We start from the raw sequence: 131836 nt of genomic DNA on the forward strand, positions 1-131836 counted from the left end.
TAGAAGGTCTTCAAAACCCATTGCCACTCCTACTCAAATTCAAGAGTCCTTCTAGGTGACTAGAATTTGTGAAGCATCCCTTCGCAAATCCAAGCAGAAAAGTTAGAAGTAAAGAATAGGTGATGAATGTTTTTATAGGCGTTCCAACATAAGCATCATGAAGCGGGAAAGGAGAGATGTTTATTTTGGAGGAAATTAAGACCGTATAAAGAGAGACTGGGTGAATGCTATCCATACTATGAAACTGCAAAGTTGTATATAATTATTCAACTGCACAACAGCATAACATGGGACCATGTAAGACCACTTGAGCTCTAATAAGGTTCCAAGCTGAGGAAGAGGAAAACATGCCCAAACCCGATTCAGCCCAAGTAACTTGATCACCACTCCCTCGAGGTCTTCCAACAATATCTGGTTGAGTATCCCATGCTTCAATCAGGCTAGGGAAATAGGCTTGGCCACCAATCGCTTTTTAGAGATGATTGAGGATATTGTAGCCATTCTATCCATTCCCTAGTCATATATAATTTTGTCTTCATAATTGTTGATGACACCCCATGTGGATGCCAATTGTCCAACCGAAGAAGTGTAGAAGCCCTATCAATATTTACCCTCTTCCTAATCACATGAGCCACCTAGAGAAGTCCGGATCAGGTCTTAGTACGAGAACCATTCTCGTAAGGTGCCTGATACACACATGAAATCTACTTGTTCTCTCTCTTCTTACAATAAATTTTTACAGTGAGTGAATTCCATATGTGGATCAAGATTCAGGCACCATAATGAGAATGATTCTCGTAGGAGGACCTGATCCAAACTCCACCTAAGTCTACATTTTGAAAAGATCCCATACTCCATGTCCTGAACAAGTTCCCAAGCTAAGGTTGAGGACTATGACAGAACCTTGATTGTACCTGATGCTAGAAAAAGCAAGAACATGGTATTGCCGGTATTCAATACAGTATCAGTCTGGGCCAATACCAATCTAATAACAATCTAGACCGGGCCATATTGGATGGATTTGCCCATGATTTCATTTATTTTTACCATTTTACCTTTAATCCATAGCGATTCACCAACATAGAATCAGTCAAAGATCGATATCAGCATTGGTTGGAAACAATACAATCTGGCCTATTCATCCAATCCGATACTAATTCCCATCCAATCGGATACTAATTCCTTGATCCATGCTTGGTATTGATACTAGCACAACGAGCTCTCTTGCATTTGGTACAAGAAGATTCCTTTTTGTTGTTATTATGTCACAAAGACACATGAGAAAGACGCAGTGTGGATCAAGGTTTGAAAAACTTAGAATCGGAGGTAAAATTTGGCCAATGCCTTTTGTGATTCGAATTGACTAGAATGAATTGGAACTGGAGCAGATCGGAAAGAATCGGATTGAATCACCCAACTCAAGAATCAATTTCGATCGACTGTTTCATGGTGTGGACCTCTAAGCTAGAAATGAACAATGTAGTTAGTTACCAAAATCTTCACAATAATAATCGAAAGACGTATATATATATATATATATATATTAGAGAAAACACTAACAAATACGAAGAAAACAAAGACACATCCTTGGTCAAAGAAGAAGATGTTTCACAACTGTGGTAGGAAGAGAGGTTACAATGGAGATCTCTCAAATAAACCCAAATTGTAGCAAGAGCACTCACCCAGAAACCTTAGTTCGAAAAACCCCCAAATTACAATGCTTGCTCAATAAAACGATAGTACATTATATATATTCAAGTTTACCAAGATCATGGTGGTGGACTCTCTCTCTCTCTCCATCTAAAAGCTTAAGCTTCTAGATTTGAGATTCGACTTGATATCGAGCTGTGGTAATACATTTATATGTACAGTCCAATTTTTTATTAAAAAAATTATGTACAATCCAGTTATGAGGGACCATATGTACCAGATATGGCCGTGCGAGTGAAATGCACTAGAGAATAACCTCACATCAATTAGAATTTAGGATTTAAATAAAAAAGATGTACCTGTTTACCCATATAGGACTGAACGTTATAATAGCAGTGGGTACATTTTTTAACAATGGCCAACTTGGAGAGGACATGGTAGTCCGCCTAAGGAAATGAGGTCTTGTGATCAAACTTTTGCTGTTGCACCTAACTTCTTGGGGTCACCGTATGAGAGTTTCCATCTCGGACTAACCTGATCATGTGTAAGCGGTATCACAATGACCCCAGGGATTAGTCGGGTCAAAGATCCGAATACTCTAGGTATCAAAAAAAAAATATATATATATATATATATATACCATAATAGATAGGATCGATCTACACCAAAATCCAGGGAAATAGGGGTTCTCCTGGTTCTGTATGGTAGAAGAACGAAATTGGTGTAATACCATACTCCGATCCGATAAGGAGACGAGAACTAGGATAGGTGCAATACCGTACCTAGAACTAATTTGTGCAAAATTAAATAAACAAATAAGCAAAACAAGACCAAGAACTCAAAATAAGAACATAAAAACAAATAAAAAAAAAAAAAAAAACTGCTTAACCGGATCTATGATTCACAGTCAAGAGGCACTACTGTAGGCTTCTCTGTGAAGATAGAAAAAGAAACAAGTTATATGCAAGATGAGATGCAGAAAATAATGATGCAAGTATAAAACTGAAAATAGACTATGATATTATTTGGAGATTTACAAGGTTGTTTGGGTAGGTTTGGGTTGGAGGATTTGAGAAGAAGAAGGGTGTTTGGCCTTTGAGGATCTTTGAGGGCTGTTGAGGCTAAACTTTGAAGGGCGATCAAACTTGAAGGGGGTGATTGGAACCTTGGTTGGAGAACCGATGGAGGTTGGAGACGTCCGGTGAAGCTTGATCTTTGAGTTTGAAGAACTTGAGAGGGGCTATTCTTCTTGAGAGCTTCTCTCTAATTCTAAGTTTGGGTGAAAATTGCTAAGTTGCCAAGTACCAAGTGGTTTGTGAGGAGGGGAAGTGCCTCTTTTATAGATTAAGAGAGCACATTTACATTTCATTTGAGTTTGGGCAGAATTTGAATTACATTTGACACTATACCAAATGAAGTACTGTACAAAATTACATTTGGACACTGTTTGATACTGTGCACTTGAATTTGCATTTGAGGGACACTGTAGGCACCAAAAGTAGGAGTACTGTTAGCGTCGAAAGTTAGATTGGATCTGGGGCGTTGGTTTGGAATCTTCTATGATCGCACCACGGCATTCCATGTGTTCAAGACACTGTTTTCCGAGAAGGTTTGCTCAAGATGTGTATACCATATTGGACTGAGCCTGATATTGGTCGGACTATCCATTAACCTGAGATAGTATCAGTACCATCTTTCCTCAGAGAGGTCGTCCATGGTTAGTTGACTCGATGAGTTAACGACCTCATCTGTCAGCCAGTTTAAATCCGTTGTGGCAGACGTTAAGGACCAAGTCACTGCTTGGTTGAAGATTTTGCTTTTGAAGTAGGCCGTCGGGATTTTCGAGAGGTTACAGTCTTGAATTGAATTTGCTGGAGGATAACGCTTTGGAGCTGGGAGGCTCATCTTCATCAGATGGGAGTTGGGAGCATTTGTCATAGAAGCAATGGGTTGCCATTGAACTCTTGATAGAACTAAGACTATAAGCACCATCGATGGAATTTTCTTCTAAGAAGGAGTCGAGTTCGGCGAGGCAAGCCAAAAGAGCTTCCTTCTCACTTTTGATGCTTGATTTTGAGGAGGCCGAAAGAACCAAGACAGGTTTGAGGCCAATGAGGATTTGGATAAGGGCCGATTTTTCACATTTGGAGACATCACAGTTGTCCCACCATTTGACATTGTAGACCCTGGTGAGAACAGGGGCAATTCAGTCGGGAGTTTGGATGTCATTAATCTTGTATTCCCAAAATAGGATCCTTGCCAGGCGGTAATGGAGGAAAAATCGAAGGAGATCAAGTTGGTGTGGTTGTTGTGGAGAGTTTTGATAAAATATTTTAAAGGAATCTTGGATTTGAGGTGGTAACATATCAAACATAGGACCACATTGATCCCACCACCGGGGAAACCAAAGAGGAGTTTGATTGTTGAATTTGTAATCAAAATAGAAAAACCAAGAATGACGATTAATCCTATTTTGGAAATGGAAAGCTTTGAACCAAGCCTCTTGGTAATCGTAGTAAGTATAGCCAGAGGGGTTGTAGGTATTTGAGAAATTTTTGGTTACAAGGGGATGGTTATTCCAATCTCGTAGACTGAGAATTTTGCAAATGGTTATAGTTGTATGTGTAACCAAGGATTTGTCCTGTTTGTCAAAGTTTAATTTGAGTCTGACAGAATCAGTATCTACGAGGATGTATTCGTAGAATTCTTGTGTTTTTGTAGGAGAGGAGGAATAAAAATACTATCCTTGAAAGAAGACTCTTTGAACGATATTGATTGGGGAATCAATATAGTTTTGGAGGGAGTCTTCAATGATGAAGAGTTCCTCTTTGAGATATTTTTCACAGTACTGAATTTTGTTTTTGGAGCCATTGGGTAGTTTGAAGGGGCTTGGCTTGGGTTGTTTGAAGGCTAGAGCTAGCTTTGTTTATGGTTTGGAGTGGACCAGGGGCCGAAGAAAAGGCGATGGCATGGGAATAAGGTCAATTTGAGGAGGCCAATTGGGATTGGCTTCTGGTGACAATTTGATTTGGGGGGTTGGCAGTGGTGCCATAACTTGTTTTTGAGCGAACAAGAGAATTAGAGGTGGTTGACTCATTAGGAGGAGCCATTTGGAGAAGGTTAATTTGTGGAATCTAGCCCTGTAAGAATTCACGGGTTAGGAAGTCAGGGACAGAATTGGATTCTCCTTTAATATATTCGATTTGAAACTCAAAAATTGAAAGTAGAGCTTGCCACCGAGCAAAAATTTGTTTAGATGCAAGATTTGAAACATCATTTTGTAAAATAAATTTAGCAGCGCTGCAATCAACACGGGCTAAAAATGGTTTATTTAATAATGTATTTTGAAATTTATGGATGTAGAGAACAACAGATAAAATCTCCTTTTTTATGGTACTATAATTCTTTTGGGTAGAGTTCCAGGTACCGGAGGTAAACTGGACAAGTTGTTCTTTGTTTTCATTTGGGAGTTTCTGTTTGAGAATTCCACCATATCCAATGTCTGAGGCGTTAGTCTCAACTATTTTAAAGCCTCAGGATTGAGGATAAATAGGCAAGGGATTTCTTTGACCAGTCTTTTTATTGTTTGGATGGTAGTTGTTTGGGCCGAGAACCAAGGGGTCGGGTTCTTTTTTAGCCGAATATACAAAGGCTCGGCAATCTTGCTAATTTGGGGAAGAAAATCAGGAACGTAGTTTAAACTTTTAAGAAATCTTTGTAATTGAGTTTTGTCAGGGATTTGGTTGGGGAAATTTGTCATTAAAAGAAATGGCACGATCGATAGGGGTAAGAGTACCCTTTTCGATCAGATGTCCGAGGAAATGGACTTTCATGAGAAAAAATTTCATTTTTCATTTGGAAAGGACAAGGCCATTATATTTGATAATTTGATAAAAAGTTCTTAAGTGTTTGAAATGCTGATCCACTGAATCAGAAAAAACTAGAATGTCATCAATGTAAACAATTGTAAATTGTCCATAAGAATTAAAGATATCGTTCATAATTTTTTGAAATTCACTGGGAGCATTTTTGAGGCCGAATGGCATGACATTCCATTCATAGAGGCCAAAGGGGGTTGCGAAGGCAGTTTTATAACGGTCCTTCTCATGAAGTTGGATTTGCCAGAACCCAGATTTCATGTCGAATTTTGAAAAGATTTTAGCTTGATATATTCTTTGGAAAAGATCCTTTTGATTGGGAATTGGGTAACGAATCCATTGAAGAGCATTATTTAGGGGTTTGTAATTAACAAGCAGTCTAGGGGTGCCTCGTTCAATTTCAGAAGCCTTGTTAACATAAAAGGCAGTACAACTCCAAGGAGAGGTACTGGGCCTAATAAGTTTTTTAACAAGAAGGTCATTAATTTCTTCTTTGTAGGTTTCTAGAAGAGTTTGGTTCATTTGAGCAGGACGTACTTTAGTAGGAATTTGGATGTCGGAAAATCCAATAGCATATGGGAGTGAAACCATATGCTTCTTCCTATGCCAAAAGGCATCAAGGAGATCAGAGCAAAGGTTGTGCTCAAATTTGGAACGAAGTTGGTTTATTTGTTTGATAGTTTTGGGATGTTGGAGTTGTTCGGTAATTCGTTGATGAATAAGTTCTGTTTTGAGAAAATTTAATTGTTTAGTTTTATTGGTACTGTGGTTGATAGGAGTTTGAGCTTGGAGAGAAGGAAAAATGATTTTTTGACCTTGAAATTTTGTAGTAATACAATCTTGAGTTATTTTGAAAGGTTGATTTTTTCTAAAAAAGGTTGGCCAAGGATTATGGTTTGGTCGAGATCTTTGGCTAAGAGGAAAGTTTGGGGAAGACAAAAACCATTGGCACAAACGTGGGTATTAGAAAGTTTGTATTGGACATTCAACCCAGACCCTTTGGCAGTAGAAGGACGTTGGGTCGTACGTTCATAGTACTGGGTTGGAATGAATCATTCATTGATGCAGTTGAGCTGGGCTCTGAATCAACAAGGGCAATGGCCGAGAATTTGATAGAGGCATTGATCACAAGGGAGATGTGAATATACCAATTTCGACAAGAAATGGTATTAGCAAAACTGGAAGATGGTTCTTGAGTTGAAAAGGGGTTAGTAAAGGGTTCATTTGGAATTGGTTTGGTATTTAAAGTAGAGACTTGATTATTTGGACAAGTGAGAAGGGATAATTGTTGTTTAATGTTTTTGATTTCGTATTGCAGGGTTGCAGTAGTGGTTTCGAGGGTTTTAATTCTTGAAGAATGATCAGGAGTTGAAGTGGTTGGAAGTTTGTCAAATTTTTTCATTATTTTTTTAAGATTGCAAGGTTGGGGAGAGTTTTGGGAAGCAACGTTCTGTTTGAGTTGCTCAAGACAGGCCTTTTTATGTTCTGGGTCTGTCAAATTGTCAATATTCAAAAATATTTGTTTGGGGAGATGCTCTTAACATCCGAATAGATTTGGGAGCACAATCTTCATAACTTAAACCAATAATGCAAGAATCATAAGCACAGGCTTAGAAATTGTCATTATTAGTTGAGTTGGAATCAGAATGCTCAGAGGCTTGAACTTGGTTTAGTTTGTAGTTTTGTTCATCAGAGGATAAAGAAGAGGTTTCTTGAAGAAGAGCAAGAATTTGGGATTTGTCTTGTTCAGAAATTTGTAAAGAATTAATTCTTTTTGAAACACGACAATATTTCGCAATGTGGCCAGATTTGCCACATCGAAAACAACCTTGGGAAGTTTGGTCTAGTTTAGGATTTTTAGGTGCCTTGAAAGGCTTTTTGTATTTGTTATATTTTGGTTTAGGAGAGGATTTCTGATAAAATTCAGGAGTTATAAAAGGTCTGCGTGAGGAATATTTTTTTGGATTTGTAAAAGTCTTTGTAGAATTTGTGAGAAGACTTGTGTTTATGTTTTGTTGGAGGTTTAAGGGGAGCAAAGCCGAATTGTTCACATAATCCTCCCAACTCACGTTTGTAAAATTTGTTTTCTTAACCTGATATCAGTACGCAGGGCTAAGCCCTCTTCATGAATCAAGTTAATAATTTGGCCGTAAGTCATTTGGTCATAAGGAATAATCCCATCATTTTCTTTTTGAAGGCGTTGTTTGATTTTTTCAGAAAATAAAGTTGGAAGTTCTATAAGGAATTTTTCTTTCCAACAAAGAAGGTTTGCATCAGGTCGGGTTAGGACTTTTGTCAGAAAAGTGTCTTTGTACCATTTGAAGTCATGGAATTTTTTGCACCTAAGGTTTGAAAATTATTCGGCAGTTCGGTCTTTGAGACGAGAAGGGTTACCTAAGAAATAATTTGCTATGTTGAAAATAAGAGTATTAACAACATCTTCTATAGGAAGGCCTTCGGCATCAAGGAGGGGATTACCATCAGGGGTGGTTTGGATTGCCATTAGAATTTCAATTTTTTGGTCATCAGTCAGGACATAATCCCACCAACCTTTGAGTTGGCCAGTAAAGCCAGAAATAAGCAAGGTGGCAATAGCACTGTCAGCCGTATTTTTGATACGGTGTGCGTTACTAACCATGGTCATTTCTTAAAGTTTGTTCATGAGATTATGTTCAAACAAACCATCTATGTTCCATTCATAGATGATTCCACTTTGGTAGGAAGCTTGAGGAGCAGTTCCTCTAGCTTCAATCTGAAGGTTAGGGAAGACCATATGTTGGGTTGAACTTTAACCAATTTGATTAATTTGAGGAAGGATAGGAGACTCATCATCGGAACTAGAAGAGTCAGAAAAGTATCCTTCAAGAATAAGAACCTGGTGATTAGCAGATTCAGCAGTTTGTTGATTTTGCGTAGGTGTTTGTGGGGGAGTCTCACAAGTAGTTAGGGTTGCGAGATGATGGTTAATTTGGTCTAATAAAAATGATTTGTTAAGTTCCTTTTAGTGTATTCATGGAATATTATAAGGTTTGAAAAGGGGAATTGAAGGAGGTACTGTGGCCAGAACTAATGATGAAGAGGTCACTGGTTTTGGTTGGACAAGGCATTCAACTCGAGAGAGTTGAGCACCAATGGTTTAGAGACTTAAGTTTGTAAAATTTAATTGTTCAATTTGTTTTCTGTTTGGATCATCTTGTTGGGTTACTTTGAATGGGGAAGCCATAATCTCATTGTTTTAAAAGAATATTTCATACTTCCACTGGGGGTAGATAGCAGAGGTAGTCGGACCCGTGCTAAGGGTCCAAGATTTATGTGTAGCAGTTTGAGTAGAAATTTGATTATGCCAAGGGTAGTCAATATTGTTGCCCTGGGCATAAATATTAAAATAAGTAAAAAAGAAAACATTTGTTTTAAGATTTGTCATAAATTCATACCAATTTGTTCTAATTTGGGCTTATTGTTCTAAATTAAATTTGGAAAAGAACCAATCACGTTTAAGTTTATTTTTTGGTGATTCAAAATCGGTTATGAGTAATGGTTTATCAATTTGATATTCTACATTTGATTGGAGCATATAAACTCCAACGTTGGGGTGGAGCAACATCAGACAGAGTCGGAGAATGGGGTTGATTTTGGTCAGTTTGATGTTGTTCAAAATGAGTGGATTCGGGCACAGAGGACGAAGTGTCATAAGCACTGTGAACAACATTTTGGCCGGAGTGTACTCCAGAAAGGTTTGAAATTGGAGGAGTCCTAAGAAGAGGAATCCATTGAAAAGAATCAGAAGAGGTCAAAGCATCGGAGCACGACCTACGAGAAGTTTGATAGATAGGCGGGGGAATTTGTCAGTTGATCCGAAGGGTAACTAATCCATCTAAGCTTGAGAAATAGATGGATATTGGTGTTTGAAATTTGAGGTTGAGAAGCAGTCGTTTGCAACTGCCACTCAGCAAGGAAAGAGATGTTTTCCATTGAATAAGTTTGGGCTAAACCATTTGACCATGGACGCAGTCGGTTTAAGGGCTCTTGGTTTGACGGTTTTCATGGCTTTATACTTGATACGGTGAATGATGGCAATCGGAACAGGTCCATGCATCATCTTGTATCTATGGGTTTTGAGGTTGATTTTAAGGAAATGGAGAATATTTAGGTCTTGGAGTGCTATATGACATGTCCGGGTAGACATTGAAATTGACAGGGCCATAACAAAGGCTTGTTTCAATGGCTCCTAAAAGGAAATCACTGAACTTAAGGAATCTTTGGTCACGTAAGGCCAGAAGCATCAAGGTGTTCAGGCCTTCACGATGTAAGGGTTTGATAGCCACTTGTACGAGGCCGATATGGACATATTTAAAGTTGTGTTTGAGGTGATCCTGTAAGGATCTGGGATCAAAAAGTGTAATTCTTGAGTTTCATTTGTGAAATTTACAGTTTGTTTAACAGTTTTGATGGTTTCGAAAGAAAGCCAGTCTCTTTCATAAACTTCTCTTTATGATATTTTTGGCATGTCCCATTTTTTAAGTCTTCTGTCAAGGTCTGTAATTTGTTCATCGTAATTGAGCATATTAGAACTTGTGCTCACCTCACCTGTCGATCTCATTGACATGGAGCGGAAAGATGACTCATGGTTTGAGAAATCTTAAACTTGGGGTAACCTCCTAGATCTAGTTATGCGAAGGGATATTTCTAACATAAGTTGGGCACAAACGTGGTCTTATACTCTTCTCCCACTCCTCCCAACAATCCAAAGGCATATACCACCGATGAAAACAAGAAAGAAGTGATTATAGAAAAGAAAAGAAATCTACAAAACAAAAAACCGAATTCACCACCACCGTGGCTTCGATATGAAATCTGGGTTCTGGCAAATCCAACTTCATAAGAAGGACTGTTATAAAACTGCCTTCACAACCCCCTTTGGCCTCTATGAATGGAATATCATGCCACTCGGCATAAAAAATGCTCTCAGTGAATTTAAAAAAATTATGAACGACATTTTTAATTCTTATGGACAATTTACAATTGTCTACATTGATGAAATTCTAGTTGTTTCTGATTCAGTAGATCAGCATTTCAAACACTTAAGAACTTCTTATAAAATTATCAAATCTAATGGCCTCATCCTTTCCAAATGAAAATAGATTTTTTTCTCACGAAAGTCTGTTTCCTTGGACATCTGATCGAAAAGTGTACTCTTACCCCTATCGATCGTGCCATTTCTTTTGGTGAAAAATTTCCCAACCAAATCCCTGACAAAACTCAATTACAAAGATTTCTTAGAAGTTTAAACTACGTTCGTGATTTTCTTCCCCAAATTAGAAAGATTACCAAGCCTTTGTATCTTCGGCTAAAAAAGAACCCAACCCCTTGGTCCTTGGCTTAAACAACTGCCGTCCAAACAATAAAAAGACTGGTCAAAGAAATCCCTTGCCTGTTTATCCCCAATCCTGAGGCTTTTAAAATAGTTGAGACTGACGCCTCAGACATTGGATATGGTGGAATTCTTAAACAGAAACTCCCAAATGAAAACAAAGAACAACTTGTCCAGTTTACCTCCGGTACCTGGAACTCTACCCAAAAGAATTATAGTACCATCAAAAAGGAGATTTTATCCATTGTTCTCTGCATCCAAAAATTTCAAAATGCATTATTAAATAAACCATTTTTAGTTTGTGTTGATTGCAGCACTGCTAAATTTGTTTTACAAATGATGTTTCAAATCTTGCATCCAAACAAATTTTTGCCCGGTGGTAAGCTCTACTTTCAATTTTTGAGTTTCAAATCGAATATATTAAAGAAGAATCCAATTCTGTCCCTGACTTCCTTACCCGTGAATTCTTACAGGGCCAGATTCCACAAATTAACCTTCTCCAAATGGCTCCTCCTAATGAGTCAACCACCTCTAATTCTCTTGTTCGCTCAAAAACAAGTTATGGCACCACTGCCAACCCCCCAAATCAAATTGTCACCAGAAGCCAATCCCAATTGGCCTCCTCAAATTGACCTTATTCCCATGCCGTCGCCTTTTCTTCGGCCCCTGGTCCACTCCAAACCATAAACAAAGCTAGCTCTAGCCTTCAAACAACCAAGGCCAAGCCCCTTCAAACTACCCATGGCTCCAAAAACAAAAGTCTTCATCATTGAAGACTCCCTCCAAAACTATATTGATTCCCCAATCAATATCGTTCAAAAAGTCTTCTTTCAAGGATGGAATTTTGATTCCTCCTCTCCTGCAAAAACACAAGAATTCTACGAATACATCCTCGTAAATACTGATTCTGTCAGACTGAAATTAAACTTTGACAAACAGGACAAATCCTTGGTTACACATACAACTGTAACCATTTACAAAATTCTCAGTCTACGAGATTGGAATAACCATCCCCTCGTAACCAAAAATTTCTCAAATACCTACTACCCCTCTGGCTATACTTACTACGATTACCAAGAGGCTTGATTCAAAGCTTTCCATTTCCAAAACAGGATTAATTGCCATTCTTGGTTTTTTTGTTTTGATTACAAATTCAACAATCAAACTCCTCTTTGGTTTCCCCGGTGGTGGGATCAATGTGGTCCTATGTTTGATATGTTACCACCTCAAATCCAAGATTCCTTACAAATATTTTGTCAAAACTCTCCACAACAACCACACCAACCTGATCTCCTTCGGTTTTTCCTCCATTGCCGCCTGGCATGGATCCTATTTTTGGAATACGAGATCAATGACATGCAAACACCCGACTGGATTGCCCCTGTTCTCACCAGGGTCTACAATGTCAAATGGTGGGACAACTGTGATGTCTCCAAATGTGAAATATTAGCCCTTATCCAAAGCCTCACCGGCCTCAAACCTGTCCCGATTCTTCCGGCCTCGTCAAATTCAAGCATCAAAAGTGAGAAGGAAGCTCTTTTGGCTTGCCTCGTTGAACTCTGCTCCGACTCAGAAGAAGATTCCATCGATGGTGCTTATAGCCTGAGTTCTATCAAGAGTTCAATGGCAGCCCATTGCTTCCATGACAAATGCTCCCAACTCCCATCTGATGAAGATGAGCCTCCCAGCTCCAAAGTGTCATCCTCCAGCAAATTCAAGAATGTAACCTCTCTAAAATCCCGACGGACTACTTCAAAAGCAAAATATTCGACCAAGCAATGACTTGGTCCTTAACGTCTGCCACAACGGATTTAAACTGACCGACAAATGAGGTCATTAACTCATCTAGTCAACTAACCATGAACGACCTCTCTGGGGAAAGATGGTATTGATACTATCCCAGGTTAATGGATAGTCCGGCCAATACCAGGCTCAGTCAAATATGGTATACCCATCTTGATAAAACCTTCTTGGAAAACAGTGTCTTGGACACATGGAATGCCGTGGTGCGATCATCGAAGATTCTAAACCAACGCCCCAGATCCAATCCAACTTTCAGCGCCAACAGTACTCCTACTTTCGGTGCATACAGTGTCCCTCAAATGCAAATTCAAGTGCACAGTATCAAACAGTGTCCAAATGTAATTCTATACAGTACTTCATTTGGTACAGTGTCAAATGTAATTCAAATTCTGCCCAAACTCAAATGAAATGTAAATGTGCTCTCTTAATCTATAAAAGAGGTACTTCCCCTCCTCACAAACCACTTGGCTACTTGGCAACTTGGCAATTTTCACCCAAACTTAGAATTAGAGAGAAGCTCTCAAGAAGAATAGCCCCTCTTAAGTTCTTCAAGCTCAAAGATCAAGCTTCGCCGGACGTCTCCAACCTCCGTCGGTTCTCCAACCAAGGTTCCGATCATCCCCTCCAAGTTCGACCGCTCTTCAAAGGTTAGCCTCAACAGCCCTCAAAGCTCTTCATAGGCCAAACACCATTCTTCTTCTCAAATCCTCCAACCCAAACTTACCCAAACAACCTTGTAAATCTTCAAATAATGTCAAAGTCTATTTTCAGTTTTATACTTGCATCATTATTTTCTGCACCTCATCTTGCATATAGCTTGCTTCTTGTTCTATCTTCACAGAGAAGCCTACAGTAGTGCCTCTCGACTGTGAATCATAGATTCGGTTAAGCAGTTTTTATTTATTTATTTATTTATTTATGATATTATTTTGAGTTCTTGTCTTGTTTTGCTTAGTTGTTTATTTAATTTTGCACAAATTAGTTCTAGGTACGGTATTGCACCTATCCTAGTTCTCGTCTCCTTGCTGGATCGGAGTACGGTATTGCACCGATCTCGTTCTTCTCACCATACAGAACCAGGAGAACCCTATTTCCCTGGATTTTGGTGTAGATCGATCCAAATAGAGCAAAGAAGAAACTGAATAAGTAGCTACAAGTACAACTGAACATTTGTAGATAGATTCGGTAAACACTTCAAGATTGAAATAACAAATTAATTTAAAAAAATGGCTAACCAAATCAAGCAAATGATGTTACTGACCAAATCAACACAACCATGTAAGTCCTGTAGAAAGAAAATAGATCTAGTAAACCATAAATAAATAGATTTGGGTATATGCAGTAGATCAGTCAAGAGCACTATACTATAATTCTCCTAGCTATCATCCAAGAAACAAGACCAGTAAATATTTTAATGTCAACAGTTGACAAACATATCAGAGACAGAGAATGAATTGGTGGACCACGCAAATGACCCTCGAAGTTGCAGACAGTTTTAAGTAACTCCCAATTATAAAGGGCTTCATCAGAAAAGCCATAGATCATGGGTTCTAAACTATTTAGAGAGAGACAAGATAGCCTCCGTAAACCATATATTTTCCTCTGTCCCTCCATCATCTATTAATATGTCAATTGGTAACCAAAAGAGATGAAAGACCTAGCCAATGATTAGAAAGTTCGATACTAAAACTTTTATCCTTCCTAACAAGGAAAGAGATCTCCATAAAAACCAAAAAATCATATTGATGAAAGCAGTTTTCCATATAATCTCACGGATAGCTATAGATTGCATTAGGTGGCTTTGTATTAGCATCATCTTTAGATATCTTTTTCGAGATTTCTCTCATGAATGTGGAAGGACTTAATGCATTTCTCCACCTCTGTTGATACAATTACAGAAACAGGGTGGAAGTTTCAGAATAAAGTGCTACTTGGATGCATAAAATAAACTATTAGGAAAAGCTAATAAGTGGACTTATAATTTTTTTTGGACAGTAGTTTGCAGTCAGGCTGCGTGTTCCCTGCGCCATTGTGTGTGGGGGTGGGGGGCAATGGGAGCACACACAGGCATCCAAGGGGAGGGTTCATTTCACTGCTTTCAATGCCTCATGTGAGTGGGTGCAGGGGGCTGCTGCCAGGCAGGATTCTTTTTCCAATTATTTTTTAACTTTTAAATGAACATCCAGAACAGCAAGAGGAGGAATTGAACATTTCATTTAATTGAACATTCAGAATAACGATTGCAATAGTATAATGAGAACTGAAAGAGGATGCCACAACTGTATGCATTGACAATATTTGCTTGCAAAAAGATACAACAAAAAACAGAGTTTCTTCAAAAGATGAAAAAAAAGCACATCCCATAAATGTTGTCGGCGTTCATCAGTCTGAGGCCTAGAAGTTTCTAAGAAGAGGTCTTGGTGTTTACATGTCTCAGCAGCTAAGAAGAAGATGTTCTGCCTTGCTTTTCAACATCAATACAGGTCAAAAACCAGTAACAGAGGTGGAGGTAAATCCTGCTGAAGCACTGACATTGGCTGTGGTCAGAAGCTTCAGATTGGAATTCGAAATCATCGATCACAGTCTCCCAATTCTAGAATGAGATTGGCATCAATGGCTTCTCTATCTCTGCAAAACCATAGATGTGTAAATCTTGAACTGCACAGAACAAAATATATTTCAGCAGGATAGAAAACCAAACATTAAAAACCAAGGCAGAGGGATTCATTCAAGGGAAAGTCATAGTGAAAGAGGGTTTCATGAACAAACCAAACAGAAGTTGCATTGTTCTAAATTCCATTTAAAAGAGATGAGAAAGACAGAGAGTGCTTAATGAAGGAAGGGGTTTCATTGGTAGAAGGGGGAGGCAAGGGAGGAGGGATGAGAGGAGCAGATGGGGAGGGTATGGGGACACAGGTGAGGAGAGTGGGGGTAATTAACATATTTTTATTCCAAAATGAGTATAATAGGAAAGGGGGAAAAATGAACAAAATAAGGAGGTGGGTCGTGCATACAATCCAGTCCTCTATGGTATAATATATAAGCTAAGGAAAGAAATAAGAAACTGCTACGAGATTGAATAGTACTAATAAACAATAACATTGAGAAAAAAGATTCAGTAGAAGGAACAAAGAGAGAGAGAGAGTAGCAGTTCATTATTCCATCAAATTTCATAAAGAACTAGAGGGTTTACATCTCTTATTATTCCATAGAATCTCATAAAGAACTAAAGGGTTTAAATCCTCTACAAAGTTTAATGTGAAAGAACAGAGGAACTTTAAAAATAAGAACTTTTAACTGCTTTGGAACTCCTAACTTGACACCACAGTTTTAAAAATTGGAAACAAATGGCTGATACCAATTCCAATTCTGCCTAATTCGAATTGGCCGATTCAATGCGAATTTCTAGGGTTCAGGCCAATTACAGTGGATTGCAGATTACCGATTGAATCAGAATTGGCACTAATTTGAACCTTGCTTGACACCCTTTCCGAAAGAAAAAGAAACTATTAAGAATAGAAACCCCTTCGAATACTTTTAAATCAATTTAAGACTCATCTGAAAAACAAAATCAATACTTTCTACAAATATATGAAGGTCCCAATACTTAGAAAGTTAAGTAAACTTGTGCTATGCTGGGTACTGTCTGTATCCAGCATATGCACCATACATTTATAAAGATGAATCTTAAGCAGCACCATAGGTATATAAAAATGGTGCTGCTCAAGATTCATCTTTACATAACTATGGTGCATATGCTGGATACGGAAAATACACAATAGGTAAGAACCATTACTTTGGTATCTGTTGAATGTCCATCATCCACTTCATTCGATGTAGACTTGATTTTATATCTAGATCTCGTCAAGGTTGAGCCAAAAGGACTATAAATTTTTTCAAGCAATTAGACAAATGACCACACACACACACACACACACACACTATTAGTTTTTTTACATAGAGTATCGTATGGTCAATTTCTGTCTTCAACTCACCCCAGATTTGTGGCAGCGTAAACATTGCTTATTCTTTCAGGAATTTATGACTTCGAAAATAACTTCCCCATATGTTTAATACCCAGACACCCCATAGCAAGAATCTCTACAAACATCAGCAGCAAAAGAAATGGACTCACCTAATCAGTTGTTGAGTTTCTACTCCATGAAGGACGAACTATTTGTTGACCAATAATAGTTCCATGCAACCTTTGAATTATTTCTTCTGCAGAAGCACAGCATGGGCTGGAAATGTCAAATAACAACATAAGACAACCTTTTGTATAAAAGTTCAGCAAATAAAGAGGGGACAAAGTTGTTAGAAAGGATATAAAAATTAAGTATTAATGAAGTCAATAAAAAGACTAGCTTCTAGATTATCATTATTCAGCCGTACTATCAAGTGGTGTTAGTCTAATTAAATAGCCATCAGTCTGCACGAACCATTAAAAAAGAGAACAAGTAGCACCCATTTTTATCAGGACTTTTGAATCTTCTTAGATAATTATGGCAAACTAGTAAAACAAATGTTTAATTTCCTTTACCCAAAGGAATCTTAACATAGACAAGTTCCCCAAACTAAGAAAATATTTTCCTCGATCTCCTCCTCCGTAATATTAGGATAAAACCACTAACAAATATCTGCAGTAGAGAGATAAAGTATTAGAAAAAGGAAAAAAAAAGGGGGGGGGGGCAGCAAAGGGCAGCCTTTTTATCATCAATTTTACACTAATATCATGTAAGTGACTGAATTGGTCCTCAGATAAATTATTTATGTGTAAATAAACTGCGGAGAGAAGACAAGATAGGGATCCTGTAGAAGACATACTTGTGCAAACTTGGAGAGCTTAATGGCGGAGAGCTGGATTTTGGTCTGTCAGATGCTGCCTGTAAATGGCAAGGAAAGGGAAGAATTAACTGCCAACTCTTCAATCGGGCATAGGCCTAAAATCAAACTGAATTTAAATTTCATGGTGCCAAATTTAGATGGTAACTTAACTACAAACCTTATCCTTTGGACTGTCCAACTTTTAGCTATATATATAGGCAGTTTATTACTCTGGTGCATTATCATACTTCTTGAGCGACTTCTGATCCAAGACCACCTGATTCAGAACTTGAATGGATGAGTCACTGATCAAGTGTCATGATGATAGTACGAGCTCAGAAGGCCTATCATCTATGTACCCCAAGTTTGGCATGATTATTCAAATATATGATACCCAACATTGAGGGAAGTGATGCGGCCATAACACTTGAAATTACAAGGCGGTTAACATTGAGGGAAGTGAAAAGAACATCCATCCATTGAATATCTCAATGTAGATGTAAGCGACAACAGAGCAAGAAGCTGGAGCTTGAGTACTTGAAGATGTGATCAACATACCGCTGAATGCTCAGGCTGGGTATCCTTAAACCATGAAATATTGTAACTGAATCTTTCTTTTGCGTAGTCTCCAGTAACTTTTCATTCTTCCAAACAGATCTCTCCAGAAGCAAATATAGGATTGACAACACACGAGGTGGTTTTTGGGAACTTTAACTGACTCGATAAGACTGAAAGAATAATAAACTTCTGAGTGTCTAGCATCAAAATCAGGTGCAATGGTTCCCATATTCAAGTTGAACTGCCATAATACAAAGGTAGGAGAGACAATTGTTGGATTTATGGGCTATATTAATTATTCGGGTTGATTAAATGGGTGAGAGTCAAATTGCATGAACCGGTTCGGTCCACTCTCAAGCTTAGGGATATGCTGGCTCAACCCATTGTGGTTTAGGGTTTTGAGTGCAGGACAGTATTATAAATACTAGGTTTTGGGTCCCTACAACCATTATTCATTCTTCCCCACTTTACCACTAAAGTGAGAGAACCAAGGAGGTTTAAGGGGTTGTAGAAGATCCATAGCCAAGCCAATAGAGCGAAAGTGGGAGTGACCAACATCAATCATCTTCAGCATACTAGGTGAAAGGTACAAATCGATCCTCCATAATTTTATTAGATTCGTGTTCTTGTTTTTCCTGTGTGGTTTCCTCCATAGGGTTTCAATCTCAAACCCATAGGGAGTTCTAACAATTGGTATCAGAGCAGACCACATGGGACAAGAATCGATTGAATTTTTCTTGTACATGAAGATTTTGATTATTACTTAAAACCTGATTTGATTAAAAATCATGAAAATCATAAAAATCGTAATTTTACCATCACTTAAAAATCCTGTATGGAAAAACTTTCTTCACGAAAGTTGTAGATCACGAGAATACGGTCGCGGCGGTATGCCGCAAGTCACCGGAAACATCCGTACGCGCCGGCACGCGCCACCGGAAACCGGCTGCCGGAGGAGAGAGAAAAAAAATTCAAAAAAAAAAAACGGCGGCGAGGCATCGCCGGTTCAACTCGAAAACCCTACCGATTCGAACCGGTGACACAGTGGGTCAACTCATATGTACTATTTGACTCGGTCAAAGGTTGACCGGGTCGTTGACCAATTGACCCGAATTTGACCCGGAATTCATATGGCCGAACCGGTTGGTCTTGATTGATTTAAAAAAAAAAAGACTTGTTTGGTTTTTGTTCATTTTGGGTTTTTATTTAAACTACTTTAAATTTCATTTAAAGGTTCGTTTTAAGGCCAAATTGAAATCTGTTTTTTGCGTTGGATTCCTTGTTTCGGGCCACATTTAATGATCTAATTTTTTAATATGACATGTTTATTTGAAATTTTATGTTGTATTTAGTTTCAATCATTGAAACAAAAGGGCGTTTTTATTTAAACTACTTTAAATTTCATTTAAAAGTTCGTTTTAAGGCCAAATTGAAATCTGTTTTTTGCGTTGGATTCCTTGTTTCGGGCCACATTTAATGATCTAATTTTTTAATATGACATGTTTATTTGAAATTTTATGTTGTATTTAGTTTCAATCATTGAAACAAAATGGCATAAATCAATGCTTTGAAAAATATATATGTTATTGGTTACCATGAAATTGAGAAGTTTTTTTTTTTTAAATTGAGATATGTTAATATGGAAAAGGGTGTAAGCTTCCGCTCATTCTTAGTTGCAAAGTAATTTTGCTTTAGGAAACCATGAAATGATGAGGTGGAATCCACCAAAGTGGTACATCTTATTATTTCATGATTTTCCACAGGGAAACAATGTAGGTGACATTTGCCCAAAGGTGATGTCACCAAAGTTAAGAAAATGACAGTAACCTAGAGGTTCCTAAGCCCAAAGGTGAGGGGATTTCAAAAGTTATTGTTCTTTTCACAGTAAATATAAATTTACAAGAGGACCAGTGCATTCTTAGCCCAAAGGATAGGAATGTAGTTGCGGTTGTGACTCTTGTATGGTTATTGTTGTCCTAGTGACATTTATATGTATGTTTTGAACATAAAGATATACATCTCCAATGGGAAAGATATGATAGAACTGAGTGAAACCCACCAAAGTGGTACATTCAGTTCGATTGTATCTTCTCCAACAGTAAAGGTGATACTTTCCCAAAGGTTATGTCATCAAGGTTTGAGGATAATCATCCACATTTCAGAAAGGGACATTGAATTTGGAGTTCTTTTGCCCAAAGATGATTGAATTCCAAAGTTAGTGTTGTTTTCACAGTTAAAAGAATAATATAAGAGCATCAGCTAATTCCTGTCCCAAAGGATAGGGATACATTTTTAGTTGTAACTCTTATTTAAAATATATTGATGGTATTACATGCTTTTATATTATGGTTTATATTTTGATATTTGGCATGTATTGTGTTGTTGTTACTACTGTAGTAAGATGGCAGTTCCCTCAAGTTATGTATCTTCCATCCCAATACTCACTGGTAACAACTATCAAAAGTGGGTGGAGGAATTAGAATTGCATTTAGGTCTTCTTGACTTAGACTTGGCACTTAGGGAGCCTAAACCTGAGCCTCTCACAGACTCGAGCAGAAGTGCTGAAAGGACCAAGTTTAAGAAATGGACTGAAGCAAACAGAAAGTGCATACTGGTTTTAAAAAAGGCAGTTCCTGAAATTATACGTGGAAACATAGAGATCAAAGACACTGCAAAAGAATTCCTGGATGCTATTAAAGGTAGATTTCAACACAACAAGAAAGCTGAGAAAACCACATTGATGACCAGGCTAATGAATACAAGGTATGATGGATGTGGGAGTGTTAGAGAATACATTTTGGGTGTAGCTACTGATGCTGGTAAACTTAAGGATCTTGGAATACAGATCGATGAAGAATATATTGTACACATTGCACTGAATACCCTCCCTAGTCAGTATAAGGTTATCCAATCTACCTACATTGCACTGAAGGACGATTGGAGCCTAAATGAGCTCATTTCCATTTGCACTCAAGAGGAAGAAAAATTGAAACAAACTAGGTTTGAGAGTGCACATGCAACTTTTCACAAGGGATCTTCTGGTGGACCAAGCAGAAGGAACAAAAATTTTTCCAACAGGGGAAGCGTCAAGCCATATGACAGGACTAATAGCTCTCAAGAACTTGACACATCTCAAAAGGCTCAGGATGAAGAGAATACCAACAACGTAGAGTGTTTTTGGTGCCATAAGAAAGGACATGTGAAGAAGGACTGTTTTATTTTCAAGAAATGGTTAGAGAAAAGGAAGAATTCTGGGGTTGATAAGCAGAATGATACTAATAAAGGGTGAGGTAGACTGATCATCAGCAATTGAGAGCAAGTAAAATTTGGTCACATCAAGTAGTTAGGATTTCTTTACATACAGTTATTTGAAATGCTTGATTAGTGGGAGTTCTGGTTTTGTTTAGTATTTGTTTATGTTTTGAACTTTAGCCCATATGCTTTGGGGCACAGTTTGATGAATTATGGTTAAGTTTTAGCATTTACATTATGCACAGTTATTTCTTGAAATATTTGGTTTATGATTTCATTTGAAAATGTTTTTATAGGCAGTAATTGTCTCAGTTTATAGGCAATATTTTGCCACAATTCAAAAGGTAATGTTTGCCACATTTTAAGACAGTATTTGTCACAGTTCATAGGCAATATTTGTCACAGTTTATAGGCAGAAGGCCACAGTTAGATATTAACCACAGGTCAAAGGCGATTTGCCATAGTGAAGGTTAATATCTCAGTTAAGGACCTACATAGAATGACAACAGTGTAATTTGAGGATATGTCAATGTTTCTATGATGGTATCCCACATAGATTCGTGTTAAGAAACTTACTTATGTTTGTAATAACAGAAAGTTGTATGCCGTATATTGAGGTGTATCTTCTGCTGTTATTCGATGTGAGTGGTTTTTTAACTGAATCACAGTAAGAGTGGTTAATGTAATAAGATTCTATGGCCACACCAATTTAAAAGACATCCTTATAATTAATGTAGCCCAAGTGGGAGATTGTTGGATTTATGGGCTAAATTAATTATTCGGGTTGATTAAATGGGTGAGAGTCAAATTGTATGAACCGGTTCGGTCCACTCTCAAGCTTAGGGATATGCTGGCTCAACTCATTGTGGTTTAGGGTTTTGAGTGCAGGACAGTATTATAAATACTAGGTTTTGGGTCCCTACAACCATTATTCACTCTTCCCCACTTTACCACTAAAGTGAGAGAACCAAGGAGGTTTAAGGGGTTGTAGAAGATCCATAGCCAAGCCAATAGAGCGAACGTGGGAGTGACCAACATCAATCATCTTCAGCATACTAGGTGAAAGGTACAAATCGATCCTCCATAATTTTATTAGATTCGTGTTCTTGTTTTTCCTGTGTGGTTTCCTCCATAGGGTTTCAATCTCAAACCCATAGGAAGTTCTAACAGATTGTTCTTGATGCAAAATTGCGATGGGCGTCTGACCAGGACCAACTGATTAACCCGACACTTTTAAAGCTTCTTTAGGGATGAATGTGTCATTAGTCAGTTTAGCTCGATTATTTTATTTGGGTGATTTTAATTAAATATTCAAAAAGTTTTGGATTTGGTGATTTTGTAGATTAGATAGATTATTTTCTTTAATTATTGAAAAAAATTGGGATTTTGTGATTTTGCTAATTAGCCCGATTATATAGTCTATTAATCAATAAAGTTTTAGATTATGTGGTTTTGTGATTTTTCAAAATTTTAATATCAAGTTGTTGGTCTTGCTGTGGGTATTCGGTATTTGGTACAATTTGGGCAGCCGCAGGGTCTCTAGGTGTGGGTAAGAAGACGCTGTTCCTACCTGCAAATCCTCGTTAACTTCAGATGAGACTTTTATCTTATATATAAATACAAAATATTTATATAAGTTTCATAGAAACTTTTGACTCGTGCAATAGATATAATTGTTAATATATTTATTTATAGTCCATTTATGTCTGTGCTTCTCTGTATAAATTATATTAATAATCTTAGTTCTCATGACTAGATAGTGTATTATTGTGCCTATTTTCTTAGGGCTAAGGGCTGAAGTTTCCAATGATATGGGGAAAACACAACTACTACCATACAATAGCATCATTTCAAGACAGAAACTCAATGTCCTTGTTTGGTTTTAATTCTAGTCATAATAAGTGTATTGTTACAAGCCCTTGTGTTTAGCTACAATGTTTCTTGTTGAACTCTCTTTATATTTATATTTTATGGTTCAAACGAATAATCTTGCCCCACATGCTTGTTCTGTTGTCCACATTCAAGACTAAGATTACACTTGAAAATCCTATTAATAAGTTTTAATAAAAAGTAAAAAAGATAAATAAGGCACAATCATGCAGACTAAGACTACAAAGTATGCTAGTAATACATTCAATATTTAAAAAATGTCAATTGAAAAATATTTTTCAAAAAATGATTCAATGAAGTTACTGCATTGATTTTCTTTAAGTTACCATACATTCAATGATTCAATGAAAAATATTTTTCAAAAAATATAGTTACTACATTGATTTTCTTTAAGCTACCATGTAGACCCAACGTTGGGCATTATTGATGATTCAATGAAGTCAGAAAAATTAGAAATGTATAACCTGTGTGTGGGTGAACGGGGAGAGTATAGTCCCAAAGTGGTGGAAACTTGTAATCCTAAGACTTATAATCATTATTCTAAGAGAGAATAGAGCAACACTAAAGACAACAATCATATCAACTACATGGTCGGCCATCCAATTAACATTTGAATAAGACTAGCCCTTGTTTCCAATAGAACATAAATGCAGAAACGTTGGTGTCACAAATGACTCTAATTCCAAACAGTGAATAGAGGATCTAAAACTTTTGTTGTTAAAGCTAAAATTTGTTAAATAGATCACTCCAAGAAGTTATAGAGAGCCCTTAAGGAGAGTAGAATGTAAAATCTAAATAATTCAGCCCATTAGCTAGATTATCAAATGGTCTAAGCTACCATGTGGACACAACGTTGGGCAGTATTGATGATTGAATGAAGTTTGGATAAATATGCTAAACAGAATAATTGAAAATGTAGAACCTGTGTGTGGGTCAGCGGGGAGAAAAGAGTATAGTCCCAAAGTGGTGGAAAGTTGTAATCCTAAGACTTTTAGTTACTGTTGTAAGAGAGAATAGAGCAACACTAAATATAGAAACATTGGTGTCACAAACGGCTCCAGACTTTGCCTATTTTGAAATATTATTAAATTCCTTACAGTTAATAGAGGATCTCAATTTTTTGTTGTCAAAACTAAATTTTGTTCGATAGATCACTCTAAGAAGTTGCAGAGAACCCTTAAGAAGAGAGGAATAATAAGTATAAATAATTCCGTCTATAAGCTGGGTTATCAAATGGGTTAAGCTACCATGTAGACCCAACGTTGGGCAGTATTGATTATGGACTGAAGTTTGGATAAATATGCCAAACAGAAAAATTGGAAATGTAGAGCCTATGTATGGGTGGGCGGGGAGAAAAGAGTATAGTCCCAAAGTGGTGAAAACTTGTAATCCTAAGACTTGTAGTCATTATTATAAGAGAAAATAGAGCAACACTAAAGACAACAATCATATCAACTACTTGGTCTGCCATCCAATTAACATTTGAATAGGACTGACCTTTATTTTTAATACAACACAAATGTAAAAATGTTGGTGTCACAAACAACTCTGATTCCTAACAATGACTAGAGGATCTTAATTTTTTGTTGTCAAAACTAAATTTTGTTAGATAGATCACTCCAAGAAGTTATAGAGAACCCTTAAGAAAAAAGGAATGAAAAATATAAATAATTCAGCCCATTAGCTAGGTTATCAAATGGACTAAGCTACTATGTAGACCCAACGTTGGGTAGTATTGATGATTGAATGAAGTTTGGGTAAATATGTCAAATAGAAAAATTGGAAATGTAGAATCTATGTGTGGGTGGGTGGGGATAAAAGAGTATAGTTTCAAAGTATGGAAAGTTGTAATCCTAAGACTTGTGGTCATTGTTCTAAGAGATGATAGAGTAACACTAAATGTAGAAACGTTGGTGTCACAAACAACTCTAGATTTTTCCTGTTTAAAAGATAATTTAATTCCTTACAATGAATAGAGGATCTAAATTTTTTGTTGTCAATGTTAATTGTGTTCGATAGATCACTCGAATAAGTTGCAGAGAGCCCTTAAGAAGAGGAAAATGAAGAATATAAATAATTCAGCCCATTAGCTGGGTTATCAAATGGACTAAGCTATCATGTAGACCCAATGTTGGGCGGTTTTTATGATTAAATGAAGTTTAGATAAATATGCCAAACAGAAAAATTGGAAATGTAGAACTTGTCTATGGGTGGCCAGGGGAGAAAAGAGTACAGTCCCAAAGTCGTGGAAAGTTGTAACCCTAAGACTTATAGTCGCTGTTTTAAGAGAGATAGAGCAATATTAAAGATTACAATCAGATCAGCTACATGGTCGGCCATCCAATTAACATTTGAATAGGACTTGGCCCTTGTTTCCAATAGAACAAAAATGTAGAAACGTTGGTGTCACAAATGACTCCAGACTTTGCCTATTTTGAAAGATAATTTAATTCTTTACAGTAAATAGACGATCCAAGTTTTTTGTTGTATGTTAATTTTTTTTGATAGATCACTCCAAGTTGGAGAGAGCCCTTAAGAAGAGGGGAATGATAAATATGAATAATTCAACCCATTAGCTAGGTCATCAAATGGACTAAGCTACCATGTAGACCCAACGTTGGGCGGTATTGATGATTGAATGAAGTTTGGATAAATATGCTAAACAGAAAAATTGGAAATATAGAAATTGTGTGTGGGTGGGTGGGTGGGTGGGCGGGAGAAAATAGTATAATCCCAAAGTGTTGGAAAGTTGTAATCCTAAGACTTGTAGCAATTGTTTCAAGAGAGAATAGAGCAACACTAAAGACAACAATCAGATCAGCTACATGGTCGGCCATCCTATTAACATTTGTATAGGACTTGGCCCTTGTTTCCAATAGAACACAAACAACTCCAAACTTGCCTATTTTGAAAGATTATTTAATTCCTTACAGTTAATAGAGGATCTAAATTTTTTGTTGTCAAAGCTAAATTTTGTTCGATAAATCACTCAAAGAAGTTAGAGAGCTCTTAAGAAGAGAGGAATGAAAAATATAAATAATTCGGCCCATTAGCTGGGTTATCAAATGGACTAAGCTTGGGTATATAAAGGGAAATTTTAATTTTTTTTCTGGCCTATGCCTTGTGACACGGGTAAATCCTACTGGTTATTGGATCAATCATGTGTTATTATGTTCATCTAAACTTCTGACTTGATCGCAAAATATGTACTAATCAGGTTGAAAACTTGTAAACTTAACCTGGTTTTGTATCATACATGAGGTCTTGTAATTAAATTACTTAATGTAAGCTTACCAATAATGATTAGAAAATCAAGACGTTCACAACGTTAATGATAGAAACCTTGCATTATTTGAGTTTTTGATTAATTTAATCACATTATTTTGGATTAATGTGTTAGTTATACATTTTAATTATCAGTAGTGCTTGTGCATGCATGCAAGATAAAAGCAACATAGAGACATGAACTCCTCCTCCTCCTCTACCTCCTGTTTTGTCTCTCTTCCCTTGTGGTTATCGCAGATACCCACATTCCGAGTGAGGCTAGGCTGGACAAGACGGTTTGCCTGCATGGGTGAAAGCCGGAGCCTGACATTTTCTACAAGATAAACTACAATCAGATGTTGTGGTGTCGACTGATGGGACAGGGGATTATCAAAAGATAATAGATGCAGTGGAAGCTACCCTCAACAACAGCGGATGTGGGTATGTCACCCATGTGAAGAAGAGCCTGTACTTGGACATTGTCAAAGTCAATTCGAGCAAATTGAACTTGATGTTGATCAGAGATGGAAGTAACAACACCATCATCTCCGGTAATCGTAAAAATGACGATGTCCACTAGGACACCTTTACGTGAATCTCAAAGTCATTTTTTCCAATTGAACTATAATTTATTATTTATTTGCTAGAACTATAGTTTATTGTTTGTAAATTCAAATGATACAAACTCAACATATGAAACCCCATAAACTAATGCAGAAAAATAAAGAGGAATCTTTTATCCACCCATGGAAAAGAAAAAACTAAGTTGGAATCAAACAAGAAAATAAGGTCTAGAACTCCAAACAAGACTAATTTTTTTTTCTTTTTTCCTTTTTGGGTACCCCGTTGTAGAAGGTCCACAACACAAAGGCATGTATAGAGAAATAATCAGAGAACAATATCACATGAACAACTACATCATTCTAGGTACATAACAAGGCTCTTGATAACCTAAGAGTCCAACAATAAGAAATATTAACAAGTCAAACTTTTGTCATAGTGCTAATGATACCAACCCCTTCCCAAAATGTTGTAGATTAAATGATGAGGGAATATTCCCTGAAATTGAAATGAACAAAAGAGCGCTACCTCACCTATACACATAGTTATCAATTCGGCCGAATAATTCGCGAATTATTCGGCCGAACCAAATTTTTCCGAATTTTATCAAAAATTCAGACCGAATCCGAATTAAAAATAAAATTCTTTAAAATTCGCGACTTTTTCCAAAATGAATATAAATCGCGAATAATTCGGACCGAATCCGAATTGAACCGAATTATTCGGTCCATTTAAACATTATTTTTTAAAAAAAAACCAAAAATAAAAATAAAAAAATAAAAAAAACAATTAAAAAAAAAAAAAACCCAATAAGCTTTTTTGACCGAATCCTTAAATTAATCAATCGAATTATTCCGAATAATTCTCCGCCCGAATAATTCCCGAATCCGAATTTGCTAACTATGGTCAAGAGTCAATGTAGAATCAACATAGCATAAAAATAAATAGACTCAACATGGTAAAAAAATAACAAGACTCGATCACGAATCGTTTGAGTCAAATAAGAGGTATTTTTACTTGAATCATTATAAACTCAGCGAATCTAATCATTTTTTTTTTAAAATACAATCAAACTGGTTCAGTTACTTGTTGATGGTTGTGTAATTGAACTAGTTGATGGTTGAGTAAATAAATCAATAAATGTAAAAATAAAAGTGCAAATTGTAAAATCATAAAAACTTTTAACTTGCAAAGGGCAAGCCGTTTTGTGAATGCATGATGTGTTTCCTTTGAACAGGTATAAATGTGACATTGGTATGCTTAGGGGCACGTTATATCATCAATTTTGGGAGGAGCTGACTAGGTCTAAGAAAGGATTGGTTTTGTGTACTCTATTTTGTCCTATCAACCCCTCTTTTACCAATTATGACATTATTTGGAACTCAACTTCGAGCTAGATACCAATTTCAGCATTGATATCATCAATGATTATATTGTGATGACTTTTTTCTAAGGGTTCTGTTGATGGCAATTCCAAAGGTGGATCCTTAGTTAAGAGTTTCTTCTCTATTTTATGTTCTACTGATGCCAATGTTGAAGGTAAAATACAAGATTTTAGCTATTTTTATGTGCCGTCTAAGTATGCTTGAGTATGCTTGGGTGTTAATCATGTAGATTAATTATTTTTCTTTTTTATTATTAATATATTAATTTTCTGATTATTAGCAAAAAAAGAAAAAAACAATGGAAAAAAAAAAAAACCCCAATAAGATTTTTTGACCGCTTTTTTGACCGAATCCTTAAATTAATCGTCCGAATTATTCCGAATAATTCTCCGTCCAAATAATTCCCGAATCCGAATTTGCTAACTATGCCTATACATAGAAAAGGGGAAGAACGGGGGAGGGGGAAGGGGGGAGGGGGGGAGATGATGCCCCTTGTGAAATATAAATATCCCACCCTTGTTTTGATGCCCCAATGTCTTCCCCCATTGGCTCCTGGCCCACAATAGTGTGGGGTGCAACCATAATTTCTGATTGTGACTCTCTCTCTCTCTCTTATTGTGATTGTATCTGTTAGTGCAAGATTCCATTTCTGAGCCAAGGTCTACAACTTCCTCTCTAGAACAGTGATCTGCACCACATAGGTTAGAAACTAGTATGGAGTCCCCTCCGGGAAAAAGGCTCCAATGCCAAAGTTAGATTCAGAAAATAGGAAAAGCTATACTGGTTCCTTCTATTACTGATTGTTCACCTTTCACCTCTAATGTGTGTTCATTTTATAGTAATTCTAGCCCTCTTCTCATTGGCTGACCTATCCACTTGTGGCTGAGCTGGCTATCTTTGTAAGGGTATTGATCATAGATTGGTTAAATAACTGTCAAGGTTGCGCTGGTTAATGAGCATGTTCTAGACCAGAGGACAATAATGTTGATGTGGATCTTTATCTTGCGATCATAGCCATGGTCGAGTAATTGATCCTCGTGGTCAAATCCGCTCTTCCCGAGCATGGAACTTGGTTCGGTGTTTGACCGACCAATGGCCATTTTTACTCCTAGGTCGTGGCATATATATTATGGTATATTAGTATCCATAATTTCTTTTCACATAACAAATAAATGATACTATACTCTAGTCTTTGGTGTTATCGATTCATTGCCAAAGATCTGATTTTTAATAACACAACAAGTTCCTAAATGAACCAATCATTGGCACTCCTATCGCAATCTAATCAATTAGCATTCTTCAGATGTGGTATTAGGGGATACCAGGACACCTTCTGCACTCACTCCCAGCACCAGCTCTACCATGAGTGTTGCATCATTGGCACCATCGAATTCATCTTTGGCGATGGGACTGCAGTATTCTAGAATTACGAGATCTTGGCCAAGATGGGCCGCTCGGAACAAAAGAACATGAACACCGCCCACAATTGCAAGAGCTTCAACGAAACCATTGGCTTCTCCTTCCAATTTTGCAACATTTCTGCTGACTTGGACCTGATTGCTTTTGATTACTCCAACCTGACTTACTTGGGCTGACCATGGCACTGCTACTCACAGACCGTCTTCATGCAGTCTCATATCAGTAGCGCCATCAGTTCTGAAGAGTTGCTGGAGTGGGAGGAGTAGGGAGATTTTGACAACACACTCTTCTATGCAGAGTACACAAATTGGGGGTCAGGGCCTGACCTGAAAAAGAGGGTCAAGTGGCCTGGATTCCATACCATCAGCTCCACTCAAGCCGACATATTTATTGTTGCTAAATTCATTGATGGCAAATCATGGTTACCTTCCACCATTGTTAATTATACATCCTATTTGACCGCATAATAATAATAATAATAACAACAATAGGTGTGGCCATTATTTATAACCATATATTTTGAGTAATAATAAGGGAAAAACTGTTTGTAACAAGTGATGGTTGTAACCATTCCAAAACAGAAAAAAATTAAGGCAGTTACAAATGATGGTTGTAAGGCTACGTTTGGTAGTCATCCAGACAAATGTTAGAGACATTTTTCCGTCTAACTTGGGCTGCATTTGGTAGTCATCCAGAAAAATGTTTCTGACGTTTTTCCGTTCTATGGGAACAAAAAAATAGAATAAAGCATTTGATGCCAACTTTGTGTTTTTTTTTTTTTGTTTTTGAAGGAAAAGGGGGGGGGGAAACGAAAAGGGAACGCTAGAAACACAAAATAATGGAATGAAGAAACCTTGTTCCGTCATTTTGGTCTTGTTCCAAATACAATAAAAGTGAACAAATAGGATAATCGTTCCTGAAACAGGTTCACCAAACACCATTTTTTTGTTTTAAAACGGAATTTTGACACAAAAATTGAAATTTTTGTTTTTTTACACAAAACGTCATTTCTAAAACTGAATGACTACCAAATGCAGCCTAAACATATTTTTATTTCACTTGTTACCCTTCGAATTTATTTATCACTTTGTCTAAAGTTTGGGAAGAAGCTCCATCTTTTGTGTTTCTGATGTAAGCTGGGATTTGCAAAAATGTCCCAGATACAGATTTATGTAAATAGTCTTTTTGGTTGAGCTTTTGTTCTGCTGATGGCCATGTCGAAGGTAGATGAAACTCAATAGTATTTTTTTCTTGTATTCTCTCTTTTATTTGATTTAATGAAATTCATTTACTGATCCTTAGCAAAAAAGTATATTGTAATTTTAACCCCTTCTTTCTCCTTCTCCCCATTTTTCTACATCTCTGCTACTCCTCCCTTCACTCTCTCCTCCTTCTACGGCTCCCTGCCTCCCATCTCACCTCACCCCACCTACTCCCTCTCTCTCTCTCTCTCTCTGCTAAAGATGTTAACCCAAATCAAACCTGGGCATGACCTCTAACTTGATCCGAATGGGTTACACTCGAAGCTGTCCCCTTGAAGTCCGTGGCACCCTTCCGTAGGAACCGAGATGGATTGAAAGATGGCTCTTGAAATTGGCTGATTTTTCATACCCTAATTTATTATAAGATTAATGGCATATATTATAACCCAGAACTGGATTAAATTATGAGATGATCAGTGCAAGTATCCCATGGGGGTACCATGTTCCCCAACTAAGTTGATTCGCAAGTTGATTAATCTCAGGCTAAACGCAGGGGCTGCTCAAGCTGCCGTTGGCATCTGAGTTGGATACGGTTCTCCTATGGAGTGCTGGTCACCATCCTCATCTCCCTATCATCTCACCTCCTCGGCATCTGGCAGCACAATGGTGGATTAATGACTTGTGCCTTATGAAACAGGTCCCCTGCACATTCAGAGCAAGACCCAGTTGCTGTCAACCTCTCCACCCTGCGACGACTATGGTCATGAAGCATTAACCCTCCTTGCGAACATGCAAAGTCACCAAGCGATCCTTGAAGTTTAGAAATGTAGAGGCTGGTCCATATATAGGGGGAGTAAGATCTCTCCGGGGACCTATTTTATTAGGATTTTCTGTCGGTGATTGAAGGTGTAGTTGATTCGCTGAGAAGGAGGATGGATCAGTAATTGAAGGTCCCTTGCAGCTGGGGGCTTATATGTCGGATTTCTACAAAAAAAATTCATATGGCCATTTCTTTCAGAAGGGGAAGATCATCTCTGCAAACATAGGCATGGATTCAGAGTTGACAAATCTAATGCAGTCTATGATGCATGGTGGGGTATGGGATTAAAATTGGACGCGCAGAAAGCATACGATACCTTGTCTTTGATGTTCTTTTTTTTTTGGTTCTCAGGAAGAATGAATTTTCAGATAAGTGTGTGTGGTGGATGGATGAAATTCTGATTTCATCTCAGATCTCTGTGTTGCTAAATGGCGATCAAGTTGGCTATTTTGGAGTGGGGAGGTGGCTTTATCAAGGAGACCCATTTTGCCCAATTTTTTTTTATCTTAGCAGAAGAAGTTTTATGTAAAGGGATTAAGCATCAATTAAATGAGGGACAAATCAAGTCTCTTCTAGGTCCAAGAGGGGTTCCTGTGCCTAGTAATTTGCTTTTCACGGAAGATATCTTCATTTTTATGGACGTCTCGGGAAGTTATGTGCGATTTTTTTCTTTTATATCAGGAGTTTTCAGCGTAGAAAATAATAATAGAAAAGAGTAAACTCTTGTTTGGAAGAGTTGGCCCATAGAAAAGGAACTATTTCAGAGACTTGTAATCCTGTTTTCTCTCTTCCAACTCGATACCTAGGGGTTGAGATATTCAAGGGGCATTTCTATAAGGATAGAATTGTCTCTACGATGGATAAGATTACTGGTCGTCTTCAATGATGGAAGGGGAAATTGCTTTTGATGGCTAGGTGGATGGCTGAGTCAATAGATTTGGGCAGAGCCCGTTTGTGACGAACACCAGTGAGTAAGAATGGTATCAGAGCCTTTCCCCTCCCCCTTCTTCGACTAAGGTCCGTCTCCGGCGGCCGACCCTTCTCGGTTCGAACCTCTTGTAGTCCAACGAATGTTCTAGGCCACGCCCTATTGCAGGTTACTCCGTAGGTATAGTTCTCTGGTGACAGAGAAAGAACCTTTGAGCGATGGGTTCTCAGGCCAAAGAGTGGCTGTTTTATACCCTGTAACGGCTCAGGTTGATCTGTCTCTGAGACCTTAACCTCCGGGGGTCCTGATCGGCCTCGACTAGGCATCCGTTGATCTACTTGAGTTTCACCGACGGGAAGTGCTGCTCGGATTTGGATTATTGCCCTCTTTACGGTATGCCTCTTTCCCGACGTTCTACGTCGTCTCGAAGTTCTTCTTCGTCTTCCTCTTCGACCCCTTCTTCTTCCCGGTCTTCCTCTTTTTCATCCATAGAGTCCCTCTATGAATTTGATTATCTTCCTGATGATCAAATCATCCCTTCAACCCCTTCCCCTCTCCTAAACCCATATACTGTCTTCCCAAAGAAGACTTCTTCCTCAGCTACCTGGAAAACCCTGCTAGCCCCTAGAAAGAAAACCCCTCCGGTAAAGGAACTTGTTTAGGCTTCCCGATGTGAACTCCATCACATCCCTGCCACCACAAAGGAACAACTGTTCACCTTGGAGATCCCGACTAACTTCATCCCTGATTGGCAAAACCAGGGTTATACCCATCTCCACTTTGGTGCAATCAAGTTTGCTCTTACTTTCCATGGCAGGAAAGGCCTTCCCGTGTTCTCCCGCATAGCCCTTCTCGACAGTCGCTTTCTCCGGTATGAACATGCCGTGGTTGCTACTGTTCAGACTACCCTGAACGCAGGAACAATCTTCCTTACTTTGTACCCAAACTTTAACATAGCCTTAGCAGATCCACTTCTTCCTTCAGCCCTAAAGTTTCAGATCCAAATCTCTGGATCTCCACTTGCCCCTACGGCTTTAGCAGGTACTATCCACTACCAGTTGGCTTATCGGTTACAAAACCATGCCTTTGACCTCTCGAAAGGCCAATCTGAGGATGCTCTATTCCTCTCGGTAGACTCTGACCATGTTCCGAGCCTTACCTATGTACCAAGACAAATTCCAAGAGACGAACTCCTTCGTCTCCTACCTTCTTCTTGGGTTACGGCTTATGAACAGCAGATGGCTACCCAGCAACCTGCTCCCGTAGAACCCCTCCAGTCTACAGACCCACAGTTTATCACTCACCCTTCTGGTGAGGTTGAAATTAGGTTTCCTCCGCCACAACCATTGCCAACACCTTTTCCGACCAAGTTTCAGGGTATGATTCAACAAGATAAGATTCCAATCAAATCTTTTGATGCTCATGGCAACCCTGTTTACTATTTCTCCGATCCGGTCTCCGGTCATAAATACTTTGACCTCTGCGACTGTGATGATTGTCTCCAGGACTCTGATGATGACGAACTCTATCGCCCCAAAAGAAAGTCCTCCCAGACTATTCTCAGGGACCGATATGAGTCAGGAGATACCACAGTTGGCCCCTTAAGCACAGAAGCCCGGTATCCTTTTCTGGTCAAATATGGAAACCCTCTTTCAGAACCCTCTTATGTTCCACCTCCGGTCTGTAAACCTCCTTCCCCACCCAAACCACCGTCACCTTTGGTTCCCCCTTGTTGTATGTATGCTCCAGGATCGTCTTCTTCTTCTCCTGTGAAGAATTTCCCTGGTCCTACAGATTATGGTCCTGATTCTCATGGTATCCGTCATGTTTGGAAAGTTAAACCACCAATTCTTCCTTCTGGACAACCAAAAGAGATCTCCCCAGCGGAAGCAGCTCTTAATTGGCAAAATGAAAATGCCATAGTCCAAAACCAGTACTTGGAACGTATTCTTGCTACTACCCAGCACACTCATAGTACTGTTGGCCGGCATACTCAGTTGATTCAATCTTTGAAAACTGAGATGGATCAAGTCCATATGGAACTCGCTGGTATTGCCTCCTCGACTGCTGATACAGCTCAGGCCTTTGCCCTTATAGGCCAAAAAGAGAAACACCTGCGGTTTCTTGAAGCACAGCTTCACAGCCTTCAACAGGCTCCACCTCAGGCAGCAACCTCTAGTCGACAGCAGCCTCTTCCATTAACAGTTCCCAGTATGACTCCTCAGGATCCTTTTGCCATGTATACTATCCCGACTCCCCCGGTGGCTTCACAGAGATCTTTTCCCCTTGAAGAATTGAAAGCCCTACAACGTCAGCAACGAAATCTGAACCCCAGGCAACAGCAACAGAAACAGAAGAACCCAGCCTTGGAAAAATCCCTTCCCCCGCAATTCCAACCATATCCTATGGCTGTTTCTTATCCTGCACCCACACCACCTATCCCAAGCTATCCATCACCCTTACCTTCCCCTTCACCTTCACCTTCTCCACCGCGAACCAAACCTAAATATCCTCCTATAGGAGCCATAACCCCTTCTGGTGATGATGTCCTCACAGATCTCCTCACCACTTTAGCCCTCCAAGATCCAACACCTGTCCCTTCTTTTATGAATACAGGCCAGGATCCTCCAGCTCCATATCCTGCACCTCCTACTGTTGATGAGATGGATGGTGATCAGGATGACCCTATGGTCCATAATCCTGAACCTGCACCACAGCCCCCTCCCACATATGCTCCATTCTCAAACCAAGACCCCAAACAGTTCTTCACCTTGGATGATGTCCCTGTCTCTAAGTGGGCATCTAGGTTTGCTGATTTTCATGCCTGGATTAATGCTGAACTCTTACAAGAAGGTGCTACAGCAGTCAGTGTTCTGACTAAGTTTGTTGCCCGACTTCAAGGAAAACTCAGGGAATGGTATTTAGCTCTTGGTGGTTATCGGCAATTACAACTTGTCCAACTCCCTGAAGGCCAGTTCATTACAGTCTTATATCAAGAATTCCTTGGCCCTGTCTCGAATGATATCACAAAGGCTCGAGAAGAGTTTTTACAGCTCAAATGTTGTTCTCTGGCTCGTCCAGATCTGGACAAACACTATATTCGTATGACAGACCGATTCCATAAGATTGGTGGCCTTGATGATGAGAACCTCAAGCAGATCTTCCTCAACTCACTTCCAGATCCCCTTGGTGCTGATACTCTGCAGTTCCTGAGAAACCAGAACATTGCTCTCGCCTCTTGCAGCATCGGCTCCTTATACAGCTTTGCTCTCACAGCTCTTGACAAACTCTGTAATGTCAAGAAAATCTGGAAAGAGTTACAGTCCAAGTCTGACAAAGTGTCATCAGCCTGTGACACTTCCTGGATGAAAATTAAATGTAAAGGTTCTGATCACAACTGTGCTTGTCCGACAAAGAAGCCTTTCCACCATAAGCAGTTCTTTCCCTCCTCCAGAAAGCACAAGAAACGGTTTCCGTTTAAGCCATCCCGGTATAAACGGTTTAAACCACAGTGGAAATTCCTTCGGAAAAAACAGTTTCGAGGGAAACCCAAAAATACTTCTTGCTTCATCTGTGGAAAAGATGGACATTTCGCAAAAAATTGTCCCAATAGAAGTAAGAAAGACAAGGTGCTCCATATGCTTGCCTCTCTCCATCATGATGATCTACAAGATGCTGATCTTGAATCTCTGTATTCCTTAGATACAGAGCCTACGGATCTCTCCCTCTTTGCTATTGACTATCCGGATGAGGTTGATCCCCAACACCTCACAGACTCAGACCCAGAGTCTTCCTTCTCCGAGTCCGAGGATTCAGATCCCCTCTACCAGGTTATCCCTTTCCTTTCCCAGAAAAAGGAACCAACACCTCTTCCCTGTCAGTCTATTACCTTACCCCATGCCGCAGTAACCTTAATCCCAGAACCATATGCTAAACCTGTACATCTAATAGCCTTTTTAGATACAGGTGCTGCAACAACCATTTTGTCCCCAAAGGTCCTCCCCAACCATTTCTGGAAACCTCAAATACCTGCTTTGCCATTTTTAGCAGCTAATGGTGAAACCTTCTATATCACCTTAGTTACTAAAAAACCTATTAAAGTTCAACTCCTTCCAACCCTTTCTTTCTCCCATGTTATGTTAGGATCCCAGTGTCCAGGTAAAGACCTTATCATCGGTTTTGATGTCCTAAGTCATCTTCCCCTGAAATGGACTCCCCAAGGTCTTGTGTATAAACAACAACTTCTCCCCTGGTCCCCTTTTTCTAACATATTTCTTGCAGGAACAGGTCCCACTTTGTTTGATGAGTTTAAAGGAAAGCTTCTGCAAACCTCTTGTGCAGATTCTCATACGGAATTCCTGACAAAGTGTACACATCCCCTCTGGCAGAATTCAAGGTTCTTCATCTCCTTACCTTTTAAGAAGAATGAAGATGTCAATCCAACAAAAGCCAGTCACCCTGGAATGCCTCCTGAACATCTGACACTTGCCGTCCAGGAGCTTAGTCAATTACAAACCCAAGGTTTACTTGAACCAACGGTGTCTCCCTGGGCATGTCAGGCTTTTTATGTGAACAAAAGAACAGAACAGATCCGTGGAAAAATGAGAATGGTTATTAATTATCGGCCCCTGAACTTTTTTCTGGCTGATGATAAATTTCCATTACCAACCCGTCCTGCTCTGTTACTTCAGTTAGCCTCAGCAACTGTCTTCTCCAAGTTTGACTTAAAGGCAGGATTTTGGCAACTTGGTATTATTCCTGCTGATCGACCAAAGACAGCTTTTTGCGTCCCTGGTCACCATTTACAGTGGACAGTTATGCCATTTGGTTTGAAGACGGCTCCATCAATATTCCAGCGTGCCATGATGCAAATCTTTGCTCCTATACAAGATCAGGCCCTGATTTATATTGATGATATTCTTCTGTTTTCATCGACACAGGATGAACATTTACGCCTCCTTCAACACTTCCATCAGATTGTTCAAGACTATGGAATCATGCTCTCCCCAAAGAAAATGCAGATTGGTGTCTCCACCATTGATTTTCTTGGAGTCACTATTACCAAAGGAACATATGAGCTTCAACCACATATTGCTACCTCTCTACAGCAATTTCCTGATGGACCATTGACAAAACATCAGGTCCAGCAGTTCCTTGGTATAGTAAACTATATGACTGAGTTTCTTCCTCAACAAATAAGACACACGTCTGTACTTCATCAACTATTGAGAAAGAATGCTCCTCCCTGGTCTTCTGAACACTCTGCAGCAATTCATGCTTTGAAGCAGTTAACTACAAGACTTCCCTGTTTACAGATTCCTTCTGATGGACGTAGGATTCTCCAAACAGATGCTAGTGATACTCACTGGGGTGCAGTTCTCCTTGAAGAACACACCGATTCTACAAGAACAGTTTGTGGTTACAAGAGTGGCTCATTCAAAACCTCTGAAGCCCATTATCACTCCACTTTCAAGGAAATTCTTGCAGTTCGACGCGGCATTGAAAAGTTCCAGTTTCATCTCATTGGCCACAGGTTCCTTATTGAACTGGACATGTCAAGCTTCCCCCGAATGCTTGAGTTCCGTCAGAAACAGCTTCCGAATGATCAATTACTCCGGTGGGCTCAATGGTTTTCAAAGTGGTCCTTTGACATCAAACACATCAAAGGAACAGAAAATGTCTTGGCAGACTTCTTGTCCCGACCAACCTCTACCTTTTCAGTCATCCCACTCCTATACCCTCTAACTCCAGGAGCTTCATCTTCCTCCTCCTCACCCACACCACAACCTTCCCCTGGCCACAACCTCTGTTGTAATTTCCCTCCTTATCTTCCTCCTGAAATTCTTCAAACCTTAACCTATAAAGCCATCCTTACCTACAGTAAGCTCACAGCCATCCAGCTTCTCAGAATAGCCCTTCGACAAGAAGGTCTTTTTCTTGCTGGTTCTTCCTGCCACCCAGACTTCCCCTTTCTTACAGTTTTTACCTTTAATTCCTACCATGACCTACAGGAATTACCCCTGATATATAAATGCATCCTCTGGCATTTATATACAGCCTACTCAATCGCCATCAGTTTTCCTCTTCAAGCTATTCATGGCATGTGTTCTCGATGGCGTGATCCTATACACCCTCACCAGCCAAACCGCCCTATCCTTCAGTTTCTACAGCTCTTTGCTCCCATGGAAACTTGGTTGGATCTCTTCACCTCTCTTCTCCCACTAGAAGATTCCCCTGATATACCCATGCACCACACTATTATCCTCTTTCATAGACCACCAGCAGTGCTCCAGATCACTGACCCTCCACATACCCTAAACCCCTGCCATTTCATTACTTACACAACAGACTACCATGTGTATGGAACAAAGCCCTATACTCTCTTCATCAATCGCCGACAACATAGATCAGAATGGCGACAATTTCTTCATACCATGTGCCAAGTCAATGATACTCAGCCCCATCAAGTTCCAGCTCCTCTTCTCCAGACTGTTGACTCTGCTTGGGAACTTCATCAGAACGGTCGTCTTCCTTGTCCTCGACTGATCCCTCTCATGGATGCATATGACGACTGGCTCATTGATACGGCTGCCTTCTACCCATACAGCAGTTCGTCAGATCCTGATACGGATTAGAATAGTCCTAGTATGAGTATGTAGTATGAGTATGTATTTCAGTTGAGTTTGTAGTAAGTCTTGAGTATGTAGTACGTATGAAGTTGAGTATGTATTGAGTTGAGTATGTATTGAGTATGATGTAAGTATGCCGACACTCCCGACATACGGTCCCACAAGCATGTGAAGTCCATGTGAAGGTCACATGGCTTGGGTCCCACATGTCATCCCTTATCTTTGGGTCCCACATGTCATCCCTTATCTTTGTAATCTCTTTGTAATCTTTGGCTATTTAAAGCCTCTGAGTCAATAGATTTGGGCAGAGCCCGTTTGTGACGAACACCAGTGAGTAAGAATGGTATCAGGCAATATCTGCAAGTGTAAGAAAGGAGGGAGGGATCGCGCTCGGGCTCGGGCTCGTGATTCTTCATTTAAGGGAGGTTAATAGTGCTTGCCTCTGCAAGCTGGTATGGCAAGTGAAGGATGGCGATACAACTCTGAGCTGTTTTCTAAAAGCTAAATTTTCTAATTGTGATGGTACTAAAAAATGAGCATACAAATCATCCTCTATGTGGCCAGGGATCAGGAAAGTGTGGGACTTTGATTCTGCTTATGTAAGATGGGCGGTTGGTAATGGTACGGATATTTTGTTCTAACAAGACAAGTGGTCAGGCTCCAACTCTCTTGCTGAGCTTGCCCATGCAGGCTTCATATTCGTGATGCTAAAGTTGCTGACTTTCTTATAGATGGAGTTTGGTCTTTTCCAACAGTCTTGTGTGATTTCATGAAAGGGGTAGTGGATAAGGCGCATGGTATTCCCATTCCTATGGAGGGGGTTGACATTTGTAGCTGGTCACTATCTCCCTTGGGAGAATTTTCGGTCACTATCTCCCTTGGGAGAATTTTCATTGAAATCAGCTTGGGAGGATCTGAGAACGCTAAATCTAGAGGTGATTTGGGCTTCTCTGATTTGGGGAAAGCATATTCTCCCTCATCAGTCTATTTTTGCATGGAAACTTTTTCATGGTAAATTGGGGTGCGACAGTTTAGCTAATCAAAAGGGGGGATTTTTAACTTCTAGATGTGAGATGTGCCATAGGGAGGAAGAGTATTCAAGACCTCATTCTTGACTGTGATTGTGCCAGGTTCCTCTGGTCCTCTTTCACTGAATGCTTCGGCATCAATTGGCCTAATAATTTGGGTAACTACATGGATGTCAGTAGGTAGTGGCACCATAAAGCAAAGGTGATTGGGTTGAAGGATGCTTGAATTTCAAGATTAGTCCTAATCTATTACTTTGTATGGTTAGAAATGAATCATAGGGGGTTTAAAGGAATCTCTAGGGCTCAGGGCCAGATTTTCTCGATGGTGTTGAAGGAGATAAGCATCCTGACTCTAAATTTTAAAGGGAGAATTTGTATGGTGGGGGATTTGTTGTGCGTGAATAGACAGAAAGTTCATATCCCTAGAAGTCGTCCGTAGTGTGTTAGGGAAGATTTTTGGTGTTCGTCGCGAACTGGGTGGGTGAAATTGAATATTGACGGATGTTCCTTTGGTAATCTGGGGAGGGCAAGTGCGGGAGGAATTTTTTGGGATTATAGGGCTCTAGTGATAGGTCATTGGGGTGACTACAAATTATGTGGCTGAGTTCCATGCTTTTATGATGGGGTTTATGATGGCTAAGGATTGTGCTTTCTCAAGGCTTTAGATTGAGTGGGAATCGTCGGCGGTGGTTGTAATGGTTTTGAAGGGGGGTAGTTCTTTGGTTCGTCTAGAAAAAATGGGTACCTCTTCAGATCATATACCTGCATGGAATAGAATGGAAGTCTCCCATTGCTTCAGGGAAGCAAACCTGATTCTAGATCATTTGGCAAAGTTTGTGGGAAAATATGAGGTGTCGACTCCACTCTCGGAGTGGCCTCCATCTATTCATAATTTCCTAAGTGAGTACGGTCTCTATAGACCTCAGTTCAAGATGGACTAATATCTTTATGGTTTGCTATTTTAATAGGAGCTTCTCTCTGGCTCCTTTCCTACTGATGGCAATGCCGACGGTGGAATTGGAGCTAGTAGTAGGGTGGGTTTGTAAGTGAGATGCTCTTACCTTCAGAGGTGCATGTGGATCAAGTGAGACTTTCCACTGTTTTCAAGAATTGTCTTGGAGTCTGAATGTTTCCTCCCAAAAATCAAGGTGGGAAGAAGGTCAATTTAGTTTCCGTCAAGATCTCGTCCTTGACGGCTAGAGTTATTTGGAGTAGGCCCAAATGACTTTGCTTTGGGCTGTTTTTCTTCTATGTAAGGTGCAGTAGTTGTGGTATGGGTTGGTAGGATGTGGTCCTTGACAAATCCTATCAATCAGCTCGGTCATCAGTTGGCCATTGTTCTTTTGGTGGAGTTCCTTGTATTTTTTTTCCCTTTTCTTTCCTCATTTTGGGCTTCTTTTAAATTTGAATTGATTTGGTCATGTTAATGAAAACATATGTTCTTTTCAGCTTCAGGTATGGTTATAGGTACGTAGGTAAAATCTGTCACACCGAGGGAGCGGACGTAAACCGAGCATCGCTGAGTTCATAAGGGGCTATTGTATCCTCTCATGTTGCAAGAGGGTGAACAGGTAACTAGATCAGGTTCTAGGACTTTCAAATTATATCCCTTCTTCATAAGAGGGGTCTGTATTTAACTTCAATCTCAATAGCAGGTATGCCCAGATCATTAGATAAGGGTCAAGTTACGCTTGAGAGAGATGTTAGGCACACCTAGAGCGCCTACTTGAAATCGATATTTCTATATCAAACTCTTGTTGTTTACTATTTTTTTATACATACTATGCACCTAATTATGTTAGTGATTCTTAATCCTAGAATCATTTGAATTACCTATAGTGTATAGAATACAAGAATGAATAATGGAAAGAAATCAATCACATACCCGTTGAGCGTGAATAAAGTCCCTAAATCAAAGTTGACGCTTGTACCACGAATTATGATGAAGAACCACGTAATATGGGTCCTTCTACTGAGATCTTCTGCAGCCTCTTACTATGTGATCTTCTCTCTGTCTCTACACTAGCTCTGTGAGAAAGCAGTGCTTCCAAAATATTATTATGAAAGTAATAGCTGCAGGGACCGTCAGTATTCTATATATAATAGAATTCCTAAACCCTAATCCATTCCCACAATAGAATAGGGCTAGAAGTTTCCTAATTAGAGTGGTCCTTATTCTCTTGGGCCCAATGGGTCAATCAATATCAGTTAAGCCCACATAAGAGTCCTAACAATCTCCCACTTGGGCTACACTGATACTGATGTCTTCCCATTGACATCTGGCCAAATAATCCCAAGATTGAATACCACTCAAAACAAACTTTGATCCAATCAATAATCTCCATTGTTGAACAATAGTAGAAAATACACCTCAATATACGGCATATAACTATCTAATGTTACAGACAACAGAAAATTATCAATTCAAATCGCCTGGAAACATAGATATAAGGAATTATATCATAACTGTGATCACATAAGATATATCCTTCCTTATAGGTCCGTTCCTGATCTAAAGACCAGCCTACCTTGAAAACCTCACAGGTAGAGAACTTTGATATTAATCAATACTTAGGCAAACCGCCATTTTCTTGTATTAATATCTCACTTTGGCATACAGCCTATGGTTAACAACCATCTCCATGGATTTAGGCTAAATACTGCCATAAATCACGAAACTTGGCTAAACACCGCCATTAACTGTGACATGTCAAAGTAAACCACAATAATCATACAACAATACGATGAGAGAAAATATAAATGAACACTATACTGGAAAGTAAACATCCTCAATATAGATTGTGCTCATAATGTATGATCTAAAATAATGCTTATTACAATACCACTATGGATAAGTAAACTCCCACTAAACAAGCATATCAAAAGATTCCATCACACCCATGTTAGAAACATGAGTCTTAAAAATTCCCACTGGAAGAGCTTTGGTCAGAGGATCAGCAACCATCTCTTCAGTAATAATATGCTCAACAGCGATCTCCCCAGTGTTGATCTTCTCGCGAACCACAAGATATTTAATCTCAATGTGTTTGGAGCTGCTAGATCTCTTGTTATTCTTTGCAAAGAAAACAGCAGAAATATTGTCACACCACAAATGCAAAGGCTTAGAGATGGAATCTACAACTTTCAGTTCAGATATAAAATTCCTCAGCCACACTGCCTACTTGGTAGCTTCATAAAGTGCCACAAACTCAGCTTGCATAGTGGATGAAGCTAAAATAGTTTGTTTGGCACTCTTCCAAGAAATAGCTCCTCCTCCCAATATAAAAATGTATCCAGAGGTAGACTTTCTATCATCAGTACACCCACTGAAATCCGAGTCAGAATACCCCACAACTTCAAATTTTTCTGATTTACTGAACACTAGCTTGAAGTCCTTTGTCCGCTGTAAATAGCGCATGACCTTTTTTGCTGCAGTCCAATGAGCCAAACCAGCATCAGATTGAAACCTGCCAAGTACACTAATTGCAAAGGCAATGTCAGGGCGAGTACAAACTTGTGCATACATCAAACTTCCAACGGCAGAGACATAAGGCTTGTCATTCATTGAGCTCCTCTCAATATCATTCTTTGGACATTGTTGCTTGTTCAACTTGTCTCCTTTACTGATGGGTGCTTCACCACCAGAACATTTAGACATGTTAAACCTCTTTAAAACTTTATCAAGATATGCCTGTTGTGATAGCCCAAGTAACCCCCGCGGCCTATCACGACTAATCTCGATTCCAAGCACATAACTTGCTTCACCCATGTCCTTCATTTCAAAGTTTTCTGAAAGAAAACCCTTGGTCTCCATCAATAAGATTTTGTTGCTGCTAGCCAATAGAATGTCATCCACATAGAGCACAAGAAAGATGAAACTACTTCCACTGAGTTTCAGATATATGCACTGATCGATTGGATTCTCTACAAAACCAAAAGAAGTCACAACTCGATCAAATTTTAAGTACCATTGTCGAGATGCTTGCTTTAACCCATAAAGAGACTTTTTCAGCATACAAACAAAGTCCTCTTTACCATTTTCCTCAAAACCTTCAGGTTGTCTCATGTACACCTTCTCTGACAGCTCTCCATTCAGAAATGCTGTTTTCACATCCATCTGATGTAACTCTAGGTCAAAATGGGCAACAATGGCCATGATAATTCTGAATGAGTCCTTTGATGAGACAGGTGAGAAGGTTTCCTTGTAATCTATCCCCTCTCGCTGAGTAAAACCCTTTGCCACGAGTCTAGCTTTGTAGCGTTCTACTCTACCTTGAGAATCTGTCTTGGTTTTGAAAACCCACTTAGATGCAATAGCCTTACAATCCTTTGGAATTTGTACTAATTCCCATACTCCATTGTTGCTAATGGATAACACCTCTTCCTTCATTGCTTCTACCCATTTGTCTGAATGCTTATGATTAACTGCTTGAAGAAAAGTAACAGGGTCTTCTTCTTGTCCTATGTCAAACTCACACTCATTCAAATAAGAAACATAATCAGAGTGCAGAGAAGACTTGCGCACTCTAGTAGACCTCCTTATAGGTTCAGGTGGAAGCCTACCAATATTAGCGGTATCAGGAGGTGAAAGTGGGTCTGCAATAGCAATATCTGTCCCAACTTGCAAATCATATTCAATTGGAGTTTGAGTGACTGTATCATCAGACAGGATGGGATTGAGATCAATAAGTGAATTTCTCAACTCAACAGGTGCTATCTCAGGAGTGTCATACTCCCCTTCTTCAAAAGAGAAATTACGAGGAGTTCTAGACTCTTCATTGCATTCAACAAATCTAGCATGAGTGGTCTCTACAATTTTGTGTCCTGGACCAGGACAATAGAATCTATACCCTTTAGACCTCTCTGGGTATCCCACAAAATAGCAACTTGTAGTCCTTGAGTCAAAAACTTTTTCTTGAGGGTTAAAGACTTTGGCTTCTGCTTGACATCCCCACACTCGCAAGTGTCTAAGGCTAGGTATTCTGCTACTCCAGAGTTCATAGGGAGTCTTATTCACAGATTTGCTTGGCACTCTATTGAGAAGGTAAACAGCAGTTTTAAGTGCCTCTCCCCATAAGGATTCTGGTAAGGTGGTATTGCTCACCATAGAACGGACCATGTCTTTCAGAGTACGATTTCTTCTTTCAGCTACTCCATTCTGCTGAGGTGTTCCAGGCATGGAATATTGAGGAGCTATCCCATGTTCTTGCAAGAATTTTGCAAAAGGACCAAGCAACTGCTCAAAATCACCACTTCTCCCATAATATTCTCCACCCCTGTCGGATCTGACCACTTTGATCTTCTTGGAGTGGAAAAGTTCAACTTCAGCTTTAAAAATCTTGAAAACATCTAGAGCACTAGATTTCTCACTGATAAGGAAGACATACCCATATCTTGACCAATCATCAATAAAAGTTATGAAATAACGGTGCCCAGTGAGTGTAGGGACAGTAAAAGGCCCACAGATGTCAGTGTGAATGAGGTCTAATACTTCAATGCTGCGAGTAGCATCCTTTTTCCTGGAGATTGTCATCTTTCCCTTAATGCAATCTATACATGTTTCCATGTCTTGAAAATCAATATCTTTTAATATTCCTTCCTTTACCAATCTTTTCATCCTCTTGATTGAAATATGACCCAACCTTCTATGCCACAACATGGAGGATTTCTCATCAATCAGAGACCGTTTCACTCCCACATTCAGAACCCATGAAGAATTACAATTCAATCTATAAAGCCCATCAACAAGAGTACCACTACCAATAGAGATAGAATCATATAATAAACAAAATCCAACTTGATTAAAATTAACAGAATAACCATCTGAACAAAGTCTAGAAACTGAAATCAAATTCCTCCTCATAGAGGGAACATAAACAACATCCTTCAAATCAATAAATGAGTCTGAATGAAAAAATAATCTAATAGTTCCTATGGCTTCCACTTCAACTCTAGCTCCATTGCCCACGAACACCGTCACTTCATCCTTGCTTGGCACCCTCCTGTTTAGGAACCCCTGCAAGGAATGAGTGACGTGAATAGATGACGCAGAATCTAACCACCATAAATCAATTGGTACATTAATCAAGCAAGATTCAAAACATACTAAGGATAGATTCATACCATCATCCTTCTTTTTTTCAAGGTAGGTCTTCCTCTTAAAACAATCCTTCTTCATGTGTCCTTTGGCCTTGCACCAAAAACACTCTATGCCACTCATGTCTTTTTGTACCCCTGATTCTTTGAAATTTTGTTTTCCCTTCTTGTTTTTCCCTCCTTTAAATTGAGTGAATTTTCCTTTCTTAAAGAACTTCTTGATCCCTTTGTTAGGTCCCATAGATGATGAAGTCTTACCTTGAGTAAGATTGGCACTTTCAACTTTGGTCCTATTAATTGTTCCCTCTTCCTGGGTTACCACAGTGATCAATTCATCAAGACCCCATTTATCCTTCAATGTATTATAAGTAGTCTTAAGAGTCTTGTAGCTCTCAGGTAGAGAATTCAAGGCAATGGTGACCACGAAGTCATCATCAAAGTTAATACCTGTACCTCTGATCTTGTTTCCTAGGGAAATCAATTCCAGTATATGCTCTCTAGCACTTCCTACTCCATCAAATCTAGCCCCAGTCAATTGGCTCATGAGATCGTGAGCCTGTGATTTCTTAGAGCTATCAAACTTAGCTTTTATAGCAGCCAAATACTCAGAAGCAGTATCCTTTTTAGCAACACTATCCTTGATAGACTCAGGCAAAGCACTTTTAATAACAGCCAAGGATTTCCTATTTGCAGTGACCCACTTGTCATAATCCCCTTTCTCAGTTTGGGTACTGGTTGCAGTAGGTTCAGCTGGTTTGGTGGTCCTAGTACACAGGTCTAGGTCCTTGAGAATCATGTAGACCTCTAAGTCTTCCATCCATTTGTTGAAATTATCCCCAGTAAGCTTAGGAATATCAAGTACACCAAAACTAGAAGACATCCTGTTGAATATTTTAATAAAGAATATTCTATTCAACATACAGACATATATGTAAAAGAATAAGCATGTAACAATTAGCTAAATTAAACATTACATGCTCAAGTATCAATTACTTCATGAGTGTCAACCGGAACTACATTTCTGACCTTTGGGTCTGAAACATACTGGTCCACTCAAGTTTCTGCTATTACTGCGAGACTTCTTCTAACTTTCGAAAAGTACCGCCATCTTTGGATGGACAGCATCTTCTAGGTTGAGAAATCCCTTTTTTTTTTTTTTCTTGCTTTAACTTTTCTTTGATAATGTCACCTTTGGGTGAACATTAGCAACCTTGCTACCAACCATTATTCTCTGTTTTTTCAGACAAAGAAGACCTTTGATTTGTATTCTATTACAATAAGGTTGAACTTTACCACTTTGGTGGATTCCACCCAATCTTACTGTAATAGTCTACAAATTCATTCCGGCAGCTAAAAGTGGGATTGTTTAACCATGAATAAAAAAATATTCATAAACAAAAGCATGAACTACATTACCAAGAATAAACAAGTTCATATTCTGATATGCAAGTAATGTATAAGTTGATTTTCTTTCATTTCTTCCAATTAATAGGAAAATTATAAAGAATCATTAAACACCCATACTTGTAACTTATACAAAATAGATCATAAAAGTTGATCAAAACTAGGCTCATAATATATCAAAACGAAGAGCACGAAAAACTGGACTCAACGCAAAAAACCAGGGTGAAAAATTCTTCACCGTTTGCCCGTACGAGCCGTTTGAAGTTACTGTTTTTTTTTTTTTGAATCAAAATCAATCCGGGTCAACCGGTTCGGGCAAATTAGTTCCGGGTCAACGACCCGGTCAACCTTTGACCGAGTGGGTCATGAGTTGACCCACTGCATCCCGGGTCAACTAGGTAGGGTTTCCGAGTTGACCCGGCGATGACTCGCCGCCTTTTTTTTTTTGAAATTTTTTTTTTTGAAACTTTTTTTTTCTCTCTCCTCCGGCAGCCGATTTCCGGTGGCGCGTGCCAGCGCGTTCGGAGGTTTTCGATGACGTGTAGCATACCGCCGCGACCGTCTTCTTGTGCTCTACAACTTTCGTGAAGAAAGTTTTCTCATACGGGATCTTTAAATGAGATTAAAATAATGATTTTCATAAATTGAAACCCAAATCTTTTTTTTTTTTTACATAATTTCTTGATTCTAACACCATAGTGTAGGCTCTGATACCAATTGTTAGTGATTCTTAATCCTATAATCATTTGAATTACCTATAGTGTATAGAATACAAGAATGAATATTGGAAAGAAATCAATCACATACCCGTTGAGCATGAATAAAGTCCCTAAATCAAGGTTAACGCTTGTACCACGAATTATGATGAAGAACCACGTAATATGAGTCCTTCTACTGAGATCTTCTGCAGCCTCTTACTATGGGATCTTCTCTCTGTCTCTACACTAGCTTTATGAGAAAGCAGTACTCCCAAAATATTATTATGAAAGTAATAGCTGCAGGGACCGTCAGTATTCTATATATAATAGAATTCCTAAACCCTAATCCATTCCCACAATAGAATAGGGCTAGAAGTTTCCTAATTAGAGTGGTCCTTATTCTCTTGGGCCCAATGGGTCAATCAATATCAGTTAAGCCCACATAAGAGTCCTAACAAATTAATCTAGTTAATATATTTTAACCTAGATCAAAATTCCCTACTCTATGGTAAAAAAACATAAGGTTGACTTGCAAGTTAACACCTAGGCCTTGTGGCATAAAGAAAAGTATATTAACCCCTCCATGCATGAGAAAACAGAGCAACTTCTAATACCATCATTTTGAGAATACAATAATAAAGGGAAATCAGATGGAAGGTACTGCTATGGTTTCTCAAGAAGGTGGGGATGTCGATGATGAAGATTATCAAGAAGACATCGATAGGGGTCCTAGTTTACACAAGCAAGAGGACTCGGCTGTTGAAGCTTCCATGGTTCCAGCAACATCACTTGTCAATTAATGAAATACAGTTCCATCACCCTGAACTCCTCCTCCACGAAGGTTCTAAAACTTGGGATTGATCTTGGATCAGGCTGGATCGTAATGGACAGTACAAATTTACCTTCATTTATTTTAATAACAATCAGTTTTTATTATGTTTTTACACTTGGATCATATACCTATGTATCGTGATCGGATTGGTCTAAGATCAAGGATCAGTGAAGGCCATTACTGACTGATCCGATCCGAGTTTTAGAACCATGACGAGGAGCAAGGAAGAGATTTCCTGCTACCAACTTGGAATTTGCAGCAATCAAACTTGGGAGCAAGGTTTAAAAACTTTATACTCATAGCCCTGGATTGGATCATATCAGAGATATTTACCCCTTTTTTATTTTTTTTCTTATTATCATTTTACCCTTATGCCTTACCAATGGATCGGCCAAGGCTAAAACCATTGATCAATCCTGATCCAGAGGATACCAACCGATCCATTTTAGTTTTAAATTTTTTGTTTAGTGAATCATGTTCTCAAAATGTTCTTTCTTCAAAATAGAATTTTGTTCTTATTTCATTGTCAAAGAACAGAAGAACAGAAAATCATTCCCACAAAGTGCAACCAAATTGACCTTAAATTCACAAAGTGGAGACTTAAAGCTTAATGTTGTGTAGTTCATGCTTTAATTGCCTCACAATGCATTGACTTAAAGCTTTTGCCAGGGACGAAGCTAGTTGTAATGCTGAAAAGGAGCATCAGTTTGTTAGGTGCATATTTTTAGTTATCACATGTATAATCAATATCATATGTAAAATAAAAAGCTGTCATTATGTCCTTACCGTATATAGGGGCATTATTTTTATCCAAAAAAAAAAAAAGGTATATAGGGGTATTATGTTATGTAAGTAAAAACTATTGTAGGGAGAAATTAATTATTATGCATTTGAAGGAGTTATTATGTATCTATATAATGGAAAATGGGAATGGAATTCGGCAGAGATTTGAAACCCATTAGTCTCTTAAGAGATAGAGATTAATTGGCATCCTTCTAATTAGTCAAAATCATTTATTTTTCTTATTTTCTCTCTCTTATTCTCATCCTTAATTTCTCTCCTTCCTCTACCATGTCCCTATCATAGTCATATTTATAAAATTGAACATGGTAGGTTTTTTTTTTTTTTTTTCCTTCAACTGTTTCAGTTTATTGTATTCCAGCTTGAAGGTTCAACCCGCTAAGCAGAAAGTTTTATGAACCCTATGAATGACCATAAAATGTCATCCCCTTATTTACGAATGGTTTATTATACTCTCACTGTTCCTTATACCCTATGAACACCATCCGAGCCCATCAGTCAAGGGGATTCCATGAAGTTTTTTTTAAACTGGGTATGCATGCAGCTGCAACATTGACATATAGTAATTTGTATTGTAACTTTGTTGTGATTCTTCTGCACAAAGTCCTGCAATGATGCGCCTACCATTCTCGGCAAGCTAGAAGTGTTTATTTACTTATTTTGATACAAAAGAAAACAAAACAGATTAACTTAAAATGTCCAACAAAGCATCCATAGTAATAGACCCCTAATCTGAGAGTTCATAGCTGTCGAATAGCTCTACGTATCGCTATTACAAAGTTCCCTCAATCCCTTGTAAGAGGTCTCTTGCTTGTGCCTCTTGTAAACTTCTTGACAAACCATAGCCCATAATCCTCATATATCCCCAAATAAGAGTGTGTTGAGAAATAAGTAAAGCAACCTATCCAACCTGTCTACGGTCGTCAAAACGTAGCCCGAATCAATAAAACCGATCGAAAAAACCCAGATTGAATCAAATCAATCCTTATTGGGTTGGTTTTGGGCTGAGGTATGTTGGGATCCGTTGAAAATTGGACCAAATTGAACCGATCAGTAACCAAATCAAATGAAATCAATAAAGAAAAAGTGATTGTGAGATTATAAATAGGGGAATTAATTATCCATCTTTAATAATATTAGTGAGAATATTTTTTGTGTTGCAAAGGGAATTGTTACAAATCAATGAATATGAGGTTATAAATAGGGAAATTGTTTTGTAAATTATAATATGTTTCCATTGATCTCCTTATTCACTATACAAAATTAGTTGGATAGTAAAGCTCATTTTGTGATTTCAATATTAGTTATCTTCTTAATAATTAGTTATCCATTGGTTTCAATATTAGTTATCTTTCTCATACAATGATAAGCCATGATTCGTCAAAAATTTGAAGTGGTTTCGCCAAATCTTTTGTCACTATAGGTTATGAACGTAAGATTTCATTATGGTTCAAGCATGATAATAAATCAATTTAAACCGATACTAACCCGATATTAAAAAATGAAATAAACGAAACCAAATCAGATTGAAACCAAAATCGATCGAAAAGTGAAGTTCCTTAATGTATTGATTTTGGTCTCCCTCATTCCAAGACCGAAATCGATTCAACCCGATCGAAATTAAGTCGAACCAACCGTTTGACACCCCTAAACCTATCCATAATAAGTACAACAACCTACCCAACCTATCCATTCGAAGGCTTAACACGTCCAAAAAATAGTAATACTGGTCAATCCTGGGAAGGTAGGTACGAGGTATTGGTAGAGGGGGAAGAAAAGGGTGGAGAACAAAGATATTTTATGGGTGAAGCAACATCAGAGTTTGAGATGAATTTAAAAGTATGCACATGAGCTGACCAGCGATTAATTTGATTTATAAGCTGTATGGGGGATTGGGTCATTGGTTATGGAAATAGTTTTGATTCCTAAATTGCCAAAGGAAATAAAAGGTCACGATAGAAATAGAAAAAGCATATGCTTAACAGAAGTGATTAATTATCCATCAGAAATATTTTAAAAAACAAGAAGAAATGATGTGATGACAAACCTCATGACCAAGTTTTTCGACTCGACTCACCTTACTCAAAATCTATTGACCAGGGCGAGTTAAATCTGGTTAGGACGAGTCATGTTTATTATTATTATTATTATTATTATTATTATTGATAAAAGTATATATATATATATATATATATTCCTCTCAAAGTAGGATTATCTTTCATTATATGGTTGTATAGTAATTTCAATACCTTTGGAGAAGTTGAAATTCATTACATTTTTTTGGACTGCAGTGTACTCGTTTTTCCTTTTTTCGTATTCCTTGTCCCCTTCCTAATAAAGACACTAGAAGAGTTGGAATGAGGAGCAAGGATTTAGGGGATGGTATCAGTATAGGTATCGGTCTCTGTTGATACCAATCTAATATCGATTCGGATCAGATTGGATCGGTGGGTATAGATCTATTTTACCCCTTTCTCTCTCTTTTTTACCATTTTACCCCTAAAATGATCCGGATTGATATCGGATTGGGGATTGGTCTCAACCGATACTGATTCGATATGGTCGATCCCAAACCAATACTTGAAACCATGATGGGGAGAGAAGATGAAACCATAAACCATTCATAAGTCATAAATATCATAACTTAAAAAGTGTAATGTAGTTGAAGCTTGCAGCCTGATTGCCTATTAGGGTTTGGGAAATGAGATTTCAGTACCGAAGTTGAAATTGGGGTAAAGGAGAATGGAGAATGGAGAATGGAGAATGGAGAATGGAGATTGGACTAAGATTCATTAAAAATTTGACTGCTTTAGTATTTGGGTTAAACCATATTTAAAATATGACATGACTCGCGGAGTTATATGTGATTAGGAGAAAATAATCGATTCTTTATGGAAAATAAATTGACTAAGTCAGTTAATTTTTTAACCTGGCTAAGCCTACCTAACTCTTGTCTCTTGATCTGGTTTTGTAAATTTATGACTTGACCCGGGTTACTTGCCTGAGTCAAAACCTTGTTTTCTAATAATGATATATACAAGTGTCGTTAAACAAATCAGACAAAAATAATATTTAAAAAAAAAAAATAAGTGCTAATAAATGTATGAAAAAGCAGGGTAAGATATCATTGCCTAGTCATGCAACACTTGCATCAATATAGGGATCTCTGAAAACATGCAAAAAAGCATATCCATGGATGAGATTTTTATTTTATAGGTAGTAGGGTGGTAACTTCACACACTCATGCATGTGTGTCTAGGCGCAAGGCTATGCGAGCAAGCAGCCTTGTTTTCAAAATAATAATAATAATAATAATAATATTATTATTATTATTATTATTTGATATGTATTTCTCACATATGTAGAAGATAGTTGGAAAACTATGTTTTGACTAGGGCGAGTCACTAATTGAGTCAAAATTTTGGAAAACATGGTCAATAGTTATATAAACTCGGCCAAGGTAAAAAATAACAAGATTCAGTAATGAATCGCCCCAATTAAATAAGACTAGGTATTTTTACCCAAGTCACTATAAATTCAAGGAGTCTAGTCATATTTTAAATACGATCAAACCAGTTAAATACTTCAGTTGTTCACTTATATTATTGAACATATTTACAATAATATAAGCTTAAAATTCAATGATATTTGATTCCTTCAATTATATTTTATAATTTTATACATGTTTATTGTATTTAAAATATAAAGGAGCATGACTCGACCTGTCTAGGTTTAAATAAGCGGAGTCACCAGGTTATTCTGAAAGACTAGTCGAGAGAGAAAATCTAGTTTTCCATAAAACACATTTATCAAAAGAAAACCTTCAAATTGAAATAAACCCAATATAACAACTAAATACTTAAGTAATTCATTCCAACAAAGTAAATATTTAAGGCCTATTTGTTTGCCGAGAAAAGTGGAAAAGGTAAAAATGGGTGGGAAACTTATATTTTTTTCCCACAAATTACCACAAATATGAATATTTGCATAACTGGGTAGGAAACTTATTAGACATGGTATTTAATGCAATAAAATGCGGTACATAACTTTTTTCACCCCACTCATTTCCCAACTCCGGCAATTTTGATAAAACTTCATGGAAAAATTGTTTTCTGTCTATCTCTCTCATTCTCTTATTTCTTTTATTTCCTATAGAATTTCACCCCACCTCTATTTCCTCTCTAACCCATAGAATCCCACCCTCACTCAAAAATACATATTATATTATTATTTTTTCTTTTTCTTGTAAACCTTACTCACAACATGTGTGACCTATCTTGACAAGTTTACTACTCATTTTTGTCCATCAAACAAACGGGGCCTAAGTGTAAAACACTAAATTTGATGCCATAAATTGGATATAAATATAATGTAACACCAACTATTTAATTCACCTTGTCAATGTTGTATTGGTCATTGTCAATACCAATATCAGTTTGGATTGGCTGTATCAATCCAAATTATATGATTTTATCCCCAAGATTCCAATATCCCTTTTTTTACTATTTTTTCCTCCCTCGGTTTTGTACCACTGATTTGGTTTTGGTTGATATCAATATTGATCACAACTATTTTGATACTGATTCTTACAATCATGCCCTAGTAAAGAACCTTGATATCAAAGCTAGCGGTTTAAAATCATATCAAATCGAACCAAAAGAGATTCGATACGATTTTTGTATGAAAAAAAGGTATTTTTCCAATTTGATATGTTATTGATTTCTAAGACAAAACCATTTGGTGTATACCAAATCAACTTTTTAACCAAAAACTATAGCCTACATGTATGATATATCACAAAAAGGAAAATTGAAAAATTCCCAAAATCCTATCCCCTTGTCCCGCAAAACCCTAAGTCCCTAATCATCCCAATCTTAATTTCTCTAAAGCCGAAGAAACAGAAAGCTCTTCCTCCTTGGCTGTGCCAATGAGGCATTTTATCAAATAAGAACTGTTCTTTGTACCGAATAAGAAACCATATCTGTATCAAATAGAAACTGTATTTATATCAAATAAAAATCGTATCAAAATTGTACTAAATTGATTCAAAATTTAAAAATTAGAATTTTGTCAGTGTCCAACGATTTTTTTTTTTTGAAAAATTACATGATTACCCACTTTTGGGTTTCTCTTTACAAAATTATCCATCAAAAGTTTTGGTTAACAAAAATATCCAAAATTATGTTTCTCTTTACAAAATTGCCCACTTAAAGTTTAAGTTAACAAAAATACTCAAAATTGAGTTTGGATTTGTAAAACTACCCATTCAAAGTTTTAGTAATAAAAAAATACATGATTATATGTGGCAGATGAAGAATCACTATTTTGGGTAATTTGGTAAACCCAAACGGGATTTTGGGTATTTTTGTTAACTGAAACTTTAGATGAGTAGTTTTATAAACTCAAACCTAATTTTAGGTATTTTTGTTAACTAAAATTTTTTGTAGGTAATTTTGTAAAGAAAAACCCAAAAATAAGTAATCATGTAATTTTCTCTTTTTTTTTTTTTTTTTTTTTTTTTTGGAATATCTACATTTCCTATATTTGTACCATACCAAATCTATATCGATTGACACCTTGTAAAACGCTACCGACCCTAGTGGCGAGGAGCCCGACAGCAAGGTGCAAACCATCTTGTGGATATGAACTCTTGGGGCAGGTAAGCTTATCGTCTCTAAGAGGAGCGTCATATTCTACCATTTATTGATCTAGAGGACAGGGCAGGACCAAACATCATAAATACGATAAATATCCTACCTTGTCTGGTTATCACTTTTTTTTTTGTTAATTTAACTGTTACTTGGGTAGCAAGCCGATACTGGTACCCAAGTTTGCAATCAAAGAAAGAAATAGAATAGCTCATTTTCTTTTAAGCTCATAAATATATTCTTAGATTTTTTGTATTTTTTAAACTATTTTTATGATTCAATTTTTTAAGTTGTGAATCCAAGAACAAGAACTTAGGGCAAAAAAATTTCTAAAGTATTGGGATCTATTCCTCCAAAACCCAAAAATGCTAATGAAATCCTTTTCTCTCTATGGTAAAAGATTTTAGTTGTGATGCCTAGATCTTCTACGGTGAATGGTAAGTGATAATGAACATCCAATGGTTGGGAGGCAAAAATCCAAACTCTTAATTGTGAGGTGTTTATGTCCGCCAATTGAGATATCCCATGGGATCACGGTTTTAATAATCGATATGATAGCGTGATACGGGCGATTGGTACCAGAATTTGCATGCAGGAGCGATACTAATTCTAAGCCATGCATTCTGTATTCGTGTTTTAGTACTAAGGGGAAAAAAATACTATAGAAAACCAGTGATCGATCCATACGATCCAGAACAATTCGAATTGATATCAAATCCGTGTCGGCCAAGACCAGTCCCAATTTCAATAGCGATTGCTAAAACCGTGCCTGGGATATTTATCCAGTCCCTATCAACTGTTTTGGGGTATCTACGCTAGGCGGCTAGGGTGTCGTTCTGCTGAAGAGCAGAGAGACGCAGACGCAGACGCAGACGCAGACGCAGACTGAGACTGTGGTAGCCTGTGAAGGAGACTGGGTGGTCCTCAACTTTTTTTTTTGATAAGACAGGGAGGTCCTTAACCACCACCCGTCCTACCTTCCCACACACGCTGCCCCGTCCCCACTCTTTATTTTTGGATGAATATGCCACCCGTGCAAAGAGAAGGGTTGGCAAGGGTGTCAATTAGGAGATAGGACCATAACTTAGAACCGGATTGAAACCGACTCTTTTGTGAATAGGAAGAACCAGTTCATCGTTCTTGTCGGTTTGTTTATGAATCTAATTTTTGGGATCGATTAGTTTATTGATCTGGGTTGATTCTAGTCCAGCTCTCCCCGATTGTTTCAGAACCGACAAACCGGTTAAGAACCACTAGAAAGTTGCTAAACCCGATACACATTGTGCAGAAACGTTGGATTTGAAGTCTGTTTCTGTTTACAGCTTCAAATATATTAGAGTTTTGAAGTGTGATTGATACATTGAGACCATTATTTAAAAGGTATCACACAACAGTGGGGGGTTAGTTTCGATCATTAATGGTAAATAGCGGGTAGATATTTATGACCCATAATGGTTGTACAGTTCCAGTTCATTCACGGTACGGTTTATGAAAACTTTTCCCTATTTTCTTATATATACTTTTATCTCAATAAATATCTAGAAATCTCACTTCTTTCTCCCATAGATTTGGGACATTGGGTTATCTTTAAACTTATAACAAACATCGGAAAAAAAGGACTCTATCTAGGGTGTGACACTTGCGTTCAGACTCAGGATGGACGAAATGACCATTCCAGGCATAAAATCTCTCCCCTATTTATGCTTCCCCATACGTTTTCATTGGCCCATGTCGATGTAGGGCCATGCTTCTGAACAAAAAATTCTCCTATGAATATTTAATTACTTGAATATTTTAAAAAATATATTATATTAAAAGTATTGGCAAGTGGTAGCAGGACATCCGTATTGCAATTTTATTTTCACATTCTTTTAATATTAACCGTTTATTTAATATTAGATTAATCTAAATCATCTATTAGTTTTTTATATTGTAATTGATTCCTAGTTTTTAGGGTGGAGAGATGACTGACGTGGTTATTTAACTTATCTAATATTTTTTTATATAAATAAATAAATAAAAAATAAAAATCCAATATAAGCGGACTCCTCCGATTCTAATGAGAAATCTCAATTCTCTCTCTCTCTCAAAATATGATGAGGTAAGAAAAAAATCAACATAACTATTTTTAGGCACTAAGCATATGAGAGACTTGGCCACACATATCCAAATACCATATTTACATATTAATCATCATGGAAGGGAATTGGACAATAAAGTTTGCATGCATGGCAGAGGACAAATTTGAATTTATAAAGTAAACAAAACTGTTGAATATCTAGGATTTTATTATTACTTCTTGGGTAGATATTATTAACCTATGAGAATTTACCATGGATGCAAATCTTCAGTGAGATTGATAAACAAAATTTCAACTAGACTGGAGAGCACTGAAAAAGGAAGAAGAAAGAAAGAACGGCCTTGAAGAAGAAGAAGCTAGGAGAGAGAGAGAGAGAGAGAGGATCGAAATTTCTAAGCAGAATCAAAGGAAGAGCCAGCTTATATTGAGATTTTTATTATTTATTTATTTAAATATTATTAAACAGAGTTGTAATTGTTTACAACTCTGTTAGCATGATTAACATATTTAACACGTGTCAATCCTATCACTTACGTGAATATTCACGGGGCTCCGGACGTTCTGTATTCCTATTTTTCTGCACGTACCGCGACCATTTTGCCTATTTGTATATTAAGAAAAAAAAAATCAATTTTGAACATATAATAGAACCAATTGGGAATCGAAATAGGAACCGGTCCATTAATAACTGGTTCCATATCTCAGATTTGGAATCAATTAGCTTATTAATAAGGTACCTGGCTCGACCAATTGAGGAACCCAACAGACCAATCTAGAGTCTAGACCCCTAAGATTTTTTATTTATTTATTTGTTCAAATCAGTGTAGTGCAATCCTTATATAGGAGTAGAACCCTACCTCGCCAACCCAGACGTTAAACCCTTCTCCTTTCTTTTAGTCTTCAGAAACACCTCCCCCTTGTCTTCGTTACTACCGGTGAGTTTCCTTATCTGAAGCTGAGCAACTCTTCTTGGGTTCTCACTGAAGCTCAATAATAGGACGAGATTCTGTACCACTATAGCATTTTGCCACGTTGATCTTTCTTCTTGTTATGGTTACAGGTAGCAAAATGATGATAGAAATGAAGGAGTCAACTATGGTTCGGCCGGCGAAGGATACACCGCAGAGGAGGCTATGGAATGCCAGCCTGGATCTACTGGTATCGAGAATGCATACTCCGACCTTCTATTTCTACAGGCCAAACGGTTCTTCAAACTTCTTCGACACCAATGTCTTGAAAGAGGCCTTGTGCAAGGTTCTTGTGCCGTTCTACCCCATGGCTGGGAGGTCGAGTAGAGACGAGAATGGTCGTGACGAGATCAACTGTAACGGCGAGGGTGTGTTGTTTGTCGAGGCTGAAACTAGTTCTGTTATCGATGATTTTGTGGATTTGCCACCGACGATAGGGCTCATGCGGCTTATTCCGGCGGTTGATGTCTCAGGCGACATCGCTTCCTATCCTCTCCTACTGTTGCAGGTACCAGCTCTTTTCGCACTTGCTGTGTGTGGGGGTGGGGGGCGTTAGTAAACGGATCTTTAGTAAACGTAAGGTTATTTCTTTTAAGGGTAATTTACAGCGTCGAAGAATACCAGTATTATAAGAATCCTATCTCTTTCACTAAATTAGACTTAGACCCTCACCATCAGTCTCTATTAAGGAATATATCTTATATGGTAATATCAGTTTATTGTATTTTATTTTAAATATCAAAATACCGTTCGAAGTTCCAAAAATGCCCATTCTCAATTGATTTTTTTGACCTTTCTCCCAAATCTATCACTGGCGATCACGGCAGTGGCATAGGTGACCAATAGGAATACCTCAACGAAAGGAGGGCATCACTGGAGCATGTTCATGTTGTTCCTAAAAAGCACTCCTAAAATACAGGAGCGACGAGGCCATGGCCATTTTAGGGAAGGAAACGAGGAATTCAGCTAAAATTTCTCTGGCAAAGCCGAAAAGCAGAAGCAAACACCGTCGTTGCCACTCCCAGAGAAGAAGAAGAACATAGGACTTATTCACAGCCATTGCCAGAGAAGAATAAAAGGAGGAGAATGAAAGTTGTGCAACTCCAAACCTACAAACAACTTCAAAAGTGGTTGTCTCAGTTAGCCCCAAATTATCTTCTTCGTCTGATCAATCGACCCTTGATGGCCTTCAAACAAGAGAGTGGGAAAAAGTTTCTCAGTCACAGATCAAAACTATAGAAGCTTAGAATATCATGTGCTCATGCGTGAGGCAGGGAGGGTTCCAATTGGAATCCACTAAAAAGCATTTAAAATGAATTTAAAAGCTTGCAGGAAAAGACGATCTGGGCTGTTGGCCGAAAAATTTTCCATGATTGAAAATCCTTGACTATGCATTTGGGTTTTCTTTTTTAGAACATCCAAGTCGGCCTCGAGGTTTAGAGAGAGAGAGAGAGAGAGAGAGTGAATGAGTGACAGGTTCAACCGGAGATGAAGATGGAACCATCGGTGGTAACTGCCATTGCGAACAATCATGACTCACGACTCACGATTAACGACTCTGGGAGAAGTAACTTAGGTAAAATATGATTTGTTATATGTTTTAGTTAAAAGGATAAAAATATCATTTTAAATCCTTACTTAACAGAGACTGACGATAGGGGGTCTAAGTCTAATTTGATTAAAGAAAATGGGTGTTCTTATAATATTGGCATTCTCCAGGGAGTGAAGTTGTAAATTATCTTTCTTTCAATGAAAACAAACATGTCAGTCTGATTTAGGAAACAGGTAGGTATAATCCTTAAAATAGGTTCACCACGAGAACAATCTGATACATTCTTGATTCGTGGATTTGACATCTATTAAAGGAAGAGAGAGAAAATGAATTCTAAATTCACGGACCAGGATGTATGAGCTTGTTCCCCTATGTAAACTTGACCTATATTCTTGCGAAAAAACATTTCTCCTCGTTTCAAAGACTTCTTTTTTTTTTTGGTAGAACCTGTTTTCAAAGACTTGGCGTTCCCTAAACCAATAGGGTTGGAAAGAGACCTCATTTTGCCTAAAAAAGTGTGTGGTTCTGAGATCGACTCCTACTATTTTCTTGGAACCACTCACATGGGATGTTAGTGTTCTTCATTACACCAAGGATTAACTGCTCGTACAATCATCTGGTCATATATCTCGACATTTAACACCTATCCCTTTTGCTTCCTAATTGTATGCCCTTTTTGCACCCTTGTAATGGTAAAGACTGTGACAAGTGTTGCATGTTGAATTGTATGATTAGGCAATTGTATGAATAGCGGATTCAAATTCTTTTAGGTGAAAGTTGAATGGTTATCATTCATCTCCAGTAAACTTAGTCTATGTGATTGTAAGGCTAGTATAGGCCAGTCAACAAGACTAAGTCAATTCGGAGACTTGAATACCTATCGTTAATAAAAAAAAAAGAGGGGAGGGGAGGGAGGGGAGGGAGGAAGGGGGGGGGAATATGAGACTTTAAACCTCAAAAACACCTTTTGAATTGAAAAATTCCTAACTAACATCATTCCTTTCTCTGTAATTTGAAATCTTTTTTTTTTTTTTTTTTTTAGGGACTTCTATGAGAAATCATTGTGTTTTTAACATGCTTTTATATCTGCCTTAGTGGATGTTGTTTCTCTTACAATTTAAGAGTGTTGTTATCTTGTGTGTAAGAAACGAGAAGAGCCAAATGGTCACTGCGCTAGAGGTAGGGTGTTAACCATTTAGAAAATAGTTGGTTCGTAATGAATCAGTGAAAACAGGTGACACGTTTCAAGTGTGGTGGAGTCTCCCTCGGTGTGGGTTTGCAGCATCACCTTGCGGACGGAATGTCGGCTATCCATTTCATCAACACGTGGGCTGAAGTGGCACGTGGATTGGACATCACCATCCCACCATTTATCGACCGAACACTCCTACGCGGCAGGGACCCTCCAACTCCCGCATTTCATCACATCGAGTACCAGCACCCACCATCCATGAAAACCCTTCTACAAACTAAATATTCCCAATTGGGTACCGACACCACCACTGTTAGTTTGTTCAAGATCAGCCTGGAAGATCTCAACATCCTGAAAGCCAAGTCCAAAGAGGGCAACACCGTCAATTACAGCTCCTACGAGGTGTTGGCTGGACACGTATGGCGCTGTGCATGCAAAGCACGTGGCATCCCCGATGATCAGGAGACCAAGTTGACCATCGCCACCGATGGACGGTCCAGATTGCGGCCCCAGCTTCCACTTGGCTATTTCGGCAATGTCGTTTTCAGTGCCACACCAATCGCATTGTCCGGTGACCTCACCAGCAATCCGCCGACGTATACCGTGGGTAAGATCCATGATGCCTTGATGCGGATGGATGATAAATACTTAAGATCAGCCCTCGATTACCTGGTGTTGCAGCCTGATCTAACGGCGTTAATACGGGGGGCCCACACGTTCCAATGCCCTAATATCGGGATCACGAGCTGGGCTAAACTGCCGATATATGATGCGGATTTTGGGTGGGGCCGGCCGATATTTATGTGCCCCGGTAAAGTCCCTTACGAGGGTTTGGCGTACGTGCTACCAAGCGCAACCAAAGATGGAAGCCTGTCGCTGGCCATTTGTTTGCGATCGGAGCACATGAAGGTCTTCCAGAAGCTTCTCTATGAGCTCTGAGTTTTAAAGAGATGGTCGGTCTGACCCGGTCCGATCAAGATACGTTTTAATCAAATGGGGGATATTTCGGTTTGTCTAGTGTACTTATATTTCATGCAATTTGTTTCACACTTATGACTCCCTTCTTCCTTTGATAAATTTAAATTGAGCCCCGACTTGGGCCATTTTGCACTCCCCACTTGCAACTACTAATTGTTAGGGTTTGTTAGTTGAATCGTTTTTGAACCAATCACGCAATTCAATATTGGTTCCTGGCCAATGATATGATCTGGTCTGAACCATTTATATGTGGTCAATTTATGTTTGGAAGTAACTTGTGAATTTCATCGTTGTTACAATTTTGATTGGCTTCTAAAAGGGGAAGTTTTAGGTTTGAGGAATTCTCGCACTACAAATTAAGTAGGGTAAGATGAATTCAAAGAGTTTATAAGTGAAGCCGCAATACTGGCAGCACCCCTCCTGCTTACAAGTGAGCCCTTTTCTCTTTTAGTGCTTCCCTTTACCCTTTTGTTAGTGGTTGTATTTCTCTTTTAATTTATATAGCTCATCCTGCATAAGTGACATTTTTTAGAACATAAATCAACTATTTTGACCGTGGGAAAACGTTTTACCTAGGGTGTTAGTCCCTGCCTCCAAACGTAGAGCGGCAAAATGATTGATCCACATATCATGAAATAAAAAATGATGTTTCTATGAATGCTTTTTCGTGCACTCCCATTGGTCCTTGCACATGTATAGAAATTGCACTCTTCAATAACAAGCACTTTCCCTTTGACAATTTAATTAACTAGTGTTGATGATTGAAACCATTCTATCCAATCAAATGTGCATAAACAGCATTTTCATGAAACTAGTGAACTTTTAAGGGAAAATTATATGATTACACACTTTTGGATTTCCTTTTGCAAAATTACCTGCTCAATTTTTCAGTTAACAAAAATACTCCGAATCAGGTTTATGTTTACAATACTACCCACTCAATGTTTCGGTGAACAAAAACACCTAAAATCAGGTTTTGGTTTACAAAACTACCCACTCAAAGTTTGATTAATAAAATACGTGATTGTATGTGGAAGATGAAGGAGAATCACGATTTTGGGTAGTCTTGTAAATTCAAACCTGATTTTGAGTATTTTTGTTAACTGAAACTTTAGGTGGATAGTTTTGTAAACCAAAACCTGATTCGAGGTATTTTTATTAATTGAAAAATTGAGCGAGTAATTTTGTAAAGGAAAACCCATAAGTGGGTTATCATCTAATTTTCCCACCTTTTAACCCATTCTGGCATGATAGAATCAATTGGCACAAACTTTGTGTTTTTTTTTTTGTTTTTTTCAAACTCATAAACCACATGCTTCATGAGGTAAATGTATCATTGGTTTTACAATTCAAAACCCAAGAAACATGCTTGACAAGAAATACTATCAAATGAAGAAGATAAAAGAGAGAAAGTCATCAACAAGCGATCGAACAACCCAATCTGACATAGCAGCGGATCCATTCAAACAAGCAACCACAGTACTAGAAAGAAATGGCTTTCATTTTATGGCAACTAGAAAGCTATATTACAGGGAAGTAGTAGAAATGCAACCCTGAAACGATGCAGAAGATAATGGAAAAACAAAACAAACAATGCACACGGATTTTTACGAGGTTCGGCAAGGTTGCCTATGTCCCCGGTGAGATGAGATCCTGTTTTACTATCAATGGAGAATAGGGTTACAGTGTTCGTTCTCACACCTCTCAGTATTGTTTGCATTACAGAGAAAGAAACCCTTGCTACAAATATATAGCGAAAAAAAACCCTAATCTGAAAAGTACACAATTGCCCTCAAATAAAAAATTCGAGCCGAGGGCTACGCCCCCTACACCCCCTGTTATGCAGGGGGCCTCCTGCCCCCTTGCAACCCCCACGGCTTGCTAACTGACTAGCGGGACCGTCGTCCTGCCTGTCTAGGTGCTGCACCAATACTCCCTGGATTAAACTACGACGGAATACAATACATCATACACCAACAAGTAGATGGTTTTGTTAACATCATTATTGATTGTTCCAAATTTAGGAATATCATAAGCATTACAAAATTCAACCTCACTAATTTTTCGATGATTATTGATCCTAAATTCTTCTGCTTTAATTAATTTTGGTGATCTAACTGAGTTAATTTTGAAATGAAATTGGAAGAGAAAACAAGCTAAACCTTACAATCAACATTTCTCTTGAATATAAATCCCTAATTAACCTATATAACTTGAGATCCTTCTTAATGTAAGTTAGTAAGGGTATCATAGTGATTCCCAATCTGATCCAAGGTAAGATACGAATGCTATGACCTAACAGTCAAGCGATCGAAACAGCCTCTCAACATTCTTGGGGTAAGGCTGCATAGTTCTTCACACCACCCACCCCCCAACCCTGGATCTCTCACATACGGGAGCCTCCAGTGTAAGCCCTTTTTAGTGATCCCCAATCTAGGGGAGTGGGAGGCTCCATCAAATACAAATAAGTAAAAACAGCAGTTAACCTGCATGTCCCATAACTATCTCCTGGATTTCCAAATGGACCAGCACTACCGATGTCAGGCAATACCTTTGTTCTAAACTTTCAGAATCTTGGTTCCCCATGAACTTTAGACCCACCTTGTCCCAATCAGCAAAAGCTAATTTCCTGATTTTAAAGTCTCTCCTGGCCAACTGTTTAGGAGTCCGAAGCCCCCAAAGGAAGTAACCCTTTCCAGATTAGGATATGGGTTTTCTGGATTTGTGTTCAAACACTTCGACTTGAGAGGTGCAAATGCTGGAAAGCAACTACTAATAACCGTTCAAGGACTGGAACTGGTCAAGAAAATCGCTGATGGAGATGTCTATGTGTTCAGTGCATGCACATGTGTAATACAAGAGGTTACGAGAATCTCACCCAGAAAAAAAAAAAAGGACTCTTTGTTTTTTTCAATATATTGCCCCTATGACAGTTACAAAAATTTCCAGGCTCAGCACTTTTTGTAGCCCCCACCTTTTTTTTTTATCTCCTTTTCACCCTACAATTTTCAGACTATACAGACAAGCCTTTGTGAAAGAGTAAATCAAAGGCAAGATGGAGAAAATATTACAAGATCACGGATCCAATGTGGCATCAAATTCTCTCCCCCCCCCCCCCCCACACACACACACACACAAAAAGGGTACACATTCCACTTGTAGTAATTAGCTCCTCACTCATTTCCTTCAGCAGGGTAATCCAAACATAAAGACTAAGAAATTTGCAACGGGGCATTTCACACAAAAACAGTAACAAGTTATTGACCTTCTTCACCATGAAGGAGATACAACGTTTCCCTGTTAATCTTAAGCACTGGATTGAGGAACTCTCAGATAATTCCTCAAGGAAAACCTCACTGAACGCAAAATCACCATCATCCCATGTTGCTGAATTGAGTCGGCCCACCATTAGAGAACAGTTATTTAACCTTCTCACATCCCTTGATGAATGTTAATGCAGAAGAATACAAGTTTTCCTTAGAAACAACCTGATATTGGGCCGGTCTCTCTCCCAGCCTATATACTGTATTTCACTTCCCTCTTCCCTCTGTCAATCAATCATGTTCAGCCTTGCTTCTTGATTGTCCACAATCTGGTTATTCCTGTGAAAATACCAGAGAATTTCACACCCCACTGGGATCAGCACTTCTTCATCCCCTACACGTGTCCTGTGCTGTGCGATGAGGACCTTCACCGATCGATAGAGGATCAGTTGAAAAAATATGGAGACTTCAGAACTTCTCTCAAATCAAAATTGCCTCTCTCTGGAAGGGGAGGAAATGCCAGTGTTGGATATGATGCCTGAAAACTTTCTAGCAACTGTGAACAATTAGAATCAGATATAGGATCAGTTTAAAAGAAAAATGTATTGGGACTCTGGTGGCTTCAACACAAGCATCCTTCAACTCAGACACAGATATATGTTACGGATAAGTTAAGTTGGAATATGTTTACTTTCTCAAGTACAGGCATGCTGTGAAGCTCCACAAATTTTTCCCTGAGGATCTGATTCATTTTGTCCACATCACATGCATGTGTCCAGAAGGAGTCATGAACCCCTGCAAAAGGAATTGTATTCTGTTAAATGTAGTATTGATTCAGATTCTTTTTCCAGCAGAAGATTACAAGGCAGGATTAGACATGTGCATATGCAAGCAGTTATCATTTCGATTCTTCTATGATATGTTGGAATCTATGAACTTCCAAATCTTCTCCAACTTTGTTATTTTTAAGTGTTTACCACCTCTTGGGGGCATTCTTGGTATCCTAATATTTCCTATGGGTGTTTGTGTCCTGTTCATATTAGTCGCTGTCCTTGTAATTTTACTGTTTGTCTTTATTAATATTGTAGGGTCTACGTCTAGGTTAGTTAGACAAGCCGCAACCCTCTCTTTTCTCCTCTCACTTTCTCTTCTTTCTTTCTCCTCCTCTCTTCCTTGCTTCCATATGTCCTGATCTCTCATCTTTGGTACTGCTACATGGTATCAGAGCTCTTGGTAGATCAGTACTTAATGATCATCTTCTAACTTTGAGAGTCTTCCTCAGATTTTGCTTCTTTTGGTTTGCAGCAACCAATGCTGCCTTGTTCCTCTTAAATCCAAGTTAATGGACATGAACAACTAGGGTTTCTTATGCTGTTACTGCTGCTGATGCATATATACTGCCAGTGAAGGTTTTCTTTCATCGACCATGTTTTCTGCTGCCTGCACATGTGAGATGCTCTACTGGCCTTCTGCGCATGAATCATGTGTTCAAATTGGTTGGTGATCTACTATGCTTCTTCTGCTCTATACAAGTGGAGATGCTATCTGTGACTCAAGATATCATATCCAAGTAAGATCTATTAATTTATTGGGCCATCAGGTTGGTATTCTGGATTTTCTTTATAAACCCTAATCTGAAAAGGGGTTTTCAAGATCCCACTGTTCTGCTATAGGATTGGGCTGAAACTTTGTGATATTTTAACCCTATAGCAAGGGAGGTTCGATTGAAATTTTAGGGCAGCTTTTTTACTTCCTGTGACCTGGAGGTTACTGTTTTCTGCGCAGCCCTATTGATTTCTGGTTTCTTTAGTGGCCCATTGTTTGAATAGTGACTGATTGCTGATCCTAAATCTACTGTGGACAATGTCAGTGTCCAGATTACCACTATCAAATTCAATGGAGTGTCTTATTAGATTAATGCTGGAGGCAGGATGAAGTTTCTTAAATCAGACCCGTCATCTTCTGATTCCACAAAATATAAGTGGATGCATGAGAACAACACTCTTCTATATGCTTGTGGAACAGGTAGGAACCAGCCATTGCAGTGAATGTTATGTTCCACACCACTGCCAAGGGGAGTTTGGGATCACTTGAAGAATTGCTTCTCCCAGGAAAAGAACTAGTATTTATGGTGTTTATGACAATGTTTTACTTTAAGCATGGAAACAAATCTTTGAATGAATGCTACAGAGTCTTTAAGGGAATGTGGGAGGAGCTCAATGTTTATCACTCTTACTATTACTTTGGAACAGTTGAAGATTCAGCAGGCTGAGTTACAGGTTGCAAAGTTTACGACCAGATTAAACTCTGATTTTCAGTCTCTGAGGAGTCAGTTGTTTGTTGGGGAGAAGATGCCTTCCTTGTATGAGACCTCCCCTTGTCTTTAGAGCCTTATTTCTCCCTCTAGAGCTGACACATCATCCTCTTCGAAGAAAAGTTTTACTTTTGTTGTTGGATGTGGCCGTGTTCTAGTTTTCCTAGGAGAGGGTGTGGCTCCCGGGGGAGGCCATGGCCATGGTACAGGTGGTTGTGGTGGACAAACAGACCAGGTTTTCAGACAATGTACTTTCGGTGGCAAGCCTAATTATATAGTTAATACATGTCGGGCTAAACATTGTAAACCAGAATGGGCTCAGGAATTTGCTAATAGAACAGCCTCAGATGGTAATAGTGAAAAGATGTCTTTTGGCAACACCAATCTTACCCCTTCATCTAGAGCTTATCCATCAGGGTTTGTGTCTCAGGACAACTATAATTAGATCCTATAGCGTCTCCAGAATCTTGAGTCATCCACTGCAATTCCTCAACCATGGCTACTCGTGCACACACAGGTACCTCAACACTTTTTACTAACACATCTCCTATCCCTTGGTAATTGATTCTGGTGCTGCTGCTTCCACTCATATGACTGATAAATCAAGACTTTTTTCCTTCTTTGTTTAAAATTCAGATTCCTTCCCCTGTAATTCTTCGACCCAAGTGATTGCTCATGGTATAGTAAGAAGAAAACCTACTTCATCCATGAATCTTCCTTCAGTCCTTACTGTGCCATACTTACCTTCGAGGTCTTTTATCCATTAGTCAACTTACAAAATCTCTAACCAGTTCTGTTACTTTCTACCCTCATATTGTGTTTTTCAAGATATTTTGACAAAGCAGACGATTGGCGAAGGGCTTGAGCAAAAAAAAGGGGGTACCCAGTGGACGAGGCTCCCGTATGGGCTATATTATCTAGACATTAACATTTGTCCAGAGTAGCTTTTCAATAATCGATCCCCCCCTGCGTGTTGTCTTTCTAATTTTTCTTGGTTTTCTTTGCCGCCTCGGGTTTTTCTTTGTATGTACATGTTTTGTTCATAATTTTAAAGGGTGGGCCTTAGTGCAACAGTAAGGTTGCTTGACCTAGTGGTCGCGGATTCTAGTTGGAAAACAGCTCCACGAAGAAGGGGTTAAGGTTGCATACATTATGACCCTTCCTAGACCCCACAGTGGTGGGAGCCTCATGCACTGGTACACCCTTTTGTGCTTTGTGTTAAGAGTTATATAATATCATGTAATAAGGGTACATTGGGTACTTGGTTATTAAGTTGTAATGTGTTTTAACTTTCTTACCTTTTACCACCTTCGGCTATCATATATTAGCTTGGGGGGTAAGGATGTAATTTTCCTTTATGTTAAGCAAATCAATATAGAAGGACAGAAGAACCTTTCTCTCCCACGACATTCTACCACAACTTCCCTTCTCTTTCTTCTTCTTCAACCTTCTACATGCATCTTCTCTCTTGCCCCCTTGTTCTCTTACAAGTTACAACCTTTAGATTTAAACTTGGCATCAAAGCCACGGTTTAGGTTTGAGAGTCATGCTATAAGTTCTCCACTCCCATTTCCTCTCTTTGGAACCCTAGGTTACATAGGGTTTCCAAGGAAGAGAATACAATATCATGAGATGAACTTGGATGAAGATCATAGAAACATCATAAGGAGGCCTCACGGGAAGAAATAGAAATTTGAAGCCCGAATCACCAGAGGGCAGCATTTCTCCCCCATTTCCGCCGGCTCTCTCTCTCTCTCTTCCAACTACTATTGAGGCTGGGATAGGATCCATCTGAATCGACCCTACGCCCCCCTTCCATACCCACATCCCCTGGTTCTTGAAGAGAAGGGCTATAGAGCCACAACTCATTTCTTCCCAGAATTCAAGCACCTGCCAGCATTGTTCCCCTGTTTTTTGTCACTAAAACGTTTCCTACGATAGTTGTTAGCTGCCTTGGTTTGATGAACTGTATGGATTGGACATCTTGAGTTGTTATGGGGGGATGTTACACCTTAAAGAGTGTATTTGAGTTGGATTTATTCGAGTCATGTGTTTTCTCTCCTTGATGGAATTTTTTTTTTTTTTTTTTTTTTTTGGCACAGAGCATTGGGGTAGAGTGTGTACTCCCCACTTTGTGTGTGTGTGAGAGATTATACAATATGTCTAAGGTTAGTGGACCTACAGATGGTTTCAGCTAGTGCCCATCCTACTCAGATGGCTTTTGAGAACCCAAAATACTCAGATTTGTGAAGTTGGACAACACCAACTACTTAGACTAGGCTCATTCTGTTGAGCTTTCCTTGAAGAGTGGGGGGAAGCTAGGTATGTTACAAGCACCATTCGAGCTCATAAACCAAGTGACCCAACTAATCCATATAAGAGACTAAGAACTCCATTGTTATGACTTGGCTTATCTTCTCTATGAAGTCTGAGATTGGGAGGAGGTTTATGAGAAAGGAGACTGCCAAGGATATTTAGGATAGTGTTTCCAAACTTTTGACCGAGTGGGTGACTCGGCTAAGGTTTATCAACTCCTTTTAGAAGATTTTTTTTTTTTTGGTTGAATGAATAAATCATAACCAAAGGAGAGAAAAGGGGGTGGGGATATACAAGTCCAAGGGCAAAAAAAGGGGAAAAGCCAAGAAGGGAAGAGAGGCCAACCCTAAGGGGGGAGAACGGAGGAGGGGGGAGACCCCATGAGACAACAATGAGCATGTTCCTTGGGGTATAAACTACAAGACAGTGATGTAGAATCCACAACTTAGAGCCAACCTCAAAGTAGATGGCCTTCCAAATCATGTCAAAAGAGCGGAATTTGGACGTCCATCTATGAAAGTTTCTCTCCATCCAGATGTGGTTGATGGTGGCACAGAGAGCAAGCTTCCCAGCAATGTCGCAAACAGAGGGGCCAGCGAAAGTCACATCCATACTGATCCACTCTCTATAAAGAGGCAGCGGGCTTCTTCTACAAGGCCAGCAAAAGCAGAGAGCCTTTTTTGAAATGGAGAAAAAAGGGCAACCGAAGAAAAGATGGCTGGAATCTTCAACATCGGACCAGCAAAGACAACAAGTGGGGGCCGAGGGACAAGGATGTGGCGGTGACGAAGGAAGGATTGGGTAGGAAGACATTTGGAGAGAGCTCTCCAAGTGGTGAGTGTGGCGAGGAATGTGACCTTTGAACAAAATGAACTTATGCCAAAGAGAGTGGGGATGAAGAGTTCGGGTGAAGTTTCAAGCTGAAGAGGAGCTAAAAGCACTAGAAGAGGAAGGAGACCAAATGATTCTCCCTGGTAAGAGGAAGTGGGGGAGATGGGAGGAAGGAGACCAGATGATTCTCCAAAGGAAAGTGCACATAAGAGATTCAACAGCTTTCACTGTAGAGGTGGGAAGCTTGAAAACACCAGACCAATAAATAAATCAAGATTGGAGGACGGAGCTGAAAAGTTCAAAGCGACCCGCAAAGGAGAGAAGCTTGCCTCTCTAAAGCTGGACCCTTTTATGAATGAGGTCCAGCATTGGGATCGTTAGCTTCTAAAAAAGATTTTTTTTTTTTTTTATTATCTTGTTGATGAGGTGGAGAGAGAAGAGAGAAAACGTGTGGAGAGAGATCTCCCACGTTTTTTCTTGCCTCTTTTTTCCTATTTTTTCTCCCTTTTTCTATTTTTCTTTCTTCTTGCGCAAGAAACCCCCCTTGGCCAATTTTTCTTGCTTGGATTTGGACAATATTCTATTTTAATGAAAAATCCCATCCATGCCCTTTTCTTTTTTTTTTTTTTTTTTTTTTCTTCTTTCCTATTTTTTCTCTTTATTTTCTTTCTTCTTTAAACTTGCGTACAACCATCTTGGCCGACCTCCTTTAAGTGATGAGTAGGAGAGAAAATCTTCTAAAAAAAGCCTCAACAAAATGGCAGCTAAGAGGTTCGAACTTGAGACCTCTTAATAAGCAAGGGACTTTGCACACCACAACTCACCAACTATGCTAGGTAGTTGTTACGAAAAACGAATCTTCAATCACTTAAGGGTGTGGTCCATCGATCCTTGTTGGCATTTGAAAAATTCCTTATACCCTTGGGACAATTGCAGACGGGCTGGTTCTGCATCTCGGTTCAGTTTTGATCCATTATTCTTTTTTCTGGCCCGAAAAGAATAATCACTTGTATGGTTGACCAAACGAATGTGTACTTTAATTGAACACATCCATCTTGCTCAGAATTTTGTCCTCTTCGCGGCCATGAAAAGAAATATTACCTCTTTACGTGTAAAATTAGAGATATAGCGTCCGATAGTCTTTAAGGCATTAAAAATATAAAACCTGCAAAAAGAGAGTAAAACCCAAGGTAGCTCCATTCTAAATATGTAAAATGCATACTTTACTACCCTAGATTTCACATATAAATGTGCTCATCAGGATGCAATGGTGTGGGGAGAGCCTAGAATGGATAAGAGGAAGACCTAGATATTTGACTGGAAGGAATCCAAGGGAGAAACCGGAGGCCTGGAGAAGGGAGCCTTTAAGGGAGTCAAAGACTCAAGAGAGGAAGATGTGGGATTTAAGGAGATTTGTGCGGAGGCCAGCGAGGGATTCGAAGAGATTAAGGGAGGGGAAAATGGATTGAATGGAGGGGGTAAGATTGAGGGTTTTGCGTTTAAGAAGGGGAGAAAAATGAGATAAAGATCCGTGGAAGATTGAATAGATCTTAAGATCACCTAAAGAGAGGGAGAAGAGCAAGGGGAGAGGGGGGCATCCTTGTCTAATGCCGACAGAGGAAGGGAGGAATCCAACCAGGGAACCATTGACTAGGATCAAGTAATAAGGGGAAGAGATGTAGGCGTAGATCCAGTGAATTAAGGATGGGGGAAAGGACATGGCATGAAGAACATTAGAGATGAAGTCCCAACGGATAGAATCAAAAGCCTTCTGGATGTCAATTTTGAGGATAACAGGGGAGTGAGATTTCTTGTTGAAGCCTCTAACAATTTATTGGCATAAAGGATATTGTCATAAATGCTTCGGCTAGAAATGAAAGCAAATTGGTTAGGACTGGTGAGAGAATCGACCACTAGTTGGATCCCATTACAAGGACCACCAGTTGGATCCTATTTACAAGGACCATAGAAATGAATTTGTAGAGGAGATTGTAAAGGGAGATAGGTCTGAAGTCACCTATAGAGGAAGTACCTCCCTTTTTAGGGATGAGACAGAGGAATGTGTGGTGTATACCTTTGATTTGAGAAGGATTGAGAAAAGAGCTGCAGATGGCAATGATAAGGTCAACTGGAGATTTGTTTGGATGGAGAGAAGGTTGTCTTTTCCTGCAGAGACACGTAAAGAAATATTGCCCAAGGAGACAATATTCCAATGCTTGAGACCTTGCTTGACATTTTTAAGCCGTCTGGAGAAGTCTAGGAGGGGGGAGGCCTCCTCCTGAAGGTTATTACAATGAAGCAAGGAGATATGACCATTTTTTAGTGCTATAATACTATCATTGGTCTCTAAAAACAGGATGGTTAGTATAGGGACCTTCAAGTGTCCAATCTAAAAGATGAAGCTAAGGTTTACCTAACATTGGAGAAGAAGTGTGCTCTTATTCTCCTTGGTAGCTTGAACCCAGAGCATGAGCCAATCCGAAGACAAATCTTGGGCCAGATTCCTCTTCCCTCCTTAGATGAAGTATGTAGCTCCAGTGAGGAGGCTTAAAAGAGTGTCCATGGAACCTGTGTCCTCCCTTGAGCAGTCTGCTCTTTCTTTTATCTCCCACAAAAATTGGCATGACAATAGTAGAGGCCATGGGCCACCATGTGGGGATGACAAAAATATGCTCCGATCTGATCATTGTGGGAAACTATGGCACACTAGAGAGGCGTTGGGTATTTTATGGCCGTTGTCCTATTATGTGTGGCGGACCTACTGGTATGCTTTGTGGCCAAAGAGGGGGCGCTACAGCACATATGATGGCTGAGACTAACACTATGGGGTATTCACCTAGCATACAGATGGATCATATTTTCTTTACCACGAAGGATATTTTAGCATTCCACAAAGTTATGTCACAATTGGGCAGCTTTTCTCCAACTACAGTACTAGACCCTTCGGCTTCAGCTTTGCAAGTCTCCACAAGTCCACATCTGCTCCTTCCACAACTCCTTATTAGGTTATTGATTCTGGTGCCACTAACCACATGACTGATATGTCCCATTACATTAATTCTTCCTCCATTTGTTTTGGTAGGAATAAGGTTAGAATAGCTAATGGCACCCTTTCCTCCAATTCTGGTATTGGTAGTGTTCATGTTACTTTTCTATTTCCCTTGACTCTGTTCATCATGTCCCTAACATTGCCACTAATCTCTTATTTGTGAGTCACCTAACCAAATCCTTCAATTGTTGTGTTACTTCTTTCCTTCTCACTGTCTTTTTCAGGATTTTGGTGACAGAGAGGATTATTAGCAATGGACGTGAGGACAAAGGGCTCTATTTCTTGAACCTGGCCCACCTTTTTTGCCCATAGCTTTGTGTGGATGTAGTAACAGCAGTACTATGGATTTTGTGATGCTTTGGCATCAACATTTAGGTAATCTTTCTTTCTTAGTTAGAAGCAAACAATTAACTCATTTGTTATCTTCTTTTTCTTCTTCTCATGTTTTTCAATGTGACCAATGTATGTTTACCAAGCATTGTTGTTCTTATCCCTATCACGATAATAGATCTATTGTTCCTTTTATATTGTGAATACCAATGTTTAGGGACCCTCTCCTACTACCTCTTATTTGGCTATTGCTAGTTTATTTCATTTATTGTTCCAATACTACTTGGACTTCTCTAATGAAACATAAGATTGACGATATAATGCATTCAAAATTTTTTATCAAATGGTTTGTACTCAATTTGATACCAAATTCAAATTGTTCATTTTGAAAAATGGGGGGTGGGGAGTACATCCTGGTAGACTCCAAAACATTTTATATTTATAATGGCATTATCCATCAGTTGGCTAGTGTTGACACACCCCAACAAAATGGGGTTGCTAAGAGGAAAAATTGCCATGTGTTGGAAATCACTAGGAGTCTTCAATTTGGCATGCATGCCCATAAGACTTTTTGGTTTGATGCCCTTCTTACAGCTACATTCATAATCAACCACATGCCCACAAAACTCCTTGGTTCTAAAATTCCTTTAGAAACCTTGTCTCCTCAAGTTTATACTTTCTCCATTCCTCCCAAAGTGTTTGGGTGAGATTGTTATCTCCATATTAATAAATCTTTTTGGACTAAACTCGACCCTAAGGCTCTTAAATGCCTCTTTTTTGAGTATTTCCATTTTACCAAATGCTATAAGTGCTATCATCCTTCCTCCCGAAGGCAACTTCCCTCCAAAGATGTCACCTTCTTTGAACCTATGCATTTCTTTGCTTCTCGTCAACATCCTATTCAGGAGTTGAATAGTGGGAGTGAAAAGGCTGCTGATGTCATCCATTTTCTTCCACTCTTGCCTATTCCTCCTTTTATGCTTGATATTGGAAAACACAAAGAAATGGATGCTGGTGATATTGGTGATCATTCAGATGTTGGTTCTAGTAATGAGAAATAGTTTCTTGCGTACAAAAGAAGGGGAAAGAAGACCTATCAAGAGTCCTCTTTGGATCCAAATCTTGAGATTGATGACCTCCCTCAGTCAGGTAAGATCCCCTCTCTTCCTTCTGAGTTGGGCCTTCCTATTGTTATTCGAAAGGGAAAGAGAGTTTGCACTAATCATACAACCTAGATTGTTTCTTATGACTCGCTCTTCTACATATGTTGCTTTTACTACTACCCTCAACACAATTTTCATTCCCAAGAATTTCACTGAGGCTATGTCTAACGCAAAGTGGAAGCAAACCATGTCTAAGGAAATGATGGCACCCGAGAATAATTGTACTTGGAAACTGATTGATCTTCCTAGGGGATGGTTCCAGTCGGATGTAGATGGATCACAATCAAATACCGATCATATGGTGCTATAGGGAGATACAAGGCCATATGGGTGGCCAAAGGGTAATGCTCAAATATATGGGATTGACTATCAGGAGACATTTGATAAGAGTTCTCTCATCATTGGCGGCTAATAGAGATTGGCCATTATATTAGTTGGATGTTGAATAATACATTATTTCCCCAACTCTTCATATGTGAAGAATGTCTTCTTCCATGGTGACTTAGAAGAAGTGTACATGCATACTCCACTTGGCTTCAAATTATCTTCAGCTGAAGGGAAAATGTCTATTAAAAAAGGCACCATATGGTCTCAAATAGTCCCCGAAGGCCTGGATTGAGAAGTTTAGACTAGGCTATTCTAAAGAATGGGTATTCATAAAGTTAAGCTAACCCCACCTTATTTACCCTGTGAGGCAATGGTACTATCATAGCTCTTATTGTTTATGTCGATGTTATTGTGGTGACTGGAGATGACAGCGCTGAGATAGCCAGGCTATATAACTTCTTGGCTCAACTTTTTGAGATTAAGGATATGGGGCCCTTTCAGTATTTCTTGGTGATTAAAGTGTCTATCTCCCACTATTCTGGCCTCTTCATTTGCTTCCTCTCGATTGTGTATGGTCACAACCGAGCTGCTCTTAGAATCCCCCTTTGGTCTGACCTCCTCTCCTTTGCCACTCCCTCATGTTCCAGACCCTGGGGTATTATCGGAGACTTCAATGTCATCTGCTTTAGCCATAAGAAGCAAGGGGGCAATCCCATTGATTCTCAAGCTATTGATGCTTCTAACGAATGCATTGAAGACCTCAATCTAACTGATCTCAGATGGTCTGGTGTTAAACTTACCTAGCATAACAGAAGACCTGGCAATCTTCGCATTGCCTGTACGCTTGACAGGGCCCTTGTAAATGAAGTTTGGCTTGATGCCTTTCCTTCTTCCCATGCCAGCTTTTGCCTCCCTAGGATTTTCGACCATAGCCCCATCTCAATCAATGTCCTTCCCTTCCGCTACTTTGGTCCAAAGCCTTTCAAATTCTTTAGTATGTGGACCTCTCACTCTGATTTTCAATCCCTTGTCCACACTGCTTGGAGCATTCCCATCCCTTGCTCCCTTTCCCCGCTTCTTGCTTTTGCCAAAAATCTTAAAAACGTGAAAGTTGCCTTAAAGCTTTGGAACTCCTCCACCTTTGGGAACATCTCCTTCACTGGTCAGGATAAGCTCCACTCCATCCAAGCCAGACTTCAACTTGACCTGCACAATCCCCTAGAAGAAAAAGTTGCCACTTCTGACTTATAGTTGCTTCTGGACCAAGAAGAAAGCTTTCTCCGCCAGAAAGCCCACATCAAATGGCTCGAATTAGGGGATTCTAATTTGGCTTATTTCCATCGATCCCTCAAAGCCAAAAACAATGCCAATTCCATTTCGAAGCTGGTCTCTCCCGATGGAAGTGAGCTTATTTCCCCAGATCTCAATAAATCTGAAAGCCGTTTCCCACTTCCAAAGTCTCCTCTGCCCTTCCCTTCTTCCTCTCTCCCCTCCTCCCATCCCCCCATAACCTCCTGAACAGGCTTGTCCCTAAGGAGTTCCTCCCTTTCCTTCAATCCATTCCCACTGAGGAGGAAATCATTTCTGCCATTCTGTCCCATAAAGCCAACAAAGCTCCGGGTCCTAATGGCTTTAGTATGGGCTTCTTCTCTGCCTGTTGGAGCACCATCAGATATGACCTCATTTTGGCGGTGTGCAGCTTCTTCTATAACCCTGTCCAAATTGAAGGGATCAACCACACATTCCTGTGCCTCATCCCCAAGAAGGAAGGAGCTATCTCCATGAATGACTTTCAGCCCATTTCTCTCTATAATCTCCTTTACAAATTCATTGCCAAAATCCTCGCCAACAGGATTCTGAAAGTCATTGATTCTCTCGTAAGCCTCAACCAATCGGCCTTCATTGCGGGTAGAAGCATCTCGGACAACATCATCCTTTATCATGAGATTGTCCAAGGTTTTGACCGTAAGTCCCACTCCCCGGCTGCCCTCCTTAAAATTGACATCCACAAAGCTTTCAATTCTATTAGCTAGGATTTCATTTCCAATGTCTTGCTCCAAATGTCCTTCAATCCTTCGTTTGTTTATTGGATCCGCACTTGCATCTCCTCCCCTCGCTTCTCTGTTCTAGTTAACAGGAGTCCTGTTGGCTACTTCCCCTTGAGGCGTGGTATTCACCAAGGTTGCCCCCTATCCCCCTTGCTCTTCTCCCTCTCCTTGGAAGTTCTCTCTAGTTCCATCCAATCCGCTTCTGACCTCCACCTCATCTCCCCCATCCCTAAGTGCAAATCCCTTCTCCTTTCTCACCTGGCTTTTGCTGATGACATTATGATATTCTCCAGGGCTGACCCTCTCTCCATCTCCACTATTATGTCCACACTCCAGTCCTTTGAATCCTTCTTGGGTCTCAACATCAATCTCATCAAGTCCAATATCTTCATCTCTGGAGTCTCCCTTGAGATTAGGGATTCCCTTGCCGGAATTACTGGTATCCCTTTGGGTTCATTGCCTGTTAAATACCTGGGTCTCCCTCTTATCTCTTCCAGGCTCTCTTCTAATCATTGTGCTCCCATGCTTGACAAGCTCCAGAAAAAATTTCAACTCTGGAAAGGCAAACTCTTCTCCTTTTCTGGCTGTCTTACCTTGATCAGATTGGTCCTTCAATCCATGTACTTTTATTGGTCTGGTACATATGTCCTCCCTACCTCTGTGATTAAATCTTTTAAGAGTCTCTTGTGCTCTTTCCTTTGGAAGGGCTTTGATTCATCTAAATTCCTCAGACCTCTCAACTGGGAGAAGGTTTGTCTTCCTAAGTCTGAAGGAGGGCTTGGGATCAGGAGAATCAAAGATGCAAACTCAATTGGAGTCCTCAAGCTAATTTGAAAAATTGTCTCCAAGCAAAAAAGCATTTGGGTTGATTAAATCCTCTCTGGTCCTCTCAAACATAATTCCATCTGGACTGCTTCTCTCACTTAGGATGCCTCTTGGATCTAGAGGAAGATTCTTGGCCGTAGGCCCATTGCCCTCCTGGCCATCTCCTACACCATCAGAAATGGGCAATCATTTTCCCTATGGAATGACCCCTGGCATCCTTCAAGTATCTTATCTCGCCTCATCTCTGCCAGAGTCATCTACTCTTCTGGCCTTACTTCCAATGCTCTTGTTTCCTTTATTCTTTCCCTTGCCGGATGGTCTCCTCCTGTCTCCCCCCCGGCCATAGAGGAAGGGATGATAAATGCATTTGGCTCCCCTCCTCCAATGGCTCCTCCTCTACCTCCGCTTGGTCCTTCATCCCCATCCCATCCCCCCCGTGCCCTGGCACAGGATAGTCTAGTTTAAAGGTCACATCCCCCGCCATAACTTTACTCTTTGGCGTTGCTTATCAAACTGTCTCCCTACCCAATCCTTTCTCATTCACTGCAACATCCCAACCAATCCCTCCTGCTGCCTTTGCCCCAATAGTGTTGAGGATATCCCCCATCTCTTCTTCTCCTGCCCCTTCTCCTCCCTCATCTGGGAACCTGTTCTTTCCAAATGTTGGCCGGCTAGGAGATCCATTCTCCCTCTTGATAGAGAATGGATTTGGATTGATATGACCTTCTCTGGTCCTTCCATTTGTGACACCATTGGGAAATTAGCTTTTTGTGCAACTATTAATCGTCTTTGGATGGAGCGAAACATTCATAGATGGACCCCCAAATCTAGATCTCCGGATAAGATTTGGATAGCTATCTACCTTGATGTTTCCTCTAAAGCCCAAGCCCTTCATCCCCGCCCTGTCCCCATCTCCCCCCGGAACTCCCTCATTATAGCCTTTTGGAACCTTCAGGTTGACCTCATCCACCCCCTTGATGGCTTCTTGTCTTCTCTGGATTCTTTTGATTCCCCCCCCACCAATTTTTGTATCATGTTTTTTTGTTAGTTGTGGCTGGTTTTGTTGCTGCTGGCCTTTAGGCTGGTTTTTTTCTCTTTGATGGCTTAGGCCCCCTCCCCCTTTTCCTTTTTATATTCTTCTAGCTTGGTAATGAATTATTTATTCATCCAAAAAAAGAAGTGTCAAGGTCTAAGAAGGGAAGAAATATATGTCAAAGGAAATTTGTGTTGGACTTGTTGAAACTTGAAAGAAATAGGGATGTTCGGTTGCAAACCAACAAACTCTCATATTGAGTAGAATCAAAAGCTAGGAGAAGATTGTGGTCCTTCCCTTGTTGATGCAAGGAAATACCAGAGACTAGTGGGGAAGCTAATTTACCTCTCTTTGACTCGCCTAGATATCACCTAAACAATTGGGGTGGCGAGTGAGTTTATGCATACTCCCAAGAGTGGGAACTTGAATGTTGTATATTGCATCCACAGGTACTTAAAGTCCGCCCCAGGGAGAGGACAATTCTGTGCCAATTACAACTATTTGTATATAGAAGGCTACACTAATGCTGATTGGGTTGGGTCAGTTTCTGACAGACAATCCACATTAGCCTATTGTACAGTAGTGGGTGGTAACCTGGTCACAATAAGGAGCAAAAAAATTGTTGTGGCTCGATCAAGTGCAGAAGCAGAATTCAAAGCTATAGCTTATTGAGTATGTGAACTCCTATGGTTGAGAAGGCCGGTCCAAGAGTCAAGGTTTGATACCAAGGACCCTATGAGACTATTGTGATAACAAGGTTACTATAAGTATAGCCCACAATCTGGTCCAACATGACCGGACAAAGCATACTAAGGTGGACCGACATTTCATTAAAGAGAAGATTGACTCTGGCTACATATGCACCCCTTTTGTGAGGACAAGAGATCAATTGGCTAACATCTTTAAGGTCCATTCATCATCAATTCAATACTCCTCTATACAAGCTGAGAATGTATGACATTTATTCTCCAACTTTAAGGGGAGTGTTAAGAGTAATGTAATTTCATGTAATAAGGGTACTTCAGGTACTAGGCTGTTAAGTTGTAATGTGTTTTTACTCTTACCTTTTACCTCCCTTGGCTATCATATATTAGCATGGGGTTAAGGATGTAATTTTTCTTATAATTAAGTGAATCAATATAGGGAAGAGAACAACCTTTCTCTCCCACGACATTCTACCACTACTTTCCTTCTACTTCTTCAACCTCCTACTTGCATCCTCTCTCTTGCTCCCTTGTTTTCTTACAACTTTTAAATGTCAATTCTTTGTTCATAATTTTCAACCTCATGGTGATAAATAATCTCCCCAAGCAATCAAATGTGTTTTTCTTGGTTATTCTATAACTCAGAATGGGTATAAATGTTATGATCCTATTACTAAATGGCAGTTTGTCAATGCAGATGTTACATTTGTTTAGCATACTCCATACTTTTTTACTTATAGTTCTCTTGACAAAGACGTTGTCAGCTCCCCTTGTATTCCTATTCTTGTGCTTTTGGAGTTGTTCCCACCACCATCTCTTTAGGACCATTGCAAGTATATCAGCAGTGTAAGAAACAAGTGCAGTCTGGTTCGGTTCTTCGTACTTCAAGGCCTACTGCACAATCTGATCCTCCAACTGAAGTTTTTGCTTCCTCATTGTCTTCTACTGACTTTCTAGTTGCTCTTCATTAAGGTACCCGCTCTTGCACGAAAAAACCAATGACTGCTTATCTCGTTGAAAAGTTAGTTTCTCTACCTCACTTCCCATCTCCCTTGCATAGTTTTTCCTTGTCCTTATCTACTAATTCTATTCCTAAAACCCATCGTGAGGCAATATCTCATCCTAGGTGAAAAGTGGCTATGGACACGGAAATGGACGCCTTGATTTCTCGCTAGACATGGACTCTGGTGGATTTACCTACAGGTAAAGACCTTGTGCAAGGTCACTGGGTGTACAGTGTCAAGTTTAGCCCATATGGCTCGGTTGAGCAGCTAAAAACTCATATGGTTGGAAAGGGTTATACTCAGATGTATGGTGTCAATTACTTTAAGACCTTCTCACCTATTGCTTGGCTTAATTCAATGTGTGCTCCTTTCTTTGGCTGTGAGCTATTATTGACCATTATATCAGTTGGATGGCAAAAATGCTTTCTTATATGGTGATTTTCATGAGGAGGTATATATGGAGCAGTCTCCCAAGTATGTTGCTCAAGAGGAGGATGCTCACAGAGCTTGTAAGTTACACAAGACAATATATGGACTCAAACAGTCATCTAGAGCTTGGTTTGACAAGTTCAGTTTGATTGTTACTCGATGCGGGTTGTCAGTGCTATTCTGAGCATTCAGTGTTTGTTCTTCGCCAGGATCACAGGGTGATTATATTGATTGTATATGTCAATGACATTATCATTTCTGGGGATGACGCATCTGGGATTATAGAAGTGAGATCTTATTTACAACAGCATTTCAGATGAAAGACTTGGATTCCCTCAAATATTTTTCTTGGCATAAAAATGCTCGGAGTAAGAAAGGGATCAATCTCTCAAAACGATGGTGAGAAGTTTGATGTTAAGCACCGATACAGGAGATTAGTGGGGAAACTCATTTACCTTACTATTACTAGACCAGACATATCATTTGCTGTTGGGGAAATTATTCAATTTATGGAGTCACCGAAATGTTAAATATTTAAGAACCGTAAGGGCACTCCAGGAAAGAGGCTTATTTACCGATATAATCAGTATATTGGTGTGGTTGGATATCCTGGTGCTGACGGTGATAGGTCTACCTATATGTTACTATACTTTTATTTGTGACAATCTTGTCACATGGAGAAGCAATTATATGTTATTATACTTTTATTTGTGACAATCTTGTCACATGGAGAAGCAATAAGCAAATGACTGTCTAAGTTCAGTGCTGAGGTTGAGTACAAGGCCTATGCAGCAGCCCAGTTAATATGGTTGAAATCATTGCTTCAAGAGTTCGGGTTTCCGATTACTATACCTATGAAGATGCCATATGATAATCAAGTTGCTATCTGTATTTCCAGAAACCAGTGTTTCATGAAAGGACCAAAGACAATGAAGTTGATTCTCACTTTGCGAGAAATGCAATAATGAGAAAATTGATGGACAATATGTTCGCTTCTTCTGCAGATCAATTGCATGATACGCTTACCAAACCTCTGTTTAGTCCTGCTTTCCAGAAAAGTAGTTCCAAGTTGGGCATGGGTGAGTTATATGCTCCAACTCGAGGGGGAGTGTTAAGTGTTTACCGCCTCTTAGGGGTATTCGTGGTATTCTAGTATTCTCTATGGGAGTTTGTGTCCTGTACTCCTGTTTATATGCATTGCTGTCCATGTAATTTTACTATTTTAGGCTTTATTAATATATTGTAAGGGTATCTGCAGCTAGGTAGGTTAGACAAGCCGTAACCGTCTCTTTTCTCCTCTCTTTCTTTCTCTTCTTTCTTCCTTGCTTCCATATGTGCTGATCACTCATCTCTCGTTCTACTACAGTTATAACTTATAAGAGGTATATTTCAAAGCATTAAAACTTACAGGTGCAAACAAAATGACTAGGAAAAAAAAAAAAAAAAAAGAATTTCCAAAAGGGGAACATCGTAGGAGATATTTGTGTAGTTTATGCAATTTAAGTAATGGAAGAGAGAAGATTACAAGTAACCAAGTTTCAAACAAAATTAAAAAGTTGATAAAAGAAAGACTCAGGATTCCTTACTAGGGTTAGCTAAAGGGTAAAAAAGGAACAACACAAGAAAATCAATAATAAAAATGACAAAGAGATGCAAATAGAAATGTCAATGATTGTTGTGCAAAAGAGAAAGTGAAACAAACATATCGTCTACACATCAATTTCAAAAAAGACCTCTAATTTCACTTTTTTTTTTTCTTTTTTAAACTTTTATAGACCCGTGGACCTATGTTTTTTTGTCCATTAGGAATTCTCATTACACACGTTTTTATGTTTGCTGATACAGATTGCCAAGACAAACCTGCAAAATGTAAGCCAGCATCTCTGCAGGAAATAGCTGTCATCATCATGTGTGAACCATCAAGAGAGTGTACAAAATTTGGAGGAAATGCAGTCCGCTGTCTTTTTGCATCGATCTGAAGTTGGGGAAAGAGTTCCATCAATAGATAGTTTCTTTATGCTATTCCTAGGCAAAAACTATGTGAAAGAAAAATTTTCAAGTAAATTCATTATTTATACTGAGTTTACCTAACAATTTCCTTTTATGTGGGTTTTACTTGAAAAAGACTCAAGCCTAATGGAAAGAAAAAAAAAAAGAAGCAAATTATAGAAACAATATCAAGAACCTACCAAATCAGACTCCCGCTGCAAGGCCAAAACCTGAAGTGATGTTCTTATCTGCAGCCATATCACATAATGCGGTATAGTTAGTACATAAGAGTACCCACAGACAAGATTGAACATAGAAGGCAATTCAATTGAATGTTGAGAGAATTTAGCACTAGCAAAATTTTGAGCAGTCTGACAGCTACATCATCATTTAGATTGGTGTATTAATGTGGGAATATATAATGCACATTATTAAGGACTACAGAACACATGTGGAATAAACTCATCCACTGAATGTTATCCTCTTTGACATTATTTTCTGGAGAAATATCTTTCTTGGATAAGTCAGAGATGCTAAGGTTTGGGCCAAGTCAGGTCTATTGAACATTCATTTGTCATAGCATTTTGCTGGGGGAGTGGTAATGTTCTTTCAGAACCAAACAAAAAAGAGTGGTAATGTTTTCACATATTTATGGATTGGGAGTAAGGTCTAGACCGCTCTTTGAGTTGCACTCTTTGTTTCTTCCCTGGGAATTCTAAGTGCTGGTTGAGGATTCTAGATAATATTCTTGACCCAAAAATAATGAAGTTCATGCATGCAAAATGACCCCCACCTTAACCTACAAATAAAATTATAGAGCAAACAAACAATCCCATAGATGAAATTTTTAGGGTAAACCTGTGATCTATGTATCCCGGACAGGGAATCAATGCTACAAACAGAAAATCCGTAGACCAAGTAGGCACGTTAGAATGGAGACAGCTGAACAGCCCAGCTAGGAGATAAATTGGGAGAGATTGATGAGCTAGAATTCTTATCTAAAACATCATTTTGTTGATGGGAACAAATACAACACTGCAGAGGGACAAAATGAAATTGGGATGCCCAAGAAAAACAGTGTCAAAAATAAACCACCCAACATATCCTCTCATGTTGTACCTACCCAAAGCTCTCCCATTCAAGTACTACGCTTCAACCTTCTATCCCCCGAGATTGGAGCCAGAGAAGCCCACCTTGCAACTTCCCATCTGACCTTCATGACGCCGCTTCTCTGAAAATCCTTGGGTCTGTACTTTCCATATAATGCAGCCTACAGCAAAGGGGGCGTGTCCCAAATTCCCCAAGCCAGACCATTGACGTGGTAATTGTACCACACATGGAACAAATCTTCCATCTCAGGTGGCATCACCAAATGAATCTAGAAAGCCTGTGGCAATGAATCACAAAAAACTAACGGAAAGAGCCATGGGTGATCAGAGGGCATGCAGACCCTTCTAACTCAAATAAGATATATATTGTAGGTACATTTCATTCCTCAACTTGACAGATTTGAGTCAGTTTTGGAGCTTGTCCTTTTGAGTCAGTTTTGGAGCTTGTCCATAAGGACAAGCCACATCAAGAGAAATGCAGTTGCCAGTTCTGTTTCTAGCACAAATTCTCCTGTCCTTAATTGAGTTTCACAAACTTCTGCTAGCAGCTTCAAGCCTGCAGCGGCCTTCTCGTGTTCTCCAACATCAAGGCATTTAAGGATCTCCTTAGTCCTTTTCACTATGAGACTTGAACAAGTCATTTTGACTTGCTTCTTTATCAGCCATCATTCGAATAATCTGGTAATTCGCTCCATGGGCTACGGTCACAAAATATGTCTGACCAGATTGACCTTTTTCATCAGTCCCCATAACATGTCTAATGTTTCCCTTGACAATTGGAAAGAAATTTCTAACACCCTCCCAAAGCACCACCTCTGATTACTTTGCACCTTCCTCATTCCGCACCCATTATCAGCAAATCCATATCTCAAAGCCACCACCTCCCTCCAGTCTCCACAAAATGTCATGCTCTTCCCTGAACCTCCACGGCACCTCCTAATAGAATTTTTTTTTTAAATCTCTGACAGACTACTACTGAAACCAATTGTCTCCCAAGGAGTACAAACCTTCTTCCATTCCACGGAATGCATCCTTTGTAACATTAAAAAAATAATCTTTCTGAAATTTTCCATTTCTCTACATCTGCCTCTAAAGACTCCCATGCTGTTCCCTAAATGGCTAAACCTCCACAGCCACCTATCTAATAGGGGAGTTATTGACCTCTCTGACAGGCCTAGCACCCAAACTCCTTTCCTCAGGAGTTTAAACCTTCTTCCATTCAATAGAATGCATCTCTTTTCTCATTTGCAACAATACAACAAACAAAAACAACATCCAAAACCTTATCCCAACTTAATGGGGTCAGCTACATGGAGATTCCAAGCAAGGACGAGCGTGAGGATCCATGCAAAAAGATTGATGGGCTATGGCTAATTATAATAAATGCCGGCGATCAACCTGACGCACTACTACAAATCAGCCACAAGCTTATAACGACAGACTATAATAAGTTACCGGCTATATACCTGACATACCATATAGATCGGTCAAGCCAAAGCGTCCTATATGCATTACGTCTACCACCAAGACAATCCATCAATCATCCTAATTTTATGAAAGGAGGAATGAAATAACAAATTCTTGACAGCCCAGCTAAGCACGAAAGTAACAACTTGAGCACACAACTCCGCAGGGACCATCACAATGCTTTATTTTAATTTAACAGTCAAACAAAAGATAGGAATTGTGAAGATAGGGAACTAGAACATTCAACTCACCTCCCAAACAAAGGTACTCTGCCTTCCAATATCCAAAACCTCTCTAGAACATTCCCCTTTTCTTTTTACGAACGTAATATACTTAACAGGTTTCAGTAGAACAATTGCACAAGCTTATAATGTGTCCTAGGTATACATATGAAGATGACCTCTGCTATTATTCCATTTTACAGTATCCATCTCTAACTTTCACATTTGGCATGGGAATTTATTTTTTTGAAATCACAGTACAGCATCAAGCTTGAATACTCACAAGATGCCTTTTTGTTTTATGATAAGGCTGCACAACTGGGAGGCCAAGAGGAGACGTCCATCTCACAGCTTGATTTTCTTCTGCAATAATCTGTTACAAGTTCCATCATCTCAGGATCAAGAAGTAAAAATCCATATTATTCACATTATTATAATTATTTCGGATATTGGAGTATAAAAACTATGAACCAGACAAAAAATGTGCGGCAGAAGGTTACCTTTGCACATTCGCCAAGCCATCCCATAATGCCACGTGCTGCTTGGAACATCTCTCCTAGAGCAGTCAGTGTGACCTAGAGAGAGAGAGAGAGAGAGAGAGAGAGAGAACACTCCTGATGAAAACTTACAAGAGAAAAAAAGCATTTCATTATTGGTACTAAAGAAGGGCCTTTTTATCAAGTGGTACCCTGGAGGCCTGGACACACCAAATCTCAGGCAGTTTTTCTTGGGGGGAGGTGTACATAAAAATCAAAGGCAGCCAAAAATGATTTAATGAGAATGCACATGGGATTGTCTAGAACCATATTGAAATATTAACAACTATTCAATATAAATGGGAAAAAAAATCGACTATTCTCCAAGAATGTAAAATGTTGCAGAACTAGTAGAAATATTAAGATTTTGAATATATAGACTTATGCATACCCTGAGATAAGGGATCAGGAAGGCTTAACACCTAATCCAAGGCTATGACATTAGGACCCAAACTGAATAAATTAGCTTGAACTTTAGGTCAGGACCGGATAGGATTTTTAGGGGAACCTGAACCAACTAAGATCAATAATATATCTCTATTTTTGTAATTTGCAATCTCATGTCTTGTCTCAAAAGCTATATTTAATGCCATCAATGACTTCCACGTTTCCTACTAATACTTGAATTGATTCCCTTTGGTCTGCTCCCTTTCCTAGGGATTCCTCCTATGTCTGGAGGAAGATCCTTGAGCTGAGACCTCTAGTTCTAACTGCCATCTCCTCCTGCATTGGCAATCAATCCTCGACCTCCCTCTGGTTTGATCCCTGGCATCCGTCCGGCATCCTTCATACCTTAATCTCCCCTAGGTCCATATATTCCTTTGGCCTGGCCGATCTGCTACTATCGCCTCCATCATCTCTGATAATGAATTGTCTCCCCTACTTCATCTCCCCCCCCCCATTATTGATCCGTGTTCTCTCTCCCTCCCCTCCCCCTTGATCATAGGGGTAGAGAAGATAAGATTGTTTGGCTTCCCTCTTCGTCCGGAACCTTCAATTCTGCCTCTGCTTGGGACTTCATTAGATCAAAAGGGCCTCTAGCCCCTTAGAGAAACATAATTTGCTTCAAAGGTCACATCCCCTGCCAAAGCTTTACGACTTGGCATGCAATCTCCAGCTGCCTCCTTACGCAGTCTTTCCTCATCTATCGGCACATTCCAGTTCCCCTTTCTTGTTGTCTCTGCTAGAATGGTAATGAAGATGTCAACCACCTATTTTTCTCCCACCCCTTCTCTTCATCTGTTTGGAAGAGAGTCCTTCTCAACTGCTCGCCTTCCAAAAGGATCATCCTTCCCCTTGCCAAAGAATGGATCTGGATCTACATGACCTTTGTTAGGATATCTATTTGTGATACTGTGGGGAAGCTAGCCTTCTATGCCACCATTAACCATATTTAGATTGAGCAAAATCTTCGTAGATGGACTTCCAATTCTCGCTTCGTAGATGGACTTCCAATTCTCGCTCCTTTGACATGATTTGGAAAAATATCTACTTTGATGTTAGCTCCAAGCTAAGATCCCTCTGCTATCGCACTATCCGCAACACCCCAAGGAACAGGCTTATTGGTGTCTCCTAGTGCCTTCCTGTTTCCATTATTTCCCCCACGCCTCCAGGATAGTTTTTGTTTTGTGCTGGCCTCTTGTGGTGTTGTGCAAAGGCTTGTTAGTTTATTAATGACGTCTTTCTTTTGATTGGGCTTGGTGGCCCTTCCCCCCCTTTTCCCCTTGTATATTCTTCTCCTTGGTAATGAATTTATTTATTCATCCAATATATATATATATATATATTTGAACTTGCTCAATGGTGTCCATAGCATCTAATTGGATCGTTTGAGCTTATATTGTAAAAGTTTACAAAACTCCTTTCCAGGGAATTTTCTCAATCCTTGAAACATGATTGATTTCCTTTTCAGTACTTCTAAACGAAATCCAAAGCCCTTCATTTTTTTTTCCTATTCTGTTTTTAAATTTTACATCATGTGGGAGGCTCACACACATAGGGAAACTCCTCTATTGAGAAATGTCTTTTTTTTTTTTTTTTTTTTTGATAGACAGGGATATGCTTCTTCTTCCTTTTGTGCAATAGTAAACACTCTTCGATTTGAAGGGATACCCTAAAAAAATCCCACAAACTATTCACGGGCTTGGATTGGCCCTCAACTTGACCAACCTGGTCAAGTTTCAAATCTAACTAGACTGTACCAAAGGAAAGAAAACAACAAAAACAACATCAAATCATTTGACTTCCAAATTTGAATCACTAATTTTCTTGGTCTTCAATAGGCTACATGGGAGCCCTAATAAGTAGACTTAGTACCCCCCCACATGCTAGTGGGAAATTGTAATATATTGATGTGTTACAACAACAACTACTCAGCCTTATCCCAATTAAATGGGAATCGGCTTCATGGATCCAATCAAAGATAGAAAAAGTATAAGTAAAAAGGAAGGAACACAAAAGAACAAAACAGTTATAGCAAACCAATGCATTAGCCTCCCGCTACTACGGGGTCTAAGAGGGGGAGTACGCACCCTTACCCCTACTTTGCAGGAGAGACTGTTTCCAAGTTTCGAACCTATGACCAACATGTTGCAATTATGCAACTTAACCATTGCACCATAGGCCCACCCAATATAACAAAACAGTAAATCACACTTAAATGGGGTCGGCTACATGGATTCTTCCTCCAATCAGATCTATTAGAGGTCATACTTGGGACAAGACCTGAACAATGAATGTCTTTCCTCCTATGGTCATTTTAGGCCTGCGCCTAGGTCTTTTAGCTCCTTTAATCTGAATCAGAACACTCCTAACTCGTGCATCCCCGGGCCTCCATTGAACATGGCCATCTCCACAAACGGCTTTCTCAGAGCTTATCGTGAGACCTTATTGCTGTGTTAAATGTCTATAATTTTTTTCTAGCTCTCACAACCCTGTTTATTCTATTTTTCCCAAATTCTCCTTTTCTAGATTTACCAAAGAAGTTCAGATGTGTCTTTCCAAGTGGGAGATCGCTATAAATGTGTACATTTTTAGACTACCTCAAACAAATTAGAAACAATTTTCATCTCTTGTATCCCCAATATGCCAACAAAAACTAAGGCTGTGCTTGGAAGACAATCTCGGAATAGATTCTGGGTCTAGAATGGATTCTGAAACCCATTCTTCTCTATGTTCCCACTTCAGAAGCACGATAGACCCAGAATATATTCCAAGGCACACCAAACACAACATAAATGCACCAGCAGGAGTCATATGGACAGGATGTTCCGAAAGGACAAGAGGAAGACTGAAAATGACCACGGTTGAAGTGGTGCAGTGAAAACTTATGGGTTAACAGAAGATATGGTCTTAGATAGAGCAGAATAGAGAACTCATGAGGAATTGTGGCCAACCCCAAATAATTGGCATGAGGCTTCCTGAGTTGTGTCAAACTGCTTTACAAGATACGTTAAAAGGGTGTACCCAGTGCATGAGGATCCTGCCACTGAGGGGCTGCAGAGGTCTCAATATTTGATATGTTAACATATCAAATAATAAATAAAACAAGATGCTGATATGTTTCCAACGTTGGTCAATAACTTAATCCTTGATTTTAGATTGCAGGTTACCTACTTTAGCAGCATAGCAAGATGCACTGAACAGCAGTCTATCATCAGCAATATGGCCCTTCTCCTGCAGCCTTTTCTTAATCTGCTCGCGTGCTCCAATATAAGTAACACCATATACGGATGTCATCACCGTTTGTTTCACCAATTTCCGATCCACCTGAAAGCTAACAAACACTGAAACCATCAGTTAAATTCTGAAAGCAGTTATGTCATGCATTCTCCCATTAACTTTCTCATTTCAGAATGAAGCACTGAAATTCAACACTGCGGAAGAAAACTGACCTGATCAATCAAGACCTTGGCTAATAAAGCAGTTCGGTTATTTGCAGGGTCTTTCTGAGAGTCCATTTTCATAATGTTAAAAACCCTTCAGATTGAACAACAGACTACCTTCAGGGGATTTCTTCATACAATGGGATATACGAGAAGAATAAATCATTTTATCAAAGAAAAATGTATAACATCAGCAGACTTGTTTTCTTCTTTGGACGAGGGAAGATCATTGCTTACCAAGGTAGCATATAGCTAAAAGTCTATTCTATTAGTAGGGAGGTTGATAACAAAACCCAAAAAAAGCACAGGCCTCACTTCAGATTGGATAACTTCACATTTCAAATTAAATCTGACAAGGAATCGCATCAGGATTGCTCTTGCGAGGAAACACAAATGGTGGGTCACTTGGAATTTCTCTTTTTTTTATTTCATGTATGATGGTGCATAGAGACAGCTATATGGTACATAACATGGTACCTCATATCATAGACAGGATATATACTTACTTCACAAAGATTCTCCGTCATGAAAATCATCTTACCTAGCAGCTATTTCTGAGTAAACATCAGCAGGCTTCTCCCGAGCAATTAAATTTACTGCAGCCGCTTCCAACTGAGATACAAACCCACCACCCACAAGAAAATATTGAAATACTACAAATAGGAATATACAAATTAAGAAGTAACTCAACAAGAAATCAAATATATATTAAAGAACAGTTACCTGGGAAAGATGGATGGTAAATAAGAATATGCAAATAATTCCATCCCTAAATAATAGCAATTAGAAAATACTAAAAGGCTTCTAACAAATGATACAGCAACGCGCCTCTTTTGGAGGGAGGGGAACTGATACTGATGCAGTTGCTTGGTTCCCTAGGGTTAATTACGGGTTGCTTTTGTAATTTCGTCATAGGATAGAGCTGGTGTTTGAATCAAATTTGTTTCCAGTTTCAAGATACGATTAGGAATCCTTTTCTCTTTATATACTTGCATGTAACCAACAACTATACAGGTTGAATATTGAATGAAAATTTGAAGGAGTTTACCTCAAGGTTGTGGGTATGCGCAACGTTGTTCTTTCTTTGCTCTTTTCTCTATCTTTCCCTGGTTTGACCTAGAGCCCCTCAGGTGCAATTTTCTTTCTTGAAACTCTTCCTTTTCCTAATCTATTTCTGCTTCCATTCTTCCTTTTCTTTCTCCTCTGTTTTGCTGCTATTCAGTCACCCTAGCTAATCTAGGATCTGCACTAATGGTACCACAGCCTCTCTAATTTGGCTTCATTTCCTTTCTCCTAAGCCCTTTCTTCTTCAGACTTAGGGGTTAATATCACTACCCTACGGCGATCTAACACCCCAGATCTCAACCCCCAAATCTGCTCCTATCATAAGATTGAAGCCAAGAGTTACCATTGGTTCCAAATCTTATGCCAGGTTTGATTTGAAAGTTAATTATCTTCCTTTTACCCGCTGTTTTAGGCAACCACTAGTTGCACTCAAGAGGGGTTCAGGTTGGGAACTAAACCCCAGAAATTCAGGTCAATTGGGTGGTGCAGATGAAGGAGGTTTTTCGATCCCTCCAGCCACTGGTAAATTACAAAACCAGTGTTTGCATGGCATGGTTGAAGAAGAGGGTCTCCTTCAAATTAATATTCTAACCCTATTTCTGTAATTGGTAATTACACTAAAGCCACTCATTTTCAAAATATTCTTTCAAGCTTTCCTATCCCTAGTCTTATTTGAATTCCAGAAAAGGCCTCTCCCTTTGATTTAATTATCACTGAGTCCTTTATTCTGTTACTTTTATTGTTACTGTTGCTTGCTAAGAGGAAATTCTGAACTTCCATTTATTTATGATATTGCCACTCAACCATTACTTGCAACGATCCCAAAACAGGGTTTTGTGACCCGAGTTTGCATTCATTAGTTGCAGAGCCAAAATTCTTGCAATATTCTAACCATGATAGGACCCTCTTACATCACCAACCCCAAGCTCGACAAGCTGTACAAGGGATTACGGGAACAAACTCACAAGATCTTCACTGAGATTCTTGCCTTCGTGAGGAGATTTGATAGGCAAGATGATGTAGGGTGGTCTTTCCCCATCCCACAATTGGGAACTCTACAGATTATTACAGATATGGCTCCAAGACAGCAACCAAGCCAGTTATTCCCCACGATATCACATGACGGTTTTCAGATAAGAGATCATCAACGTCGAGGTTCCAGAGTTTGACGGTGAGAAGGGGCCCAAGGGATTTTCTCAACTACTTAACTTCCGTTGAGAGAATTTTCACCTGCAAGTCCTTTCTAAATAACAAGAAATGCAATCTTATCCTCACCAAAGTCGTTGTGTATGCATGTTTGTTGTATTGGGATGATGTGTTATGGTACTTATTAGGCGACTTAAACCAGTCACAAATTGGAAAAGCAGATATTGAACAAGAAATTTGATCTTCCTTAACTACGAAAAGGTGCTCTCTTCTACAAGATGGTCAAATTTCATCAAGGCAGTAAGGATGTGGCCACCTACGCTATGGAGTGTCACAAGTTGTCTTCTAGATGCAGGCTTCAGGAGAGTGATCAACAATGGCTATTAAGGTATATAGGGGGCTGAATACAAATATCTAGTTAGATCTTGCAAACAGGAATTTCAGGTTAATTGGGGTTCAGACAAAGGAGTTCTTTCAATCGTTACAGCAACTGTTTTATCGCAAAAAACCAGTTTTGTATTCACAAGGTTGAAGAAGAGGGTCTCCTTCGAATTAATATCCGAACCCTATTTTGTTTTCTACACTAAAGCCCCTCATTTTCAAACTACTCTTTCAAGTTATCCCTAATCATATTTGAATTCCAAAAAGGCCTCTCCCTTTAATTTAATTATCTTTGAGTCCTTTATTCGGTTACTTACCAAAAGGAGATTCTGAATTTCCATTTATTTACAGTACTGTCACTCGACCATTACTTAGATATTTATTGTTTTTGTCGGCACATAGAGATCCCAAAGCAGGGTTTTGTGACCCGGGACTGCATTAGATGCAGTCAAATGCTGAAAATGTGAATAAGCTCATCCTTATACTTTCTATCCTTAATATGCATAACAATAGATGAATACAGAAATGGAATCGCTGCCTCCAATGGTGCCAACAACAACTTAAAAAAAAAAATGACAGGAAAACAAAAGAGTGACCATTCAACTTACACTATCTCTTCCTAGAGCTGCATAGTGCTGCAAACCGTTACATGAACCATCCTATGACAGAACAAGCCAGTCAATATAACCCGGCAATCCACTCTAGCAAAGATCACATATAAGATGAAAAGTAGAAGTCTCAAATTCTAAAGGAAAAGAGCAGGGCAGCATAATGAAGAAAACACATGTGCATGAAGCATAACCCATTAGAAAAAGAATATCCAAATGCGTCATCGGGAAAAAGTTCTATGAAATGATACCTCATTAGAGACAAAATGAAACACAAAGTAAAGTTTCAGGCATCAAACGTGAAGAGACCCACAAGCACAGTTTAGAAACTGTGTAGTGGCATACACGATGAACACAAAGTGGACTCAAGAAAGCATTCAATGATCATCATGGTTAAGAAATGACCAAACTTGACTGTTAAGGCCTAAGAACCAATCCATTCTATATTTCTGGACATTCAGGGACATGTATCATACAAAACAGGAAAAAAAAAATCTAGTGATCATTTAACTGTATCGACCTTGTCTTACAATCCCCAGTAGGTCGGACTACTGTTAGTAACACTTAATAAGGTATGAAAATTTAGGTTTGTATGTAGTTCATAAAGAGAACTGTAATCCACCATATATATGCTCAAATAATTTCACTTTTGTGAATAATTTTTCATAAATAGAGCAACAGCTTTATTTGGTTGAGAGAAACAAGAGGAAGTGTACATACTCAGCAGTCTGTACAACAAGAGCTAAAAATGAAAAAGATGCAAGGTCAGCTCTACCATAGCTCTAAACCTCACACAATTTCAGCTCAAACCATGAGTAAAGAAAAGGTGAACAGCACCATAGTTCAAGATCTCAGGCTGAGATCTCTCTATTAACTCCTTTTCTTGGCTTGGTGATTCAAGAAGACAGGCGATATATCAAATGTACAATATCTCAGTCGAGATCTCGAGATCTCGGTAAATATCTCAGTCTCGACTTGACTTGACTTAAGGCCAAGTCACATGGGGTATCTACATAATTTCGACCCTCAACTTGACCCAACTCGACATCTCCCCCCTATCTCGCCCCGTTGTGAAAAAAAAGTGAGTTTTTGCCTTTTGGTGGGTTTTTTTGCCAAATCTCTCCTATATAGTGTAGATTAACAACTTCAACACTTGGAGATTGAGATCATCACTTCATCATAAACCTTCGGAGATCCTTTTCTTCTCAAGAAAAGTTTTAGGTAAAAAAACTTCTCAAAACCATTTTTTTCATATAAATATGGAAAATACTAAATAGTTGTTTGTTTTTATTGTGGAATAGCCTAGGGTGAAAGTGTCCGAAGACTGCCTACATACGGTCCAAAGTCAAAATACTATTTAGATTTGATTTAAAAAAAAAAAAAAACCGAGGTTTCCACTGTGTTTAGAAGGCCTAAAATAGGGTAAATGAGACGTTTCAGGGGCTAAAAGGCCCATATGGCCACCGAAACCTGAGGTGTGATTGACATCTTAAACCTTGAATGGCAAACCACTGTAGTAAAATCTCAATTAGCCCTTAAGTAGTTGATTGACAAGTCATTTCGCATACATACCACCTCAAATAGTAGATGGTTGAGCTGAGCTTCTCAACATCATGTCAACTGGTACCAAATCATTGACCAACTAGGTAATATTTTATAAAATGCTCTTAGTGATAGGGATAGCATTGTGATGATAGATCATCAATCTCAAGAGTGTCTTCCTACCAAATGTATGCATATTTTTTATCTCACAAGAAGCTGAACCAGACCATTGCATTGGGCAAGCTACTTGGTGACCTGAACCTGCACTGGAAAAAGTCACAGGGTTTCCAAGGTATCCTATCTACTTGGATTCCTGTATACCTTGGGACTAGAGGTTGAAGTGAGGGTCTGTTCCCAACGGCTGTCTGTTAGAGTATATGGCATGAAATAAGTAGCTGTGCTTTTGACAACCAAGAGAAGCCAGCTTACTCTGGCTGAGTAGCTTCTTCATTTTGTTTTTCCTTTTTAGGTCAATCTACACTGTTACGAGGGTTACCTTTCTTAGTTATATCATTATAATTTCTTCACTTGTCCAAAATCAAAGTAACCTCTGTTTTATTATTTATGGAAAATTGCAAATTCCTTCACTCATGCTTTCTTTACCACCACCAAACAAAAATTTACTATTTGTGCAGTCAATTATTGATTTAATTTTCATAGAAAAAACAAATTTTAGCATTATGAGAAATTGGTTAGTTTGGATTTAGGTCCATAATAGCTTTTAGGAAGTTCCAATAGAAGTTTATTTACATTAGATGATTAAAGAGAGGTCGGATTTAGAGGTTCTGACTTTTTTAACTAGAATTTTGAGAAGGAACCTCATTTAATCAATAGTTGAACTAGTGATCTACCAAAGAACCAAAGCTACAGTGAAGTAGGTGTTTTTTCTTGACTTATAAGAGACATTATGGGAAAGTTTGAATCTTCTGTGTCCCTATCACTGTAAGGATAAGGGACAAAAAATGTTACAATAAGTACCAAAACTAGTTTACAAGGGAATAATGAAACTTCCCCCCCCCCCCCCAAAAAAAAAAGAAAACACACACACAGACACAAGGAAGAATGAAAGCCTCCTTCGAATGACTTTCCCTATAATAGGCCCTTTTTTTTCTTTTTCTTTTCTTTTTTTCTGGGGGGGCGGGGGGGGAGTGGAGGGGATCCTACTATCTTTGATGAATCACTTACTTGGTGAATAGGCAGGTGGGAGATGACAGTATGTGGTGACCAGGTTTTCAAGGCCTCTGACAAATTAATACAGGCAGCTAAGCACTGGAAAGGGTCTTCAGCATTTAGCCACCAGCGATTCCCACCAACAGGTTCCTCTGCCGAATCAAAGATATCATCCAAATGATTCTCCACAAACGTTACACGTCCATCACAAGAAAGCTTTTCAACGCCACCACCATACAGATTTCCCAGATGTATCTTAAGCCAGTGCAACCCAGATTTCCCCAGTGGCCGTCCTTCTGCAAACTCAAGAACTCCACGACAGAGATCAGAACTCAGATGATTCAAATGTGAATGCATGGGATACGCACGACCTCGAAAGTCTAGATTATGAGGATAATAAAAGCCATCTTCGTCTTTCATTTTCCGGGCCACCTGTTTCAAGATGAACCTTTTCAGAAATATTGATGGTAGAAAAGAAAAAACAAAAACAATATGGTAAACCACACCACTTCAACACTAAATTGGAATCTGCGAAAGGAAACTCCTGGTTTGTTAGAGTTAAGGGTACTTTAGGGACTCGTTTATTGAAATGTTGTCTTATATTGAAATTTTCCATTTTACCTCCCTAGGAGGTGTATGTAATTCTTCTATTATATTTTGTAATCCAACAAAGGTGGGAAGAGCTCCTTATTTCTCTCCTCTTTCTCTCATCTTCTCCTCTCTTCCTCTCGTCTCTCCCCTTATTTCCTCTTTTCTCTTACCTTGATCCTTGCTCATTTCAACTTGGTATCAAAGCTTTGGAGGTTTGAGAGTCGACCAGCAGTTCTCCCTGGTTCTTTGTCTCTCTCTTGGAACCCTAGAAGAGTAAGGGGATCCAATAGAAACAATACCATGCAGCCCTAATGGAGTTCCATCATTGACTAGAAGACTCATTTGGAAGAGGTTGCTGGCTGTGAACATGGATTAATGCCAAAAAAAGAACAGAGCAGGTACTGCCAGCAGTACCTTGCTCCCCTCTTTTTTCTCTCATCTGGCCTTGGTTACAAGTGAGGCCAGGCTTGTTGGAGCCACCTAGGGGGTTCCTCTCCTTCCCCTCATAGCCTCATTTTCTGAAAGATCAAGTTGTTGGTGCACAACTTACTCTTCCGCAGCGTACCAAGTACCACCAGATTGCTTTTTTTCATTTTTTGGTGAATAAAAAATTCATTACCAAGAGAAAGAACATTCAACCCCATGAAAAGAAAGGGGGGGGGGGGAGACGAGAATACAAAGCTCAGAGATGAGGGGCATTCCTGATGATGGAGCTAGGTAGCTCCCAGGAGTTTACAACATGACAATTCCTAGGGGTGGGGTTACATAAAGTAGAGATCATTGAGATTTTTCCCTTGACACCAAAGGAGATGGAACTCCAAATCTTATCTAAAGAGCGAGGATTGGACATTTCCTATGGTTTCTCTCCATCAAAATCCGATTGATGGCTGTGCAGAAGGCGAGTTTTCCCACAAGGTCACAGATTTTTTTTCCCTGGAAAGTCATATCCATCCAAATTCATTCCCTATGGAGAGGAAGGATTCTTCTGTTTGTTGGCCAGCAATTGGAGAGGACACCTTTCCATATGGAGTTGGAGACAGGGCAGGCGAAGAAAAGGTGCTCAATATCTTCCGACTCATTACCACAAAGGATACACATAGGGTCTGTCGGGATGCCTCTATGGATGAGCATAGATTTCGTAGGCAGAGAGCCGGTGAAGGCTCTCCAAACCATGAAGCCCTAACGGGGGATGTGGTCTCGGAACCATATGAGTCTATGCCAAGGAGAGGCTGGTCTATGCATCCTGACAAAATCCAAAGCAGCCTTGGAAGAGAAGAGCTTAGAAGCAGCCGGCAACCAAAGAATAGTATCTTGCCTTTGCCTTTAAGATGTCTGGATTGGAGGCAAGGAGTTCCAAATATCATCAAGCTGGGGCATGGATTGACTCGGGGGGAGGGGGGGAACAGCTGCCCGAAGAGATGATATCTGACACTAGAGCGAACTTGGATAAACCCAAGTTATATATACTGCTGGCACTAATAGTGTGATAGAGAATGCCTTTGGGGTGCCAAGGGTCAAGCCAAAGAAGAGTGCTGGTTCCATCTCTAATTTGGGAAGAGATGGCTGAAGAGACAGAGTGTCGAGTATCCATGATCTTTCTCCAAACACAAGAAGCATCAACAAGAATTTTGGCTGTCCAAAAGGAGTCTGACTCAAGAAGGCTCGAATATACCCAATCGACCCATATACTCTGCTTTTTAGAAACAATTTTCTAAGCCAGCTTGATAATATCTGCAAGATTGACATCCTTGATCCTTCTCAACCCTAAGCCTCCTTCAAATTTGGGGAGACAAATAGCAACCCAACTGATGGGACAGAGAAATCTAGAGCACTTACTTCCTTTCCATAGGAAGGCTGTAAAAATGGATTCAAGCTTGGAGATGATAGATTCCGGGAGGCCATATATACCAGACTAGGAAGCTCGCAACACAGATCTGATGACCTCAAGCCGGCCAGCAAAGGACAGTAGCTTCCATTTCTAGAGTTGAAGCTGCTTCCTGATGAGGTCAAGCATAAGAGAACATTGATGAGCGGTGAGCCTAGCCGAAATAAGAGGGAGACCAAGATACTTCACCGGAAGTTGCCCCAAGGTAAAACCAGTTTGAAGAAGCAGAGATGCTTTGTCCAAGTCAGAAATCCCAGCTAAGAATAAGAGGGACTTAGCCTGATTGATATGAAGACCAGACAAGGCTGCAAACCGGTTTAAGCAAATCATGATGCTCTGAAGAGAGGAAGGATCCACTTTAGAGAATATCATCAAGTCATCAGCAAAAGCGAGGTGGGTAGGCTTCATAGCTTTACACTTAGGGATGGCGGAAATGAGGTTCTGATCCGTGGCCACTTGTAGACTTCTGGAGAGAACATCCATAGCTAAGCATAAGATGTCAGGAGAGAGGGGGCATCCCTGTTGATTCCCATTGAAAAGGAGAAATATCCCGTTAGGCTACTATTCACCAGCACAGAGAACTGAGGGTAGGCTATGCAGAAATATCCCACTAGATTGCTCTTGTTCCATCTTTTTCTTACCCAAAGTGTTTGTGTGATGTTGTTTGGCTGATGGATGTTGGTAAGATATCTCAGGGATGATGTTTTACCTAAAAATGAGTACGTGATTTCGGTAGAGAGTACTCCCCATTTGGTTTGGATATCCAACATTTTCTTAAGTGTTTTCATACATCATGTCAGAGGTTAGTAGATCTATGGAAGCTTTGGCTAATGGTTCAAGTGGTGCCACTCCCACTCAGGTTACATTTCAAAATCCCAATACTTAGATATCCATTGTGAAGTTGGACAACACCAACTACTTGGATTGGTCACATTTTGTGGAGCTATCCTTGCGAAGTCGGAGGAAGTTAGGATCCACTACTAGTACCATCAAGGCTCCTCTTATCAGTGATCCCACATTAGAAATGGGATACTGAAAACTCAACCGCGATGGCTTGGTTGATTTTTTTGATGAAGTCTGAGATCTGCAAAAGGTTTATAAGAAAGGAGACAACCAAGTATATTTTGGACAATGTTTCTAAGACCTTTGACCGAGTAGGTGACACGGCTAACGTGTATCAGCTTCTCCAAAAAGTCATTAGTATAAAACAGGTAGATTGGACCATTTCTGAGTATTATGATACTGTCATTGGCCTTTGGGAAGAATATGATCAATATAGGGACCTGTAGCTATCCAACCCAGAAGATGAAGCTAAGGTTTACCAAACTCTTGAAAAGGAACATGTTCTTATTCTACTTAGTTGTTTGAATCCAGAGTATGAACCAATCCGGATACAAATCTTGGACCGGTCCCCTCTTCCATCCATAGATGAGGTGTGTAGCTACTTGCAAAGACTCGAAGACTAGCCATGGAACATGTATCCTCCTTTAAGCAGTCTGCTCTTTCTTCTAGCACCCAGAGAGATTGGAGTGGTGGTGGCAGAGGCCAAGGGCCACCTCATAGAGATGACAGAGATAGGTTCAAATGTGATCACTGTGGGAAACCTAGGCACACTAAAGAAAGGTGATGGGTACTTTCATGGCCGCCCTCCTAGTACACGTGATTGTTCTACTGGTATGCGTGGTCGCCACGGAGGGGGACCTAGAGCGCACTCTATGCAGACAAAGACTGATACTATGGGGTACCCACCTAGCATCCAAATAGAGGAAACCTCCCTTACAAGGGAGGATATTGCAGCATTTCACAGAGTCATGCCATAGCTCGGTAGTTCATCTTCTTCTCCCACAGTGTCAGAATCCTCAACTTCAGCTTTGCAAGCCTCCGCATGTGCCTCTTCTACATCTCCATATGGGGTTATTGATTCTAGTGCCACTAACCACATGATTGGTACGTCTCACTATTATGGTTCCTACTCCATTTGTTCGGGTAGGGATAAGGTCAGGTGGCTGGTGGCTCCCTTTCCTCCGTTTCTAGTAAGGGTCGTATTCCTGTTACTTCCATTTCCTTAGACTCTGTTCTTAATGTCCCTAATTTTTCATTAATTTTTAATCTGTCAATCACTTAATTAAATCTTTAAATTTTCCCTTCTCATTGTCTCTTTCAAGATTTGGTGATGAAAAAGATTATTGGTTCTGGTCGTGAGGAGAAAGGGCTCTATCTACTGATGTTTGGGGACCCTCTCCTACATCTTTGGCTATCTCTACTTAGTTTGATTTGTTGTTGATTTTTCTCGTAGCACTTGGACTGTTTTAAATAAGCATAAGAGTAATGTTATAATGCCTTCAAAAAATTTTATCAGATGATCCATACTCAGTTTGACACCAAAATTAAAATTGTTTGTTCTGATAGAGGGGGAAGTACATGTATGGTGGCCTTCAAGACATTTTTTACTGACAATGGCACTATCCATCAGCTAATTTGAGTTGACACAACCCAATAGAATGGGGAAGCTACGAGGAAAAATCACCACTTATTGGAAGTCAATAGGAGTCTTCTATTTGGCATGCATGTTCCTAAAACTTTTTTGTTTGATGCTCTTCTTACTGCTGCCTTTTTAATCAAGTGCAAACCTACATAACTTCTTGGCTCCAAAACTCCTTTGGAAACCTTGTCTCCTCAAGTTTCACCTTTCTCTCTTACCCCCAAGGTCTTTGGGTATGTTTGTTATGTTCATATTAATAAATCTTCTCAGACTAAACTTGACCCCAAGGCTCTCAAATGCCTTTTTCTTGGGTACCCTTCCCCTGCCAAAGGTTACAAGCGCTACCATCCTTCTTCCTAGAGGTGGCTTCTCTCCAAAGATATCATCTTCCTTGAGTCTGTGCCTTTCTTTGTTTCTCATTAGCATCCTGTTCAGGGGGAGACTAATGGGAGTGAAAAGTTGCTAATGTCATTCCATTTCTTTCACCCTTGCCTATTCCTCCTTTTATACTTGACATTGGGAAACACAAAGAGGTGGATATTGTTGATTTTGGTTATCATTCAAGTGGTGGTTCAGGTAATGAGAAGGAGTTACTTATGTACAAAAGGAAGGGAAAGAAGAATTTCCAAGAGACCTATTTGGATCCACCTCCTGAGATCCACCTTCCACAGTCAGGTAACATCCCTTATCCTTCATCTAAATTAGACCTTTCTATTGCTATTAAAAAGGGAAAGAGAGCTGCACTAATCCTATAACCCAATTTGTTTCCTATGATGCACTTTCTTTTTTTTTTCATTTTCTATTTTTTTTTTCTAAGGCCTTCGGCCAAACTAGTCCCAGCAGCCCATACTGACCTCACAACTGCATATTTCCTACTGATTGATCTTCCTAGAGGGAGAGTTCCAATTGGATGCAGGTGGGTCTACACGATCAGGTACTGATAAGATGGTGTTATTGGGAGGTACAAGGAAAGGTTGACGGCCAAAGGGTACAGTCAGGCATATGGGATAGACTATCAGGAGACATTTTGATGTAGCAACGCTTCAATGGATTGACCTAAACCCACTCCAAAGCCCGGACCAAGAACCAGATCCAATTTGGGATCAAGTTACTGATTTGGGTTCAAGGCTATTAGAATCTTTTAGAATTTTATTTTATTTAGGTAAATTTGTAATCTTTTATTTTTGCGCAGTTTCCAGATAGGTAAGAAGTTCCAAATTTGAGTCCTGCTTTGTTTCTAATTCTACTAGTCTAGGTTTTAGGAGATTTTATTTTTATTTTAGTCTTAGACTTTAATTAGGAAGCTTTAATTTTAGTTTAGTATAAATTAAGCATGTAACCCAAGTTATGGGGATATTGAATGAGTAATGAACTGAATGACTTGTGGCCAAAGCCTGCGTGGCTGTCCGATCTCCCCCCCTCTCTCTTATTCACTTCCCCTCTCCCTCTTTCTTCTCTGCGAGAGTTCCCACCCCCCCCCTTCTTCTAGCCGCCACTCTCTTTCTTCTACTTTCCTGGTTCTCTTCCAATCTCGGTTCTGGACAGCATTGCAGCCTCTCTCCTCTCGCCTTAGTAATCTGTTATCTTTTCTTTCCAAGGTTTCCGGTGGCTGTTTCTGACCAAAGGGCTACTGAAACCCAAGAGCCTTGGAACCTATTGTCGATCTTACCACAAGAATGGAAGATTAAATCCCTGCTAGGTCTGCAACTACCTCTGGTTCACTACCAGAACCCTGTAACTCAACCTGTCCTTAATTCTTGAGCTACTGTTACCTGTACTCTGTTTCTGGGCGACAGCTGCTGCCCTAATCAGGTGGGTTGACCTGCCTCTCCCTCGATCTGTTTGGGCTGAGATTTTGAGTGAAGGAAGTCCTCTCCTAGGCAACCAGAACCCTTTCATGTTTTTCATACTGCACCAAACATGGAAAACATTGACCTGCAACTAAGATGTTCTAAGACTTTCGTAAGGTCTTGTTTCAGGGGTCTTACTCACTTTTCTTGATTGCTACTACCAGTGATCCTTGTGTGGATTTCAGAGTACAAAGGGTTGGGAGTTCAAATCTGAAAATCTTGAGAAGTTGGGCTAATGGGTTCATCTGCTGGATCGAATTGAGCAGATCTGGTTTTCCACCACTATTCAGTCTCAAGGAAGAAGAAGAAGACCTCAAGTCTCTTTTCCTCTATTAGTCATTGCCCTATCTTTATATCTTTTGTCCTTTTGTGTTGAAGTCATATTAGTGTTTTCCAAGGCTACCTTTCCCTTCTCCTTATATTCTCTTCTATCCTTTACTTTAAGTCCCATTCCCATATTACCCTCTCACCATACGATCCCATCTTTCTTTCATTCTTATAGTTTCCCATATTAATGACCCTCTTTATCCTCTTTATTACAGCCTGCCTTTGAGTCTCGCCCCTTCCTAGTTTACCCCTAGCAAATAAATCAAAACCCCTTTAAACTTCTTTGTCCTTTAATTACCTTTATTTTCAATTCTTACCCTGAATAATAAATGAAATTCCCACATGTGCCCACACTTCTCAACCGACCCATTTAAACATTAAGAATTTCTAGTTATTTACAAAAGTGCCATTCCACCCTTATAAACTTCAATCTAATTACTGGGCTGCCACTCAGCTGCAAACATCAATCAATTTACTGTTTTACCACTTAATCTTAGGCTTGAGTTGCTTAAATTCCCAAGTGGGCCCACAGCCATCCGAGTTTGGTCATCAGGACCCACCGGCCCCGCATTACATTTGGTCTTGTGGCTAAGCACAATTCTATAAGGGTCCTCTTATCATTGGCAACTAATAGTGATTGGCCCTCATATCAGTTGGATGTGAAGAATTCTTTCCTCCATCGCGACCTAGAGGAAATGTACATGCAACCTCCACCTAGCTTCAATTTTCATTCAGCCAAAGGGAAGGTGTGTCTCCTCAAGAAGGCACTATATGGTTTTAAACAATCGCAAAAGGCTTGGTTCAAGAGGTTTAGGCAAGCTATCCTGAAGATTGGGTATTCCCAAAGTCAAGCTGACCACATTTTATTTACCTGACAAAGTAATGGTACTATTAAAATTCTAATCGTCTATGTTGATGATATTTGGTGATTGGAGATGAAGAGGCAGAGATAGCTATGCTGAAGAACTACTTGGGCAAACAGTTCGAAATCAAAGATCTTGGTTACTTTAAGTATTTCTTGGGAATTGAAGTGTCAATGTCTAAGAAGGGAATAAACATATGCGAAAGAAATTTTCTGTTAGATCTATTAAAAGAAATAAGGATGTTGGGTTGCAAACCTACAAATTCGCCTATTGAGCAGAATCACAAGCCAGGAGAAGATTATGGTCCTTCCCTTGTTGATGCAGGGAAATACCAGAGACTAGTGGGGAAGCTTATTTATCTATCATTGACTCGCCCAAACATCACTTATGCAGTGGGAGTGGTTAGTCAGTCAATGCATGACCAAAGTGTGAGCACTTGGATTTTGTATACCTCAAATACCTGAATTCCACCCCAAGGAAAGGACTATTGTATGCTAGGCATGACCACAGAATAATAGAAGGCTGCACAGATTTTGAATGGGCCGGATCCATCTCAGACAAACGGTCTACACCGGGTTATTGCACATTTGTGGGGAGGTAATTTGGTCATATAGAGAAGTAAAAAACAATCTGTTTTGGCTAGATCAAGTGAAAAAGTAGAATTTAGGGCAATGGCTCATGAAATTTGTGAACTCCTATGGTTGAGATGGTTGGTCCAAGAGTTGGGGTTTAACGCTAAAGGATCTAAACGGCTCTAATGTGATAACAAAGCAACTATAAGCATTGCTCACAATCCGGTGCAACATAACATAATAAAGCATATTACAGTAGACCGGCACTTCATCAACGAGAAGATAGACTCTGGCTACATTTGCACCCCTTTTGCGAAGACAAGTGATCAATTGGCAAACATCTTCACCAAAGGGCTCATGTCTCACCAGTTCAGTACCCTTTTATGCAAGCTGGGAATGCATAACATTTATTCTTCAACTTGAGGGGGAGTGTTAATATAACAAGGGTACTGTAGGGACTGGTATATTGACATGTTGCCTTATATTGTAATTTTCCTTTTTACCTTTTAGCTCCCTAGGGAGGTGTATATAATTTCTCTATTATATTTTGTAATCCAATATAGGGGGAAGAGCTCTCCCATACGATTGCACACATTCTATCTTTTCTCTCTCATCTTCTCCTGTCTTCCTCTTCTCTCTCACCTTCATCCTTACTCATTTCAACTTGATTAGGCCTATTCAGGTCATTTGATTTACCATTTTCCTACAAAAACAAGAAGCTGGGCAACTGACTAACTAAAATAAGGCCTAAATTATTGGTACAGGAGCAACCAAACCTGGCGGTGGGTAGTAAACAGCTAGGTTTAGTATAGTTCTTCTTCTTTATTTAGGTTATCTTGTCATGGGCCTCCTAGATGACTAGATGGGCTATATTTAAGTTTGGCCTTTTATTTTATCTTATTTTACTTTTAGAGGAAATATCACTCTGCTCACCTGTACTTTGCCGTAATAGCACTTCCCCCCAGGTATTTTGAAAATAGCACTCCCCTCCCAAATTTGTCCCGAAGGCGAGCTTGCGGAGATAATCGAGATAGAAGATTCATGGAACCATGTCTTCCTGGAGAAGGTGCACTAGAGAGCAAGAAGATAGAAGCATCGGTCGGTGTGAAGAGCATTAAAGGACCATTCTAGATCGAAAATGCAGAGTCTAAAAGGGATGGAGCTGCCATAGCGAGTTGAAGGACCACTCCATAATATCCGAACCAAACGAAGAAGATGAAATGTGAACTCAAGTCCATTAGTACTCTTAGGAGGTCAAACTTGGTATTCCACATCATATAAGGGTAATTTGGGTATTATTGATTGAAACTAAGGATGACATCATCACTTAACAGCTCTTTCTCACAGACTGGGACGAGTGATAGAATCTTTCAGACTTTGGGGAGGGGGAGTGATATTTTTCAAAATACCTAGGGGAAGTGCTATTACGGCAAAGTATAGGGGAGGGGAGTGATATTTCCTGTTATTTTTATTGGAAAAGTCAGTTTTAGGGTTCATTAGTTTAGTATGTCTACTATCATGGGCTGTATGGTGGAATTAACTAGGATTTAAAAGCATAGGGTTAATTTTGTAATTAGGATAAATGCAAATCCTTCCAGCCCTAGGGATAGAAAGAAAGCTATTAGCTGTCTGATTTGATTATGACACATTAATGGAAATCAAATTCAGATAGGACGCCGACACAATCATCTTTAGTACTGGGGTCTATATTTATGGATGTAAACAAAACAGATGGAAGGGTAATTCTATACATTTAAGGCGAATGTTTGCCTTATGCTTGTGGTCGAAGAAAACCCTCGAGCTCCAAGGAAGGCAACCATCTGAGTAGCTCAGTTCTTTCTTGAACAACTTCTGCATTCTCTTCAATGAGTCCTATATTATTCTTGATCTGGTGATTCTATTACTCTGCTAAATATGCTATATAACAGTTGTTTGGGCTTTGTTTTTGTTACAGTTCTGAGTTTATTTCTCCAATTCAGTTCTTGAACAGTGGAAATCAGAGAGTATTCTTGATTATAGAATTCTGATTAAACCTTTAGGTTTTAGCTCTGATGTTCACTTGTATAATGATGCCGATCAAATCGATGGAAGATGATCTGCTGGTAGTGGGTTTCAGATATGTTAGCAATAGTGGTGCAAGAATGAATAAAAAGAAAAAGAACAATCATTGAGGGAAGAGAAAGAGAAGAGAGAAGTTCGTGGGGTGGGGAGAGGAGGGGAGGGGAGGGGAGGGGAGAGGGAGGGAGGGAGAGAATAACCTCTTTCAAATAACTAATTCAATCCATCATCAAATACATATACAACAACAAACAAAACCTTATCCCAATTTAATGGGGTCGGTACATGGGGATACCAAGCAAGGACGAGCGCAAGGATCCATGCAAAAAGATTGACGGGTTATGGCTAATCATAATAAGTGCCGGCTGTCAACCTGATGCACAACTACAAATCAGCCACAGACTTATAACGACAGACTATAATAAGGTACCGGCTGTCTACCTGACGTACCATATAGATCAGTCAAGCCAATGCGTCTTACATGCATTACGTCCACCACCAAGATAAGTCATCACCCAACCTACTTTCATAAAAAGAGGAATGAGATAACAAAATCTTGATAGCCCCGCTAAGCACGAAAGTAACAACTCAAACACATATCTCCGCATTGAAAACTATGTAATCACACACAACTCCGCATTAAAATCTAGATAAGCAACCCACAACTCGAGCCAGAGGTATCTGTGAATAGCGGTTCAATGCATCAGCATAAACCCCACCACTACAAGACGGTTCGATTAGTCTTTCACCCCTATACCCAAGTCAGACGAACGATTTGCACGTCAGTATCGCTACGGGACTCCACCAGAGTTTCCTATGGCTTCACCCCGCTCAAGCATAGTCACCCAATCAATTGAACTATAATTTGAACCACAAAAGTTCAAATATGGACCAAACCAACCAAACCAAACCAGTCGCGCATTATACGCTTACTATATTCCTTGATTTTAATCTATACATTCCTAAGTGAATAAAAAAGTAAGAATATCCTGGAGCAACCCCAAAACAGCACCAGTCAACATCTTAATCTTTATTCCTTGATTTTAATCTATACATTCCCAAGTGAATGAAAAAGTAAGGATATCTTGGAGCAACCCCAAAACAGCACCAGTCAACAACTTAATTCCATTCTTTTCTGTAGTGTTCATTCAAAATCTGAAAAACTCTACTGGCCACGGCCCTCTTTATGCCTGAAATTGATCTTCGGGCAACCTAGATTATGAAATATACCTCCATTCTGATTCATCTGTTCGTCTCGTTGGTCCTGACACATGGTTAGAATTCTAGCTCTTACAAAGTGGAATCTCACTAATGACTTGGGCCCCGTCGTATGCTCATTAGTTGCCCTGGTGTATATCCCGGAGTTCTTGTATGGCCAATCTGTCCATAGTTTTTAAGGCGTCACCTTACCAGCGCCTTAACGCTGATGCAGTCTAGAGATGGTAAGGTAGTGCTCCGCCTTATGTGAAGTGGCGCCTTATGGGTTTTTTTTTTTTTTTTTTTTTTAACACATTTTAAAATTACTTGATGAAGATTCCAAATATAGATTTTTTATTGGTAGGTGTATGGTTTTGTTGACACTTGAGATGTATGGGATCAGCTTTACTCCACCAAAAATATCAAAACAAACAAAACAAAAACACGATTCACAAACAGGGTTTGGATTTTGTCAAGGGTTTTAAGAAAAGGGCTTTGAGAAGGAATCAAAGAATAAGGAAGAACCACTAATCCAGGCGACCATTTTGCTCCAGCAACGGTGAGCTTCATTCTTCTTTGACAGGAGTAGAAATATAGTGGATGACCTTAGGGCTTAGGCACTCATTTTGGCATCATAGAGGTATGTATAATAAATACTTGTATTTTTTATGTCTTCTTTTCTTTATATTTATAATTTTGTTTCATAGTTATGTATTTATATTATATGTTAATATGATTGATGATTGATGATTGATAATTGATGAAAATGAACTTAGTTTATTCACTTTATTGATTTGTTTTCTTAATGAATATCTTACATCGGTATGAATATAAACCTTAAATATTTATTTAACATATGAGTAATAGGATCCAACTAGGATTTGAGCCAAATAGATTGTTTTTATAAAAAAATTACATAGGAACGCTTTAGTCGATAAGGCGACGCTTTATGCCCACCTTATCGCTAAGGCGACGCTTTATGCCCACCTTATCGCTAAGGCGCTCCGAAAGACCCTCAAACGCCTCCGTCGCCTTACCGCCTTAAAAACTATAGATCTGTCACCTACACATTCTGAGCTTGGCCCCGTCCCGTGTGGAGAGTGCCCCCTTATGGCACAACTTAGTTATTTTCACAGTTCAGAGAAGATTCAGACCTCCTAATACACTCCCTAGTTGGAACTCCACGTTTTTTTTTCCTGTTTTAAGGTTTCCAATCAAACATTTCATTTTTCTTGATCTGTAAGAAAAATCTTTATTTTCAAGTCTTTCAACTACAATTCAAAAGACTTACCTAAAAAAAGAGCAACCCCGTGCACAAGGCGCTTGCTGCTGCAAGGTCTGGGAGGGCAAGTGTACACAGCCTTATCCCTGCTTCGCAGGAAAGCTGTTTCTAGAATTCAAAAGAATTACTTGTATTTTTCAATTAGGTTTGTCATAGTCGTGGGACTATAGATCTGCCAACCTTCCTTGCATCTTTGAGGTCTTTGAAACATATCAGTATATCACTTACCCAAGTCCTCCAAAGAATTTGAATGATAAGACCATTATTTCCATACATTTCCCTTCAACAAGGAGGAAAAGAAACGAGACCACTACTCACCAGCACTGAGATAATTTGGTTGAATCACAAGTTTTCCCAAAACAATGAATAAAGAATATTATTTTTGAAATAGTTGAAAGTAAGCTCTAGCTTTTTAATTTTTCTGACTGTTTTAATTTGTTAATATTAAATGACTTGTTAAGCTCCACTTGAGTCTATTTTTATAACTGGTGTGCTGAATCCTGCTTGCAAGTCATTCAACATCACTTCAAAGCAAACAAAAAATGACTAATTTTGTTTCCTATCCCCAGCAAAAAGGGGATGGAAAAAAAATGGTAAAAATGCATTTGTAATTTTTGAAAGCAAAAAATCTTACAGAAAGCTTAAGTTCGGTATCACATCGTTGTGCATGCAACTCTCGGTTAATCTTCTTTGCTTTTCTCATGCTCCATTTCCACCTCTGGATTACAGTTAAATCCCCTGAGTCTGGCTTTTCTGGTATTGGAATCTAGAAGCAAAGGATATCAAGAATTCAGTGAACTGTATACCCAACAGCTTAATGAAAAAGAAAATCAACATCAGCCAAGTTAGGGGTGCAACTCAGGCCCGCTTCAGGCTCAGATTTAAAACACAATGCGTGGGCCTGAGGCTCAACCCTATTCAAAATTTATCAATTGCACAATCCAGCCCGGCCCAAGTTGCAACCTAAGGCAAGGGCCCAGCAACCGAAAGCATTAGCGGTGGTGCACCTTGAAGGATAGTACATACCTAGTACATATCCTAGGTCAAGAATTTACTAAAATGGATGACTCTAAATAATTAAGCAATTAATTATTTTGGACAACTAGAAAACAGATGGAGATTGTTCAGGCAAACTCAAGAATTTAGAGATTGGGATTGGATCCTGGCAGTAACAAGTCAGGATTGCCAATCCTAGCAAAAAACCAGGATTGGATCAACTTTAGCATATCCTGATTCAATCTGTAACTGGATCCATGAATCCTTGAATTATACACTAAATAACAAAAATTGAAGTTTTGGATGCCAACAAAAAATTATTTTCCTGAATGAGTGATATGCCAATGCCATAGTTTCATCATTCTTATGGTCTACTAAACCAGAACTAGATTTTTTATGCTGAAAGGTGGAGACCAAAAAAACAATTGTTTGATGAGAGAATTAGTCTTGAAGGTTACAAGTTTGGGGTGTGCTCACATCTCCACGATCAACCAGGCCTCCAATGTTGCCACCTTGATCCCAAAGGCTCTCTACAACGTCAAGTATTCTTTTATTCACTCTCCATCTAGTGTTTCCAAGTGTATCTAGAGCCTGAACATACTTGGTTGTAGACCACAATAAAATCCCAAGTTAGCTTCACATTGTAAGACAGATTTCTGGGAAGAAAAAAATATTGTAGAGCAGTACTGTCAGCTTTATCTACAGATAGGCAATGATGGAGAAGCATCCAGCAACTGATATGATGTCATAACAATAACATCAACTTATTCTGCAAAATTGCTTGGCTAAAACTAGAACCTCATATATTTATCTACAGTCAAAAATATAAAGGCAAAGAAGAATACAAACTACAACTAAAGAATAGAACTAATCAGGAAGAAGGAACCTACAGAGACAAAGAGGTCTAACTTCCGGGTAGAACTGTCCTAGTTTGGAGAACTGGGACCAGAACATCTGACTAGTTCTATTCACAAGAGTATGTTTCATATCTGAGCCCCATTAAAAAGTTAAATTTACTTTCCAGTGTCTAAGAAATACTTTTAAAAAAAAATCCTTTCACACCTACAGTAAAACACACCCTATATGGTTGACTTTGGGTAGCCAAACAGGTAAGTTTGTGCCTATTAGGAAAAGGTAATAATCCAGGACAGATTCCAAAATAATAGAATCTATAGTGAAGTGATAGCCCGAGTATTAAGAACTGAGAAATATCATAACCAATGGGAGCATGAGATTTCCATTTCATTTGTTGAGTCATCACAGAAAACAGGGAGTGAGTGACAAAAGAGAGATGATTTAAAGACTAGTGACGATCTAAATTTTCTCTCATAGAAAGACATGACTAAGAAGATCTAAAGTTTCTCTCACAGATATGTCATGTTTAGATACAAGAAGGATGAGCACTTCATTAATATGAGGTTGTTCCTGCTTCATCTGTTAAATTTAACGACAATGACATCATTAAACTTTCATAAAAAGTGGTTCCAATAAGAAAGGTTTCTAACCATGATGCTTTTGTACTAAGCTAGTGTTCTTTTGCAGAGAGTATCAGAGTACTAAGCAATTATCAAAGACAACAAATTTGCATTATTTGATAGCCACAAGATAGCTTGCAAAGACGATCAAGAGACGAACTGTGACCTCGAATACTTTCCGCATCTGCTTTCTTGGAACATTCCTTACTGCATATTGCTGTTGCTTTGCTCCATGAGTACGCATCACATATGATGGCAAGAACAGATGTCCACCCTTGTCATATCTGCAGAAAATTGGAGAGTAAGTTGGAATTAAGCTCTAAAATAAAATTCGGGATTTCAGATAGATGAGTGCAGCTGAAATATATTTTTCTAATTTAAAAAAAAAATATCTTCAAAAGGGGATTGGCAGAATGGATAATCCAGCCAAGCTTAGCGGGACCACATCTGCCACATGGCCACTGAAGAAGTGAGTTACATAAACCTGAACAGGTGAGCTCAACACCCCCTCCCCTAAAAAAAAGAAAACTCATGAGTTAAATTTCAGCCAAAAGGACTTCACCATGTTGGAAAAATAAAACCCGTTTTTTAGCTATTTTGACTTTATCTCAACGATAAATGTGGAGTCAAACATACAATGATGACATGTTTGATGTGAACGCAAATTGACGTGTGGCCAATAAAGAGGGACCTCTGTCTATCAAATGGTCAAATTGACCAAACAGCCCTCCGTGAGGTCAAATTCATCTGTTTGACCTGCTTACCCTATCAACAGGCCGTCTAAACCCTTCTTTCATATATCAAAAGTTGTTTGCTGCATATACATGGGTTTCAGGCATAGACAACCTACACTATAGAACATCTTCAGCACAGTTCCTGTTTTCTGCAATGCGGACTGATATTGTGACCATTCTAGTTATTGGATACCAATGAAACTTTTAGGATATGCCACATGTCAAATTTGTTGGCCCATCAACTGTCCCTGTTCTTTAAACGGTCCCAAAACAAAATGGATTTCAAATGATTTTCAGAACATTATATTAATATGTGGAGAAGTCAGATTGATCAGAAAAATGACCCATGAGTGCTAACCAAACAGTTATGTAGCAGTTATATCCACCCTGTCAGAAAGCCTTCAGGGGGCTGTGCCGGGAACCACCCCTTTCTTTTTCTGTTCTTCACAAAAAGAGTTTCTTTCTTAAACATTCATGTGTTACAGTGCATGAAAGTTTTCAACCAGACAGAAAATCCATCAAAAGGACATCTTAAGTAAAAGAAAAGAGAGAGAGAGAGGGGGGGGGGGGGACTAGAACAACATAATCCATTTCATCTTATCGTACCCTTTCCACTTTTGGGGTGGTATCAACATTGGCACGTAAGGAATCACCATATGCCTACCCTGCATACACATTATTAAATGAAAGATTAGCTAAACAAAGGATAGTCAGGAAACAGACTTTTTTCTTTTAACGTAAGTATTAAAGAGGAAATGCCCCATAGATATCTATATAGTGCAAAATAAAGAAATCTGGAAAATACATTAAATTGTCAAAGTGATAATCGTATCCATGCTTCATCATCATTGGTTTGCAAAAGTAGTTCGCAAACTGTTTCATATATACTGTTACATCATTTGATATGCAATACATGATTGTAAACCTAACCAAGATTTTTATTTGGGCCCAATTACATTAATTCGGCCTCCAACCCAGGATTGGGATCTCGGATTTGAGATTGCAACATGTGATCTACTCGGGATCTCAGATTTGAGAATGCAACATGGGGCCAGCTTGGGATATTGGTTTGAGATTGCAACATGGGGTCTGCTTGGGATCTTGGATTTGAAATTGCAACATGGGGTCTGATTCAGATTGAGATTCTTGGTTCAATCCCAATTTGAATTTTAATATTAGACCAAAATATGGCAGTTCCTTTAATTGCACCTGGAGGACATTTTGGTAGACCTCCACCTCATATAGAAAAGGTACCTTTATTCAACTCGTGTGTGTGTGTGTGTGCGAGTGTGTATGTGTGCATGTGTGTATGTGTGCGTGTGTGTGTGCACTCTGATTTTCTTCTGACAAGGCCAATGATTCTGTGCAAGTATGTTTTCCAGTTGGCTTGGCTCCGTTCCCAATTTAATATTGAAAAAAATATGTCAGAAGATATAGGAAAAATGTTGCATTTACATTGTTTATCATATCCTACAACATACCTGAAATTTTTAAATAGAAAGAAAATGATTCAGTGAGAGGGCACAAATCACAAAACCATAAAAAAACAGCCAAAAAATCCTCAATCCTAATGTTTTGGATTGCAATCTATGGTACAATGCATCCAAACACAATCTATATCCTGGATTTTATTCTAGCATTGTGAATCCTGGATTGCATGTCAAACATCGCCTCCTGAATTTTATTCTAAGATTGGGAATCCTGAATTGCATGCCCAACAGCCCCTTAACCCGATGAGTACCATTGATGCAGATCCCTTCACTGGACTCCAGTATCGCAGGAGGAAGAAGGCCCAGAATCAGAACCAGCAATAATCTGGTTCCTGTATGGTCAAGCCAGCTAGGACCAGCTTCTAGAAGACAATCTTCTCGATATCAATTTCTGTTTTGACTTCTATTATGTCTCTTTGTGAGATTTAGACAGCAAGCAAGAGTGGATGGATTGCAGCATTCTAGAAGTTCCTTTTTGTTTCCTTTGTATGCGTTTTTCTTGGTGAACAAGTATTTAGTTTCTTTTTGTTTTTCTTCTTGGCCAAGGAAGACAAAGTTTCCTTTTCCGGTAGTTTCCTTTTTTTTCTTTTTTCTTTTTTCTTTTTTTTTTTTAACTCTCCTATTTGGAGATATAGGCCACAACTATAAATTTGCCATCGACTTGTACTCTTACTACAGTTGAATTAATGAATTTGAGAAGCTCTTGCTTGTCGATTTGTCTGAGAAAGACGAGTTTCAACAGCTGAAATACTGTGGGTGAGACTTGAGGGAGCCTATCCTACCCACACCTATCCCTTTGGTTCCCTCTTGTTCTCTCTTTTCTTTTCTCTGTTCTTTATATTTCCAAGTGTCAAATTTGTTATCTGAGACCTATTGGAGCTGTTCATTAAGACATCACTTCCAGTTTTTATTTGAAGATCTAAGACAAAAGGAAAGACCTATCAAACTATGTTATGAAGGATTTTCTGGGCAGGATTCGAGCCACCAGATCTCTTCAACCCTTGATCAGCTTCAGCCAAGCTTTTGGGGTTTTGTTAGACACCCCAAGAGCGGCACTCAACCAGGAGTTCAGCTCCAGCCAAGCTCTGGGCTGGGACTTATCAGTTTTTTCCACTTTGTGCTTTAATTCTGCCCTAAAATCAAGAAGCTTAATATCTCTGAGATTCTCCACCAGTTCCAGGCTTCCAGCAGATATTTTGGGGTTTTATTGGACCTCCTAAGACCCTCCTTCGGTCCTAACCTCAGCCTCATCTGAGTCCCAGGAATGTGGGTTCTGAGTTACTTTGTATTTGACCTAATTTCAGGGTTTTCTCAGTTGCAACTTCTTGTTAGATCTGAATCTGCTTCTTAGCTATTGTTTGGAGTCTATTGTTGTTATCTATTGCAGTTGATTACATCTATAATCAGCTTGACATTAACCATGCATTTAATTTTCTCTCTCTCTCATTAGAGTGAAGTAAACAAAGAAATTGTAAAAAATAAACAACAACTTAGTGTAGTAAACTTATTTCAAATGGTCCAAGCACATCTGATCAGAAAAAACAATAGGATATTAAACTTACAGTTCTGTCAAGTCCTTTAAGGACCAGAGGGTCACATTCTATAACTCCACACCTCTTCCTGGCACGCTGCCTGCATGAACCACGATGCAACCCATGACTACTTTGAAATTTATATTATATACATGATGGAGCTGTGGTCTGTATTCTAGATGAATCCAAAATCAATGAAACCAAACAAGTGGTTCAGGATTTGAGTCCACCATTAAGTATAGAACACTCTATCAACAAAACTCAAAGCAGCCAAAGAATATTCCATAAGAACCAGAGCTGAACTTTTTGACAGCAAAGTAAGAGACTCAATTCAACAGTGAGGAAGCATAAAGTTAGTCTACATAGCCAATGCCCCATCCTAGAAATGGCAGCAGTGCTCTACTAGTCCAGGGCACAATTAGATGGGCCATGATTATAGTTCAAACTCAGTATGTAGATGATAAATATTCGACAGATTGAAGAAATAAAATCATACCCTGCTTCCTTCGTCAAAATTTTAATCCTATGCCTAAACGCAGGATAAATTTCAGGTGGGCCATCAGGTAACTGGTTGGCTGGAGGTTGTACAAAAGCTGTTTCTGTTAATAATTCTAACAGACGACTTCCCAGCTGCAAAATTATCAAAAGAAGGCTTCAAACCCGGGAAAACAAAAAGAAGAACAATAATGCCATTTAACTATTCCCTTACTAAGAGAGTAATGGATCAAAAACCTTAGCCTGGGCAGCCCGGCCCCAAGAGCTAATATCATCCTCACTTTTTACCAGCTTTTGCACCGCCATTAGCCTTTTCTTTTTCATCAGTCTTTTAACACGTTCCCAGAGAATCTCCAGCTCTGTACTTACATCCTCATGCTTACAACTTTCAATCATCTTACCGCTCTGGCATTTCTTAGTTCGTTCCAAAAACCTCTGAATCCTCACCTGAATTAACAAAGAATGAAAACAACCATGTTGCTGATACTTCGTGGATACACCAGTGACACTGGGAAAGAGTAGAATAATTTCAGCATATGTTACCAACTAAATCACATATCCCTATAGGTGGTTCTAAAGGAATCTGAGTAATTAGAGAATTGACTCATCTCATTACATGGTTTAAACACATCGATGCCATCCAGCATGCCCATGCCTAACCAAAAGATGAGAAAATTGCTGTGGTCAAGCTTGCCTATGTGGATCTTCAAAGAGCAGGTGCACTGAGACTACAGACTAACATGAAGGATTCTCAACTTAAGTAGTAGGGAGCTAAAAGGAAGAAAATAAAAAGATTTCACAACTCCTCTTCACCTATACAGGCTCATTTATACAAGGTTCTGGATATAGCATTTATGACATTTATGGATAAACAAATAAACGAGGGGTTCTCAGGCAATTTATTAGCAATGAAATGCTAGATCAGCATTAAGGAATAGATGGAGTATCATGGAAGCTCTCATCTTTCAGTCAACTCTCAACACAGTACTCAAAGCCCCCACACCCCCCCTTCCCCCCCCCCCCCCAAAAAAAAGGGGGGGGGGGGTTAACCCTCCTTCCATTTTTCAATTCCTTTTGGGTTCCTCATAGCTATTGTGAAGCCTGGACAGACAGGAGTGGCAAATCACTTCTACCAAGTCTCTTTAGAGTCAGGGTACAGGTAACAGGTCCTTTACTGGACACAAATGAAACCTAAATTAAATGATTTAGAAGTCAATTCCAAGCACAATTTAGGCTTATGAAGTTGGAGGCGCAGGGAAAAAAGATGAATTAGAGGCCAAGCCCAAGGCCAAGCATGAGTATAGCCTTCAAATGAGGACCAAGGGCTACAAAGAGACATCAGTTTTGTACTTTCCGGTATTCGGGTTTTTTGCTATGTATTTTTTGCTATGTATTTTTTGCGAGAGTTACTTTCTCCGCAAGAAATTCTGAAAGGTGTGAGGATGAGTGCTGTAAACCTATTCTCCATTGATAGTGTAGCAGAATCTCATGTCATCGAGAACATAGGCAATCTTGCCGAACCTCATAAACTTGTGTGCATTGTTTCTTCTTGTTTTTCCATTACCTTCTGCATTGCTTTTAGGGTTGTGTTTCTACAAACCCTATGGTGATGAGTGCATGACAACAAATTAGCTATTTACATTTGTAACAGCCATGTGCACAAGGCCAAATGATTGACATATAGAATCAGAAAGGCTGATGTGGAGATACAACATCAGCTATAAGTACATCTTAAATCTCGCCCAACAGATTCTGGATGCCCTTTGGGACATTCGTTAACAAAATATAATTTTTGAAATAATGTCATCACATGTATAACTGGAAGTCTGGCACCCATCCATTCTAACACATTTTAGTGTAATCTTCCTGTATAACTGGAACCATCCATTCTAATACATTTTAGTATCCTCTTCCATTCTAATACATTTTAGTGTCCTCTTCTCTCCCCAGCCATTTATTCTTTAGTTAGTTTTATTACAGTGTATATATCACTACTTCCACTTATAAGAGTTAAAAATTGAACCATCAGCTTCTTTTATACTAGTTTAAACTAATCTCACAATTTAATCCCACAAACTAGAACTTCAAAGACTCACCTCCTGCTCAATGGCCTCCCCTATATGAATCGCGGCTTGAACTACCCGAACACATCCTTCTTCTGGTGTCACCATCATTAAAGCCATAATTTTATGCATGACAATAACAGCCATCTTGTCAGCCGGCAATAAATCTATGTAAGGAGCATAAGCAGCCTTCTGCCTTTTCGTCCTCCGCAACCTCTGCTCTTTAGCAATTGCTTCCTTGAGAGGCTCAAACCAACCCAAAAAAAGGAACTTCACATAAGGCAAATTAGGAGCCAATTTCTTCTCACACATCACCCTCTCCAACTCTTTATACTCCGCCGCGGCCCTCTCCCATGCTTCAGTCTCCTCCTTGATTTGCCTTCTCCTAAGCGCGTTATATCTGCCTTTCTCCATTCCACGATAACAAAGAACTTGTTTCTCACCACTTTTAATTCTCTCCTCAATAACCCTCAAGTTGCTGGTCTCCAAAATTGATGAATACAAGGTTAGGTCTTCGTAAAAGACCCTCCCAACGGCTTCTTCGGGCAAAAGCTGGTGAACCCCATTGGTGAATCTCTGCAAAATAATGGCATCTTCCAGGTTTCCCATGAGATTTTCGTCTACTGAATCTGATACGGTGGGGAACTGGATGGAACGCAACTGAGAGGACGGCTTGCCAAAGCAGATTGAATTCAATCCAGGCAATTCAAAACCAACGGGGAAAAAGGAAGAAGATAACGATTCACTGAGTCCTAAACTACGAAATGCAATGTCTGAGGGTGAATTGAAGATAAAAGACAAGTTCTTCTGGGAGTTCATGTGTTTTTTTCTGTGTTTTCTCCATTTATTATGGAATCGAACTCGAGGGCTCGGAGCGAAGGAGTTTGTGGCCGCCGAAGCCAGCTTTGCAGATTAGTCGGGCTGAGAGAGAGAGAAGAAAAAAATGTATCTTTGGACTCTGCAATGGCAGAACCTCGCTTAAACCCTGAGAACTGATTTTTTGATATTTGGAGCACCGGAGAGACCGAGACAGCAGAAGGGAAGGGATAATTCACAGAGCTGTTTGGTTTCCAAATGCCAGAACTGGTTTTTTCTGTCATGTGACTCCTGTCTCTCCTAATTCAAACAAACGTTACTTTGGTATTAAAGGTCCTGGTTTTTTCTGTCATTGTGACTCACTGACTCCTTTCTAACCCACAAAAAAACAAAAGGTCTCATTGACTCCTTTGCTTTGCGTTTGTTTTTTGGGCAGCAGCTCACCATGCCAAGTGAATGATAGCATGGGAGGCAATGGTTTAAGATACTGGAATCGGTCTTGGGATCGGATAGAGTCGATATCAATTCAATTTCAATCAAGATCGTATAGAAATACCATGGTTGTTGTATAAAAAACTTATTTTCTTACCTTATATTACCATTTATCCATATTGATCCAGCGATACGATATCGGCCAAGTATTGAGATGGGACAGAACCAATATTGATCCACTACAATCTAATCCAATCCAATCCAATCCAATTGACTCATGCCTATTCAATCCGATTCCTCAAACATGAAAGAGATGTCACATATTTTGTAAACAAGGAGCCAATATTGGAAAGGGCACAGGGAGTGTAAGACGGCTCATGACTAAGGGTGTCAAATCGAAACCATAATCGAAAACAGAATCCAATTCAAGATCGAAATCCTTGAACCAAACCAAACTGATTATAATATGGTTACATCCTGGATTTGAAATGAATGTTTATAATTCGGTTAAGTCCGGATCTGGATCTATGTCAAGAATCGATGGTTCTAACCGAAACCAAACCGAATAACTTGATGTAACTTGTTTCGCTTTTTAAAAACTAAACACTCGAAGTAACTTAAATAGAAACCTGACGTGATTACTCACTTAAATTGTCTTATAGAGTTATAGTTCAAGTTTAAAGCCCTCTTTTGTTGGGGAAGAACAACAATCTAGTAAATGAACATTTGTATTTTGTCTTCTGCATAACCAAATCGAATTTAAAATTGGATACTGGAAGCAAATAAGAACCAAATACAAAACCCGAATAAGAATTAAAATCGTACCAGAACCAAATAGATTCGGTACATGTACCATTTTTCATAACCGAGATGGGACATGATCCAGTTCTGGATTACACTAATACTCCTTAAAACCAAAACCAAAACCGGACCAAATCCATGATTCGGACTAATTGACACCCTTACAATACTCCCAATCTAACGATCATTTTCTTTTTAATTTGACACAACTTAGCAGAGCCAAAGTAGAAAATATCGCATGCTAAACCCAAAAAAAAATTTATATCGCATGCATATTATTCAGCGATTGCATGCATATATTTATTTATGAAAGATAATTTCCATCATATCAATACCTTTTTCCTTTTGGTTAGGACCATCACCATCACACCGTTTAGAAGGGTATATAATTAAGCATACCCTTGCTATTGATCAAGGTGATTCCTATCTTCAAACTTGTTCATGCTTTGTATCTAGTGCATTACATCCTTGTTTGGTGTTGTCTCTTCTCAGTGCCTATGAGGTATTAAGGTGTGAAGAAATAGTCTACAAATTACTTATTATTTCTTTGTAAATGATTGTCTCATCCTCTTCTAGGCCAACAATATCTCCCGTAGATGCCTTAGACACTATGTGTTGGATATTTAGACATTGGATGTGTGTTTATCAAACCTAAATTAAATTGATATATGCTGGTCATAATTATATTGTTGTATATAATTGCCCAAAAATACCACTTATTTGTTCTCAACCATAGCCATAAGTGGTATTCTGTTTTAAGGTTGTCACATTGTATATTTCTCCAATAGAGATTGTGTTAAAATATAAATATATGTTGAACACTTATTCATAGAAATTCTTTAATGGTTCGCTGCCAGTTGTATTTAGTAATAGGAATTTGTGATAGTTTCTTTTTCTTGTACCTAAACTATATATGTTCCTAAAAATGAATGATAGAGGTATGTATTTGCCAAGTTAAACAATATATGAACAACGAAGGGTATGTCCAAAAATGTTGAGACCGCCTCAGTTGGAGGTTTACAACGAAAGATTCTATTAGACACTCCTCGTTGGCCAAAGAGGATCAATCCTCTGGAGTATTCAGTGGAACCTAAATACAAAACCACTCAATTACAATAAATGGAGTTCAATGACATTGATTGGGTCATTGGGTGTCAATCAGACTTCTATAGGTGAAAAAAAAAAAAAAACTTCTATTTCAGGGGCCCAAAGTGGCAATTGAATCTACTAGAAATTTGGGGGGCACGGAAGGTCAAAACCACTTATTTACACTAAATAGAGTCCAATGACATTGATTGGGTATCAATCAAACTCTCACAAAAAAATTTTATTTGGGGCTTGGATTGGCCGACAGAATCAACAATTACTTAATGGCATCTATTAGGTAATAAAACCCATATTCCTGTTCATTGTTGGTTGGTCTCTCCTTTATCTTAGATTGAGGCATTACTGCTGATCGTTGGAACTCTGTGTAGACTCCTGGCGTTGCTCGTTGTTGAGTTTCTTCTCGTCATCGTCATGGCTACTTCTAACCAAGTTCATATGCTTGTCACTACAAAAAACAAATAGACATTTGGGAACGTGGGGAATAATGACAAAAGCTAAGATGTTGGACGACTTTAAACTTTAGTATTCGAGAGACAAAAGTCATAGAGGTGGAGTTGGTATAGTGGTGGATAAAGACCTGAAAAACGATGTGGTAGATGTTAAAAGAGTGGGAGATAGGATCCTATCCCTAAAGCTGATGTTAGATAAAGAGGTGGTCAACATTATTAGCGTCTATGCTCCCCAAGCGGGTTTGGATGAGTGCTACAAGCTACAATTTTGGAAACACATGGATGAATTGATACATAGGTTTAGACCAGATGAAAAGATTATTATGGGAGAAGTCTGAACAGGAAAATTGGTAAGGATATGAGAGGTTATGTTGAAGTGCACGGAGGTTATGGAGTTGGGGAGAGAAATGAAAAGGGAACCTCAGTTTTGGACTTTGCAAAAAGAGAAGAACACTTAATTACATACAAAAGTGGACAGTATTCCAGTCAAATAGACTTCTTTCTCACTAGAAAGTTAGACTGATGGATGTGCAAGGATTGTAAGGTCATCCCTGGGGAGAGTTTAACCTCTCAACACAGATTGTTGATCGTGGACATGTACTTTTGTTTATCGAAGAAGAAACCAAGGAACCACGTTTGCCCTAAGATTAGGTGGTGGATATTAAAGGGTGAATCAGTAAGGTCCTTTATAGATAATGTAGTGAAGCATGAAAAGTGGGATTGTGAAGAGGACGCCAACACAATGTGGCATGAAATGAAAAATTACATTAAAAAAGTTGCTAAAGAGGTTCTAGGGGTGTCTAGGGGTATTAAGTTGGCCCCTAGAGAGACTTGGTGGCGGGATGTGGAGGTCCAGGCTGCCAAACTAAGAAAGATAATTTTAAAAATTGGCAAAGGACTGGAGAAGTTGAAGATAAAGAGAGATATAAGGCTGCTAGAAACGAAGCAAGAAAGATTGTAGGAAAAGTTAGGGCGAAAAAATACAAGGATTTCTACAATAACTTACATACTAAAGAAGGGGAACATGCTATCTATAAGATAGATAAAATTCGGGAAAGGAAGAGCAGGGATCTCAACCAGGTTCAATGTATTAAAAATGAGGAGGGTAAAGTGCTTGTGAAGGATGAAGACATAAAGAGGAGATGGGATGAGTATTTTTATAACCTACTTAATGGAGACGACCCTAATAGGATTGGTTCGAATATCCTACTCAACAACATGAATCATAGGTATGTACGTAAGATAGGAGTACACGAGGTTAAAGAAGTCCTAAGGAAAATGAAAGTAGGGAAGACACCAGCCCGGATGAAGTCCCAATCGAAGTGTGGAAGAGTTTGGAAGCATGTGGAGTTGTTTGGTTAACCAGGTTGTTTAACAGGATCATGAACACGAAAAAGATGCCTGATGAGTGGAGAAAAAGTATTACTGTCCCAATCTACAAGAATAAAGACAATATACAGAGTTGCAATAACTATAAAGGCATTAAACACACGAGCCATGCTATGAAACTATGGGGGAAGGTAATAGAAGTTTGTATAAGAAGGGAAACCGATATCTCCGGGAACAGGATCCCCAAAGATTTAATATGGCAGGTTTTAGAGAAGAAATGGGTGTAAAGTAAATACGTAGATATAATTAAAAACGTGTATGGTGATGTGGTGGTGTGAGATCAGTGGGAGGCCAAGGTGTTGAATTCCCTATTACTTGCGGGTTACATCAAGGATCTACATTGAGCCCCTATTGTGTGTTACACTTATCATGGATGATTTAACCACGGATATTCAAGGAGAGATCCCGTGGTGTATGTGTAATACCCTACTTCTTAAACCCGATCTGATTACACGGTTGACCCGGTTTAACCATGCAGGACCCAAATCGGAGAGAGTTAAGGCGGGTTCCTTATGGACCATGATGGCAAGGGTGACCTTAAATAACTGTTGGCCAGACAAGTCCGAGCCAGTGCCAGAGGAGATGGGTGTACCCAAGCCGTGTACATGCACATATCATAATGCCATATACGGATAAAGCAGGTATGTAGCCGTATGTTAAAGAGCATACGTATATTACATCTTATGCCAAGAGTGAGATTCGTGCCGAGGGCCGAATTCTGTCAAAATCCCACTTGTTTACCAAGTTTTGGCCCTCAGGTGGGCGGTCACAAGTGGGCGCCCACCTGAGTGACCCACCCATGTGATTACTTAGTTATTTTAAGAAGTATATATAGCATTTATGTTTTCCTTTTTCTTTTCTCATTTATGATACTCGGACGTTGGTGAGAAGAGTAAAGAGGAGAGAGAAAAGAAGGGAAAGAAGAGGAGAAGAGAAGGAAGAGAAAGAAGAGATGGATTTCAGCGGTGCCGAGGCTTGATCTTCCCATTCCGACACCGGAAGAGTGATCTCCAACACTAGATCTACGTTTAGAGGTGAGCAAAGCCTAGGTTCCTTAAACTTTCACCATACCCAAATAAAACCCTTAATTTGGGTAGGGTTTCTTGAGGTCTTGTAAATCCCTCTTGAGATGATGAATTTAAGGTTTAATAGATGATCTATGTGTTGATTTTGAAGGATTTGAAGAAGTGTTTATAAGGTTGGAGAAGCATTGTTGATTTGAAGTGATTTTGGGGTTTTGAAGGAGTTCTTGAGCAAAGAAGATAAGATGGTTTTCCATTCCTTAAATCTAACCTAGATCTAGGTTAGAACCACCTTATGAGACCTTGAATGTGTGGAGAAGGGGTTTGGAAGAGCCCCATTTGATTCCCCAAAGGTTGGGGAAGGTTTTAGGTGAAAATGACATTTTTCCGCCAAGACCGGTGGGTCATTTGGCCCGCTTGAGGGCACTCGCCTGAGAGGGCAGACCCTCGGGCCCAATCGATGGGCCCAACCGGTGGGCCACCCTGCCCGCCGATCTTAGCAAGACCCTCAGGCCCAATCAGCGGGCCAGACCGGTGGGCCGACCTACCCGTCGGTCATGATCGGTGGGTCTGACTAGTGGGTCAGACAGGTGGGCTGTCCGACCCACCCGAGAGGCTCCCAACGTGATTTTTAGGTCCGATTAGACACAAAATGGATGTGCGACCTTTGTTTAGGATTCTAAACATGATTTTGTCATTGGATCTTGTTAATTTTGATCCCAAGGTGGCGAAATGCTAACCCCGCTCACTCATGATAGGTTCACCAAATCTTACGCTTCTCGCACCGGATCTCACCCGTACCAAGCGTGAGTCCTTGTACACTATAGGTAAGTGGGGAGAGGATGTTTGACCTTGTTTTAAGGCTTGTTTGGCATTCATTTAATTGTATCTAGACTAGCCATGTCATCATGAAAATGCTATGTAGATTAGTCATCCTCACATTGTTATGCCATGGGTGCTGTATTTATTTTCTAAATGCCAAGTGATGATGTGCTTATGTGATGAATGTTGACATCATTGTGCATGATACATTAATATACTAGATGCCGTATTCAGCTTGGAAACGAGTGCATTGGTGGCCCGTGGTATGGGACGCAATGGCACTATGCAATCGTACTATTGTCATATAGGAGCATGCGGTTTAGGATTATCATCTTCCTGTGCTACGACCCTTCACAACAGGGATTAAGGTGTTGGGTTACCATTTGGGGGGAAACAGTGGTCGCGGTTGTCGGGTCACTATGGCGGTTAGACATACGCCCGGCTGGTCATTAGGACAGTCGGCAACCTCGGTGGTATATTCAAGATGGCCAATCGTACTGCTTTTAAATTGCTGGAGTCATCACCTTTAATTTATGTCATTTACTTTATGTTGAGAGCTGGTGGTTGGCATGTTTTATTTTTCTGAGTACTCACGGTGGGCCTTCTCCGACAGCCCTATGGGCGTATCGCGGGATGGAGTTCGCGGCTCGTACCCGGAGTATACGTGCACTGTGGTTGTAGTAACACTAAACCAAAGACTTAGTAATGTTGCTTAGGTGGATGTGATTTAAAATGTATTGCATAGCATATAGTGCATATGATTGTGATTTATTGTGTGGACTGCTGTGTGGCCTTCTTTCCACTTACTGAGCTAGTGAGCTCATCCCACGTGTGCACCTCTTTTAGATGATTTTGCAGGTCATCCACCTGAAGAGCATGGGTCGGGTCCCACAGTTGAGTTCCCTGAAGAGAATTGGTGGGTCCCTAAGGAGTTAGAGCACGGCTTGGATTGCTCATGTGAGGGTTGTGCTGCAGGACCGCAGTTCTGATACCGAGCTGAGCTCTACCCTTTGCTACCGAGTTGAGCTCTAACCTTTGATGCCGAGCTGAGCTCTACTTTTGATACCGAGCTGAGCTACTATCTGATTTTTGATGATTCCTTGTGAATACTTGATATGTAAATTGTATTCTTTTTGTGTAAATATCATGCCTTCGGGCCCACATGTACTTAACTATTGTATTACAATTTGGGTATCAAGTATTATGGGAATATTTACAGGTAAACTAAGTATTCCACTGAACTGATGAGCACTTTCTTAGTTGTGTGTATGCTGTGGTGGAATACTATATCAGATGATTCTGGTAGGGTTGGTTTAATCGGTGTTAACCCGATCACTGGCTCGGTTCTGTGTGAACGGGGTGTGACAGTATGCTTTTTGCAGATAATATTATTTTGATTGGTAAAACAAGGGCAGAGATCAATGATAAGTTGAAATTATGGAGATTTGCTTTGGAATCGTGAGGTCTTAAGATAACTAAAACGAAGACGGAATATATAAGAAGTAACTTTAGTCGTTTGGGAAGTGATAATGAGAGAGTGAAAATTGAGGGGAGAGAGATCCCACAAAGCGATTGTTGTAGATACTTGAGTTCTACCTTAAACAAAGAAGGTGAGATTGATGATAATGTTACTCACATAGTTAAGATAGGATGGATGAAATGGAGAGAAGCGTCTCGAGTGTTATGTGATCGACGTATTCCTCTAAAGCTTAAGGAAAAATTTTACAGGACAGTCATAAGATCGGATATGATATATAGTGCAGAATGTTGAGCAGTCAAGAAACGTAATATAGATAAACTGAGTGTGGCTGAGATGAGGATGTTGAGATAGATGTGTGACAAAACTCTGAGAGATAGAGTAAGAAATGACAAAGTTAGAACCGATTTGGGAATTGCTCCAATTCAGGATAAGCTCAAAGAATGTCGGTTACGATAGTGTGGACATATCTAAAGGAGGCCTTTGAATGTACCAGTACGGAGGAGTGACCAGATGCAGATGGATGGACCGAAAAGGACTAGGGGCAGAATAAAAATGACCATTGAAGAGGTAGTACGAAGAGACATGCAAAAAGTTAAGTCTTCACCTAAGTATGGTATCTAACAGAGCTGCCCTGGAGGGCTAAGATCCGGGTTGCCGACTGTTCGTGAGTGGGATGCCTGAGACTTTTTTTTTTTCACTCGAATTCATATAGCCGACCTCATTTGGTTGGAATAAGGCTAAGATGTGTTGTTTTTATTGGGAAATAGGGACCAAACAAGGTGTCAACCATCATGTTTGGAGAACATGGGCTTTTGTTTGTCATGCCCCTTCCTTTTTTTATCCTCCCAAGAACATTTGTTTTTTTTTTTCCACTTGTCATTATGTTGTGTCTATAATACTATTTCGGGGGAATACTTTGATTATGCATATACCTAGCATGAAAGGCCCTATTAATGACATGTACAATATGTTTGCCATATTTCACTTCTTGGTTTTTAATACGGGGCTACTTAAACCTTGTGTAACCTATGTCTTCTATCTAAACGAACTTGTTTTTACCAAAAATTAAAAAAACAAAAAGAGGAAACACACTATCAAGGGTTATCTCCAAAAGACAAGTCTAAACTCATTATTTTTTTTCCACAAAGCATGTTTGTATGCTTTCAAATAGTCACACTTATTAGTCACTTAGGTGCTTATTAGAAAAAGACACACCCTTTTAATAAACCTAATTTTACAAAATAAAACATTATTTTGAATCATCTATGTATATTGTATGGGAATATCTGAATGATACCTCTATGGTGTATTTAGAACATGACACATTTTTTTTAATTGCCCTTTGTCTTATTTTCAAAAGTTCTTAAGATAATGGTATAAATAAGTTTAAAGTGACATCATTATGTCAAAAAGTGTCATATTTGCCATACACATTTTTTGAGTACACATTTGAAATAATACTCTTACTCTCATTAAGAAAATATATGTCATATTAAAGGATAAAAAAGTAAGGTTATGAATTATTTGATACCTTGAAGGGTGTCAAAAAGAAAATCCCTTTATTTATATGTATACTAGCAAAATTCACATGTGCAAATGCACGTATAGCCAAATTTTAGAAACAAAATTCTATCCATCTCCAAATGTCGCCAAATTAATTTCATTTATCTGCACGTGTGGCTAATTTTAAAGTACTGACATTCAAATTATATTTGCTCATGAATGATATCCTAAACTAACCAGCTCTTAGAGAGATGGCTTAGTGGAATAGAAATGATATGCTATTTTATTTAGTTTCCAAGCATATCTCTCTTTCATCTTTTTAACTTGAGTAATGTTTCTCCATATTGAACACCTCATTTAGTCAACATCACATAACTAAATTGTAAATGGTTGAGTGGTTGAATTTGGTTTTCCTGAGAGAACATGAAGTGTGAAAGATGCCACCTACAAATTATTTTTAACCATAGAATACATTTCCTTCTGTGCGAAAGTAGGTTGAGTAATACTTATAGTTTTGAGTTGTTGACCTAAATGTATTCTTGTACATAAAATATGAATGACAGGAGAATACATAGAGAGAGAGAGAGAGAGAGAGAGAGAGAGAGAGAGGTATAAATCACTATGCTATTCCGTTTTTAACTGTGTTGTTGTTCTTATCATCCACTATTAGGGATAAAAAAAAATCGTTTGATGATAATTCTTATATATCTTTTCTCCCCTACATCCTTAAAGAACCTCAACCATTTTAGTCACAGGGAACCAAAAACCTTTGTATCTCATATATTGTTGAACATAACATCGACAGTCAATTTTGCAATAATTACAAATACAATAATTGAACAAAAAAAAAGGAACTTTTATTTTTATATTTTTACTAAAACTACCAATAAAAATAGGGGATAAAGGAGAAAGGGATCTATGTCAAAGCATGAGCTAACGTTACCAGACAAGTCAATCTGAGAAGATCCAATCCTAAGGAATGAATCGATATTGAAACTAAAAGACCAAAGACCAAAAACCAAAAACCCATTTTTCAAATTTAAAACTCAATTACATCACTGAGTTGACAATTGATTCAAGTTTTTCAAACTTGCTTCAAGTCCTTCTTCTTCTTCTTCCTTTGATACTTTTTAGAATACTATTCGGGATGCTCTTGAAACTAATCTGCAACACCGTGCCTATTGGATATGTATTAGGTGCTTGATCTTTTTTCCATGAAGTGGGGTAATTATTTGAGGGAATTCACTTGTTGCAATCATTTCTTTCATGTTGTAAATGACCTATTTGGTGATCTGTTAAGATATGGAATACAATTGGGGAGGAGAGCTTCTAAAGCCTTGGTTTTGCTTTCTACCGAGGTGCAGAATGTTGTGTTTGTAGAAACTTATTCCTAAAACAATGCAGAAGATAATGGAAAAATAAGAACAACCAATGCACACAGCTTTACGAGGTTCGGCAAGATTGCCTACATCCTCGATGAGGTGAGATCTGGCTTCACTATCCATGGAGAATAGGGTTACAATGCTCGTTCTCACACCTCTCAGTATTACTTGCATTACAGAGAAAGAAAATCTCACTACAAATATATAGCGAAAAACCCTAATCTCGAAAGTACAAAACTGCCCTCAAATAAAAAATTTGAATGGGACCACCGTCCTACCTGTCGAGGTGCCTGCACCAGTACTTCCTGGATTAAACTATGACGGAATATAAGACATCGTACATCAATAGTGTTTTCATCTATGATGTGAATCTCATGAAATCATTTGATGATCTTAACAATTGGCGGGAAAAATTTCTGATTTAGGTAATTAACAATGCAACCATCTTGAATTTACATAAGCTTGAGTTTCTGAATAACCAAAAGACTTAAAACATTTTTCATTTACTTTTTCAGGCAAGCCCCTCAGACCCTAAGAACTTTCCATTTGTTGTGCTGGGGAACAAGATAGATGTTGATGGTGGCAACTAGGGGTGTCAATTTGTGTCCCGAACCGGGTAAACCGACCGGGACCGACCGTTTAAAGACCGGCCCGGCCCGGACCGTTTATTAAACGTGTCGGGCTTGAGCCCGGGCCGTTTATAAATGGTCGGTCTCGGTTTTGCTATTTGAACCGTTGGGCGCCCGATCGAGACCGACCGAATAACGCCCGATCGAGACCGGCCTATTGTGCACCGACTTGGCCCGACCCTTTAATGATTGTAGAATACCTATTTTACCCCCCAAATTAAAGAATAAAAACTAAAAAGTAAAGACATGTTCACATTTAAAATAATGGTTATATTTTGTATCATTTATTGATTTATTGTCATTTTTTTGGGCTTGCATAAGTGGGCCGGAATATAATAGCACATTTTAAAGAGGGCCCGTTTAAAAACCGGTTAAAGTCCGCTTAACATTAAACATGTCCGTAGCCCGGTTAAAGCCCGACTAAAGCCCGATTAAGGTGGCCCGATTATAACCCGAGACCGACCGACCGAATATAAAGTGTACCATGCCCTCAATAACTAAGCCCGATTAGTTAAATGGGCGGACACGGTGTAGCCTTTGAAAGTCTTCAAGCCCGATTAAGCCCGACCGAAACCGAACCGACCCGACCGGTTGACACCCCTAACATGAGGTGACCTGTGCCTTGACGACTACGCATTGCAGATGTT

The 131836-nt window shown here is 39.2% G+C and overlaps 2 protein-coding genes and 2 long non-coding RNA genes across 9 annotated transcripts; 2 read left to right on the top strand and 2 right to left on the bottom strand.

Annotated features, from left to right (window-relative positions):
- Positions 1–14969: 14969 nt before the first annotated feature.
- LOC122082812 lies at positions 14970–18347 on the bottom strand. 2 transcript variants are annotated; one of them, XR_006141409.1, is made up of 6 exons: positions 18085–18347; positions 17705–17803; positions 17527–17585; positions 17243–17339; positions 16838–16943; positions 14970–15360 (listed from the first exon to the last, which is right to left on the bottom strand). It is a non-coding gene; the product is annotated as an uncharacterized LOC122082812 (long non-coding RNA). The 2 variants fall into 2 exon arrangements; XR_006141408.1 differs by having other exon boundaries at positions 18064–18347.
- Positions 18348–26040: 7693 nt separating this feature from the next.
- LOC122081070 lies at positions 26041–30368 on the top strand. The gene is made up of 2 exons (XR_006140992.1): positions 26041–27041; positions 29740–30368. It is a non-coding gene; the product is annotated as an uncharacterized LOC122081070 (long non-coding RNA).
- A 28428-nt stretch (positions 30369–58796) lies between these two features.
- Positions 58797–62843, top strand: LOC122080841 (shikimate O-hydroxycinnamoyltransferase-like). Its single transcript, XM_042647713.1, has 3 exons — positions 58797–58956; positions 59082–59497; positions 61776–62843. The coding sequence occupies exons 2-3, from the start codon at positions 59090–59092 to the stop codon at positions 62670–62672; spliced, it is 1305 nt and encodes a 434-aa protein (XP_042503647.1). The 5' UTR covers positions 58797–58956; positions 59082–59089; the 3' UTR covers positions 62673–62843.
- A 2749-nt stretch (positions 62844–65592) lies between these two features.
- LOC122080937 (DNA-directed RNA polymerase 3, chloroplastic-like) lies at positions 65593–120447 on the bottom strand. Of its 5 annotated transcripts, none has more exons than XM_042647835.1 (19): positions 119391–120445; positions 117532–117741; positions 117296–117429; positions 116830–116899; positions 114384–114442; positions 113210–113327; positions 112046–112159; positions 111207–111338; positions 97481–97897; positions 94754–94804; positions 92095–92165; positions 91563–91647; positions 91285–91437; positions 87634–87708; positions 87417–87506; positions 84537–84584; positions 84208–84322; positions 66666–66769; positions 65593–66519 (listed from the first exon to the last, which is right to left on the bottom strand). In XM_042647835.1, the coding sequence occupies exons 1-19, from the start codon at positions 120174–120176 to the stop codon at positions 66460–66462; spliced, it is 2892 nt and encodes a 963-aa protein (XP_042503769.1). In that variant the 5' UTR covers positions 120177–120445; the 3' UTR covers positions 65593–66459. The 5 variants fall into 5 exon arrangements, 4 of the variants coding, with proteins under 4 accessions (XP_042503769.1, XP_042503768.1, XP_042503767.1 ...); XM_042647834.1 differs by having other exon boundaries at positions 65593–66523; XM_042647833.1 differs by having other exon boundaries at positions 65593–66530; positions 119391–120443.
- Positions 120448–131836: the final 11389 nt, after the last annotated feature.

The sequence above is a fragment of the Macadamia integrifolia genome, chromosome 6 (assembly GCF_013358625.1).
Source record: "Macadamia integrifolia cultivar HAES 741 chromosome 6, SCU_Mint_v3, whole genome shotgun sequence".
Lineage (NCBI taxonomy): Eukaryota > Viridiplantae > Streptophyta > Magnoliopsida > Proteales > Proteaceae > Macadamia > Macadamia integrifolia.

Excerpts from the sequence above, each read along its gene's own strand:
- LOC122080937 (XM_042647833.1), bottom strand. The coding sequence starts at position 120,176 with ATGAACTCCCAGAAGAACTTGTCTTTTATCTTCAATTCACCCTCAGAC. Across the intron at positions 84,323-84,536 it reads TGCAGCGGGAGTCTGATTTG|ATCGATGCAAAAAGACAGCG; the intron begins GTAGGTTCTTGA and ends CCCCAACTTCAG. Across the intron at positions 66,531-66,665 it reads GCATGCCTGTACTTGAGAAA|TTGCTAGAAAGTTTTCAGGC; the intron begins GTAAACATATTC and ends AATTGTTCACAG.
- LOC122080841 (XM_042647713.1), top strand. The coding sequence starts at position 59,090 with ATGATGATAGAAATGAAGGAGTCAACTATGGTTCGGCCGGCGAAGGAT. Across the intron at positions 59,498-61,775 it reads ATCCTCTCCTACTGTTGCAG|GTGACACGTTTCAAGTGTGG; the intron begins GTACCAGCTCTT and ends CAGTGAAAACAG.